Source organism: Heterodontus francisci, chromosome 12, assembly GCF_036365525.1.
Source record: "Heterodontus francisci isolate sHetFra1 chromosome 12, sHetFra1.hap1, whole genome shotgun sequence".
NCBI lineage: Eukaryota > Metazoa > Chordata > Chondrichthyes > Heterodontiformes > Heterodontidae > Heterodontus > Heterodontus francisci.
Genome location: NC_090382.1, coordinates 99,815,762 through 99,959,940, shown reverse-complemented (window position 1 = coordinate 99,959,940; position 144,179 = coordinate 99,815,762). Strand labels below are relative to the sequence as shown.

At 44.0% G+C, this 144,179-nt stretch overlaps 1 long non-coding RNA gene across 1 annotated transcript; it reads left to right on the top strand.

Moving 5' to 3' along the window:
- Positions 1–27,530: 27,530 nt before the first annotated feature.
- Positions 27,531–102,084, top strand: LOC137376015 (uncharacterized). Its single transcript, XR_010976120.1, has 5 exons — positions 27,531–27,596; positions 44,011–44,099; positions 83,733–83,944; positions 85,290–85,368; positions 101,698–102,084. It is a non-coding gene; the product is annotated as an uncharacterized lncRNA (long non-coding RNA).
- Positions 102,085–144,179: the final 42,095 nt, after the last annotated feature.

The following is a 144,179-nucleotide window of genomic DNA, read 5'->3' as shown; positions in this document are numbered from 1 at the left end:
AAGGCAACAAGCTAACAACAAACTCTGAGATCTCCAGAACCCAGCCCAAACCTAGGAACCCTGCTAAATTACCCTCACTCTCAAACTCCCATTGCCCCAGTGTGTGTACAATTGTGTTGACAATTCTGATATGCCAATATGCCCTTCTCCTGCATTGTTGAGTACAATGACTTCACAAAACACATGCACACATTCTACCTCTAAATTTAAAAAAATGTGGCTCTTTTTGGTTGAGAAGTACTATCAAGAGAATTGAATCAGTGCGGGGGCGGACAGGTCTGCAAAATAAATTGAACATTTCTATAGTTTGAGCAGTAGAAAACCAAAGGCAGAATTGTAAACCGACACTGTGGTTAAAGAAGATAGTTTAGTCAGTGTAAACACGGACAGCCAACACATAGGCCCAGATTATCAAATATAAAGGAGTCTAAAATGGGCGAAACTGCTTGAGCGACTAGAGACGTAGTTGCACTGCAACCAATCCTGTCAGTTTGCTGACTGGCGGGTTAGGTTAAAATTGCACCTGTGTCTCCAACAGCACCGCTTTTGAAAATCTGTACAATGTGAAATGACAGCGCGCAAAGTTACAGGTCTAAAGTAGTCAAGTAATTGTTACCGTAGCATGCTTGAATCTTCCTCAGTAATGCTGCGATCCCTTTTCTAAATATCCCAAAAGAAAAGTATTTTCTTCCCTCTTCAACAAATTTATGTCATCTAATTGTACAATACACTGCTATATCTACAAATGATTGAATAAATGACCCATTGAATGCAGTATTGATTCAATGGTTCAATCCTTGGCCAGTGCTGAGCCAGCTGGAGCACAAGTGGAGGCTCCTGTATTAAGGACAGGAAAAGTTGGCTGTGATTCCAACTACTGATCGGCGTATTAATAATCCCTGGTGGAAAGTGCATGCAAATGGATAGCAAGTGAGAACAAGATTGGGCTTAGCCTTGATGCCTTCCAGGACTGAATGGCTTGAGGATGATCACTGCCAATACAAGAAACATGACCATTTGGGCAAGGTCTAGCAGCACCTAAGGAACTGAGCCTTGGCATAAGTTACTGCCTTTGGCAGAAGAGAGGAGAAAAGGGAAGATACTGGAAGAAAACAAGTTATTTTTGATTAGAGTAAATCATTGCACAGACATTTTAGCCAAAATCATATGCAAAAGTTTAACATGTATGTAGGCTGATGATTCACAGCGCAGGAACTAATCCTGAGAAGACAGTCTCAACTCAGAAGTAGGAACTGCTGAGACTGTGAGCTGTCTTGAGTTTTGGACTCGGACAGTCCTTTTGAGCTTTGCAGCTGTCACACATTGGAACATGTTTATGTGTGTGTATTTTTATAGCTGCAAAGGAAGTTCACAACTCACAGGATTATTTATGTTAATTTCCTCTTAAACAGGAATAAACTGCACAAGGCAAGAATATCCCAGATTACGCAAAACACCTCCAGGGTACAAGTGGATGCAGGATGTGTAGGATATCCCAGCGATGACTGGATTACATTTCAGTCACAGTGGAAGAACAATGAGATTCCATCAACACTGGTGCAATACAGAGGATATTTTAAACTCTCTTATCAAAGTGAAGCAGGCCCATTATGCCTGAAACTGAGGAGGGCTAGAAATAATGAATACGTCATGAAAGATGAAGGAAATATCTGTCTGATGTGGTATATTGACCACCAATATCCCAAGTTAGATTCCTAATGGACTGAGTTAGTTGACTTCAGCCAGGGCAATAACTGAAGTGCTACATGTTGCCTCATTGACTTTGGACTAAAATGAGCACAAAAAAAAGCCACAAAGATATGGAGAAGGGTTGCAGTGACAGATGGGCTAGGATAGAGGTACAGACAGATGGTGTAATGAAGGTAGAAATAGGCAGTCTTTGCAATGGAGAGGATATGGCTTTGAAAGCATAGCTTGGTGTGAAATAGGTCATTGAGGTTGTGAACAACCTGGTTCGGCCGGAGATAGCTAGGGACGTGATTGGGATAGATGGCGAGGGTGCAGATTTTATGGTGGGGGCCTCAAGGTGACGACATTAGTTTTCCTATTATTTAACTGGATGACACTGTGGCTCATCCAAAAGTTGATACTGAACAAGCAAACTAACATCACAGAGACGGTGAAGGACAGATAGAAGTGGTAGAGAGGTGAAGGTGAGGGTCATCAGTCTGCAGATGACATCACCAAGGGGCAGGTAGATGAGGAAGAGTAAGGGTCCAAAAATGCCCCTGTGGTGCTCCCAAGATGACAATGCTGGGGTAAGAAGAGAAGCCATGGATAGGGCTCTGGTTATGATTGGTTGACTATGAATGAAACAAAGGCAGGGTAGTCCCAGCTGATCTGGGCAATGGAGGAGAGACCTTAGAGGAGGATAATGTGGTTAGAACTGTAAAAAACAATGGTTAGGTAACAACTTCTTCTGGCAGGGCAGGGATCCTGAAGAACCAAGACAGCATGGAGTGGGCTTCGCCATCAGAAACTCCTTGCTCAGCATGATGGAGCCTCCCTCAAATGGCTCGGAACGCATACTGTCCATCCGACTGCTCACCACCTCTGGTCCAGTACACCTACTCAGCATCTATGCTGCAACACTTTGCTCCCCACCTGAAGCTAAAGACCAATTCTACGAGGAACTCCATAATATCATTAGTAGCATCCCCAACACCGTACACCTGTTCCTGCTGGGGGACTTTAATGCCAGGGTTGGGGCTGACCATGACTCATGGCCCTCCTGCCTTGGGCGCTATGGCGTTGGAAGGATGAATGAGAATGGGCAGAGACTGCTTGAGTTGTGTACCTATCATAACCTCTGCATCACCAACTCGTTCTTTCACACTAAACCCTGTCACCAGGTTTCATGGAGGCACCCAAGATCGCGTCGTTGGCACCAGCTAGACCTCATCGTCACAAGGCGATCCTCCTTAAACAGTGTTCAAATCACACGCAGCTTCCACAGTGTGGACTGTGACACCGACCACTCCCTGGTGTGCAGCAAGGTTAGACTCAGACCAAAGAAGTTGCATCATTCCAAGCAAAAGGGCCACCCGCGCATCAACACGAGCAGAATTTCTCATCCACAGCTGTTACAAAAATTTCTAAATTCACTTGTAACAGCCCTTCAAAACACTCCCACAGGGGATGCTGAGACCAAGTGGGCCCACATCAGAGACGCCATCTATGAGTCAGCTTTGACCACCTACGGCAAACGTGCGAAGAGGAATGCAGACTGGTTTCAATCTCATACTGAAGAGCTGGAACCTGTCATAGCCGCTAAGCGCATTGCACTGTTGGACTACAAGAAAGCCCCCAGCGAGTTAACATCCTCAGCACTTAAAGCAGCCAGAAGCGCTGCACAAAGAACAGCCAGGCGCTGCACAAATGACTACTGGCAACACCTATGCAGTCATATTCAGCTGGCCTCAGACACCGGAAACATCAGAGGAATGTATGATGGCATTAAGAGAGCTTTTGGGCCATCCATCAAGAAGATCGCCCCCCTCAAATCTAAATCAGGGGACATAATCACTGACCAACGCAAGCTGTGTTGAGCACTACCTAGAACTGTACTCCAGGGAGAATGTTGTCACTGAGACTGCCCTCAATGCAGCCCAGCCTCTACCAGTCATGGATGAGCTGGACGTACAGCCAACAAAATCGGAACTCAGTGATGCCATTGATTCTCTAGCCAGCGGAAAAGCCCCTGGGAAGGACAGCATTACCCCTGAAATAATCAAGAGTGCCAAGCCTGCTATACTCTCAGCACTACATGAACTGCTTTGCCTGTGCTGGGACGAGGGAGCAGTACCTCAGGACATGCGCGATGCCAATATCATCACCCTCTATAAAAACAAAGGTGACCGCGGTGACTGCAACAACTACCGTGGAATCTCCCTGCTCAGCATAGCGGGGAAAGTCTTTGCTCGAGTCGCTTTAAACAGGCTTCAGAAGCTGGCGGAGCGCGTCTACCCTGTGTGGCTTTCGAGCAGAGAGATCAACCATTGACATGCTGTTCTCCCTTTGTCAGATACAGGAGAAATGCCGTGAACAACAGATGCCCCTCTACATTGCTTTCATTGATCTCACCAAAGCCTTTGACCTCGTCAGCAGACGTGGTCTCTTCAGACTACTAGAAAAGATTGGATGTCCACCAAAGCTACTAAGTATCATCACCTCATTCCATGACAATATGAAAGGCACAATTCAACATAGCAGCACCTCATCAGACCCCTTTCCTATCCTGAGTGGCGTGAAACAGGGCTGTGTTCTCGCACCCACACTTTTTGGGATTTTTTTCTCCCTGCTGCTCTCACATGCGTTCAAGTCTTCGGAAGAAGGAATTTCCCTCCACACAAGATCAGGGGGAAGGTTGTTCAACCTTGCCCGTCTAAGAGCGAAGTCCAAAGTACGGAAAGTCCTCATCAGGGAACTCCTCTTTGCTGACGATGCTGCTTTAACATCTCACACTGAAGAGTGCCTGCAGAGTCTCATCGACAGGTTTGCGGCTGCCTGCAACGAATTTGGCCTAACCATCAGCCTCAAGAAAACGAACATCATGGGACAGGACCTCAGAAATGCTCCATCCATCAATATTGGCGACCACGCTCTGGAAGTGGTTCAAGAGTTCACCTACCTAGGCTCAACTATCACCAGTAACCTGTCTCTAGATGCAGAAATCAACAAGCGCATGGGAAAGGCTTCCACTGCTATGTCCAGACTGGCCAAGAGAGTGTGGGAAAATGGCACACTGACACGGAACACAAAAGTCCGAGTGTATCAAGCCTGTGTCCTCAGTACCTTGCTCTCTGGCAGCGAGGCCTGGACAACGTATGTCAGCCAAGAGCGACGTCTCAATTCATTCCATCTTCGCTGCCTCCGGAGAATACTTGGCATCAGGTGGCAGGACCGTATCTCCAACACAGAAGTCCTCGAGGCGGCCAACATCCCCAGCTTATACACTCTACTGAGTCAGCGGCTCTTGAGATGGCTTGGCCATGTGAGCGGCATGGAAGATGGCAGGATACCCAAAGACACATTGTACAGCGAGCTCGCCACTGGTATCAGACCCACCGGCCGTCCATGTCTCCGCTTTAAAGACGTCTGCAAACGCGACATGAAATCCTGTGACATTGATCACAAGTCGTGGGAGTCAGTTGCCAGCGTTCGCCAGAGCTGGCGGGCAGCCATAAAGACGGGGCTAAAGTGTGGCGAGTCGAGGAGACTTAGCAGTTGGCAGGAAAAAAGACAGAAGCGCAAGGGGAGAGCCAACTGTGTAACAGCCCTGACAAACACATTTTTCTGCAGCACCTGTGGAAGAGCCTGTCACTCTAGAATTGGCCTTTATAGCCACTCCAGGCGCTGCTCCACACACCACTGACCACCTCCAGGTGCTTACCCATTGTCTCTTGAGATAAGGAGGCCAAAGAAGAAGAGGTAACAACTAGAATTTTATGCGCGGTTCTGGTCACCGCATGACAGGAAGAATATGATTGCACTAGATAGCGTACATAAGAGATTTACAAGAATGTTGCCAGGAATAGACAAGTTTAGCTATGAGGAAAGATTGGATCGGCTGTGGTTGTTTTCTTTGGAACAGAGGAGGCTGAGGGGAGATTTAATTGAGATGTATAAAATTCTGAAGGGCCTAGATAGAGTGAATAAAAAGGCTCTATTTCCATTAGCAGAGAGATCAATAACCAGGGGGCAGAGTTTTAAAGTAATTGGTGGAAGGATTACAGGGGAGTTGAGAAGTTTTTTTTCACCCAGAGGATGGTGGGCGTTTGGAACTTACTGCTGAAAGGGTGGTCGAGGCAGAAAACCTCATCGCATTTAAAAAACATTTGGATATGCACATGAGATTGTAACCTACAAGACTATAGATCAAAAGCTGGAATGTGGGATTAGACTGGATAGCTCCTTTTTAGAAGGCATGGACATAATGGGATGAATGATCTCATTCTGTGCCATAAATCTTTCCATGTTTCTATGTTTAGCCATGACAAAGACTGCAGAGAGATTGGGGAGGATGAGGAGGGATAATGCACCATAGTCACATCACAGACAGTGTCATACTAGCTTTTGTTAGTGCTGTTTTGGTGCTTTGGGAAGACCTGAAATCTGACTGGAAGGACTGAAGTGGGGACTTGTGGGATAGATGGCTGCAGATTTGTGAGATGAAGGACTTTAGAGAGTAACCCAGTAGTTTAATTAGAATTTATGGGAACACATCAAACAACTCACTACCAGAGAAAAATAAGACACATTGGGGGTGGGTTGGGGAGGAGAAAGCAAGGGTAAGATAATTTTGCAATGCTTTTCTTTAGTCTAGAAAATAGGCCAATCATGTGGAGATGTCACCAGCTCATTGTAATGTTTTTATGCAATATCGATAGAATCTTACAGCACACAAGGCCATTCAGCCATTCATGCCAATACCAGCTATTTGAGAGAGCTATCCAATTAGTCCCACTCCCCTGTTCCTTCCCCATATCCCTTTAATTCCCCTCCTTCACTACACCCTTTTAAATAATTCAAATCATTCCAAATCATAACAACTTGCTGCAGAGAATAGAATTCTTGTCTCACATTTTAATTTTTATTTTGACGATTCAATTTCTTGTAGCCATGGACCACTCAAATTGCTGCAGGGCATTGCTGCCTGTATGGGTCACATGAAGGGCATCAACAAATCAGATTGCTAGAGCTTTACAGAGCCTGAAAGGACCAATTGGATGGCCAGAGGAAGATCCAAACTCAACAGTTTGAAAGTGAAATTTGTCTTTGGTGACAGTGTACAATAGATTCAGGCAGGGGGTAAAACTTGCTGTGATTCGTTATCGTCTGCTTTTTGGTACCACCATAGACCAAGTTCACCTTTTTCAACTAAGAGAGATGGGCAGACAGACTGTCTCATGGCTCTTCATCATTTGACAGGAAGTATGACACCAAGATTATAATGAGGTCAGCTGACAGGAACAGACTGTTTTGTTGAGAAGTAACACACTCTTGTTTTACAGAGCTAAAACATTTCTGTGTATATGAAATGGAGAACATCAGTCAACTGGGAGTGATTACACGGCAATAGTCTAATTAAGGAAATCAGATTAACCATAAATCACTAGAGCAAAGCTTGAGCTGTTTGTAACCATCATTTGAACCCTGAGGTTAGATTTGAAATTACTTCAAATATCTGTTATGTATTTTTATAATATACACTGTAAAGTTTATGGGATGGTTTCATACCACTTTTTGTGCCAAATTCAGTAGGCACCAATTGCCAGACTGTCCATGGTGTTAATGCCTGAAGACTTTCACCCTGAAGAATTGTAGTATTATTACTACAGTTTATTGAACAATAATATGCAGTTGAATATAGGGAAAGCCTACAGCTGTTATATAACATTTAGAAATCTGAGCCCAGGCTCAGATCTTCTGCTTCTGCGCTCTCCAGTTTGTGATTCTCTGTCCTTTTATTTTAATGGATGGAAAATTGCTGGCTGATCAATACAGGACTTAGAAAATCCAAGCTCCTAATATCTGAATGATTAAAACACAGTTAGACATCTCCACCTCACTGTATATGCTTGTATGATTCCTCCAGGATTTCATACTCAAGTTGGATTTAATAAGCCTTGGGAGTCTTATTTGATAATGAATATCATTACTGTAATAGCTCAGTTGATTTATCCAGTAAATATTTGTGACATATAAACCAGGAAGGGTCTAATTTCAATCCCCATTCTGTGTGCTGAGTCAGCTAATCACAGCCAGCCACTAATAGGAGCCCTGCAATTGACCTCAACACCCTAAGGCCGAGGAAACGGACCATGATTCTTGTTCCTGATCACCTTTCCTGTGGGATATGTGCACCTTTTGTGCATTCGATGAGAACAGACCATTCCCCTGGCAGCCAAATAGTCACATATGAACAGTGTTCATTTAGCTGAGCTACCAAGAGGGTGACCAGCACTTATATAACTAACTATACCTCTGCATTCAGTGTAGATCTTGAGGAGAAGATCAGAGGGGAACTTTCATGCGGAAAACTAGTGAGTAAAAGGACTATTTCAAAAATGGTCATGTCATCATCATCAGCACTAACCTATGTGATAAAATGTAGTAACACAACTATTGGGGCAGGTTTCCAATCTGCCACTTAGCTGTAAACCTGACATTGTAGACTGACGTCAGCTATAGGAACTGACCAATTTATATCTACATGTGGCTGATCTGCAATGCCATCTTTACACCTAACAATAAGTTGAAAAAATATCCCATTTTATGAATATACCTAGTATTTTATGATGAAGATGTTACCAAAATGGAATTCAAAGCCTTTTTACATATTATGGTTATAGTTTTTATATTCACAAAAGACACATATATATCTAATATGTCCAATTTCTCATCCACTTCTATTAGATCTATCAAACCTCACTGGCAATGGTTACCCACAGGGCAGGTGCAATGGCCAGATTGTGGGCCTCGTTGGTTTTGTGACAGATTGATGGGACCGCCATGAAAAAACTCAGCTTGGGAAAGCCTCTGATTCTTCTTCAGTAACTTTGGGCAAGCACCTGACTTTTGTCACCCTCACTGCCAAATCAAGATCAGGAACTCAGATGGGTTAAGAATTCATATTCCTTTCCATTCTCCCAGTTTCTCCGTCTCCAACGCATCTGCTTTGATGATGCTACCTTCCATGACAGCGCTTCTGATATGTCTTCCTTTTTCCTCAACCGAGGATTCCCCCCCACTGTTGTTGACAGGGCCCTCAACCGTGTCCGGCCCATTTCCCGCACCTCTACCCTCACCCCTTTCCCTCCCTCCCAGAACCGTGACAGGGTTCCCCTTGTCCTCACTTTCCACCCCATCAGCCTCCATATCCGAAGGATCATCCTCCGCCATTTCTGCCACCTCCAGCATGATGCCACTACCAAACGCAACTTCCCCTCCCTTCCCCTGTCAGCATTCCGAAGGGATTGTTCCCTCCGCGACACCCTGGTCCACTCCTCCATTACCCCCACCACCTCGTCCCCTTCCCAGGGCACCTTCCCCTGCAATCGCAGGAGGTGTAATACCTGCCCATTTACCTCCTCTCTGCTCACAATCCCAGGCCCCAAACACGCCTTTCAGGTGAAGCAGCGATTTACTTGTACTTCTTTCAATGTAGTATACTGTATTCGCTGCTCACAATGTGGTCTACTCTCCAATGGGGCGACCAAACGCAGACTGGGTGACCGCTTTGCGGAACACCTCCGCTCAGTCCGCAAGCAGGACCCTGAGCTTCCGGTTGCTTGCCATTTCAACACTCCTCCCTGCTCTCATGCTCGCATCTCTGTCCTGGGCTTGCTGCAGTGTTCCAGTGAACATCAGCGCAAGCTCGAGGAACAGCAGCTCATTTACCGATTAGGCACACTACAGCCTGCCATACTGAACATTGAGTTCAATAATTTCAGAGCATGACGGGCCCCCATTTTACTTTTATTTTTGTTTTTAGTTATTTTTTTCTTTTTTACATTTTGTTTTGTATGTTTATTTTATTTAATTTAAATTTGTTCAGTTTGCTTACCCACTGTTTTTTTTCATGTATGTGTTTGCTGCTGTTCAATCTTCAGTCCGTTAACACCCTATCTGTACTAATGCTTTGTCTTTCAACACACCATTAACATATTGTTTGCCTTTGCTCCATGGCCTTCTGGTCAGCTATTCTGTGGCCTTGTCCAATCTACACCTTCTCCTTTGTTATCTCTTGCCCCACCCGCGCTTTACTTGCTTATAACCTTTGACATTTCTAATATTTTCCAGTTCCGAAGAAGGGTCACTGACCCGAAACGTTAACTCTGCTTCTCTCTCCACAGATGCTACCAGACCTGCTGAGTATTTCCAGCATTTCTTGTTTTTATTTCAGATTTCCAGCATCCGCAGTATTTTGCTTTTATTTTAAGAATTCACATTGTTTGCTATGTGTAGTGGCATCATAAATGTGAAGCTCTTCATTGTTTGTAAGTTATAATAAAATGGTAAACACAGGGTACCCAGTGGAATTCTTTAGGGGATCATGGGTGTGACAGTTATATCTTCCCAAAAATATCTTTGTTGTACAGATTTCACCTTAACTGTCATGTTTGACTGAGCTGAACTGACAATATTGATGTGGTAATGGTTTATGTTGTTCAAGCTCTTATTGTAATTCCATATTCTCCCTGCAAGAGACTCTCATTTTCACTGCATTGAATTATCACAATAAGAATGGTTAAAATCACTAGAATCACTTCAGAATAAGTTTAAGTCACCTTCAAGTGGAAAATTATAAGTGGGACCCTACTTACTGCCCAGCCGTCAACGGGTTACTCTAAAGATATATTGGATTCAAGCACTTTCCAGCTTCAGACGTCCTTCAGTGCTGTGAAATCAGCAAGAAAATTATATTAAAAAAATGACAAAACAATTGAAGGAACTGAGGAGCAGTCAGTGACTACCAATCCCTGGGGAAATGCCATTTTTAAACATAGATGTGTTTGACTGGCCGGAAGCTGGCAATAAATAGGAAAGCTTCCCGTTATCCAGGAAATGGTGCGTTTATTTAAAAAAAAAATTTCCAGGAGATTTTTCAATAGGTTGCATCAGAGCATCGGTTTCTGTTTTTGTTTCTGTTTTCTCATGGAATTCATTCCTTTTGTAAAAAAATCTAAATATCTTGCCAAAGTGGGATGACAAAATGGTTCGTCTGTGTCTGTCAATATGTATGGTGGAAGGTATAATCTTTTGAGTAAAGGTAGATGAATTAGATCATGTTTGTTTTTGGATTGAAAGAATACCATGCTATGGTTTAATTCATTTAATTTAAGGCTATGTTGAATCTTCACATCAAAGGAGTGACCATTAACATTTGCCAGAATTTTTATTTGTTGCTAATTCTTGGGATGGGGATTTCACTAGCAAGATCGGCATTTATTGCCTATCCCTAGTTGCCCTTTGGGAAGGTGGTGGTGTTCCTACTTCTTGAAGTCCTACAGTCTGTGTGGTAAACCTTTGAAGATGCTCCAACAGTGCTGTTCAGTCGGGGACTTTAACCCAACGACGATGAATGAACGGTGAAATATGTCCAAGTTGGGATGGTGTGTGACTTGGAGTTGAACTTAGAGTTGAAGATGTTCCCTTGTACCCGCTGCCCCTGCCTTTCTAGGTGGTAGAGGTCATGGGTTTGGGACATGCTGTTGAAGCAGCCTTGTCAAGTTGCTGCAGTGCATCCTGTGGCTGAAACACACTGTAGGCACAGTGGATGGGTTGCCAATAAAGTGTCCTGGATTGTGTCGAGTGTTTTTGTAGGTTTAGTAGGTTTAGAAGGCATGGCCTTCCTTGTGTGCAATATTTGTTCAGTGTCCCACAAGCGGTTTTGTATCAGGGTCGAGTTCAGGTATGAGAATGTGCAGTGGCACTGTCTACCTCACCATCTGCAAAATGGTGGCAGGGCTGCAGGTATACTAATTGCCTGGTTATAAGTAATATTTTTTTTAAAATTATGCTTCGTTTAATGTCAGCCTATTGGTGGTGAGTGGCTAGATCAAGGAATATTCCTGTTTTAAGGGATATCGTCAAACCTTCCTTTATTCTGGTTTTCCCTTATCATCTCCTGAAAGCATTAACTCTTGCTAGGATACAGTTCCATGGGCACTATCGACTGTCTGTGCCTCATCATCTGTATTGGAATCTAGAATATTGGGATTCATGTTATTCCATCATGAAGGCCATCATAACTAAGACACAATCCTGTCCTCACTTGATCTCCTGATGTGCATGCTTTCCAGTAGGAGCCATTGGACAACGTTCAGGAATGCTGGCTGACTTTCTTCTCTTTAGGCAGGGAGCATTGTGGTCAGTTGTAATGCAACCAAACTAAGTATAATTCAGGCCTTCTGGCCTGCATGGCTCCATTCTGCACTGGGCCAAAAGAAGAACCATAAAAACCTCTTGGAGATGATCAAGTAGCAAATCCATTATAGATGATAGGAGAGCTCAAGGCTAAAGAAGAAACCCTTACAAGTAAAATGTCAGACATCACGAGTGTTTAAACAGCAAGGAACTAATGTTAATTAAGAATTTTTCTTCCAAACTTATACATTATTCATAAAATTTGTAAAAATACATCACAAAACAATTCAAATTGGACATTTCATAAAGTGCAATACAGATCAGTTTCTTTCAATACAGTGCATGAGATGCCTTACTACCCTCATTCCAGGTGATAATTACAATGTACATTTGCATTACATACCAAAAACATTCTCTGGTGCCTACAGCCTGAGGGGTTTTACAGTATACTATGGTGGGAGAGCCTTACACAGTGGCATTTCCCCATTGACCCTTTGGGTTGGCTGCCCCAAGCTTTAATACTTCCCTCAGCACATAGTCCTGGACCTTGGAATGTGCCAGTCTGCAACACTCGGCCGTGGACAGCTCTTTGCACTGGAAGACCAATTAGTTTCGGGCAGACCAAAGAGCGTCTTTCACCGAGTTAATGGTCCTCCAGCAGCAGTTAATGTTTATCTCAGTGTGCGTCCCTGGAAACAGCCAATAGAGCACTGAGTTGTGCGTTAGGGAGCTGCTAGAGATGAACTTCGACCGGGTGCTCCGGTTTCCTCCCACAGCCAAAAGACTTCCAGGTTGACAGGTAAATTGGCCATTATAAATTGCCCCTAGTATAGGTAGGTGGTAGGGGAATATAGGAACAGGTGAGGATGTGTTAGGAATATGGGATTAGTGTAGGATTAGTATAAATGGGTGGTTAATGGGTGGCACAGACTCGGTGGGCCGAAGGGCCTGTTTCAGTGCTGTATCTAAAAATTTCTTTCCAGATCAGCCCTTCATTCTTTTCTGATAGGTAGAGCCTTGAAGCTCTGCTATCATCCTTGTAAATCTTTTTTGCACCCTCTCTGGGAACTTTTTTTCCTCAAAATATATTTTATTCATAAAAATTTGTCAAAATATATCATAAAACAATTCAAATTGAACATTTCATAAAGTGCAATAAAGATCAGTTTCTTTCGATACAGAACCTGAGGTGTTTCACAACCATTTTATATGCAATGTACATTTGCATTACATGCCAAAAAGCATCTTCTGGTGCATACAGCCCAAGGGGTTTTACACAGATTCAAGCCCCTCGTTATACTATGGTGGGAGGACCTTACACAGTGGCAACCAGCCACTACCTGGGCTATCAGCAAGTTGAGGCAAAGCGCTGATCAATTCAAGAGGCCCTACATGCTCGAATTCCCTCCTTAAGTAACTCTGCCTCCACCTTCCTCCCCTCCTTTAAGACTGTATTTTAGTCATGCCTCCTAATATCTGCTTCTTTGGCTTGATGTCAAGTTTTGTCTGTTTATGCTCCTCTGAAGCCTAAGATGTTTTCTCATGTCAAAGGTGCTATGTAAATACAAATTGTTGTTTCTTAATGTCAATTAAAAGCATGTATCTCAGGGAAAAATCCATCAGAACCCGGGTTGTCATCTTGTTGAGGTGATGAACTTGGCTTTAGGGGTGCCCATTTTTTGATGTTTATAGCACTGACAGAACATATTCCTCTGCACTCTCTGAATAACTTGTTGGGGCTCTTTAATATGTAGCAGACTTTGGGGTGTTTAGTAGGCAGCTTCACTGTGTGGGAGGAAATCAACAGGATGTACACTTAGAGCAGAGATAAGTAACTCAATATGAGCCCAAATCAAGTCTTGGAGTTGCTTGGTGTAGTTTGTGTCTGTTATACATTAGCCTTGCCCAACTGAGGCAGCTGTCAGTTAATCCTGAGATAACCTTCCTTATTCCTAGCACTACCTGACACTCCAATCCTTCAGCTGTACTGTAATGAGATTCTTAAGCTTAAACATAAAACAGGTGTATTATATATAAGATGATATATGTCCAGTAGTCAGTTATAAGGTAGTAATTCATATCCTAAACCACAGGAACGGAACTTGAGCAGTTTATGAATATCACTGAGACCACAAGACTGAATTACTGCTTTGAAATTACTGTCGGACATTTATTACTCTTTAGAATATACAACCTATAGTTTATTTTATTTGAAGTCTTTATTTTAATGGTTTTAAAGTTATGTGCCAGGCATGCTGAGTATGGTATCAATGTGATGTAGGTGAAAGGGTAATAAAGGTGAGAGCAAAACAGGAGGTGCAGCTATATGGAATCACCTGACTGGTACTATAGTAACCATTTTTCCTCTGGTAGAATAAAATGAAAATATACTTAACTCCAAATATAATAAATAAATGACTAAACAGTACATAGTGTTAGGATTTCAATTGCATTGAGTCTGCACTGCAAGCCAAAAAACTGTGTTCCATAAAGAACCATATTTAAGGTTCTGTGAATTTGTAACAAGAATAAAATTTATTGGTGCTGATTAGTTTTCAGTAACTATAGAAAAGATGACTAGCTGCAAACCATGATGTGTTTGCAGAGGATTTCATTGTCTCCAATATGAAGTTGCCTATTCTCTAGTGTTTGGTTATCAATCTAGTCAGCAATTATATAATGACTGCATTTAGTGACACCATTAGTTAATTGTGTAATTTGGCCACCAGTCATGCCCGGAGACTGCATTGCTATAAGTAACTGGGTTTGATTTCATGCACATAATTTGTATTACATAACTATCCTCCACTCGCTGCATCCTGCTGGAGAAATAATCCTGCTGTAATCAGGAGCCTCTGCTGTGGTTTCGGTCAGGGTGCAGAGACATTGTCAATTAAAACCATAAGTCCTGCCCGGCCTCCAACTCATTGGCTGATGTGGTTGTATCCACATTCACTCAAATGTTGCGCAAATGATATTAGGAGCAATCAAGAGGGAGCCAGGGTCCTGACTGTTGGCAAGTGTCCCTTGATGGAACATGTGTGGATGGGGTGAGGGAGACCTTGGCCACGATGACATCCCATGAGTGAACCCTTGCACTGTGAGCTCTTATAAGGGGCCTGAGCAACTGGGAGAAGTTCTAGCATGCAACTATTGCCATCAATGTTGCATCTAAACTGCGCGGGAGTCCAGCTACAGAGCAATTGGGAATGTACCATGCAATACAATAAACAGGCCATGAGCAACCAACAGTCCCCTCACAATGTGAGCATGCATGCTTGCACAGCAATCTTGAATGTACTGCTCAGTGCAATGAGCAAGTCGTGTAAAACAACAAAAAAAGAGGGAACATTGACTACCATATCCAGCCTGTTCACTGAAGAGAATATTAGAGGGAGAGGAAAAAGCAGATGAAAGTAAAGATTTAGTCCTAGGATGTTTCTGTCAGCCAAATATTTGAGAACAAGATTATTGCTGGTCTTCATCCTGGTACTCTTTCACTGACAAGTTCTATTTCAGAGCTGGTCCATTCAAATCTCATGCATTCGTAAATACTCTATTTTAAATACTTTTTAGTTAATTATGTGCACACTGTGATTTTGATTTCTGTTTAATGATGGTTGAATGTTTGATAGACGTGTCACTGTCTTGTTTCTGTTGAAATATATAGAGTAGCTACTGAACTTCCAAATCTCATACAATTTGATAAAAATTAGACTGGTTGTTAGAGCTGGCTGACAGTTGTGTTTTGTTCCAGTTTTTACCCCCCTTTTTTCCGCTCCTCCCCTGAAGATGTTGAACTTTTGCTGTTCCGTCGGGGCTGGCTGCTTTACGTTACCTCACCCCAAGTGGCCATTCTTCATATGCAAGCCTAGGCAATTAATTTTGGCAGGATATTCGACCATAGGCACCATCACAGTTGAGTCTGGAACTGCCCTTACCCAATGTCTGTATGCATGCACTTTCTACAGGGTTCTCTGGATGTCAGTCAGTAGGAGGAACCCTGGCTGAGATCAGCTGTGTCAGCATAACCCAGCCATTGAACTTGGCACTGAGAAATTTCCATCACCTTTGCCCTAACAGTCAGGAGAACCCGACCACATACTTTTTAAGCCAAATAAACTTGTGGAAAATGTTGTTATCAAGGAGATGTCTGATCCAATTGTTGAATTTGGGCACTTCATAGAATCGTCAACGCCAGCAGAAGGTTTAATGTTTAAACACGGCAATATCCTCTAGAACACCTGCAGCCCCAGGACACACAAACCACACTCTAAACATGGCCACCTATTCTGAAATTCCACCACACTCTCTAACATGAATAATACTGGTGGTTACATCCAACTATTCCCACAGTCACATTCCAGCCTGTGGTTGCTGAGACTATCACATTCTTACTCTATAAATATCAGCTCGGACTCGCCTCTCCCTTTATAAAAACATTGCACATCTACACGGAAAATCCAGTAAGACCCTTGTATAAAAATTCATTAGAAATTAGAATCAATTACTACTCTGCTCTAAAAGGCCCAGTAATACCCATAACACTACATGTGGTTGCTCTACCTGTGGACTTCATGCTGAGATCAGGCACTTGAGTGTTTTTGAATAACTTTTTGTTTGGCTTGGTCTCCTCCATGTTCTTGTTCTCTCTCTTGAACAGCACTGTCTTTTGCTGGGTCACAGCTCGCCAGGCATTAGATAGCCTCCTGATTCTCACGCAAGGGGCAATCTTTTGTCATTGAGCCTAGAGAGTGATTGTCAGAAGATTATTAATCTGGGGAGACCACTACAGCAGAGCCCATAGTCCCATCTTTGTCCTGAATTGGATAGCAAACAGAAGATGGACTCTGGCTTCACCATACCCATCCTCCCTCCTCCGTCCCCCCCACCAATGGGTGGTGAGGCTTATTATACATCTTGGATGCAATCAGCAAACCTGGCAGAGAATGGGAATGAAACCTGGGATCTTTTTGTGCTGTTTGACTCAATACCACACTGACCAATACATCTAAGTCATCTGGGGAGCTGTAGAGCCTCCATGTTTTATCATTAAAAGATACTTTATCACCGGGGGGTGTGTTATGTTAGTTCTCAATCAGACCTAAAGATGGATGCGTCTTGATTGTGAGGTGTACATTTTCACAGAAGGAACAATCACCAGAGGGGTCTCTGCCAACCCAAAATGCAGCCACAGTACCAAATCAAGGCTGATACTTCAGTGCAGTACTGAGGGAGTTCTGCATTGTCAGAGGTGCATCTTTTGGATGAGATGTTAAACTCTGGCTGCCCTCTCAGGTGAATGTAAAAGATCCCATGGCACTGTTTCGAAGATGAGAAGGGGAGTTATCTCTGGTTTCCTGGTCAACATTTATCCCTCAACCAACATCACGAAAACAGATTATCTGGTCATTATCACGTTGCTGTTTGAGGGAGCTTGCTGGGTGCAAATTGGCTGCCGTGTTTCCTACATTATGACAGTGACTATACTTCATAAAGCGCTTCATTGGCTGTAAAGTGCTTTTGGACACCCTGAGGTTGTGAAAGGTGCTATATAAATGCAAGATCTTTCCTTTTTTTCAAAAGTCTGTTTGTTATACCTTTGAGCGTAGCTAGTAGTTGTTGGAAGGACACAATTGTGAGATACATAAAATTAGGAGTGATGGTTCGTTGTGCTGGTAGCTGGAGTGAATTTTGGGATGATGGGAGAATTTGGGAAGTGCTGGTAAACCACATGGTTGATTATGAATTGGATGGGGCATAATTGAAAGTTCTGAGAGTAATTATTTCATTTTGTTGTAGGAATGGGATGATGAGCTATCACAGGAACCTGCAAGAGCCCCCCCCCCCACTTTGCATTCCTACCAGTGGCAACAGTGAGGAGGATTGACGGATACAGAACAACCTCATTACTTGGGAAAATAGCTCCTGTTCAAAAGAGCAGAATTAGGTTGATGACATATGTAAGAAGGCACGGGGAAGAAATAAAGGAGAGTCGCTGGACATGTGAGGCATTGGTGGGACAATGGGACACAGGACAGGGCAAAGTAGATGCCTGCTGTTTGTAACTGGGGATTAGGAGTGGGATTCAGGAAGGCCTAGGGGAGTGGAAATTTACTGCGCTTGCCGGTGGTGGGGAGGAAGCAGTTAGTAGTCTCTGTCCTCTATTAACCAGCAGGATAGAGCCAGACTGGAGCCAACAAAAAAAGAATGGTAGCCTTGCTTGTCAAATACACAGTCAAGTTGCCAAGTGATTTTCAACCCTTTCAGAAGCATGAGGCTATTTTGCATTAAAGCAAATCTATATGCATTGAAGGGACTTTAATGGACTTGTGTTACAGGGCCCTGTAGATATCTTACTAAAATATGCTTTCAGGAAGAAAAGAATTCTTCTCTAATTTTGTTTCATTGTGCGATTTAATTTAATTATAGCTGTCTGTTATTTATTCTGAATGGGTTTAATCTGTGTGAGAAATATGAAGAAGCATATAGAAACATTTCAGGTCAGTAAATTTCTTTCTCCTTCCTTTTTTGAGTAATTGTATGAACAAACATGAAACCCATGCCCCCTCCGCCCACCTCAGAATGCCTGCCGTCTCTGCCTAAACGTGAAAGTCGGTACTTAATGGTTTCCATCTTTTATGAGCTGACAGGCGACAAGCTAATTTTATGTCCTATTTTAACTCAGTTATCTACAAGTGGTAAGATGTGGGAAAAGATGTACAAAAGACTTTTATAGTGACTGATTAAGGGGGATTCTGTTTCTATCATGCGGAGTTGTCAAATTTTTACCAGTGTTTTGAGCAGGAGATTCTGTCCATTTATATACTTACAATGAATAAATAAACCAAATTGTGCATTAACTACAAGGGATTTGGGGATATTTCCAGTCTTTTTTTGGGGATTGTATTGTAACATTCTGTATGTTCATAATTATGTCCGCTGGTTTATGATGATTGAAAATATCAAATTGTGTGTTTTGCTTTCAGTCATTTTAACCAGTTTTATGCATTCAGTGATTTCTTTCATTTTTGATAAAAACTACAAATCAGAGTAAGGTGAATGGACCGTTTCCTTGTTGTATTGCAGCCAAATCATTTATTTTTAATTTTAAAATTCTCTTCACATTTTCTTTGCATAGTTTGAGGGGGAACACATCCATACTTCAACTCTTTCATACAAAGAGGGCAATATAAACCCTTGGCAACTGTGTAAACTGGGCGATATCGAATTCCCTGCCCGTTATATATCTCTCCAGTTGATGGAAAGGACAGTCGGGAGACGTGTAAAATGGGCCTCCATTATAGTATAAGCAGAAGTTAAAATTGCTCCTAAAGAGTGATCAAAATATGAAATAGTTACTTGGATAGAGCAGTGGGATAAAAACCTTGGAGTCATTTGGTGGGGGCGTACGTGGTTGGGATGGGATTGCAGGACTGCTCTCTTTTTCTTGACAACTAGAATGTGCTGAATGGCCTTCCTCAGGATGGGATGGGAGAGAAAAATACCTTAAAAAACAGGAGCCAGGAAATTGCATAGCACCCGAATTGGCAGGATTGTGGCAAATTCGTTCACCAGCCTCATTTTCTCAGCCCAGTTGCAGCCCCAAATGCAGCTCACTGATCACAGGGGACACAAGATCGACAGTCATGTGCCATGCCATTTTGCTACAGGGACCTCAAACGTGGGTTAGCCCCCTATTTGTAAATACAAAAGGCCTAAGGCCTATTTTAGGCACAGGCCCTGGATGCCTATAGAGGGGCCTTTGCTAATATGGCGAGTGGCATACACGTATCTGCGACTTAAGCTTTTGAGTACAAAATAAGATACTTCACTAATGAGCAATGAGTGTGATTTACTTTATAAAACAAAAGAATTCAAGAGATGAGAAGGAACATAGGAACAGAAGGAGGTCATTTATCCCCTCCAGCCTGTTCTGCCTTTCATGGAGATAATAGAATTATAGGGCTCAATTTTCTGGCTGGCATTGGGATCCCGATGTCGGGACCATGTGAGGGTCCCAACACAGATGGTGTCAGAGTGCTGCCCGCCTGCGTGATCTTCCCAGAGCTGGCCCCAGCCAATTAGGGATGGCGAGCAGGATGTGCAGGCAGGAGGGCAAACTCAATGTAGAGTTGCCCTCTGAAGATTTCTTAACTTATTAAAAACATGTGGCCACAGCTTCCAGGACATCATTGTGAAGGGGAAACCCCTCCACAGAATGGCCTGCAGCCAGGGCTGTGGCCCGCTGATCCCCGCGGCTCCAAGTCAGAGGGATTTAAAGGAGGCATCGATGGACCCCCCCCCCCACCCCCGCCGCCCCCCCCAACCCGAACTGCCAGCAGGAGGGTGCCTGTAGAGAGCTGGCGGACTTCGTACAAGTGGGAAGGGGCCAATACAATTGCAGGAAGATACCATTTCCATTGGAAAATGGCCTCTAATTCTGCCCTGAAGTGGCTTAATTGGCTGCATGCTTTGTTGGAGCGCGCTGCTGACTTTCTTCCCCGCCTTCCCCTGGAGATAGGAATGCATCAGGGAGCCATCCTAACATGGATCCCCTCTATTTTCTCAGCAAACCCACACCCCTCTCTCACCTCACCCCCACCCCACCGCCTTCGACTCCATCTTCTGGCACCCAGAAAATTCAGCTCATAGAATTATAGAGTAGCTACAGCACCGAAGGAGGCCATTCTGCCCGTCCTGTCTGAGCCAGCTCTCTGCATGTGCAACTCAGCTCGTCCCTCTGTCCCGCAATTTCCTCGTAGCCCTGCAAATTTTCTCTCTTCAGGTGCTTATCCAATTCCCTTTTGATAGCCACAATTGTATCTGCCTCCACCACACTCTCAGGCAGTGTATTCCACATCCTAATCACTTGCTGCATAGACAAAATTTTCCTTATGTTTTCATTGGTTCTTTTGCCAATCATCTTAAATTGATATCCTCCAGATCTCAACCCTTCTGCCAATGGGAACAGTTTCTCCTTCATGATTTTGAGCACCTCTATCAAATCTCCTCTCAACCTTCTCTTCTGTCAGGGAAACAATCCCAGCTTCTCCAATCATGGCTGATCTATGACCTAACTCCATATACCCACCTTTGGCCCATATCCCTTCATACCTTTGGATAACAAAAATCTATCAATTGCAGATTTAAAATTTACAGTTAATCTGGCATCAATTGATGTTTGTGGAAGAGAGTTACAATCATCTCCCAGTCTTTGTGTCTAGGAGTGTTCCTTAATTTCACTGCTGAAAGCTCTGGCTCTAATTTTTAGTCTATGCTGTGCTAAAGGAGCATCATCAATCTTTGACAAAACGTTTGGTCATCTGCCCTAACATCTCCTTATGTGGCTCTGTGCCAAGTTTTGTTTGATAAAGCTCCTGTGAAGCACGTTGGGGTGTTTACTATGTTAAAGGCTCAGTATAAATACAATTTGTTGTTGTTAAATCCATCTGAAGTTGAAGAAAAGTCAAAGGAGAATCGGAATGTTTTAATTAAATGTTCTTTTCAGCCATGGGACTAAAATGCCAGAGCAGTCCTCAAAAGGTTACACTCCGTCTCTCTCAATGTCTGCTAAAACAGTCAGGAGGAAAAAAAGAATGCAGCATATTAGACACAGAATGATTCTGTAAAAGTGAAGTAAGCTGACTGAGAAAAAGCAGCCACTCCTGATTGAGTGATGAGTGACTGCTTTTGAACTTCAGACCATTTTCAGCATTGTAGATGAAACCAAACTTTTAGGAAATCATAACAGTCATTCACTGGTGTATTGATTCTGCAGTGTTTACACAACCTCGTAATAAAATCCCACCCCAGGCATTAAACCTGTCATAGATGAATCCAGATTGGGTCTAATGCCTTTCCTCTATATTGAAAAGGAAGATATATCACAGCTTCAGTTTCACTCAACAGGATGGGAGCATCACACACATTCAAGTTCCATTAACTTCTTTTCTACTTTCCTTATCAGTCCACATTTTAACTCTTTGTTGTCTGGAACACTGTTTGTGTATTTGGAGCTGGCAGACGTCTTCTGGCTCCCAGGCCTCAGTAACCAGCTGCTAGGAGGTTTTATTTATTCATTCCTGGGGTGTTGGCATCATTGGCAAGGCCAGCATTTATTGTCCATCCCTAGTTGTTCCTTTGTGTTGGTGGGCCGCCTTCTTGAACTGCTGAAATCTGCATGGTGCAGGTGCTCCCACAAAGTTGGTAGGTAGGGAGTTCCAGGAATTTGACCCAGTGATGATGAAGGGGCAGTGATGTATACCTAAGTTGGAATGGTGTGTAATTTGGAGGGGAACTTGGAGATGATGGTGTTCTTATGTATTTGCTACCTTTGGCCTTCTCGGCGGAGCTTAGCAAAGCTATTTCCTTTGTTCCACCATTGGCGGCCATGCCTTCGGCTGCCTAGGCCCTAAACTCTGGAATTCCCTCCCTGAACCTCTCCATCTCTCGACCTCGTTCTCCTTTAAGTCACTCTTTAAAACTTATTCCACCTGACCTATTAGCTCCTTATGTTGCTCAGTGACACATTTTTTCTGATAACTCTCCTGTGAAGCACCTTGGAACATTTAACTATGTAAAAGGCGTTATATAAACGCAAGTTGGAGTAGGCTGCAGGTTTGGGTGACGCATCATGAGGGGCCATCCTTATTATGATATCTTCTAGTGGCTCATTATTTTCCTTGCCAAGTTTTGTCCATTACACATGCATTACTCTTAACAGTGTCAGTTGTCAGTGAAGGTATTACAGCCAAAACCTTTGTCGAGGATACCTCCATAAACAGCTCGGCTGCGCATAGGGACCAGAATTCTTACACCATATTTGAACCATTCGTGTGGTATTTCCTGTATTCTTCACATTATTACCTACTGTCAATGGCAAATTAAGGCACATGATGGAAAGTTAGGTCTAATAATAATGCAAATTAAACAATATAGCTTGACAGTTATTAAACAGTAAACGGTCCCTTCTGGAAGTAACTGTAAAAACACAGACTGCAGCACCAAATTAACATAGACTCATGTTTGAGATGAGAAGTTTCATAGTTCATACTTCAGCACGGTACTGATGGAGTGATGCACTGTCGAAAGTTCCGTCTTTGGGATAAGTCATTAAACCGAGACTTCTTCTACCCTCTCAGCTGGGCGTAAAAGATCCCACAGAACCTTATCAAAGTTCTCCCCAATATACTGGCCAACATTGTTTCCTCAACCAACATCAATTAAAAATCATCTGCTCTTTTATCACATTGCTATTTCTGGGACCTTGCTTTGTGCAAATTACCTTCTGCGTTCCCTACATTACAACAGTGACTACACTTCAAAAGTACTTTGTTGGTTGTAAAGTGCTTTGGGATGTCCTGAGATTGTGAAAGGCACTATATAAATGCAAGTCTTTCTTTCCTTTTATCAAAGTAATTCATTACATGGGCTAGTGGGTAATGGATGATGGCACAGGCTTCCAGTGTAACCCTAAACCATTCAGACCAGAAGGTCCCAGCTTTGATTCCTAGTGAATTTTGAGTTAGCTAATATTAGCTGGGGCATTAGTTGAAGTGCAACAATTGGCTTCAGTATTTCGGGGCTCTGGAGAATTCAAATTAAACGGGATTTCATCTCCTGACCAATATCAGTGGCTCCTACTGGAGCGTACGTGTGTGTGTGGATATCAGGTGAGAATAAAATTAGACTTTGTTGTGATGCCATCTACAGCTGAATAGCATGATAACACTCAGTATTTGGCTGATACACAGGCATTAGGGTGAGTTATTGGCACGATGCTAGTTCTTCTAGAACCATACCCAGCAAAGATCAACACCCGCTGGAAAGAAAATTGGAAAAACAGAGATGCAATTGTGCATTACAAATCACCTAGCTCTACACATGCAGTCAAATTGCACTGTGTGACAGTAGCATATCTTTAAATTGAGTTAAAATACCAGACACAGGAATTCCAGACAAATGCATTAAACATGGAAAACTGTACAGTGCAATGTTCCCTGACATCCGGAAAGCATTTGTCCAGATTCTGTGCAAAAAACACAAAAAAGTTTGAAGAGATGAAGATTCAGGGGGAGTCCTGGGACAGAATAACAAATTGATTGAAGGGTAGGAAACAGCAGACACTAGTTACAGGAGTTATGATGGTGGGGGAGGAGGTAGGGGTATGGTGGGGTAGTGGGGTGTTCCTAATCATGGTATTACAGGAATTGATGTTGGGATTTCTATTGTTTCTAATTTTCATTCATGACCAGGATTCAGAAACTCGAGGCAAATTTGCAGGTAATAACAAACAGGAACTGCCAGTTGGATAAAAGCAAAATACTGTGGATGCTGGAAATCTGAAATAAAAACAGAAAGTGCTGGAAATACAGGTCTGGCAGCATCTGTGGAGAGAGAAGCAGAGTTAACATTTCATGTCTGTGACCTGATGGAAGATCTGTGTTCTGAAAGGTCACAGACCTGAAACGTTAACTCTGCTTCTCTGTCCACAGATGCTGCCTGACCTGCTGAGTATTTCCAGCACTTTCTGTTTTTATTACTGCCAGTTGGATCTGAGGAAGCATTTCAGGACGTACAAACTGAGTTGGATAAAAAAGGTACATGAAAATGTACAATGGAAGATGAATTTCAACATGGACTAGTGTAAAGTACAGCACTTAGGAAAAAGCAAAAAAATAGGTGACACAAGTGGTGTTAAAATATAAATGGAAATGAAAGAAATCTTGAGGTTTTGGTAGAATTGAGGCTCAAATTGTCTGATCACTGTACAGCAACCATCAACAAAACAATTATTACACTGAACTATATATCCAAAACTGTATAGTACAAGTCAGACTACATCTTGCAGTTATTTTAAATTTGTTAGCAGGATAATCTTGTTCAACTTAAAGTCGCCTTAGAGGACATTAGAGTCAAACTATGGAGTGCAAAATACCACACCAGGTGGGGTGGTAGGTTTCCTTTCCTGAAGGGCATTAGATTTCCATGTCAATCTGTCAATGTTTATGGTCACAACTACCTTAGTATCACATTTATTGAATTTAATTCCACATGATTATGGTAGGATTTGAACTCATAGTCTCTCGTTTACTGGGCCAATACCTTTATATTAGCGCATGTAACATGGGAAATATTCAAGTTTGAGAGGCAGTTCAAAGAGCATGAAACTGTTGCTAGCTAGAGGACTTAGTTTCAAGGAAAGACTTTCGAAACTTGTGATTTGCAGCCCTTAAGTAAACTGACCAAAAGGTGACCTTATGGAGGTATATAAGATAATAAGCAATAATAAATATATTTTATTGCTTGGCCCGAGAATCCATTATAAAAACTGCTGTGTATTTAAACTTTCGGTGATTCTTCTTTCTATTCATTAAGATGATGGATGTTGGTCCTGAATAAATCATGGTTCTGCTTTGACTGCCCATTGCTCACACCAATGCATTGCTCCTAGATCATGTGTTGTATGGATCAGTTGCTGAGCAACACCTTGGAGTCAGCCTGGGCTCAGTTGCAGCACTCCCATCACTGAGTCATAAAGTTGAAGCTCCATTCCTGACATTTGAGCACATAATCTAGGTTGGCACCTTATGCAGTACTGAGGGAGTGCCGCACGGTTGGAGGTACTTTTATTTGGGCTGAGGCCATATCTTTCCTCTCAGGTAAAAGATCCCATTGCACTATTCAAATAAGAGCAGGGGAGTTCTCCTGGTATCCTGGTTATCCCTCAGCCAACATTACTAAAGCAGATGATCTGGTCATTATTTCATTGCTGTTTGTGGGAAACTTGCTGTGTGCAAAAATGGCTGTGTATTTTCTTACATTACAACAGTGACTACACTTCAAAAGAACTGCATTGGCTGTAAAATGCTTTGGGATGTCCTGAGGTTGTGAAAAGTGCTATTTAAATACAAGCCCTTTCCTTCACAAGCCTCTTTGCTCTGCCAGGTAAGTAGGCAGAAGCATTAGGGTGATTTTTGTTTTGTATTTCCTACATCTGCCAACTTTGTGGCTCTTTGAATGGATTAACAATGTGCATTGGCAATTTATGATGAACTATGGTCAGTTTTGTACCCAGATCCTTTGAATTGCATTGACAGTGGCCAAATGTATTTCACAGATGATTGTTAATCTCAGAAACCTTCATCTTGGTAGTCTGGGCTGAATTTATACACAGGTCCTACAGGTGAAAGGTCAATGTGCTAATCCACATTGTATATGTTTTTATTGGAAACAAAATCATTGAGTTAGTCAAGACTAGGTCTTTTCTGGGTGCCAAAAATTCTAATTGAAAACAACTGTTAATTAGTTTCAAAATGGTTGCTTCAAGCATGGAGTAAATATTGCACCTGAAAACAGGAAGGAATACCATATATCATGAGAGAGGAGTGTGGAAGACACTTTATGGATAGTTCCACATGAATTTTTCTATAGCTGGTCAACATTGGTCTTCAACTTGATTTCCTTTTTTTGTTCTCTTTTCTCCACCAACTTTTCTCCATTCACAGAATAGTTAGGGGGAAACTATTCCCATTGGCAGAAGGGTTGAATACCAGAGGACATCAATTTAAGGTGATTGGCAAAAGAACCGGCCGCATGAGGAAAAACCTTTTCACGCAACAAGTGGTTAGCATCTGGAATGCACTACTTGAGAGTATGGTGGAGACAGGTTCAATCATAGCTTTAAAAAGAGAACTGGATAAACACCTGAAGAGAAACAAATTTGCAGGACCATGGGGAATGTCGAGGCAGCGGAGCTAGCTGAATTGCTCTTGCAGAGAGCTGGCATGAATAGGACACATTGCCTCCTTCTGTGCAGTAACCATTCTATGATTCTATGATTCACTCATCTCCTGATAACTTACTGGGTATGGCTCCACAGTTGTTGGCTGCCCTTGCGTTGTCATATGCGAGCCTTAACAATGAAAGCCCAGAGATATCTCTTCATAGGGACATCACAGGAATGCCGAACTCTTGTTGTTTTCTGATGGCCTTCCACCATATATGTACTTTCAACAGGGATCGCTGGTTATTGATTAAGATGGTGATTTTCCCCTCCCTAACCCAGAGGTGCTAAGGCCTACTGCTGCTGTAGATGAGATCAGCTAACTCAACACAAGACTGCAAATTAAACCTTCCTGGCCTCTATTGCACAATCACTCACTGACTTAACTCACCATGTTACTGGGAGATCAGCAAATTTCTGCACCCCCCCACCCCAGTGAAAATATATCACTTGTCTATACCTTGTGTCAAAACTGTGGATTATTTAACAAAACTGCTAAATCTAATTTTGGTTTATGGGAGGAGGTATAATTTTTGGATCCATCCAAAGGTTCTGTTTCTAATTACTAATCTAGCAGCAACATCATTCTCTCCCACCCCAGCTCCCCCACCCCCCGCCCCCAGTGATTATTCATGCCGGGTTGTGGCCTGTAAATGTTAAAGGTTTAGGCCTTAGACCTACTTTCTCACTGTCCTTCACAAACTCCAGCAGAGGAAATAATTAACCTTCTCCCAGGTTCAGCTGTCATTTTAATATCTGCTCATAAAGCCAGCAGGTAGCCTTGCACTTGGAACAAACCCGGCATGTTACTTATTTATTCTTTGTTTTCCTCACGGTGACTATTCGCACAGTCAAGTGGCACTGAACTGTGAACATTGAGCAAATCGACAAGACTTTCCAAGAATTTACTTTGCAGGTAAGATAGCCTGGCATGTGACGTGCATGGTGAAAATTAATCCGTGATAAGTGCATTTTTACGTTACCTAAACAGAAATTGATATTAGAAAATCTCAAGAAAGAATTCTAATCTGCTCCTAGCATTCACTGTTGTTACATGAAACATTTTAGCAAGAAAGATTTTGTAAGTACTTATACCAGAATGGTTCCAGGGATGAGGAATTTTAGCTACAATGTAAGGTTAGAGAAGCTGGGGTTGTTCTCCTTGGAGCAAAGGATTTTGATGGGAGATTTGACAGAGGCGTACAAGACTATGACAGGTTATGATAACATAGATAAAGAAAAGCTATTACCATTAGCTGATGGTACAAGGTTTAGGGGACACAGATTTAAGATTTTAGTCAAGAGATGCAGTGGGGTTGGGGCGGGGGATGTGAGGAAGACCTTTTTTACACAGCGAGTGGTAATGACCTGGAACTCACTGCATACTTGAGTGGTGGAAGCAGAGATGATCAATGATTTCAAAAGGAAGTTGGATGGACCTTGAGGGAAATAAAGTTGCAGGGCTACAGGGATAGAGCAGAGGAATAGGACTGACTGGATTGCTCTACAGAGAGCCAGCATAGACCCGATGGGCCGAATGGCTTCCTTCTGTGCTCTAATGACTCTAAGATTCTAAGTGAATATTTTTGCTTAGATTATTAATGTTTTTATGTGTAGAGCCAAAACTAAGTTACATGTTTATTTTCTGGTTATACCCTATATCCCTGTTACAGTAAGGAGTTTTTGGCTTGCTCCCAAAAAAGTATAAGTTGTAATTAAGATACTGCTGATAGAGTGGAATCTACTTACTCCCATTGTCTTATTTTTCCTATCCACCCCAGGCACTCTTGTTTGTTGGAACATTTCTTGCTTTCCTGAAAAATGTATTTCCTTTCTATCTTTCTCTTAGTGCAGCAACATAGACACACAAAAACAAAACACCCAAAAAGACAAAACACACACAAACATATATACAAACACCCACACACACAAACTTAACACCAACTTGCATTTATATGGCGCCTTTAACATAATAAAACGTCCCATGGTTCTTCACAAGGGAACTATAAATCAGAATATGACATGCAGCCACATAGGGAAATAATTCGGCAGATGGCGAAATGCTTGGTCAAAGAGGTAGGTTTTAAGGACCATCTTAAAGGAGGAAAGTGAGGTAGAGAGGTGGAGTGGTTTAGGGAGGGAATTCCAGAGCTTGGGGCCTAGGCAACTGAAGGTATGGACACCAATTTTGGAGCAATTAACATCAGGGGTGTTCAAGAGGCCAGAATTAGAGGAGCACAGACATCTCAGAGCATTATAGGGCTGGTGGAGATTACAGAGGTAGGGAAAGGCAAGGCCATGGAGGGATTTGAAAATGATGAGAATTTTAAAATTGAGGCGTTGTTTCATTGGGAGCCAATGTAGGTCGGTGAGCACAGGGGTGATAGGTGAACGGGACTTAGTGCGAGTTAGGACATGGGTAGCAGATGACATTGGGTTTATGGAGGGTAGAACGTGGGAGGTTGGTCAGGCGATGTCACAGCGGTGGAAATATGCGGTCTTAGTGATGGCACAGATATGTGGTCGGAAGCATACCTCGGGGTCAAATATGACACTAAGGTTGTGAACAGTCTGGTTCAGCTTCTGACAGTTGCCAAACAGAGAAATAGAGTCGGTGACTAGGGAATGCAGTTTGTGGTAAGACCGCACAAAACCACACAAACATACACGCACATAAACACTCACATCCACATACATACAAACAAGCATATACACATGCACAAATACATATGCACAGATGCACAAACACATACACGTACAAACTCGCACAAATATATACACATGCATACACACTCAACCTTATCTTTGTCCTACAATCTAAAGACTTGTAAAGCTGAAGCTTGGCATTATCTATTCACTGCTTTTCTATTTATCTCTTTCCTTCTCCTTTCAGCCATAGTTGTGTTCTGCACTGTGGGGTCGTGGCCCTTTGTCTAAGTTTTTAATAACAAAATACATACACACATACATGCAAACATACATGCAAATATACATGCAAATACAAACATGTACAAGCTTGCACCTTTTCCCAAATGTACTTGCTGTTTTAAAAGAATTTATAGAGTTTGCATTGTAATTGCCTTTAGGATGTGATTCGCATCCTATATAATTTATTGTCTATAAGTGGGCTGGCCCAATAGCATCGAACCAACAAAGTAATGAGATACAGACCCTTAGAAAATAGGCGTCATGTTTAGATAGAGGATCTGCATCGGCGCAGGCTTGGAGGGCCGAAGGGCCTGTTCCTGTGCTGTAATTTTCTTTGTTGCTCTGAGTGCAACGTAGGTTCACTAGACTGATTGCTGGGATGAGGGAATTGTCCCATGAGAAGAGATTGAATAGACTAGGCCTATATTCTCTCGGGTTCAGAAGAATGAGACGTGATCTCATTAAAACATATAGGGCTGCATTTTACATTGCGGCGACGGATGTAAATAATAGCCGTCCACCCGTGTGGACCGTATGTCGCGGAGCTGTCGCGTTATTCAGTGCGGCGGCTCATTTAAATGGCCGGGGAAGACCGCCCAGCCCAACGACATGGGGCAGAATTTTACCAGCCCCTCGACGTCGGGGGTCGTGGCGGGGTGGCCCGTAAAATTCTGCTGGGAGAGGCCCACCTTGACCCCCAATGTCGAGAAGGCCGCATTCATCTGGCGGCGGCGGGACCTTGGTGTGGCCCCTTGCTGCTCAGTGGTGGGACACCGATTACCATATGTAAAGTGCTACTTAAATTTCCTGATTATGCATCCTGCCACCTGCTGCTCCACACTTCCGTATTTTTCGCTAAACGGGTGGCTGTCACGTGCTGTCCCGTTCACACATGTGGAACCCAGACGAGACCACAGTGCAGGTAAGTCTGGGATGATCGGGGTCTCAGATCTGCATTCTGAAAGGGAGGTGGGAGGTGGTCTGGGATTACTGGAAGGAAAGCTCTGCAGGCATGAAGGGAGGTACTGTCTACCCTCCCTCCGTAAACAGTGTATGCTCTGCATTTGTTTGTGTGTGTGAAGCAGCAATGGCACTCTAGTCACCCTGTGTGTGGGGAGGGTGCCAGAAAGGGTAGGAGCATTAAAGTTGTATGGATGGTGGGGGCAATTGATGCATCTGGTAGGATCTTGATGTGGTAATGCAGTGCCACTCTGAGTGTGAGCCAGGATGGGCAATGCTATGTCACGCCACATAGTTGATCCATGCAAGCACCTGATGTACCCATCAACACCGATCCCTGCCCTGTTAGGAACCTTTGAATAAATGAAGGATACAACTTTTTTTATCACATGGAAATGGATACGGCTCATCCTAGATTGTGTGATCCGCTTCTCCTGAGGATCCATCAATAGGCAGGAGCGATCCACTTAGAGGCCCCTGGTCGTGAGCATCAGCCCCCAAGGGGAGCTTGCCATTACTGGTTGTCGCGTAGCTACAGTCCCCATATGACATGCCGTTGGATGTCAGAACACCAGTGTCAGATCATGTAGAAAGGGTAGTGACACGTCTCTTTTCCTGATCAATGATGACCTGCAACCCTGGGCTTCGGTGGACATCCTATGCCTACGGTCCTCATAGTGGCAGTGGCTCTTAAGCTTGATGCCTATGCAGCATTTCAGCGGCTCACCAGAGAGCTTTGTGGAGCCACACAGTCAGCAGTGCACTTCTGCATCAGGGAGGTCACCAATGCCCTGCACCGGAGGGCCAGTGAATATGTCCACTTCAGGACGGACTCTCACAGCCAGGCCCAGAGGGCCATCAGTTTCAGCACCATCGCTGGATAAGCAAAGATTTGAGGGTTCATAGACTGCACCCATGTGGCCATCAGGCCTCCCGCCAGGCTACTACCTGCAGATGTTACCATTAAATGAATCCTTTCCATCTAGATGCAGCTGATATGTGATCACTGGAGCTGCTTCATGCAAATCTGTGCTGCTTCTCAGGCAGCTGCCATGACACCTGGGTCCTGCACCAGTCCCAGCTGCCATTGCTGTTCACTGAGCTCGCTCAGCTGGAGGGGTGACTTCTTGGAAATAAAGGCTATCCCTTGCAGACATGGCTTCCGACACCAGTGAGAGACCCCACCACTGCTGCAGAGGAGAGATACAATGCCAGCCACTGAGCTACAAGTGCCTCCATTGAGCAGGCGATCGGCATGCTGAAAACACGCTTCCAATGCCTGGATAGATAGGGTGATGCCCTGTACTATGGACTGAAAATGCCAGCTCCTTTTTTTGCTGCTTGCTGTGCTCTGCACAACTATGCACCCAATAGGGGGCAGGCCTGGCACGATTCCTCCTCGGACTATGAGGACGCTGAGCACCTACAACAGGAAAGGTGCATGGGAGGACTGGAGGAAGGCCGCTGATCACATTGCCCTTTGGCTGTGGATGAATTTGGCAGTCGTCCTCTGTGCACATGGGGCCTGGAGGGCCCAGGCTGGCTGGGGGAATGATTGTTCATCCTCTCTTCTGGTATTGGAACCTTTGACATCGGATGGCCCCACAGGTACTTACCTCCTCTGCCACCTCCAGCCTGGCTGCCTTGGTCGGACGGAAGGGCCTCTTTTTACTGTCGCTGGGAAAAAGGAGATCCTGCCTTTCCTGCACAGCCCGGAGGAGAGTAAGCAGGGAGGCTTCGCTGCACTATAGGGCCACCCTAGAGCACCCCTCTGGTCCTTTAAATGCAAAGGTGATTCCACAATGTAACTGCTCTAACTTCTGGCTGCAAGATTTTTCTTGTATGTATTTGAAAACTAATGCAAGACTAATGAGGAAGTCTGTGCTGTTGTCCTGGTTTTTCATCTATGACAGATCAACACATGTCCACAAACACTTTGCTTCTGCAGCAGCTGATCATAATTATTGATGCAATATTTCTAGTTTGCAATGCAGTGAGAATATAAACATATTTTCCTGGTTCTTTAAAAAAAGTACTTTTGATTCCAGTTGCATGTCTTTTTGCATTGCAGAGAAATGAATACAGATTCCAACTGCATATTAGTCTGTGGCTTTTCACAGTCAAATGATGACAAGCCCATAGTATGTAGATATTCTTAAATTATGCTGTTATTCCTGTTGTGTATTTGCCTTTTATGGTCCAGTTCAGTTTCACATCCTGGTATGTGCAAATTTAAGATTATTCACTGAGGTGCAGCATGCCTACAAGAAGGAATGTAACACTTGAATGGAAGAAGAGGATTACGACTTCACAGGACACTGGGACACAGCACGGTACGTATGTAGCAGCGAAGTGGAAAGTGCTGGGGAACTCAGCAGGTCAGGCAGCATCTGTGGAGAGAGAAGCAGAGTGAACTTTCAGGTCTGTGAACTTGGCCAAGTTAACTCTGCTTCTCTGTGCACAGATGCTGCCTGACCCACCAAGATTTTATTTTTTATTTATTTTTAGAGATACAGCACTGAAACAGGCCCTTCGGCCCACCGAGTCTGTGCCGACCAACAACCACCCATTTATACTAACCCTACAGTAATCCCATATTCCCTACCTACACTAGGGGAAATTTACAACAGCCAATTTACCTATCACCTGCAAGTCTTTGGCTGTGGGAGGAAACCGGAGCACACGACGAAAACCCACGCGGTCACAGGGAGAACTTGCAAACTCCGCACAGACAGTACCCAGAATTGAACCCGGTCGCTGGAGCTGTGAGGCTGTGGTGCTAACCACTGTGCCACTATGCCTCTAGCACTTTCTGCTTTGCTGCTAGATTGACAGCAGCCCCACTCTTCAATGGTGAGGTAAGTATTTCTTTGGCAGCTGTCAGGAAACAGGTGCTAGGGTGCTTTAAATAGCACCTGCTACACAGCTGAGCCAACGTTCATCATGGCGCTGGATGCCCCGCCTCTCCCCACGTAGTATGGGGCGGGGGGGGGTGGTGGGTGGTGGTGCCGCGTCGCCGTGATGCTAATGAGCCCCCACACGTAATATCGCGGGGGCTCAGTGGCGGCCACTGCAAGCGGGTAGACCGCCGACTTCAAAGTGTGCCACCGCGATTTGTAAGATCCAGCCAAGGAGTGGTGGGTGGTCCGTCCCTGGCAACGGCGTCGGCAGCCTTTGTGTAGGCGTTGACGCCATTCTTAAAGAGCTCCGCACCCTTCCATTTAATTTCAATATTTAAAGAGAATTTTAAAAACATTTAATTTGCCCCTTTCCCACCCTCTACCCACAATAACCATGCGATGGTTGCCTTCTCCCCCCAACCCCCAAAACATTTCCCCTGCCCACTTCACCTTCCCCCCACAAGTACATAAACTTTAAACTCTAATGCTCCCCACCATCCCCTAAACCAATGAGATTAGTTTGACCCCGCTTCCCCCCCTCCCATATAGAGAAACTTACCTGCTCCCCCCTTCCCACCGGTGTTCCTCCTCGGATCCCCGGATGGCCGCAGTGGGACGGAAGGCGGAGGCGAGCAGGGAATTCATTCCTTTATTTAAATTTATTTAAATATGTAAGTTTTGCTCCCGTCGCTGAGCAGCGGTAGGACTGCCACAAGGTCTCGCCGCCACCGGCAATATCGGGCCAGGCCTTCCTGGTGTCGAGGCCCATTTCGGGCCTCCGCCAGAGGCATTTTCCGGCCTCCCCTCGCCATGACCCCCGACGTCAGGGGGACTGTAAAATTCAGCCCATAGAATTCTTAAGGGGCTTGTTAAGGTAGATGCAGGCAGGATATTTCCCCTGTCTAGGGAGTATTGACCTACAGATCATAGTTTTAGAAGAAGGGATTGGCCATTTAATATTGAGATGAGAAGAAATTTCTTCACTCAAAGAATTGTGAATCTTTGGAATTTTCTACTGCAGAGAAGCTGCTCAGTCATTGAGTCTATTCGAGCCAGAAACTGTTAGATTTTTGGATACTAAGGGATTCAAGGAAGATGCGGATAGGGCAGGAAACTGCAGTTGAAACAGAAGATCAGCCGTGATCTTAATGAATGGAAGAGCAGTTTCAAGGGGTCGAATGGCCCATTGGTTTGACCAACACCAGGGATGGGATTACATTCTACAAAACTTCACAATACATTGTGTGTAGATTCAATTATAAAATCAATGAACTGTAATTAGTTTATTAGATGTGCAGAGGGCTGTGGATGTTCCATCACTGAATATAGTCAAGACTGAGATCTATAGATTTTGATCTCTCAGGGAATCAAGTGGTATGGGGAGTGGACAGAAAGTGGAGTTGAGGTAGAAGATCAGTCATGATTGTATTGAATGGTGGAGCAGTCTAGAGGGGCTAAATGTTCTACTGTTGCTGCTATTTCTTATGTTCTTCATAAAGGGGGTGGCGGTGGCGTAGTGGTATTGTCACTGGATTAGTAACCCAGAGACCCAGGCTAATGCTCTGAGGACATGGGTTCAAATCCCACCACGACAGAAGGTGGAGTTTAAATTCAATTAATAAAACTGGAATTAAAAGCTAATGGTGGCCATGAAACCATTGTTGATTGTTGTAAAAACACATCTGATTCACTAATGGCCTTTAGGGAAGGAAATCTGCTGGTCTAGCCTACATGGGACTCCAGACCTACAGCAATGTGGCTGACTCTTAAATGCCCTCTGAAATGGCCTATCAAGCCATGCAGTTGTATCGAACCGCTATGAAGTCAATAAAGAATGAAACCGGATGGACCACCTGGCATCAACCTAGGCACTGGATACAACAATGGCAAACCCAGCCCTGTCGACCCTGCATAGTCCTCCTTACTAACATCTAGGGGCCTTGTGCCAAAATTGAGAGAGCTGTCCCACAGAACAGTCAAGCAACAGCCTGACATAGTCATACTCACTGAATCATACCTTACAGATAATGTCCCAGACATGACCATCACCATCCCTGGTATGTCCTGTCCTACTGGCAGGGCAGAGGTGGCAACACAGTGGTATACAGTTGGGAGGGTGTTGCCTTGGGAGTCCTCAACGTCGACTCCAGACCCCATGAAGTCTTATGGCATCAGGTCAAACATGGGCAAGGAAAACTGCTGATTACCACCTACCACACGCCCCCTCAGCTGATGAATCAGTACTTCTCCATGTTGAGAAGCACTGAGGGTGGCGAGGGTGTAGAATGTACTCTGGGTGAGAAACTTCAATGTCCACCACCAAGAGTGGCACAGTAGCACTACTACTGACCAAGCTGTTCGAGTCCTAAAGGACACAGCTGCCAGACTGGGTCTGCAGCAGGTGGTGAGGGAACCAACAAGCGGGAAAAATATACTTGACCTCGTCCTCACCAATCTGCCTGCTGCAGATGCATTTGTCCATGACAGTACTGGTAGGAGTGACCACCGCACAGTCCTTGTGGAGACAAAGTCCTGTCCTCACATTGAAGATACCCTCCATCATGTTGTGTGGCACTACCACCGTGCAAAATGGGATAGATTTTAAACAGATCTAGCAATGCAAAACTGGGCATCCATGACGCGCTGTGGCCCATCAGCAGCAGCAGAATTGTACTCAACCACAGTCTGTAACCCCATGGCCAGGCATATCACCCACTCTACCATTACCATCAAGCCGGGGGACCAACCTTGGTTCAATGAAGAGTGCAGGAGGACATGCCAGGAGCAGCACCAGGCATACCTTAAAATGAGGTGTCAACTTGGTGAAACTACAATCCAGGACTACTTGCATGCCAAGCAGCATGCGATAGACAGAGCTAAGCGATCCCATAACCAACGGATCAGATCTAAGCTCTGCAGCCCTGTCACATCCAATTGGCTGTGTAAACAACTAATTGGAGGATGTTGCTCCACAAGTATCTCCATCCTCAATGATGGGGGAACCCAGCACATCAGAGCAAAAGATAAGATGAAGCATTTGCAACAATCTTCAGCCAGAAGTGCCGAGTTGATGATCCATCTTGGTTTCCTCCTGAAGCCCCCAGCATCACAGATGCCAGTCTTCAGCCAATTCGATTCATGCCACGTGATATCAAGTAACAACTGAAGGCACTGGATACTGCAACATTCTGGCAATAGTACTGATGACCTGTGCTCCAGAACTTGCCGTGCCCCTAGCGCTGTTTCAGTACAGCTACAACACTGGCGTCCACCCGGCAATGTGGAAAATTGCCCAGGTATGTCCTGTACACAAAAGTCAGGACAAGTCCAACCCAGCCAATTACTGCCCTATCAGTCTACTCTCAATCATCAGTAAAGTAATGGAAGGTGTCGTCAACAGCTCTATCAAGCGGCGCTTGCTTAGCAATAACCTGCTCAGTGATGCTCAGTTTGGGTTCTGCCAGGGCCATTCAGCTCCTAACCTCATTACAGCCTTGGTTTAAACATGGACAAAAGAGCTGAACTCAAGAGGTGAGGTGAGAGTGACTGCCCTTGACATCAAGGCAGCATTTGACCGAATATGGCATCAAGGAGCCCTAGCAAAACTGGAGTCAATGGGAATTAGAGGGAAAACACTCCGCTCTTTGGAGTCATACCGAGCACAAAGGAAGATGGTTGTGGCTGTTGGATCAATCATCTCAGCTCCAGGACATCACTGCAGGAGTTTCTCAGGATAGTGTCTTAGGCGGAACCATCTTCAGCTACTTCATCAATGACCTTCCTTCAATCATAAGGTCAGAAGTGGGGATGTTCGCTGATGATTGCACAATGATCAGCACCATTCGTGATTCCTCAGATACTGAAGCAGTCCGTGTAGAAATGCAGCAAGACCTGGACAATACCCAGGCCTGGGCTGATAAGTGACAAGTAACATTCGCGCCACACAAGTGCCAGACAATGACCATCTCCAACAAGAGAGACTCTAACCATCTCCCCTTGACATTGAATGGCATTACCATCGCTGAATTCCCCATTATCAACATCCTGGGGGTTATCATTGACTAGAAACTGAACTGGAGCAGCCATATAAATACCGTGGCTACAAGAGCAGATCAGAGGCTAGGAATCCTGTGGCACATATCTCATTTCCTGACTCCCCAAAGCCTGAACACCATCTACAAGGCACAAGTCAGGAATGTGATGGAATACTCTCCACTTGCCTGGATGGCTGCAGCTCCAACAACACTCAAGAAGCTCAGCACCGTCCAGGACAAAGCCACCCACTTCATTGGCACCCCATCTACAAACATTCACTCCCTCCACCACTGGCGCACAGTAGCAGCAGTGTGTACCATCTACAAGATACGCTGCAACAACACACCAAGACTGCTTCGACAGCACCTTCCAAACCCACGACCTCTACCAACTAGCAGGACAAGGGCAGCAGATGCGTGGGAACACCAACACTTGCAAGTTCCCCTCCAAGCCACACAACGTCCTGACTTGGAACAATATCGCCGTTCCTTCACTGTCGCTGGGTCAAAATCCTGGAACTCCCTTCCTTACAGCACTGTGGCTGTACCTACCCCACAAGCACTGCAGCGGTTCAAGTAGGCGGCTCAGCACCACCTTCTCAAGGGCAATTAAGATTGGGCAATGAATGCTGGCTTAGCCAGCAATGCCCACATCCCATAAAAGAATGAAGAAAAAAAAAACTATGATTCCATTCCAGATTCAAAATTGGCACATGTAGCCTCATTAATTTGTTGCTCTATGAGGCAGAAATAACAACATACATATATTAGATAAATATGTTTCTGACATTACAAAAGTGACCACACTTCAAAAGTACTTCATTGGCAGAAAAGCACTTTGGGACATCCTGAGATCTTGAAAGGTGACATATAAATGCAAGTCTTTTTTTCTTTTGTATTATTTTAAAATTTTAGAATTAGAATATTAAAAAGTTAATGAATGCTTAAAAAACATTCTCAAAGGAAAAAAAATTCCAGTAATAAGCATGTGATCTAGAAATATAAAATTTTAATCATCGCAAGGTGCCTTTGGCCCTGCTTGCCTAAGCTAAATTTACAACCCTCTTTGGGGTTGATTCTGAACAGTTTCACTTTTCTGCATTCTCCCCGAATGATTCTATTTTCCTACACGCTGCTTATACTCTTAATATTCTTTCCTTCAGGTAATTATCCAGTATTTTTTCCAATGATCCAATTGAGTTAACATAAAATCACCACTTATAGCAACATTCTGATAACTCTGCATTGAAAGGGTTCTTTCTAATTTCCCCTCTTTTGTTTCTTCACATTGTGGCCATGCTGCCAAAAGAATTAATCTCGGTTTATCTTGTGTATTTCTTTTTCCATTTACACACTTCAATTCACCCCTCAAACCTCTCATTTCAAGAGAATATATACAGCTTGCTCCTGCCTTTCCTGGTAACTCAGATTATCACGAAATTGCTTCAGAAGAATATAAAAAGAAATAGGTACTCAGTGAATAAATACACCGCATGGTGTAGTAGAGTCATACACAGGAAAGACTTCTTTACTCAAAGAGTGGTGAGAATATGAAACTCTATTATGTGAGGAATAGTTGAGGTAAATAGCATAGATGTATTTAATTGAAAGCTAGATAAACATGTGAGGGGTTAACGAATAGACAGCTAGGCTGAAAGGGTTAGATGAAGAAGGCTGGGATGAGATTTGTGTAAAACATAAACACTGGCATGGGCCAGTTGGGCCAAATGGCCAGTTTCTATGCTTTAAATTCTATGTAATACAGAGAAGTTGAGAGGTATGGAAGGAGGAAGGAAAGGAAAATCGTGCAGTTGCAGAAATGAGTTTGTAACAGTTTGTCCAGGAACATCAATAGCTCAAAACCAGGCACATATTTTTTGAATGTCCTTCTCGCTGAGAAATGGCAGAGGGAAAAGCTATGGCGAGACGAGAAATTAATTCACAAATGGCGAAGCAGGCATGAAAAATATTTTGGACAAAATCATCTCACTCCTTTTATATTCAACAAGATGAGAAGTTACAGATCAACATTAACTATAATATGCTATTCTACTAAATCATACCTGTGATTAGCACCTTTAAGGCAAACCCCAGGAGATCTTTCTACACATGTCTCATGCTGCTTCCAGAGTGGACGGTTTGTATATTTAGAGTTTGGGTGACAATAGGTGGTCATTCTAGACAGGTGGGGTCAATATATAATGGTGGTCTCTGTGCAGATGATCATTAAAGATTGGAAGCCTCTCTATTCAGGTCATCTATAGTTGAGACAAATATTGTAGCACTTAACATAGAATACCATGGTTACATGTTGCCCCATTAGCTTAATTGCATCCTTTCTCAGACTCCTCTCCAGACAGAAAGTATATAGGCAATAGCAATATATAGCAAAAGCTAACTAAATCTGTACTGCATACATATCCCAAATAACATCCCCTAAATTATATTAAAATTATTATTGTAGGAAGTACCTTCTCTGTGTGCTCTGACTGTGTATCTGTGGCATAGCTTTCATTTCTTATCAGAAGTGTGACCTTTTTATCCTCAGCGGAAGACCGGTTGGAACCAGTTTTCTTTGCTTTGACCTTTATTTATGGTTATTAAGAGAAGGAAGTGCTGGAAGGGGTTCCTGGAAAACCTGTCTTTCATTTCGTTTTACAGGCAGTCAAGGACGTATTTGCCAGTACGGCTGCTGCTCTCATACATAGTGTTTACAATAGAATTCAGTTTAGGTTCCTCAAAATGGGCTCCACGTTATGACTGCAACCTCAGAACTGTTCCATTATTCCCTCTCCAAAAAAAATGCTTGTTAATTCTGGGAGAAATTAGTAAATATTTTATGTTTTTGTCCCTTTGATTTTTCTTCTTCCTGATATTTTCTGTTCCCTTTTATATTGTAGAATTACATAGAATTTACAGTGCAGAAATAGCTCATTCGATCCAACTGGAGCATGTTGATGTTTATGCTCCACACCAGTCAGCTCCCACTCTACTTCATCTAACCCTATCAACATATCCTTCTCTCCCTCATGTACTTGTCTAGCTTCCCCTGAAATGCATCTATGCTATTTATCTCAACTATTCCACGTGGTAGCAAGTTCCACATAGTAGCGTTTCATAGGCACCAGCCACTCCGTGCTACCTCACCCACATGACTAGTCTTTATTATCAGACTCAGACAGTGAGAATTAGGGGGCTAGTCAATGGTGAGGGATAGATATCACAGCTGAGGCAGATCCCACCATCATCTGAGATATAGAAATGCAGTGTTCACTGATGTCATGCTAGGCCTCCATCTGCCAAGAATGAGGCACATTAATTTTGTCTTGAACATTGATTTTAAACTGTTACTGGAGTGAAGAAAGGACTTATTAAACAGATCAGCCGTAGCTGGAAAAGACATTTGCACATTAACAGACGGTGATTGGAAGGACAAAGGACCATTCCCTGACACATTCAAGCCACAATGGACCTTGATCACCAGGGATTGTGTATAAGAGGAGCATTCCAGAGACTGCTAAGATGATACAATCCAAAACGTGGTGATACCAGCTAGTCACATGATTAACCTGCTTGGCAGCCTGGGTATTTTCTGAATTGTACAAACAGTTTGAACTGAGAGTGTTTGTTTGCTCTTGTCTTCTCCTATCTCTTTCTCACAAGCCTCTGAATCCACTGAAGACACATGAAACCCAAGAGAGAAAATTCTCCTACAGTGAACAAGGTTTAAGAAGAATACTGGGCCCCAACGAAAAGCAAGATCTACCTACAATCAAGGACTCTACAGTGAGCTCGAAGAACCGTAACAAAAACTCTTCAGATATTCCCTCAAACTTTTCCACTTTATTTTTCTTCTGCTCCTTTCTGTCTCTATTTGCATGTGTGTATTGCATATGCACGTTAGCATGGGCGCATTGTGTATCCGTAGGCGTCAAGCAAATTAGAGTTTAAGTTTAATAAATTTAAACTTTTCTTCTTTAAATCTAAGAAAACCTGTTTGTGCTGGTTTCTTTGCCTTATAATTGGAAAGCGGTGAACAAGGATTCACCAAGGGGGAGCAAAAAAACACAGTGGACTGAATTTTACCGGCCACTTGACGCCACCGGTCGCCGATAAAATGCTGTGGGGAGAGGCCCAGTTCGACCCCCGATGTCGAGAGGGGCTCGCCGCATATTACTGACAGCAGGGGGACTTCGGTGAAAACCCCCCACCCCGCCACACAGCAGCAGGCCCTTCATCTAAATATGCACATAAATTACATGCTAATAAACTTACCTGCAGGCGGCCAACATCCCACACCGATTTTACCAACTCCGAATGCAACTCTCGTGCCTTCGGAACTCCATATGGAGTTCCGGGTGAGAACCTGGTGGCGAGGGGGAAAGAGTAGAATTTTCCAGGCAGGAGGGGTGGAGGACTGGGGAAATCAATTTTTATTGGAGGTGGGGATTCGTGTTGAAGGGCAAAATATTGAAGATTGGGGGGGAAAGTTTGTGTATTTGAAATATCAACTGATGGTCATTGCATTGCCTGAAGGCAATGGGGGGGTTGGGGAAGGGCCTCCATCACTTGTTTTTCAATGTATTAAACATCGTTCACATTTACCCTTTAAATATTGAACTTCTTTGTAAGGACTTAAAGCCCTTTAAAAATGGCGCCGCCGCCTGTGTGGTGGCGCCGGACGCCGTTGCCAGGGACACGAGGCTGCCCCCGATGACGTAGAAGGGTGGCCGCTCCGCCCCCTCTATTTAAATGAGCCCCCGCACGTAATATCGCGAACTGCGGCACATTCATAAAATTCAGTCCAGTGTGTTTAAAAATAAAACCCTGTTACACTAAGACCAGGTGAAGCCTAAAAGGGAACCCTAGATCTCTTTCTCACCTGGCTGTAACACTGAATAGTGATCAGAAACATGAACCCTGGCTGATTTTTCTTCCCCCTTTCTTTCCAGAGTTAGGAGCCTTCTGACCTACGTGACTCAATACCATCTGTGTGTTAGATGCAAGGTGAGGACAGAATTAGGAGAAACTATGATGCCCACATGGCTAATAGTGGCAAATCTCCCCCACTGAGTCCTGGTCTACCTCTCCTATCCTTCCAACTTACACTGACTTCCTATCCTCCAACAGATCCAATTTAAAATCCCTACCTACCTTCAGTTCACTCCATGACCTTACACCTCCCTAACTCCCCAACTCTGCAATCTCCTAGAGCCAAACGTCCCTCCCACACACTGTGGTCCTTAGACTTTTGGCTGCTCTGCATCCCCACCCCATTCCTTTCCACCATCATTGATGGCAGAGCTTTCAGTCATCTTGGCTTTCCTCTGTGGACGCTCTCTCCAAATCGCTTCACCATTTACTCTGTCCACCTTGAAAAACCTTCTTCAATCCCACCTTTAAGAGTAGCCTTTTTTCAATACACCTAGGGCGGCACAGTGGCACAGTGGTTAGCACTGCAGCCTCACAGCTCCAGGGACCCGGGTTCGATTCTGGGTACTGCCTGTGTGGAGTTTGCAAGTTCTCCCTGTGTCTGCGTGGGTTTTCTCCGGGTGCTCCGGTTTCCTCCCACAAGCCAAAAGACTTGCAGGTTGATAGGTAAATTGGCCATTATAAATTGTCACTAGTTTAGGTAGGTGGCAGGGAAATATAGGGACAGGTGGGGATGTTTGGTAGGAATATGGTAGTGTGGGATTAGTATAAATGGGTGGTTGATGGTCGGCACAGACTCGGTGGGCCGAAGGGCCTGTTTCAGTGCTGTATCTCTAATCTAATCTAAACCTAACCTCTCTTCTATGGCTCAGCATCCATTCCCCCTAATTATTCTTTAGGACATCTTGTACTTTAACGGCAATAAAATATTTTACTAAACTGGTACCACTGATGAGGGTCTTCAATTATGAGGAGAGGCTAAAGAAGCTATTCTTCGAGCAGAGAAGGTTAAGGGGAGATTTAATAGAGATGTTCAAAGGGTTTTGATAGAGTAAATAGGAAGAAAAAGCTTCCACCAGTAGAAGGGTCAGTAACCAGAATAATTTGCAAAGGAATCGGAGACGACATGAGGAGAATCTTTCCAAGAGCAGGCACAGGCACAGTATGATTCTATGATTCTATGAATAAATGCAAGCTACTATTGCTGTTTAGCTCAAATCACAAGAGAGCAGAATCTGTCTGTTGCCTTGCCGGGTTTACATGGCTAAAACCGGTTCCTCTAGCTTGACGGCAGAAACACAAATGTTCCAGTCAGTGCTGGAAAAGGTGAGTTCGTCACAGGAAAATACTTCAGAGCCAAAGTGGATGCATAGTAAATTCTGGAGTCTGCTTGGCTCCAACCACCATTCTGTTTGCACATGGTTGCAGTTGCCAATATAAACTTGTTTACATATAACATGCTGATGCTCTGTTATTGTGCACATGCTTTCAGGCCAGCTGATTACTCGATAGCAGAGCAAGGTCATACCTCATTGATCACAGTTTAATTCACTTAATTTTTTCTTCTTCTTCACAGATTTTACCTGCTTCTGCATTGCATTCAGTAAGATGCTGGAGCTGCTGTCTCTCCACAGCCAGGCCATGGGCGAGTGCCAGAGTGCCACGGTAGGCTATTGCAGAAAATACGGAAGTATGGGGTTGAAGGTGATTTAGAGCTTTGGATCAGAAATTGGCTAGCTGAAAGAAGACAGAGGGTGGTGGTTGATGGCAAATGTTCATCCTGGAGTTTAGTTACTAGTGGTGTACCGCAAGGTTCTGTTTTGGGGCCACTGCTGTTTGTCATTTTTATAAATGACCTGGATGAGGGTGTAGAAGGGTGGGTTAGTAAATTTGCGGATGACACGAAGGTCGGTGGAGTTGTGGATAGTGTCGAAGGGTGTTGTAGGGTACAGAGGGACATAGATAGGCTGCAGAGCTGGGCTGAGAGATGGCAAATGGAGTTTAATGCGGAGAAGTGTGAGGTGATTCACTTTGGAAGGAGTAACAGCAATGCAGAGTACTGGGCTAATGGGAAGATTCTTGGTAGTGTAGATGAGCAGAGAGATCTTGGTGTCCAGGTACATAAATCCCTGAAAGTTGCTACCCAGTTTAATAGGGCTGTTAAGAAGGCATATGGTGTGTTAGCTTTTATTAGTAGAGGGATCGAGTTTCGGAGCCACGAGGTCATGATGCAGCTGTACAAAACTCTGGTGAGGCTGCACCTTGAGTATTGCGTGCAGTTCTGGTCACCGCATTATAGGAAGGATGTGGAAGCTTTGGAAAGGGTGCAGAGGAGATTTACTAGGATGTTGCCTGGTATGGAGGGAAGGTCTTACGAGGAAAGGCTGAGGGACTTGGGGTTGTTTTCGTTAGAGAGAAGGAGGAGGAGAGGTGACTTAATAGAGACATACAAGATAATCAGAGGGTTAGATAGGGTGGATAGTGAGAGTCTTTTTCCTCGGATGATGATGGCAAACACGAGGGGACATAGCTTTAAGTTGAGGGGTGAAAGATATAGGACAGATGTCAGAGGTAGTTTCTTTACGCAGAGAGTAGTAGGGGCGTGGAACGCCCTGCCTGCAACAGTAGTAGACTCGCCAACTTTAAGGGCATTTAAGTGGTCATTGGATAGACATATGGATGAAAATGGAATAGTGTAGGTCAGATGGTCGGCGCAACATCGAGGGCCGAAGGGCCTGTACTGCGCTGTAATGTTCTAATTCTAATTCTAAATTTGTAGAAATCACAAAGGTCAACTGCTGGGAAAGTCTCTTACTACTGGGTCTCCCCAACACTCACCCTTAGCAAATCTAGTATGTGTTCTCTGGGGTTGCTGCTTGCTGTGCGAGAGCTTCTAATTGGGAGCTAGTGGCATAAACACACTACTGAGCCTATGGTGCAGGTACCTTAACTCTAGAGGAAGGATGTCAGGGGTTTGGAGAAAATGCAGAAGAGATTGACTAGAATGAGTTAGCCCTCAGCTAACATCACAAAAAAACAGATTATCTTGTCATTATCACATTGCTGTTAGTGGGAGTTTGCTGTGTGCAAATTAGCTGCCGCGTTTCCTGCATTACAACAGTGACCACACTTCAAAAGTACTTCATTGGCTGTAAAGCGCTTTGGGATATCTGGTGGTCATGAAAGGTGCTATATAAATGCAAGTCTTTTTTTGCTATGGAGAAAGTACAGCGGAGCGGAATTAATTGAATAGCTCTTAAAAAGAGCTGGTAAAAAGAATGATGGACAGAATGACCTCCTTCTGTGCTGTACAGTTCTATTATTTTCCTCTTGTCCTGAATGTGTTGATACACAGCTGGTGTGTTATTCTATAGTTGCACGCCCATAGCTCACCCATGCGTAATCCTTGGCAGCGAGTGACAGTGCGTTGTCAAATGTTGTTCTGACCTGACATCCACACAAGTGCCTTCTTAGATGTACATTAAGGCCAACTGTAGCGCTTCTATTCTAGCCCCATCTGAGATTAGTTAATTCTGTACCAAAAAGAAGATCGTCCTAATCTGTATAGCTCAGCTACTCACTGAATCAATACCTACTCAGCCACTTAGGGAGTTCTACAGTTAATTCTTTGAGCTAGTTCTTGATTGTTGAACAAGAACTTTATGATGATAAATATGATTGTAACACATCTTACCTTTAATGAAAACCAAATGAGGAAGAGGGCATGTTTTCATTTTATTTTCTCCTTCTCCCTATGTTAACACACATTTGCTCAAACTGCTCACTAGGAATGACAAAATCGACCAATCAGGACATCTCCATCAGTCAACCCACAGGATTAACTTGAGTGCTCCTGAAAATGACTCGTCTCTGGTTCATTTTTCTCTTTCTCTTCCAAATTCGAGTAGTGTAGTGGCTATCACCCTGGTCTAACAGACCGAAAGTCATGTGTTCAAATGCCAATCTGATACATTGCTGAGCTAGTTGATGTTGATTTCAATAAAACTGCTAGTTTGTGACTAACACCAGAACAAATGGCCATGAAAGCTGCCTAATTGATTTGAAAGCTCATTTGGTTTGGTAATGCCCTTTACAGAAGGGACCCCATCAGAATCTAGCCCCACACGATTTGGTTGCCAATACTCTAAACAACCTGCATTTTACATGCCTTTGCCTTTAGAAAAACACCCCAAAGCACTTATATGAACATATGAATTAGGAGCAGGAGTCGGCTACTCGGGCCCTCGAGTCTGCTCCGTCATTCAATAAGTTCATGGCTGAAATGATTGCTCCACATTTTCACCTACCCTCGATAACCTTCCACCCCCTTGCTTATCAAGAATCTATCTACCTCTGCCTTAAAAATATTCAAAGACTCTGCTTCCACTGCCTTTTGAGGAAGAGAATTCCAAAGACTCACGACCCTCTGAGAAAATATTTCTCATCATCTCTACCTTAAATGGGCAACCCCTTATTTTTAAACAGTGACCCCTAGTTCTAGATTCTCCCACAAGGGGAAACATTCCTTTCCACATCCACCCTGTCAAGACCTCTCAGAATCTTATATGTTTCAATCAAGTCGCCTCTTACTCTTCTAAATTCCAGTGGATACAAGCTTAGCCTGTCCAATCTTTCCTCGTAAGACAGCCCGCCTATTCCAGATATTAGTTTAGTAAACCTTCTCTGTACTGCCTCCAACGCATTTATATCCTTCCTTAAATAAGGAGACCAGTACTGTACACAGGACTCCAGATGTGATCTCACCAATGCCCTGTATAGCTGAAGCATAACCTCCCTACTTTTGTATTCAATTCCCCTCGTGATAAGCGATAACATTCTATGAGCTTTCCTAATTACGTGACGTACCTGCATACTAACCTTTTGCAATTCATGCACTGGGACACCCAAATCCCTCTGCATCTCAGAGCTCTGTAATCTCTCACCATTTAGATAATATGCTTCTTTTTTATTCTTCCTGCCAAAGTGGCCAATTTCCCACTTTCCCACATTATGCTCCATTTGGCAGGTCTTTGCCCACTCACTTAACCTATCAAATCCCTTTGTAGCCCCTTTATGTCCTCTTCAAAAGTTACTTTCCTACCTATATTTGTGTCATCAGCAAATTTAGCAACCATACCTTCGGTGTCTTCATCTAAGTAATTCATATAAATTGTAAAAAGTTGAGGCCCCAGCACAGATCCCCTGTGGCACACCACTCGTTACATCTTGCCATCCGGTAAATGACCCATTTATGCCTACTCTCTGTTTCCTGTTAACTAACCAATCTTCTATCCAAGCCAATATGTTACCCCCTACACCATGAGCTTTTATTTTCAGCAATACCTTTGATGTGGCACCTTATCAAATGCCTTCTGGAAATCTAAGTACAATACATCCACTGGTTCCCCTTTATCCACAGCACTCCAATAAATTGGTTAAACATGATTTCCCTTTCACAAAACCATGTTGACTCTGCCTGATTACCTTGAATTTTTCTAAATGCCCTGTTATAAAGTCTTTAATAATAGCTTCTTACTTTTTCCTTAAGACAGGTGTTAAGCTAACTGGCCTGTAGTTTCCTACTTTCTGTCTCCCTCCCTTTTTGAATAAAGGAATTACATTCGCTATTTTCCAATCTAACGGAACCCTCCCCGAATCTAGGGAATTTTGGAAAATTAAAACTAACACATCCACTATCTCACTAGCCACTTCCTTTAACACCCTAGGATGAAGTCCATCAGGACCCGGGGACTTATCTGCCTGCAGATCCAACAATTTGTTCAGTACCACTTCCCTGCTAATTGTAATTTTCTTGAATTCCTCCCTCCCTTCCATTTCCTGACTTACAGCTAATACTGGGATGTTACTTGTATCAATAGTGAAGAACGATGCAAAATATCTGTTCAATTTATCTGCCATCTCCTTTTTATCCATTATTAATTCCCCAGACTCATTTTCTATATGACCAACGCTCACTTTGTTAACTCTTTTCTTTTTTAAATATTTATAGAAACTCTTACTATCTGTCTTTATATTTCTAGCTAGCTTTCTCTTGTACTCTAATTTTACCTTCCTTATCAATCTTTTAGTCATTCTTTGCTGTTTTTTATATTCTGTCCAATCTTTTGACCTGCCTCCCATCTTTGCGCCATTATAGGCTTTTTCTTTAAGTTTGATACTATCTTTAACTGTTTTAGTTAACCACAGATGGTGGGTCCCACCCTTGGAATTTCTCTCTCTCATTGAAATGTATCTATTCTGTGTTTTCTGAAATATCTTCTTAAATGTCTGGCATTCCATCTCTATTGACCTATCCCTTAACCTGATTTGCCAATTCACTTTAGCGAGCTCTGCTTTCATGCCCTCATAATTGCCCTTATTTAAGTTTAAAGTACGAGTCTTGGACCCACTCTTCTCTACCTCAAACTGTAAAATTCAATCATATTATGAACGCTGCTACCTAGGGGTGCCTTAACTATGAGGTCATTAATTAATCCTATCTTGTTACATAATGCCAGGTCTAGTATAGCCTGCTCTCTGGTTGGCTCCAGAACGTATTGTTCCAAGAAATTATCCCGAAAATATTCTATGCACTCCTCATCTAGGCTACCTCTGCCCATCTGATTTTTCCAGTCTATAGGTAGGTTAAAATCACCCATAATTATCACTGTACCTTTGTGACAAGCTGCCATTATTTCTTCCTTTATACCCCTCCCTACAGTGTGGTTAATGTTAGGTGGCCTGTACACCACTCTCACAAGTGAATTCTTGTCTTTATGATTTCTCATCTCTCCCCAAACTGCTTCTACATCCTGGTCTCCTGAACTTAGGTCATCCCTCTCTATTGCGCTAATACCATCATTAATTAACAGAGCTACCCCTCCACCTTTTCCTAACTTCCTGTCCTTCCTAAATGCCATGTACCCTTCAATATTCAGGCCCCAATCTATGTTGTCCTGCAGCCATGTCTCTGTAATGGCTATCAGATCGTACTTATTTATTTCTATTTGCGCTCTCAGTTCATCTGTTTTGTTTCAAATGCTTTATGATGCTACTCATAGGCACAAAGCTGTGAACATTTTTATTCAATTGAAAACTCATCTTAAGACTCAAAACGAAAGGTTTAAGTAATTTCTAGCAGCTGGTAGTCCTGGTTAGCAGTCAAATACTCATCATTTGACCTAGCAGGGCTATTTAAATACATTTAAAACGTTCTCAGCCATGAAGAGGCAGGCTCCTACTTACTTCAGAGTAATGCTGGCCTGTTTGACCCTGTTGCTTTATGCCACGCTTGTTCTGAGAGAGGTTCATCGCATCTCGAGCCCAATTGTCTACTAACTTATGCAAATCATCTGTGAAGGTGCCTTTTCTACTCGTTATTGTTGGCTGTTGTATTTCCGCCTCGAGGCGGCCAACATCCCCAGCTTATACACACTACTGAGTCAGCGGCGCTTGAGATGGCTTGGCCATGTGAGCCGCATGGAAGATGGCAGGATCTCCAAGGACGCATTGTACAGCGAACTCGCCACTGGTATCAGACCCACCGGCCGTCCATGTCTCCGCTTTAAAGACGTCTGCAAACGCGACATGAAGTCCTGTAACATTGATCACAAGTCGTGGGAGTCAGTTGCCAGCGATCGCCAGAACTGGCGGGCAGCCATAAAGGCGGGTCTAAAGTGTGGCAAGTCGAAGAGACTTAGCAGTTGGCAGAAAAAAAGACAGAAGCGCAAGTGGAGAGCCAACTGTGTAACAGCCCCGACAACCAATTTTTTCTGCAGCACCTGTGGAAGAGTCTGTCACTCTAGTATCGGCCTTTATAGCCACTCCAGGTGCTGCTCCACAAACCACTGACCACCTCCAGGCGCTTACCCATTGTCTCCCGAGACAAGGAGGCCAAAGAAGAAGAGAAGAAGAAGAAGATTGTTGGCTGTTGTTGCTGACCCACCTGCCCAACTCCACTCACTGCATTTGTGCTAGTTGTCCCTGGGGAAATAGTGAAGCAAATAAAGTTGATTGCAGATTTGACAGCATTTGACATCAATATAAGAAAAGCATTGTAATTCATGATTTTAGTGATATTTGGATCTGACTTGAAGATTACTTCTTTTTATGACTACTTTATACTTACTCTTGATAAATGGCAAGCACAAAAAGTTACTAGAATCTATGATTTAAGAGTAAAGGAAAGCTCTTATCGGATTGCTACTCTTTATCTGAAGTTACTGAATTTAATTGTCTTGGGATATTTCTCTACATTGAAGGCACTATATAAACTGTTGCTGGATTGACTCAGAGGGAAGTGTTAATTTTTAATAAATATCTTGAAAAGATCATTCAGTGCGTCTAGAACAGCTGTAGAATAGAGGCCCTGAACAGAGCAAATTTGCCATATGCCATATTCATAACATGCATCTCACCAACATGCATTTTGTATGGTGCAAAACTGTTGTAGAAAATATTCACTGTACACTATACAAGAAAGCAAATTAGTTTGAGCCATTTAATAAAGGCTTCATGCAGTCTTCATTTACTGTATTACGGGCTTCGAAGATGTGTTAAAGCCAAGTTGCATTTGTACATGCATTGCATCTACAGAACATCACTACAGAAATCACTAAACCCATTCACATTATTTTTAATCAGCTCTTAGCACATGCAAAAAACAAAGCTACCTTTACACCTAATTTTAGCATCACAGGTTCTGTGATCTCTGATAATTGAAGAATTGTGGGTGGAATTCCATAACTTTGATCCACAATTTATGGGATACTTTAATTATGACTGGGTGTGTTTCATGCCATAGTTAAATGACTGTGCTGTGTGGACTTAACTATTTTGGTTTTCTGCTTTGCTGTCGGTGGTATTGAATATATTTTACTCTCAAGCTGATGCACTGTTGGCTTTAATTACATTTGATGTAACCAAAGAATTACAAATACCTTCTGGTTACTAAAATATATTTGGAACCAGAAGTGGATCTATGGTACAAATGCACCAACCCTTTCAGGGAAGCAACAGTCTTTGAACATGCAGTCCCAAGTCTGGGCCCCAGGTCCCATCAAGCATTTACACTTCAGCTTTTTCGAGGAGACGAGCATTGAATGTCAACATTACATAGAATTTACAGCACAGAAACAGGCCATTTGTCCCAAATAGTCCATGCTGATATTTGTGCTCCACACAAGCTTCTTCCCACAAAACTATATCTAACCCTATAAGCATATTCTTCTGTTTCTTTCTCATTCATGTATTTATCTAACTTTCCCTCAAAGTGCAACAAATTCTATGAAGGAGGCAGAGAATGCCTTGCAACCAAGCCTTGAAAGATTAAAAAAATGTTTAAATTCTAGCTTTTCATTCCATGATTTCCGATCTACATAAACAATTCTTGGAGTCATACACAGAGTCATTATGGCCCAGGAGGCCATTCAGCCCATCGAGTCCATGCTGGCTCCCTGTAAAGCAATGCAATCAGTCCCATTCCCCGCTCTACCCACTTAGCCCCGCAAGCTTATTTCCCTCAAATGCCCATCCAATTTTCCTTTTGAAATCATTGATCGTCTCCACTTCCACCATCCTCAGAGGCAGCGAGTTCCAAGTCATTACCATTTGCTGCGTAAAAATGTCCTTCCTCACATCCTCCCTGCATCTCTTGCCTAAAATCTTAAATCTGTGTTCCCTAGTCCTTGTACCATCAGCTAATAGGAACAGCTTTTGTCTATCTTATCTAAACCTGTCATAATCTTTTACACCTCTATCAAATCTCCCCTCAATCTCCTTTAATCCAAGGAGAACCACCCCAGCTTCTCCAACCTAATCTCGTAGCTAAAATCCCTTATCCCTGGATTCATTCTGGTAAAGCTCCTCTGCATCCTGTCAAAGACACACATTTCCTTCCTGAGATGTGGTGGATAGAACAGGACACAATACTCTAGTTGTAGCCCAACCAGAGATTTATAAAGGTTCAGCATAACTCTCCTGCTTTTGTACTCAATACCTATATTTATGAAGCCCAAAATCCCATATGCTTTGCTAACTACTCTCTCAATATGTCCTGCCACCTTCAAAGATCTATGCACATGAACCCTCAGGTCCCTCTGCCCCTGCACACTCTTTATAACTGTACCATTAAATTTATATATTGCTGAAAAAAGAGACATGTTGTCAAAGCTTTTTGTCTTGCACTCATCAGAACAATATGCAAGAACAACCAATGCAAGGGAAAACAACAACCCACGCTGCATGAGAAGAGAGCGCCGACCGGCTGGCAAGTGAACTCTGACCGGCAAAGGCGCCGCCACGGAAAATGCACCAGCCTACGGCGACTGACTGTCAACCGCCAAACTTTGTTCGAAATCCAAACCAAGTCAAGCTACCTGGTTTAAATTTCAAACAAAGCCTGCTCAGAGGTGTAATGAATAAACCGATGCCAAATCAAAGAAGGAGTGGGTAGTAGTGGGTAGCCAAAAGCTTGGAAAAACAGATGGGTGTTAAAGAGGGACTTGGAGGAGGATGGGTAGCTGGTTCGAGGGAGGGAATTCCAAAGCTTGGTATCTAAGATGGCTGACGGCACAGCTAACATTAGTGAGGCAAAGGGAAGGGGTGAATACACAAGAGACCAGAGTCAGAGGAGAAAAGAGTTAGGGGAGAGGGGTTATTGTAGTGTTGAATAAGCATACTAAGATAGGGAGAGGTGAGGCTACGAAGTGACTTGAACACAATGGTGAGAATTTTAAATTGAGGCGCAGGACAACCTGGGGCCGATTCAGGTCAAAGAGGACGGGGGTGATGTTTAAGTGGAGCTTGGTGTGGAATACAATATAGGCTGCAGCGTTTTGGATGAGCTGACGTTTACATATGGTGGAAGTTGGGAGGTAGGCCAGAAGAACATTGGAGTAGACAAGTTTGAAGGCGATAAAGGCATGGATGAGAGGTTCAACACAGGTGGGCTGAGACAGAAATAGGTGACTGTACATAAATGTAAATATGTGATCTTTGTGGTGGAGAAGATGTGGTGTTCGAAGCACAGGTCACGCTTGAAGAAAATGCTGAGGTAGAAAGACTATGGGCTGAATTTTATGAGAGCACCGCAGTTCACATCGATGCACTCTGATGGCAGTGTGCATCCCGTGCCGATGCGCCATCTCTGAGCCCCCGCGATATTACATGCGGGCGCTGATTTAAATGGGGGTGCGGAGTGGTTGCCCCCGATGATGTCATCGGGGCGGCCGCCAGGTCCCTGGCAACGGCGTCCAGTACCCCTCATAGGCGCCGGCGTCATTTTTAAAGGGCTTTAAGCCCTTAGCAAAAATTACAAGTTGTAAAGCTGTATCAGTATTAATTTTTATTAAATAAAAACCAATGTGATGGAGGCCCTTCCCCAACCTCCCCCCCAATAGTCATTTCATTGCCCGAGATAACAAAAAAAATTTATTTTTCCATACCCGCACTGTACCACCCAACCTTCAAACTTTTGCCCTTCAACCCCTTCCCACCATCCCCACCCCTCCCCACTGAAAATGTTATTCTTCCCCCCTCCCCACCAGGTTCCCGCCTTGGAACTCCGTGTGGAGTTCTGAAGGCACGCGAGGGACAAACGGCGACCATAAAATTGGCGTGGGACGGCCGCCGCCAGCAGGTAAGTGAATTTGCATCTAATTTGGCATAATTTGAATATGTATATGAAGGTCCCGCGGTGGGGGGGTGGTGGGGGAGGTGGCCATACTGAGGTCCCCTGCCGCCAGTAATATGTGGCAGGCCCTTCTCGATGTTGCAGGCCAAGACGGGCCCCTCCCTGCAGAATTTTATGGGCCCCACCGCCACAACCCACGCCGTTGAGGGGCTGGTAAAATTCAATCCTATATGACAGTATGTATCAAGCTGACACATTAAGTGCCTTGGGATATTTTACTACATTAAAGGTGCTATATAAATGCAAGTTGTTGTTATTAATGCAAAGTACCTGTGTAGTGACAACAATAAAAATATTACCTTGTTCTCGTGCAATCAAACGTTTCACTAGGAATAGCAGCAGCACAAAGGGAAAATCTGGCCAGAGTTTGCCTTTATAATAAATTTCAATTGGACAGTCCCATGCATAGGATGCTCCTACAATTACATAAAAGATAGTGATGGGGCACAACTACTTTAAATTGTCAGACTGCTTGTCTGATATCCAGTATTGGATGAGAAGAAATTTCCTCCAACTAAATATTGGGAAGACCAAAGCCATTGTCTTCAATCTCCGCCACAAACTCATTTCCCTAGCTACAGACTCCATGCCTCTCCCTGGCAACTGTTTGCGACTGAACTAGACTTTTGCAACTTTGGTGTCATATTTGACTCCAAGATGAGCTTCTGGTCACATGTTCATGCCATCACTAAGAACATTTATTTCTACCTTTTTTTTCATTCATTCTTGGGAAGTGAGCATGGCTGGCAAGGCCAACATTGATTGCCCATTCCTAATTGCCCTTGAGAAGGTGCTGGTGAGCTGCCTTCTTGAACTGTTGAAGTCCATGTGGTGTCGTCGGTACACCCACAGTGCTGTTAGCGAACAAGTTCCAGGATTTTGATCCAGCAACAGTGAAGGAATGGCGATATAGTTCCAAGTCAGGATGGCGTGTGGCTTGGAGGGGAACTTGCAGGTGGTGGTGTTTCCAAGCACCTGCTGCCCTTGTTCTTCAAAGTAGAAGTCACGGGTTTGGAAGGTGCTGTTGAAGAAGCCTTGGTAAGTTGCTGCAGTGCATCATGGATTAGAAACTGGACAGAAAAAACGACATTCGAGATGCTGTACATAGTTTTAAGATGATCTTTGCACTTTTTAATTTGCACTAAGGTTAGGTAGAAGTTTTTAATCACCATTCCTACTGATGATGTGGTTTACACTGCAGCTATAGTGCACAAGCGTTGGAGGGAGAGAATGTTTAAGGTGGTGACTGGGTGCCAATCAAGCGGGCTGCTTTATCCTGGATGGTGTGCTGCACCCATCCAGACAAGTGGAGAGTATTCCATCACACTCCTGATTTGTGCCTAGTAGATGGTAGACAGGCTTTAGGCAGTCAGAAGATGAGTTACTCACTGCATTATCCCCAGTCTCTGACCTGCTCTTGTAGCCACAGTCTTTATGTTGCTGGTGCAGTTAATTATCTAGTCAATGGTGATCCAAGAATGTTAATGGTGAGGATCCAGCAATTGTAATGCTGTTGAATGCCAAGGGAAGGTTGTTAGATTCTCTCTTGTTGGAGATGGTCATTGTCTGGCATTTGTGTGGCAAGGGTGTTACTTGCCACTTATCAGCCCAGCCTGAATGTTGTCCAGGTCTTGCTGCATTTGGGCACGGGCAGCTTCATTATCTCAGGAAGTATGAATCGAACTGCCCACTGTGTATTCAGCAGAAAACATCTCCATTTCTGACTTGTCGATGAAGGCAAGGTCATTGATGAAGCAGATGAAGATGGTTATGTCAAGGTCACTACCCTGAGGAACTCCTGCATCGCTATCCTGGGGCTGAGATGATTGGCCTCCAACGACAACAACCATCTTCCTTTGTACTTAAAGAGGGTCAAGAATGTCAGTTCAACATCCCTGGATATAGAGTTTTCAAGAAGGATAGAGAGGGAGATAAAAAAGGAGGGGGTGTAGCATTATTAGTTATGGAATCAATAACATCTTTGAGGAGGGATGATATGCTAAATGAACCATCAAATGAGGCCATATGGGTAGAGCTTAGAAATAAAAAAGGGGCAGCCACACTACCAAGAATGTACTAAAATCCCTCAAATAGTGAGAGGGAGATAGAAGAACAAATATGTAGGCAAATTTCTGAGTGCAAAAACTATAGGGCAATAATAGTTGGGGATTTCAACTACCCCAATATCAACTGGGATACAAACAGTATGAATGGCACAGAGTGGATAAAATTCTTGATCTGCGTTCAAGAGAACTTTTATAGCCAGCACGTAACAAGCCCAACGAAAGGCAGCGCAATTCTAGATTTATTCTTCGGTAATGAAGCTGGGCAAGTGGATGAAATAACAGTGGGTGACCATTTTGGAGATAGTGACCATAGTTTTAGCATAATCATGGAAAAGGACAAAGATAAAATAGGTGTAAAGGTTCAAAATTGGGGGAAGGCAAATTTTACGAAACTGAGAGGTGACCTGGCGAAAGTGGACTGGATACAACTACTTGAAGGAAAATCAGTGGTAAACCAGTGGGAGGCATTCAAAAGCAAGATACTACAGGCATGGTGTAGGCATGTCCCTACAAAGATAAAGGGTGGTACTGCCAAAACTAAGAAAAAGAAAGCTTATGATGATCACAAAAAATCTTAATACTTTAGAAATCCTAGAGGAGTATAGAAAGTGCAGGGATGAAGTAAAAAAGGAAATTGGAAAAGCAAAGCGAGGACATGAAAAATTATTAGCAGGTAAAATGAAGGAAAACCCCAAGATGTTTTATCAGTACATTAAGAGCAAGAGGATAACTAAGGAAAGGGTGGGGCCTATCAGAGATGTACAAGGTAACTTTTGCATGGATGCAGAAAATGGGGGCAGAGTTCTTAATGAGATTTTTGTCTCTGTCTTCACAAAGGAGAGGGATGACATTGTAGTTAAAGAGGAGGAGGGTGAAATATTAGATATGATAAGCATAATGAGAGAGAAAGTACTAGAAGATCTGATATTCTTGAACGTGGATAAATCACCTGGGCCGGACGGATTGCATCCCAGGTTGTTAAAGGAAGCCAAGGAGGAAATAGCGGATGTGCTGAGGTTCATCTTCCAATCCTCACCAAATACAGGAGAGGTACCAGGTGATTGGAGGTCTGCGAATGTTGTACCATTGTTTAATAAGGGTGCGAGGGATAGGCCAAATATTTATAGGCTGGTCATTCTGACCTTGGTGGTGGGAAAACTGTTAGAATCAATTCTGAGGGACAGGATTAACCACCACTTAGAAAGGCACAGATTAATCAGGGATAGTCAGCATGGATTTGTTAGGGGAAGGTCATGCCTTATTAACTTAATTGAGTTTTTTGAAGAAATAACAAGGAGGATTGATGAGAGTAATGCAGTGGATGTGGTCGACATGGATTTTAGTAAGGCATTCGATAAGGTCCCGCTTGGCAGTCTGGTCAGTAAAAGGAAAGCCCATGGGATACAGGGGAATGTGGCAGGTTGGATCCAGAATTGACTCATGGACAGGAAACAAAGGGTAATAGTCAATGGAAGGTTTTGTGAATAGAAAGCTGTTTCCAGTGGCGTTCCACAGGGCTCAGTGCTAGCTCCCTTGCTGATTGTGGTATATATTAATGATTTGGACTTAAATGTGGAAGGCAATGATTGGGAAATTTGCTGATGACACAAAAATTGGCTGTGTAGTTGATAGCGAAGAGGATAGCCGTAGACTCCAGAATGATATCAATGGTTTGGTTGAGTGGGCAGAAATGTGACAAATGGAATTCAATCCAGAGCACTGTATGGTCATGCACTTGGGGAGGTCAAATAAAGCGAAGGAATATACAATAAACAGGAGGATATTGAGAGGGGTAGAAGTGAGAGACCTTGGAGTGCACGTCCACAGGTCTCTGAAGGTGGCAGGACAGGTGGATGAAGTGGTGAAGAAGGCATATGGAATGCTTTCCATTATTGGCCGAGGTATAAAATACAAAAGCAGGGATGTAATGCTGGAATTGTATAAAATGCTGGTTAGGCCACAGCTGGAGTGTTGCATACAATTCTGGTCACCACATTACAGGAAGGACATCATTGCTCTCGAAAGAGTACAGAGGAGATTTCCAAGAATGTTGCCAGGGCTTGAAAGTTGCAGCTATGGGGAAAGATTGGATAGGCTAAGGTTGTTTTCCTTGGAACAGAGGAGGCTGAGGGGTAACTTAATTGAGGTGTACAAAATTATGTGGTGCCTAGATAGAGTAGGCAGGAAGGACCTGTTTCCCCTAGCAGATAGGTCAATTACAAGGGGGCACAGATTTAAGGTGATTGGTAGAAGGATTAGAAGGGACATGAGGAAAAACTTTTTCATCCAGAGGGTGGTGGGTGTCTGGAGTTCACTGCCAGGAACAGTGGTGGAGGCAGAAACTCTCAATTCTTTTAAAAGGTACCTGGACATGCCCCTGAAGTGCTGTAACCTGCAAGGCTATGGACCATGTGCTGGAAGGTGGGATTAGATAGCGGCTAGTTTGTTCGGCCAGCATGGACACGACAGGCTGAATGGCCCCCTCTTCTGTGCCAAATTTTTCTATGGTTCTATGGTATGACTCCAGCCAGTGGAAAAGTTTCCTTCTGATTATCATTGACTAAAATTTTTCTAAGCCCCTTCATGCCACACTCGGTCAAGTGTAGTCACTCTCATCTCACCTCTGGAATTCAGCTCTTTCGTCCATGTTTGGGCCAAGACTGTAATGAGGTCTGAAGCCGAGTGGTCCCGGTGGAACCCAAACTGAGCATTAGTGAGCAGGATATTGGTGAGTGAGAGCTGCTTCATCGCACTGTTGACAACACCTTTCATCACTGATGGGGTGGTAATTGGGTGGATTGAATTTGTTCTGCTTTTTATTGATAGGACATACCTGGGCAATTGTCCACTTTGTTGGCTAGATGCCAGTGTTGTTGCTGCACTGGAACAGCTTGGTGAGAGGCGCAGCTTATTCTGTAACATTCTCCGGCTCTGCCTCTGCCTCACCTCACCTGCTCATCCATGTTACTCCTAGACCTGACTATTCCGAAGCACTCCTGGCTGTCCTGCTACATTCCACCCTCTGCCCCACTTGAGGTCATCCAAAACTCTGCTGCCTGTGTCCTAACTCGCCCCAATACCATTCATTCATCACCCCTGTGCTTGCTGACCAACATAGGTTTCCGTTTAAACAACATCTCGATTTTAAACTTCTCATCCTTCTTTCCAAGTCGCTCTATTGCCTTGTCTCTCCCAATGTCTGCAATCACTTCCCACACTACAACCCTCTGAAATACCTGCACTCCTCCAATTCTAGAATCTTGAGCATCCCCGATTTTAAGTGCTCTGCTATTGGCAGCTGTGCCTTCAACTGCCAAGGCCCAAAGCTGTGGAGCTCCCACCCTAAGTCACACTGACTCTCCACCTCTCTCTCCTTCTTTAAGGCAATCCTTAAATCCTACATCTTTGACCAAGCTTTCGGTTATCTAGCCTAATACCTCCTCATGTGACTCAGTGCCAAATTTTGTTTTGCAATGCTCCTGTGAAGTGCCTTGGGACATCCTACTGTGTTAAAGGCTCTATATAGATACAAGTTTTTGTTGTTGTAAAGGGGCATTAACAAATAAAAAAATGTTAGAAAATCTTTTCTTAATGGTTTGCAAACACAGTGCAATCAAATAAAAGGCATCAAAGTTCATTGTGATGCAATTTGTGCATAACACCATCTACCATATAATAAAAGTGTCAGCGGCATATTTTCTGCTCAGCAGGGACTGATATAAAAAGAACAATCTTTCAACAACTTTCAAACTTGAAAAGGAAATATTTTCAGGGCTATGGGAAAAGAGCAAGGGAGTGGGACCAATTGGATGGCTGTTTTAAAGAGTCGCCAAGGATACGATGGGCTGAATGGCCTTCTTATGTGCTGTACAATTCTATAGGCCCAATAGTAACTGGGGCAGGAGTTCAGAGCTAGGGAGGAGTTATGTTCGGGAAACCCATAAGTGTGGGTTTCCCCTGATACCATGGAGTTTTAACTCCAGGTTGTGAGTGTCTTTATTTGAACAGATTCCCCACCTGGAAGCCAGCCTGATTAATAGGCTTAAGTGCCTGTCAGGCAAAGAAGCTCTCCACAAAAGGCACCAGCTGAAGATCAGCCATGTTTTGTGGTTGTTGGGGTAGAAATCGTGTGGGGGAAGTGGGTGGGGTGGGAGGGTGGGTTGCGGTGGGTAGAACATGGTTGGAGATGATTGCAGGGTGTTCAGGGGTGTTGTGTATAAGACAGTAGTTCAGCCTCAGCTGGAGTATTGGTTCCAGTTCTGGGCGCCAAGCTTTAGGACAGACGTGAGGGCATTGGAGAGAGTACAAAAAAGATTCACAAGAATGGTTCCAGGGATGAGGAATTTCAGTTATGAAGATAGATTGGAGGAGTTAGGACTGTTTTCTTTGGAGAAGAGAAGGCTGAGAGGTGATTTGATAGAGGTATTCAAAATCATGAGGGGTCTGGACAGAGTAGATAGGGAGAAATTGCTCTCACTCGTGAAAGGATTGAGAACGAGAGGGCACAGATCTAAAGTATTTGGTAAGAGAAACAAAAGTGACATGAGGAAAAACATTTTCACACAGCGAGTGGTTAAGATCTGGAATACGCTGCCTGAGAACGTGGTGGAAGGCAGGTGCAGTTGAACCATTCAAAAGGGAATTAGACGGTTATATGAAAAGGAAGAACGTGCAGGGTTACAGGGATAAGACAGGGGAATGGAACTGAGGGAGTTGCTCTTTCAGAGAGCCAGTGCAGACATGATGGGCTGAATGGCCTCCTTTTGCACTGTAACGATTCTGTGTAGAAGGTCACGGAGGGTCGGGGTGATCGCGGGGAGGTCAGAGATCACAGGGTTGGGGAGAGAGCTGGAGATCTCTTGGGTGGTCGGGGGAGATAGTGGGGTTGGTGATTGGGGGGTTTTGGGGGAGATAAGGGGGATGGTAATGTGAAGGTTGTGAGGGGGGTGAGAATGGGGGGGGTTCGGTGATATTGGGGTCCAGGGGAGGTTGTGGAGGTGGAGTGGGGTTGGGTAGTGGGGGCATACAGGGTTAGCTTGCTAGGCTGGAAGAAAACACTCCTGCTCCTCCTGGCCCACAGGCAGTGCTGTAAGGGCACTTACTTGATATATCCAGTCCTTCTGTCTCCTTTTACCTGCCAGGTTCCCTGAGGTCTGTGAAAACTAGCAAACATGGGTGAAGAGCAGAAATAAAATGGAAACATGCAGCCTCTTTAAACGCTTCAATGACCTCCCCAACTCCTGAGAGTTGCTCACCTCTTGTCCTGCCTCCATTAAACTGGAAATAGGTGGGTTCGAGGCGGGATGGGCTCTTGTTTCAGTTTTTTAACATTTTAACCTCCAACCTGAACCAAACCCACCTGTTTCTGGGAGTTAGAATTATCCCCTATGATTCCATGAATTATTTAGCACCCTTACTGAACAAAACATCCCAAACAGCTTCATAGTTTGATACCAGACCCGAACAAGAGAAAGGGAATTACCATCAGATTGGTTCATGAGTCAAAAGGTTGTGGGTTCAAGCGGCACTTTATGGTGTGTATGCATAATCCTAAACTGTTACTTCAGTTCAATGTTGATGGAGTGCAGTGTTGTTGGTTGGTGCTGTCTTTCAGATGAGATATCAAACCATGACCCTGTCTGCAAGTTGAGGTTTGTTATAATAGATCCCAAAATACTATTAGAAAGGAGCAGGCTGTTCATGTGAAGTCCTGGTCAACATTCCTTCCCCAACCAATACTGCCAAAAAGGCAGATTAACCGGTCATTTACCTCATATGTAGGGTTAGATTGTTCACATATTGCCTACCACATAACACACTGAATGCTTTTTCTTTCTCAAGCTTTAACAATTACATCACTGCCTCTGGTGTCAAAATTCTTCCCAAATCCCAGATCCGCTTTACACCTCTGATCGACTTTCATCTCCATGTATAAACTACACCATGCTTTGCAACTCACTGCGACCAACACTTTGGAAGATCCACTAGCTGTACTGAAAATGACACATGGCTGTCCAAAATAATAAAAGTTTGCTAAACATTTTTTCATGCAGACAGCACCCCTTTAAGTCAGCTTCAAGTTCAGCGTAGGGGTTAAGCTATGACAGTAGCCTGTGGTCCAGAGTCTGCGCAATCCAAACAGTTCAGTTATAAAAACAGACAGATTACTGCCAAGACAGGATGTTGGACTATTAAATTGTACAACTTTTTAAAAAGCAAACACACAGAATCAAAGTACCAGATGCTATAATTATTTCTCCCTCATCAATTTTCTTGCTGAATACTGATCCATTTACTAATGGTTTTCCATTCTGAATCCACCTGACCACAAAGGGAGCACTGGTTTAGCGATTTTAAATTTACAAAATAGATGTGAGATTGACAAGCAGTGATTGAGGAAAGAAGTGTCACGACAGCTTGAAAGGACATTGTAATAATCTAGTTTCCATACATCGTTTAGTCAAAATGAAGATTGTATGGATTCAATTTGAAACATGACTGACTGCTATTAAATTTTAACTTTCCCATTCGCACACCATGAAATTCTCAATCATAAAGCCCAGAAGGTGTTTGATTTGATTTTTAGTCTGGACTGTTAACTAACTTCAGTGAACGTCGCAGTTAAAATAATGCAATTGGCTTTAATCTTCTGCGCAAGTGCTGCCTAGTGGCTTCTAATTGACAAAGTGTATGTGCGTTTATGCGTGTGTGTGAGTGCAAGTGCGTGCATTTGCACACATGTGCATTTGTGTGCATGTGTGCTTGTGTGGGCATGCATTTGTGTGTGCTTGTGCATGTGTGAGAGCATGTGCATGTTTGTTTGTGCATGTGTCCTTGGGGATGTCAGGTGAGAACAGGTATGGGCTTCACTTGAGATGGATTTCATGTGGGGTAATTTTCTGACACTCGCTCTGTCACTTTCTTGCCAGCTCACACAAGAAGAGCACAGAAGCGCATCAGCAATGATGCGCTGGAGCTCTGCAGCCCCCCTGAGGTACCATTCCTCATGCTTTCAGCAGCGGAGTGGAGAAAACAAGAGCTTAAGAAAACTTTAAAGAAAGAAAGAAGAAATGTAATTCTCCTCACCAATCATGATTCCATTGGTGGAATCCTAGAGTCATTGTAACATTACAGGTGACCTGTAGTAACTTACAGTTCCCTATCCTGCTGGTTGCCTGGCAACAGAGATGGCTGCTAGCAGCATTAACGTCATCTAGTGTCATCTTAAAGCTGAGGAAACACAGGCAGCTAATAACCAGCAATCAGATGACCGCCATTCACTGTCCCTCCCTATTGAGGAGAAGTTTAATTGCTACCAAAATCTGTGACATTTCTGGGGATAGGCTATCAATGAATGTTCACTATGAGCTCGCTGACTTCCACAGCTACCTCAATTACACCTCCTCACACCCTGCTTCCTGTAAGGACACCATTCCATTCTCCCAGTTTCTCCGTCTCTGTTGCATTTCTTCTGATGATGCCACCTTCCATACCAGTACTTTTGATATGGCTTCTTTCCTTTTTCCTCAACTGCCCACTGTGCTTTCGACCATGTCCATTCTAATTCATGCACTTCTGCTTTCACCCCTTCCCCTCCCTCCCAGAACCATGACACCCTTCCCATCATACCTGTCCATGCAAGTGCAGGAGATGCAACACCTGCCCTTTTGCCTCCTCTCTCTTCACCGTCCATGGCTGAAAACACTCTTTCTAGGTGAAACATTGATTTATGTGTACGTCTTTCAATTTAGTATATTGTATTCGCTGATTACATGGGGTCTGCTCTATATTGGGCAGACCAAACGCAGATTGGGTGATCGCTTTGCAGAACGCGTCCAACCAGTCCACAACTGTGACCCTGAGCTTCCGGTCGCCTGTCATTTTAATTCTCCACCTTGCTCTCATGCTGACCTCTCTGTCCCCAGCATCCTGCGGTGTTCCAATGAAGTTCAGTGTAAACTCAAGGAACAAAACCTCATCAGTCGATTAGGCACTTTACAGCCTTCCGACTCAACATTGCGTTCAACAATTTCAGACCATAATCTCTGTCCCCATTTTGTTTCCTTTTCTTTGCCGGTTTCGGTTTTAGTCTTTTTTCCCCCTTGTTTCTGCTTTCAGATGTCAGCTGCCCATCATTCTGCCATTCACACCTCCTCCAGACACATCCTTTACTTCTCTACTTGCCCCATTATCACTCCCTTTGACCTGAACCACCAACTCTTTTGTCATTTAATCTCCTCTGTCTTGCACCCTATCACAGACCTTCCCTTTTGTTTTGTTTTTCTGCCCATCCCCTATTACTTGCTTAAAATCTATTCCGTTTTTAACTTTTCCCAGTTCTGATGAAAGGTCACTGACCTGAATGGCAATTTCTCTTTCCATAGATGCTGCCTGACCTACTGAATATTTCCAGCATTTTCTTTTTTATTTATAATAGCTAATCAGCAATCTGTTTTACATTCTGTGCAATTTTCTTTCTCATTGAGCTGGGTGGAGTGTAAAGCAGGTGGCTGAATCACTATCATTGCCACCCAAGATGAATTTAACCCACAAGTTCTCACTTTCACCTGGCTGGCCTGCCCACTTCCGCCTGCCACAATCCACAACTCATGCTGAGTGCCATGATCCATGACCTTACCTGCCCACACCACCATCCTTGCCAGACTCTAGTGGCTCCCCATACAACAACAAAAAAAACTTGCATTTATATCGCACCTTTAACAAATTAAAATGTTCCACAAGAGGTTTATTTTGTGAAAAGCAGCTCACAATTGGGTCTGGTCTACACTGGGGAGGCTAAACACAGATTGGGTGATCGCTTTGCAGAACACCTCCATTCAGTCTGCAAGCATGACCCTAAACTTCCAGGGTCAGGGTCCTCAGACACATAAGGAGATATTAGGATAGTTGACCAAAAGCCTGGTCAACTTGATTTCTTGTTGGTCTAGTGGTAGGATTTGACACTGTTACTGCTGCAGCCTGGGTTTGATTCCTGATTAGGGAATGAAATTTTCTTGAGGAGAAACTTCTTTGCGCAGTGGGTGGTTAGGATCTGGAATGCACTGCTTCAGAGTGTGGTGGAGGCAGATTCAATCAATCACTTCAAAAGCAAATTGGATAATTATCTGAAGAGAACAAATTTGCAGAGCTATAGGGAAAATGTGTGGGAGTGGGACTAGGTGAGTTGCTCTTACAGAGAGCAGGCATGGACACGATGGGCAAAATGGCCTCCTTCTGTGCTGTAACCATCAATGATTCTATGGGCTGAATTTTATGGGTGTCCCGAGACGGGATTGGAAGCTGGGGGATGCGGGTGGTACATAAATTGTGATGGCAGGTGGGGGCGGAGTGCCTGTCGCCTTCCTGTCACAATGCAATTTTGTCAGGAGTGGGATAGGCCGAAGATGACCTTCCCACTCAGAGACCAATTGAGGCGCTTAGGTGGCCTTTAACGGATATATAAGGGCCCCTTCTGGCCTCCGGATTTAACCAGTGAGGGGGAGGGGTAGGCCACGGTTGGAGGTGTGGGCGGGGGGGTGGGGGAGGAGGTTGCCCAGTAAAACAAGGAGACTTTCCCTGTAGGCTTGGTGGGGAGTTGGGGTGGGGGAGGGAGAAAGTGGTGCTCCTCCGTAGGCAGTCTGTGGCCCACAGAAGACCCCCAATGGGGAAACCTGCACCTCCCTGCACCACTCTCTCCCTGCACTGAACGCCCATGCACTCCTCGCTGAGGCCTGCTGGAATGGTCCCGGCCATCCAACCTTATTTACCTTGGGTCCGGGCTCCAGCGCTGGACCTGGGTCCAAGCCCTTTGCAGTACTGGCAGTGGTCATGGCTCCCGGTGACGCTGCCGATACTGCAGAGGTGCCAGCCCTCTGATTGGCCAACAGCTATTGGAGGTGGGATCTCTGTCTTTAAAGGGATGGGGATCCCCGCACTGGGCTATTAATTGGCCTGGCACTGTAGAATCGCTCCGGGATGGCTCCAGCTTTTGAGCTGGGATTACCCCTGCCTATTCAGCCTGGCACCGGGAGCCCCGCTGTGGGCACAAAATACAGGCCTAAGATTCTATGATTGGCCAGAGAGGTAAGTTATAAGGAACGTTTTAAAGACAGGGAGAGAGGTGAAGAGGCTGAAAGGATTAGAGAGGGAATTCCAGAGTTAAGGGCCTAGACAGCTGAGGGCATGGCTGCCAATGGTGGAGCGATGAAAATCAGGGATACGCAATCGTCCAGAATTGGAGGAGCACAGAGATCTCAGAAGTTTGAAGGGCTGGAGGAAATTTCATGAACTGATTTGAAGATCTTTGTCCTTGCCTTCAAATTCTACCAGGTCTCACCCCTCCTCCTCTCAGCAATTTCTTTCATCCATACATCTCTGCATGGACAGTCTGACCTTCCACTCACGCACCATTCCTGCTCCAGCATCAGCAGCTGATCTTTCGAACACTAGCTCCGACCCTCCAGCCCTCCCTCTCTCAACACCTCCACCTTGCCCTCTGCTCTGCTTACAAAACTTTCCGAAAGACTATTCCCATTGACTGTTACTTAACTGCTCTCCTGCCCCTTGTCATTCCCTCTTATCCTCCTGGCTTGGTGTGTGCTCCTTTTCCCATCTGACTTTGTAAAGAGCTCTGTGACATTTCTCAGAAGGTAAGAGGAGCCATAGAAAAGTAGGCTGTTTTTGAGCCATCAGGGGAAATCCAACAAGATTTGCGGCTATGTATTGAGATGGAGGTGCAGTCTGAATAGATTATTGTTGTATAAACAGACTACACAGGGGTGTCGGCTCATTGAGAAGACAGCAACAATGTTCAACAATTTGAAGATTGCAAGTTTTTTTTACAAGGGCTATTCGATATAATTTATAAATTTGCGTTTCGGTCTGAAAAGCTTTTGTAAAATCAACATCATATTTGGAAGCAAAAATAAAAAAAGGAGGAAAAAGTCTGAGAAATGGTTGCAGTAGGGTACATCAAAGAAGAAAAGAGGTACATGAGCGAAGAAAGGTTAAACACAACACAAAGTAAAGACCACACCTCAAAGCAAACTTCTTATTTCTCCTTCCCCCAAGCTATAAAACAAAGACAAAAAGCTCTATACCCTGATAAAAAAACGTGCAATGAAAATAGATGAACAAGTGGCAAATGCATTGGATGGGTAGCACAGTGGTGCAATGGTTAGCACCGCAGCCTCACAGCTCCAGCGACCTGGGTTCAGTTCTGGGTACTGCCTGTGCGGAGTTTGCAAGTTCTCCCTGCACCCGCATGGGTTTCTGCCAGGTGCTCCGGTTTCCTCCCACAGCCAAACACTTGCAGGTTGATAGGTAAATTGGCTGTTGTAAATTGCCCCTAGTGTAGGTAGGTGGTAGGAGAATTGAGGGAAGGTGAGGATGTGATATGGGATTAATGTAGGATTAGTATAAATGGGTGGTTGTTGGTCAGCACAGACTTGGCGGGCCGAAGGGCCTGTTTCAGTGCTGTATCTCTCTATGACTCTAAGGTCATCCTCAGCAGTGACGCTGGAGGGAGGTATTCTAGTCTTGAGCTGAGCTTTGAAGAAATCTTCACTCCTGGATTCTTCTGGAATACATAGAAGTTACCATATGGAAACAGGCCATTTGGCCATCCAGCCCATGTTGATATTAACAAACACTTGTATTTATATAGCGCCTTTAACATAATAAAATATCCCAAGGCACTTTACAAGAGCATTAAGAAGTAAAATTTGGTATGGAACCAAATAAAGAGATATTAGGGCAGAAGACCAAAAAGCTTGGTCAAACCAATCGGTTACAAGGAGTGTCTTAAAGGAGAGATGACAAGGTGTAGGGACAGAATTACAGAGCTTAGGGCCTTGGCAGCTGAAGGCATGGCCCCCAGTGGTGGAATGATTAAAATCAAGGATGCTCAAGAGGCCAGAATTAGGTGAGCACAGATATTTCGGAGGATTGTGGGACTGGAGGAGATTACAAGAGATCGGGAGGGGCGAGGCCACAGAGGGATTTGAAACAAAGATGAGAATCTTAAAATTGAGGCATTGTTTAACCAGGAGCCAAAGTAGGGCAGCAAGCACAGGGGTGATAGGTGAACAGGACTTGGTACCAGTTAGGACACAGGCAGCAGAGTTTTGGATGACTTCAAGTTTGTGGAGGATAAGCACGTTCTCATAACCCTACATCCCCCTTTCCTTCACCCATCTATCCAATCTAATCCTGAATATTAACATAGGTCTGAATTTTACCAGTCCTTTGGAGATAGGCTGGGAGGTGGGAAGGGTGGTAAAATGATGGCAGAAGGCATTGGGAGGGAAGCCCGACATGTTGCTACAGCCAGGGGATATTCCCAGTGGCGGGAGCAGCAGTGAGTTGGCCACCCGACCACTGGAGGTGGGCGGCCAATTAAGGCAATTAGTTGGCCTATTGGCGACCATTTTACCACCCTGCTGTCACTTTACCCGCGTCAGAATGGACCCCCTGTTGAGGGACCGCCGGTACATCAAGGCGACTTCCCAACAGCTTCCTGCCAAGTGCCTTCACTCTGGAGGCTCCATGTCCCCAATGACCGTCCTCACAGCCCCGATGCCCCCACTGGAGGGTTCACCTCTCCAATTGCCGGGGCCTGCCTGCCTCGCCCCAGCACATCAAACTTTTTTATGTCGGCCCTTCGAGGGCGTCTCTGTCGATGGTGCTGCCAAGGCTGCAGAGCTGCTGGCTCGTTGATTGGAATGGCAGCTTGGAGAGACAGGCTGCCATCTTTACTGGGACAGTGGTGCCGGTGGCGACCTCTTAATTGGCCGCTGGTGGTAAAATTGCCACCACAGTCCCACAGTTCACCCGAGTGAGCTCAGACTCCGCATTTGGTCCTGACTTCGGGACCTGAGACGTGCTGATAAAATCTCAGCCACAGTTTTTGCCTCAACCAGTAGCCATGGAAATGAATGTCACAGCACAAGAAATCTCTGTGTAAATAACTTGCTCTTGCTCTGTGTTCTAAACCTCTTCTATTTATTCTTGTATCTATGGTCCTTGTTCTAGATCTCTAAACTACTGGAAACAGTCTGCTTCTCATTATCCTGTCCTATCCTTACATAATTTAGACACTTCTGTCATCTCGTCCGATTATCTGTATTGTTCTAATGAAAGCCACAAATTTTCAAATGTTTCTTTGTATTTGTGTTTCCTCATACCAGAAAGCATCCTAGTGAATCTGATTTGTACCCTCTCTAGAGCCTCAATATCTTTTCAGAGCCAAACACTGAACAGTGCTTATTATGGTTTTACATCTATTTCACAATACTTCTTGGCTTTTACATTCGAAACCTCGTGATAAATCTAGAACTCTATTACCTTTTTTTTCCACAGCCTTATCGACCTGAGGTGCTACCTGTGAACCTGTACCCCCTAAATCCCTCTGCTCTCCTACAGCAGTGAGCTGCTATATTTCAGAGTATAATTATTGCTGTTATTTTTTAACTAAAATTTATCATTTCACATCTGCAGACAGAGGTTTCCGTCTGCCATTTTCTTTTAGTCTATTCCCCCATCTTATCAATTTTCCATTGAAGCTTCCTGTATCTTCTAAAGAATTAGCTGTACCTGCTATTTTGGTATCAACAACAACTTATATTTAAATAGCGCTTTTAACATTATTAAATGTCCCAAGCCACTTTTCATCTGCAAATTTCAACACATCTCCTTCTAGGCCTATATGCAAATCATTGAGCTATACAGTGAACAGAAATGGCACAGAACTGAACCATGGGACACTGGTACTCACTTCCAACCAGTCTGAAAATTTGCTGTTATCTCCTATTCTCTATTTTCTCCCTTCTAACCAATTCTTAACCCACTTTACTTTCCTTCCCCCAATTTCATACCCTAGTTACTGCCCCATCAGTCTTCTCAATCATCAGAAAAGTGATGGAAGGTGTCGTTGACAACGCTTTCAAGTGGCATTTACCAATAACCTGCTCACCGATGCTCAGTTTGGGTTCCTCCGGGACCACTCGACTCCAGACCTCATTACAGGTTTAGTCCAAACGTGATCAAAAGTGCTGAATACTAGAGGTAAGGTGAGAGTGACTGCCTTGGGCATCAAGGTAGTATTTGACAATGGCATCAAAGAGTCCGAGTAAAATTGTAGTCAATAGGAATCAGAAGGAAAACTCCCCACCGGCTGGAGGTCGCTGGATGCCAATCATCTCAGCCCAGGACATCACCACAGGAGTTCCTCAGGGCAGTATCCTAGGCCCAACCAGCTCAGCTGTTTCATCAACAACTTTCCCTCTAACGTAAGTTCAGAAGTGGGGATGTTCTCCGATGTTTGCACAATGTTCAACTCCATTTGCCATTCCTCAGATATCGAAACAGTCTGTGCCTGCATGCAACAAGACCTGAAAAATATTCAGGCTTGGGCTGATAAGCTGTCAGTAACATTCGTGCCACACAAGTACCAGACATGACCTTCTCCAACAAGAGACAATCTAACCACCTTCCATTGTCATTCAACGACATTACCACCATTGAAAGCCCCCCCATCAACATGCTAAGATCACCATTGACCAGAAACAACTGGACTAGCCATGTAAATACTGTGGCTACAAGGGCAGCTCAGAGGTAAGGTATACTGTGGCGAGTGACTCACGTCTTTACTCCTCAAAGCCTTTCACCATCTACAAGGCACAAGCCAGGAGTATGATGGAATATTGTCCAATTCGCAAGAAGCCTGACACCATCCAGGAAAAAGCAGCCCGCTTGATTGGCACTCTATCCAACACTTAAACATTCACTCCCTCCACCACTGGTACGGCTGCTGTGTGTACCACCTGTAAGATACAATGCAACAATTCACTAAGGTTTCTGCAACAGCACCTCAAAATCCGTACCTCTAACACCTAGAAGGACAAGGGTAGCAGCTGTATTGGGACAGCACCACCTCCAAGTTCCCCTCCAAGTCAAACACCAACCTGACTTGGAAATTTATCACTGTCGCTTCATCGTTGCTGGGTCAATATCATGGAATTCCCTACTTAACAGCATTGTGAGAGCAAATTGGCATCAGGTGGCAGGACCGTATCTCCAACACAGAAGTCCTCGAGGCGGCCAACATCCCCAGCTTACACACACTACTGAGTCAGCGGCGCTTGGGATGGCTTGGCCATGTGAGCCGCATGGAAGATAGCAAGATCCCCAAAGATGCATTGTACAGCGAGCTCGCCACTGGTATCAGACCCACTGGCCGTCCATGTCTCCGCGTTAAAGACGTCGGCAAACGCGACATGAAGTCCTGTAACATTGATCACAAGTCGTGGGAGTCAGTTGCCAGCGTTCGCCAGAGCTGGTGGGCAGCCATAAAGGCGGGGCTAAAGTGTGGCGAGTCGAAGAGACTTAGCAGTTGGCAGGAAAAAAGACAGAGGCGCAAGGGGAGAGCCAACTGTGTAACAGCCCCAACAAACAAATTTTTCTGCAGCACCTGTGAAAGAACCTGTCACTCTAGAATTGGCCTTTATAGCCACTCCAGGCGCTGCTCACACACCACTGACCACCTCCAGGCGCTTACCCATTGTCTCTCGAGATAAGGAGTTCAAAGAAGAAGAGAGCAAATAACACTACATGGACTGCAGTGGTTCAAGAAGGAAGCGCACCACCACCTACTCAAGGGCAATTAGGGATGGACAATAAACATTGGCTTTGCCAGCAACGCCCACATCCCATGAATGAATGAAAAACTTTTATCCGTGCTGGCTACTTCTAACTATTTTCTCTTTATCTACTTATGTGGTAATTTTATCCTTAATTAGAGATTCTAACATTTTCCCTACCACCGGTGTTGAACTAACTGGCCTGTAATTACTCAGATTTGCTCTGTCTCCCTTTTTAAAAATGGGTACCAAATGGACTACTCTCCAGTCCTATGCCACACAACCACACTCAATACTCCCTGAAATATAATAATTTATAGGCTATTGATAATTTCCTCCCCCAACTCTCTAGGATGATTTTCTTTAGGCTAACTAACTCACCTAAACATTTCCCATTGTAATATCATTCATCTCATTCTCAACCATTTCAGGATTCGCTTCATCTCTGATAGCCTTCTCTTCAATAAAACCCAATAGAAACTACTGATTAAATACCTCGTCATCCAAAAATTAAACAATCCTCTCCTCCCAGGGGCTCCGAGTTTGATTTTCACAATTCTTACCCAGATATTTTTATAAAATACTTTACTGTTCCTTTTGATTTTTGGGGAATATTTTTCCTCATATTCCTTAGCTTGTCTTATCCCCTTAACTTCTCATTATATTATCGCTCTTGTAGTCTTTATAATCCCTCTTCTTTAGTTTTAAATGGTTTCTGACCTCTTCTTCACCTTCAAGAAGGAGACAGGGGAGGAAGCATGGGGAAAAATTAATTGAATGTGACAATGGTGTGTCAGCTGCAGAAGGTGAAACATTCAATTACATATTTTTTTAAATAAAGGAACAAATAATCTCAGGAAATACATTTCAAGATTAAGTTGAAAACTAGAACCTAAAAATCACCATTTCTTAAAGTAAGTGGATGAACACTTAGATCATTCATATGACATCTGTTTTGACTATTTTGGTGAAAGCATTTAAGAAAAATGGGATAATGACTGTGTTCAAATGGCAGAGAAAGGAATGTCAACCAATATGTTCAGCAGTCGATCACTACCATCACCAAATGTAACTTCTAGGCTTAGATGTTAAAGGTTCAATGGTTTGATTTGCAATGTATAATAACCTATTTACAGGTCCCAATCTCAATGTTTGAATCTGATTGTCACAATCAGCAGCTCTGCCTTGTTTAGGTTGCTGGCTTTCTGCAGGACATTGACATGACTGAATAGTGCCAATAGCAAAACCTTTATCTCTCCTTCTCATGTGTAGTGTAAACAGAGCTGACTGTGATCCTATTGAACATACCCCAGTGGATATGCTAATTTTGCACCAGGTCAGTAGTATAAATGTATCAAGTCCAAAGTAAATTAATTTTGAGAATTTCAGTTTTTACAGAATGGTTGTCTTGGTCATATTGAACAGGGGAGTTCTGAATGACTCTAAAACTAATGGAGTGAAGCTGATTGTCAAATTAATGCTGGTGTATACCTGGGCCACCTCTGGGGCACTAACATTTGCCTCAGTGCCCTGAGGCTAAGAAGAGGAAAGGAAGAGAGTAACAAAGAGGGGAAGGAGGAATGAAAGAACAAATAAACTTGCATTTGATTCTTCATGGCTCAGGCCATCCCAAAGTGTTTTACAGCCAATTAGATACTTTTGAAGTGTAGGGACATGCAGAGCCAATTTGTGCACAGCAAGGTCCCAGAAATAGCAATGAGGTAAGTGAAAAGTTAATCTATTTTAGTGATGTTGGTTGAGGGATAAATATTGGCCAGGAGAACTGTGAGAACTTCCACTCATAATAGTGCAAGTGAATCTTTTATAATCACCTGAGCTTAATGTTGCATCTGAACGAACGGCATCTCCGACGGTGCAGCACTCCCTCAGTACTGCATTGAAGGAATGTTGTACTATTGGAGGCACTGGCAGAATTCCTGATCCTGATTGAGTTCTGCTGAAATGTCTCGTTTATATGTATGTTGGGTAAGGACAGGAATGGTTTGACATTGATATCCCCACCTGCCAACCCTCACCCCCAGTTGAAAATAGTTTGTTCATGCTCATCATCCTGTGCTTTTTCTATTCTTTTCTTTCCCAGCTGTCAGGAGCCACTGACATGTACTGAAGTCCTGTTACATGTATGCTGGCAGCTCCAAGGTGGGGTTGGAGGGGGAGAGGGGGTGGTAACTCATCGGGCGGGAAACCCATGGGATCAGGTGGATGTTGGTTTTCCACCCTGCCCAATATTGCTCTTCACTAACTTCAACAGAGATTAGAATCAGGCAGGCCATAAAACCAGCACTGCAACTGATTCCATCATTTCCTGCTGGGCAGGTTAGGTTAAAATTGCCCCCGTGGTGTCTGGATAGCCATTCCTTTCGTATGGGCTTAGAAAGTTAAAGGTCATCAGGTTATTTAATCATTGTTAGGTGTGGTGGGGTGGGAGGGGGTTATGAGACAAGCTCGACCTGTCCTTATCTCACCTCCACACAGGTTCAATTAGTAAAGGAACATTAGCTGTGTTTTACTATTCCACCATGGGATGACACTGACACTAAATATAGTATTACTGCCAGTACTCTGACTAGATCAGATAATCAGCTGAGACCAAGAATCAAACCCGTTTAGTGTGTATAGTGGCATGCGCTGCATTCAGTTACTGAGGCATCATGAGATGACTAGGTTGCTCAATGGGAGATGGAAGTTGTAGTATGGTAGTAGGGGCGGCACAGTGGCCCAGTGGTAAGCACCGCAACCTCACAGCTCCAGGGACCCGGGTTCGATTCTGGGTACTGCCTGTGCGGAGTTTGCAAGTTCTCCCTGTGACTGCGTGGGTTTTCGCCGGGTGCTCTGGTTTCCTCCCGCAGCCAAAGACTTGCAGGTGATAGGTAAATTGGCCCTAGTGTAGGTAGGTGGTAGGGAATATGGGATTACTGTAGGGTTAGTATAAATGGGTGGTTGTTGGTCGGCACAGACTCGGTGGGCCGAAGGGCCTGTTTCAGTGCTGTATCTCTAAAATAAAATAAACCAAAATGCGCAGGGGTCACAGGGAATTCAGTTAACATAGCCTGTAAACCTACTGTCCATTACAAAGATCTACAGCAATTGTGCCTCTTAGAAACAATCCTCTCTGTACAAAATGACTCTTGACTCAAAATTGTACTAAAATATTGTAATTTCTGTTTAGAAATTACTTTGAAGGGGGTATTTTGGTCATTGTAGTACAAAGATGGTCTGATATGAGGCCATTTTAATAAGATCAGATATCTCAGCTTCATCCGGTTCTTATGAGTTGATCTTTCCTACAGACACAGAATAACCAGCCTGCACAGTCAGCCTTTATTTCTTCCAACATGCAAACAAATTTCACATTTTTGTGTGTGGGATGTTGTACACTGACTACAATCCCATTAATGTTATACTTCCTCTTTTCTTCATTCTGTTCTTTCATTCTCTTTCTAACTCTGTTGCTGTGCTTTTTCTCTCTTGCTTGCTGTCTTTCATTGCTTCTTTCACTTTTGTTCCATCTCTCTCATTTTCTCCTTGCCTCTGTCATTAATTTCCCCCTGTATTTCTTTTCCTGCCTTTCTTTTTTTTCTCTCTCTCTCCCTTTGTCCCATGCAGAGTCCCAGAGAGGGGATGAATCTACAATGAAGTTTCATGTTTCATTTGATGAATAAAGCACATGCCAAATTCAATTAAATTCAATGTAAACGGGTAACAAAATTGTCCCAAATGTTTCAGTCACACAACAAACAAGAGCGTATTTGAAACTTCACAGCAACTGGAGCTCAAAAACCTTAATAAGTGCTTTCCTGTAAACAGCGTGGGATGGCAAAGAGGTTAAGGCCCCAGTCAGCCTTAGGCAATCACACAGAGACGCTCTAACGGTCTCTTCAGCTTCTGATGGAGATGATAAGCTTTGTGACAAAAGGCCATTGTGATCAAACCTTAATAGAGGCGTGGGGAGATGCCAGTGGCGAGACCACCTACCTGTGTTCCTGTCATCCTAACACCTGCTCTCCACTGCCCTGGATACAGGAAATGCTGAGTTTATGATTTGTGGAGGCCAGGACTGATATGATAGTTACAGTCCTGTTAGGAAGCTAACAATTTGGGCCATGACATTTCCTCTTCAGGATGTTGGTTTAACCCTTTAGCCCTATTAACACTACAGCTGTGAGTCATTGGCATATTTTCATCTTGACTCCCAGAAATATTGCTGGTGCAATAGCCCTTGTATATATTGCTTTGAATGTGCCCGTGTCTAGCCTGGCACTCCAGTGAAGTGCTGAGAGAATGCTGCCCTTTCGGAGGTGCTGGCTTTTGGAATAGACATTAAACCGAGGCCCCGTCTGCCCTCTCACATGGATACAAATGATCCCATGGCACTATTTAAAGAAAAGCAGGGGAGTTCTCCTGTTGCCCTGGCCAATACTTATCCCTCAACCAACAGCAATAAAACAGAGATTTTCTGATCGTCATCACATAGATGTTTGTGGGAGCTTGCTGTATGCAAATTGTTTGCCGCATTTCCTATAGGACCACAGTGACGACACTTCAGAAGTACTTCCTAGGCTGTAAAGTGCTTTGGGGCATCCTGAGGTTGGGAAAAGTACAAGATGCAAGTTTTTCTTTTTCCTTTCATGTACATGGCGGGTAAGATTTCAGAGCACTGCAGTATATGCAGTTGTTTAAGAGTCACGAATGTGACTTTCGTTATCTGGCTCTGGACATTCCCTGGTTTGTGACCTACTTAACTCATGGCCCAGTTTCCTCAATGAAAGATATCATCCAATGATTGCCATTTTCTGACAGCGGCACAGCTGCAGTAATAGGATCCTTGGAAATCTGCCATCAGAGGTTGTTACTGGCTTCGTCAGACATGATTAGCATTTGCATTACAGGGGTTGTTAAAGTGGTCAAACAAGGAGGGGGAAAAAATTGAAGAAATGTCTGAACTGTTGGCAAGTATCTTTCTCATTCACAAGATAACTACAGACAAGAAAGGCCATTCAGCCCATTATAGTTCATCTAGTCAGAAAGACCATAAACAACCCTCATTGTACACCTAATTATTTCTCAGAAGATTCCAGAGTTTACACTTCCACTTCCCCATTTGATGAAATTCCCATTCCAGTAATTTACTATCACACTGTGTTGTGCTGATCCAGTGTTCAAATACTCCTAGATAATAAGCAGTTTTTTTCCTGTACATTAGTCTGTTTTGCCTGGTTCAGTTGGCATGCTGAACAGGGTATTAATTTTGGCTCAGTGGTAGCTCTCTCACCTCTGAGTCGGAAAGTCATGGGTTCAAGCCTCACTCCAGGGATTTGAGCACATATGTTGACTAAGTAGTGAGGGAGATTTTTGCCCAAACTGAGCAGTGTGGGTTAGAACTTCAATCCCTAACATCGTCAAAACATTTGGGAAAATCATGACCTGCATTTTATTGTGGAGAGTATTTTGTGTCATTTAATCAAAATTTGTTTGCAGAATGAGGGATTAAATGTGATTAGATTTAAATATAAATGTTTGTTGTTATTTTAGATGCCGTCTTCATTCAAAATGGGCATTTCTTTCCAAAGTAGCTAATACTGTGCCCAGATTTAAATGAGCAATATTTTGTGGAAAAAATGTTTCCACTTTCCAAATGCTGCCAAATAGTGCACATGAACCTTTATAAAACACTGGTTCAGCTTTAACCAGAGTATTGCGAACCAATTTTGGGAACCACATTTTAGGAAGAATGTGAAGGCATAGTAGAAGGTGCAAAGAAGGATTTACGCGGATGGTTCCGGAGATGAGAGACTTCAGTTACGAGGATAGATTGGTGAAGCTAGGGCTGTTCACCTTGGAGAAGACAAGGTTAAGAGGAGATTTGATAGAGGTGCTCAAAATCATGAGGGGTCTAGACAGAGTAGATAGAGAGCAACTGTTCCCATTGGCAGAAGGGTCAAAAACCAAACAACATCGATTTAAGGTGCTTGGCAAAAGAACCAGAGGTGACATGAGGAAGAACCTATTTATGCATCGAATGGTTAGGACCTGGAATGCACTGCCTGAGAGTGTGGTGGAGGCAGAGTCAATTGTGACTTTCAAAAGGGAATGTGAGAATTATCTGAAAAGAAAACAATTGCACGGCTATGTGGAAAATGCAGGGGAGTGGGACTAGCTCTTACAGAGAACTGGCATGGACACAATGGGCTGAATGGCCTCCTTCTGTGCTGTAACCATTCTATGATTCTATGACTCAATGTTACTTTCCTATTCTTTCTCTTTAGTAGTGTGACCGCTTTGTCAAGTTGGAAAACCAGACAGGAGGCAGGGCAGCAGGTGAGGTCAGAGCTTGAGTTCTGAAATTTACAACTACTATGGTATCAAATTCATGTACCATCTTTAATGTAGAAAAATGTCCCAAGGTATTTCACGGAAGTGGAGCGGCACAGTGGTGCAAGTGGTTAGCCTCACAGCTCCAGCCACCCGGGTTCAGTTCTGGGTACTGCCTGTGCGGAGTTTGCAAGTTCTCCTTGTGACCGCGTGGGTTTCCGCCAAGTGCTCCGGTTTCCTCCCACAGCCAAAGACTTGCAGGTTGATAGGTAAATTGGCTATTGTAAATTGCCCCTAGTGTAGGTAGGTGGTAGGAGAATGGTGGGGATGTGGCAGGGAATATGGGATTAATGTAGGATTAGCATAAAAATGGGTGGTTGTTGGTCGGCACAGACTCGGTGGGCGAAGGGCTTGTTACAGTGCTGTATCTCTAAATAAAAAAACAAATAAGTGTAAGGAAATACAGATGCGAAGCCAAAGAAAGAATACATTAGGAAAGAGGACCAAGAGCTTAGTCAAATAAGTAGGTGCTACAGAAAGTCTTAAAAGAGAGGAGGGAGGTGGTAAGGTTTAGGAAGAGAGTTCCAGAATGTGGAAGCTGAAAGCATAGTCATCAATAGTGAGATGCAAGGGATTGAGTTACACAAGAGGGTCCTGTCTCGTCAGCCAAAACTGCTCACTATTCCAGGATCATCCTGAATGCAAAGATAACCGTCAGCTTCTTTTCTCTCCACCACCCTCACCTCCAATAACCAGTACAAGGAACTCATGGACTTCATTGTCACTAAGATTGAGACCTTCCAATCAAGGAGGTGGTGACGTAGTGGTAATATCACTGAACTAGTAATCCAGAGGCCCTGGCTAATGCCCTATGGGCCACAGGTTCTAATCCTACCATGGTAGCTGGTGGAATTTAAATTCAATTAATTCATAAATTCAATTAATTAAATCTAGCCTCAGTCATGGTGCCATGAAACTATCACCAAATTGTTGGAAAAACCCATCCAGTTCACTCATGTCCTTTATGGAAGAAAATCTGCTGTCCTTACCTGGTCTGGCCTACATGTGCCTCCAGACCCACAGCAATATAGTTGGCTCTTAACTGCCCTCTAAAATAGCCTAACAAGCCATTCAGTTGTCACAGGCAATTAGAGATGGGCAACTAATGCTGACCTTGCTGGTGATGCCCACATCTCATAAAAAGAAGAAAAAAAAATTGGGTGGGACTGCACTCATTTGGTTCCACTTGTCAGGCAAACCCCCACCTGCCAAGACTGAGGCATACATAATTTTGCCACATGAACATCAAAACCTAAAATTGCAAGTCTCTGGCTGGAAGGACATTTGCATAGTACCAGACAGTATTGAAACAAAGGAATCAGTCCCCGCCCCAATGCACTGAACAGACCTGGTCAAGCCAGCCGGTCACATGACCACCTGCTGGCCAACTAGGGGAGTTTTAAACTGGAAAAACAGAATTTGAACTCTGAGCGCCATGTGCTCCTGGAACTGAAGCAAGAATTACTTCCCCTCCTGTCTACCCTCATCTCGGTCTCACCAGCTTCGGAAGCCATTAAAGACACATAAACTCAAAGAGAGAAAAGTCTTCTACATGAACCAGGTTTAAAAAGAATACTGAAACGCAAGACCATATCTTCAATCAAGGACTACAGTGAGCTCGAAGCACAGTAACAAGATATTGCCTCAAATTGTTACACTTTATCTTTTCTTCTTCTCTTTTCTGTCCCTATCTGCATGTGTATATCGCGTGTGCATGCTAGCATGGGTGCATCGTGTATGGGTAGGCGTGAACCATATTAGAGTTTAAGTCAGTTTAATAAATTTCACTTTTCTCCTTTAAACCAAAGAAAGCCTGTTTGTGTTCATTTCTTTGCATTATAATTGGAAAGCTGTGAACAAGAATTCACAAAGGGGGAGCTCAAAACACAGTGTGTTTAAAATTAAACCCTGTAACAAGACCCGGTGAAGACAGTAACAGACCCCTAGATACCTTTCTCATCTGGTCATAACGCACTCTTATCTATCTAATTGTAGTCAGAGAATCATTTGCAATGGCTTCTGTTCCCACTCTTGCACTGTTACGTCTGGTGGCCCCAAGGATCTATCCTTGGCCCCCTCCTATTTCTCATCTACATGCTGCCCCTTTGTGATACCATCTGAAAACACTGCATCAGTTTCCACATGTACGCTAATGACACCCATCTGTACCTCACTACCCACTCTCTCAACCTCCCCACTGTTTCTAAATCTAACATTAAAGGAAATTTCAAAGTTTTCTATCGATATATAAATAGTAAAAGGATGGTAAAAGGAGTCGTCGGGCCGATTAGGGACCAGAAAGGAGATTTACACATGGAGGCAGAGGTATTAAATGAATACTTTGCGTCTGTCTTTACCAAGGAAGAAGATGCAATCCAGGCAATGGTAAAAGAGGAGGAAATTCAGTCATTAGAAGGGTTTAAAATTGATAACGAGGACGTATTAGATAGACTGTCAGAACTTAAAGTGGATAAAGCACCAGAACTGGATGAGATGCATCCAAGGATACTGAGGGAAGTGAGGGTGGAAATCATGGAGGCACTGGCCATAATTCTTCAGTCTTCCTTAGACTCGGGTGTGGTGCCAGAAGATTGGAGAATTGTAAATGGTATACCCTTGTTCAAAAAAGGGTTAAAGATAAGTCCAGCAACTACAGGCCAGTCAGTTTAACTTTGGTGGCGGGGAAACTTCGAGAAAAAATAATTCGGGACAAAATTAATAGTCACATGGACAAATGCAGGTTAATTAAGGAAAGCCAGCATGGATTTCTTAAGGGAAAATCATGTTTAACTAACTTGCTGGAGTTTTTTGAGGAAGTAACAGAGAGGATTGATGAGGGCAATGCAGTTGATGTGGTGTACATGGACTTTTAAAAGGTGTTTGATACAGTGCCACACAACAAATTTGTGGGAAAACGTGTAGCTCATGGAATAAAAGGACGGTAGCAACATGGGTACGAAATTGGCTGAGTGACAGGAAACAAAGAGTAGTGGTTAATGGATGTTTTCCGAACTGGAGGAATGTTTGTAGTGGAGTTCCCCAGGGATCAGTGTTGGGATCCTTGCTTTTCCTGATATATATTAATGACCTAGACCTTGATGTACAGGGCACAATTGCAAAGTTTGCAAATGATACGAAACTTGGAAGCATTGTGAACTGTGAGGAGGATACTGTAGAACTCCAAAAGGACATAGACAAGTTGGTGGAATGGGCAGATAGGTGGCAGATGAAGTTCAATGCAGATAAATGTAAAGTGATTCATTTTGGTAGGAAGAACATGGAGAGACAATATCAAATAAGGGGTACAATTCTAAAGGGGGTGCAGGAGCAGAGGGTCCTGGGTGTATATGTGCATAAGTCATTGAAGATGGCAGAACAGGTTGAGAGATCAGTTAATAAAGCAGCAGTATCCTGGGCTTTATTAATAGGGGCATAGAGTACAAGAGCAAGGAAGTTATGTTGAATTTGTATAAGGCACTAGTTCGGCTTCAGCTGGAGTATTGAATCCAGTTCTGGGCGCTACACTTTAGGCACTAATTTCCTTGGAGAATAGGAAAGATGTGAGGGCATTGGAGAGAGTACAGAAAAGATTCATGAGAATGGTTCTAGGGATGAGGAATTTCAGTTATGAAGGTCGATTGGAGAAGTTAGGACTGTTTTCCTTGGAGAAGAGAAGGCTGAGAGATGATTTGATAGAGATATTCAAAATCATGAGGAGTCTGGACAGATTAGATAGAGAGAAACTGTTCCCACTCATGAAAGCATTGAGAATGAGGGGGCACAGGGTAACAGAAGCAAAAGTGACATGAGGAAAAACTTTTTCACACGCGAATGGTTAAGGTCTGGAATGCACTGCCTGAGAAATTGGTGGAGGCAGATTTATCTAAAGCATTCAAAAGGGAATTATACAGTTATATAAAGGAAGGAAGAATGTGCATGGTTACAGGGAGAAGGCATGGGAATGGAACTGAGGGAATTGCTCTTTCAGAGAGCCAGTGCAGACTCAATGGGCCGAATGGCCTCCTTCCGCACTGTAACAGTTCTGTGATTCTGTGAAATTATCAAATTGCTTGTCCAACGTACAGTACATAAATTTCCTCCAATTAAATATTGGGAAGACCAAAGCCATTTTCTTCAGGCCTCGCCACAAACTCTATTCCCTAGCCACCAACTCCATCCCTCTCACTGGCAACTTCTGAACCAGACTGCTTGCAACCTTGGTGTCATATTTGACCCCAAGAAAACCTGAGGTCTCTTTCCAAAACCAAAACTCTGCTCCAATGTCCGGTCTCTTTCACTCATTACCACTGTGCTACTGATGCATGATTTTGTAGTTCTCATCCTTGTTTTCAAATCCTTCCATGGCCTCGCCCCTCCCTATCTCTGTAATTCCAGGCCCACAACCTTTCGAGATATCAACGCTCCTCCAATTCCGGCCTTTTGAGCATCCCGAATTTTAATCATTCCACTACTGGTGGCCGTATCTTTAGCTGCCAAGGCTCTAAGCTCTGGAATTCCCTCCTACACCTCTCTGTCTCTCTAACTCGCTTTTCTCCTTTATGATGCTCCTTAAAACCTGTCTCTTTGACCAAGCGTTTGGTCATCTACCCTAATATCTTCATATGTGACTCGGTGTCAAATTTTGCTTTATTGTGCTCCTATGAAGTATCTTGAGAAGTTTTATTATGTTAAAGGTGCTATATAAATACAAGTTGTTGTTGTTGACTGAAAAGGTGGTGGAATTTAATTCAGGCGCAACTTTTAAAAGGGAATTGGATGTATAATTGAAAAGTAAAAAAAATCAGGGCTATGGAGGAAAAATGGAGGAGTGGGACTAATTGGACAGCTCTTTCAAAGAGCTGGCACAGACACGATGAGCCGAACGGCCTCCTTTGTTGCTATGAATGAGGCCCGGGTTGATTAGCAAGTGGACTTGGGTTGAGATTGGATATGGGCTGCAATGTTTTGTATGAGTTGAAGTTTAAGGATGGTAAAGGATGAGGAAAATGTTGGAATAATTGAGTCGGGAGATGGCAAATTGGAAGTAGATTGGCTAAGATGGAGTGGAGGTGGGCAAAGTTGCGGATATAGAAATGTGCATTCTTTGTGATGAAGAGTATATGGGGCTGGACCAGTTAAGCTTATGGAGTTTGTAGGGGACTGAAAACATCAGTTTTCCTGGTTCAACCTGGGGAGGTTATTGTACATTCAACGAGTATCTCTACAAGAGGAAGAGGAGGGAGGTTCCTGAGATGACAGTAGAGGGTGGGAAGTGAAGTCATTGCTAGACATGCTTGGGCTATGATCACATTGATAACTGTGGAACCATGCAAGGGAAATCCAACTGAGCTGCACAATGGAGAAATATGGCTGATAAGATATGTTGAAGAGAGGTTAAGCAGGTCAGTGGGTCTTTTAAATATACAAATTAAACAAGGGTATGCCTGTCTGGGCCATGCTCAGCCTGCCCATATTCTTTCAGCTAATTGAACAGTGATTTTTTTTGAAGGGAAGCTAACTTGGGCCCAGATTTCGAGGTGAAAGATGAAGTCATCGCTGCTCACAAGATCTAGCACATTCTATGGTGTGGATTTCCCGTTTCCTGATGTTAGTTTGAATCTGGTGCTAAGTCAAGGGGATCTGCAGGCCTCCAGAAACAGTCGCTCAGCAGGATAAGCAGCCAATCTCATTGAAGCATTCTCACAGTCATCAAACCAGCAAGTAAAATTCACTGATTATCCTTCAGTTTTAATTAAATTTTACAAATAATGAAATAAATGGTTGGGTCACCCCTCCACCCCCCCCCCCCCCCCCCCCCCCCACATGGGATTAAGGTAGATGCTGAAATATCATTAACTTTTAAAAAATATATTATTTAAGAAATATGTGCAATTTTTTTCATTCATAATGTAGAAATTTGAGATTCTACAAATACAAAATTATTTTTTCCAGGGCTAGAGAGGATTTTCAGCAGTAATTGTGAACTTAGTATGCTGTTAAATACCCAATTATACCTCATTCAACAAGGTGTAACTTTTCCAAGGGTTTTTACTGTGAGAGTAACAGGACAAGTTCTCATCAGTTCAGTGATTTCTACTTGATTGCAGTCTGGCAGTACTTTAACAGCACACTCTATGGAGAATCACTGACAGCAACTTCTGGATTTCTGTGTTTAACTACCCTTGTGTGGACTCCAGAAGTTACTGTCAGTTTCAGAGGAGTAAGGAGGGTGAATGCTGACAGCTTCACTGTCAATACTACTGCTAAATCCCAGCCATATCACATGTTTTCACAGTGACACCTATTTGCTGTGCAGTTTGGAGAGACATCTTGGGATTCTCAGAATAAGATCACTTCTTGCACATCTGATGCTCACAAAGTTGCCTTTTTTTAAAATGTTGTTATGAATGAGCAAAAGTAAGGCAGCTGTATCTATATACAGGACAGTTCTCCACAAGAATTGTGCTCCAGGGTTCCTCCAACCAACAGTGATAAGAGGGGAGACTTAGAGACATATGTAGTAACAGTTAGGATTGTGGTTTAACTCAACAAAATATACTTCTCCTGTAAATCAAATGCTAGCAAATCTCTGGCCATGATGCCCTTGGCTTACACAGCAAAAAAATTGGCTCTGGTACCTGGGGCCAATCTTTGCTGGAAGTACATGTCTATGAATATTGGGCAAGGGCAGAACTGCATTCGGTGTCCCCTCCCACTGTGGTTGACTCTCATCGTTGGACATAAATGTGGCCACTTGGGAGAGGTACTGGAGGGGAACCACTGCTCTACTCTTATAGGTATTGATTCCTTGCTCATTGCATATACTTCAACAGAGCCTATGTCTAGAGCAGAGGAGAAAAGGATAGAAAGTGAAATGGTTACAAATCTTTAAGTAGGGATTTGCTTATACACAAATTCCAGTATATGTTTTCCTCCTCACAAATATTTACGTATAAAATAAATTCACTATATTCACTTAAATAAGAGTTTCACTATTAGTTCCCCTTCTAAGTATCAAATGTGATGATTAATTTTACATTTGTTTTCCTATTTTTCTTTTTTTTAGCATTATCTCTTTAATCGTAAGTGCCGATAATGTTAAGTGGAAAACTGGCATAGACAAGTCAATGAGTCTGAAAGTACAAGTAAGTCCAATGAACACCCACAGTTGAAACTGCACGATCACTGATGCAGCTTTGGTGTATGTGTCATCATTGTTGTTGACTCAGCTCCCTCACACTATGATCATCCCTGGTCATTCACCCTGGTGAGGCCATCACCTTCATTTCCTCACGTCCAGGGGGTGCAGACATGAGCACATCTGGCATACTACTGATTTATCCATCCATTGCCAAATCTGGCTCAAATACTGTCGGTCCTTGCTCTCTTCTGTCAAAACTGCTCATCAGTGCAGGATCACCACAGAGAGCTTCTTTTATCCACTACCAAGTGTTTCCTCAAACCACTCTCCCTTCCCCCCTCCACCCTCACCTCCATCAAATGTGAGGAGCTCATGGAATTCTCTTGCCACTAAGATTTATTCCTACCATTCAGCTGCCTCTGCTGCTTCCCTGCTTCCCCTTGCCCACCAAACCAAACCAAACCTCCCCCAAGGCTCCCCTCTACCCTAGCCCTGAACCTGCGTAGTTCCCTATTTTTTCTTCTATTTTCCCTCATGCCCTCCAAGCTTATGTTATTGATCAGCCTTATCTCCTGTTCCCTTGACCCTATTCCCACTAAACTGCTAACCACCCAACTTCCCTTGGGTCCCATGCCAGCTGACATTGAAAATGGTTCTGTCTCCTCAGGTGCTGTTCCCGTCCTTTTCAAGCCCCCTCCTAACATCATTCCTCCTGAAAACCCCGCATTGACCCCTCTGCCCTTGTAAACTATCGTACCATCTCCAACCTGCCTTCCTCTACTAAATCTTTGTCCGTGCTGTCGCTCCCAAATCTGTGTCCGCTTTTGCGGCAACTCCATCTTTGAATCTTTCTATTGTAGAGCTGAGTGTTACTGCCCTTGAATCTTTCCATTTTTTACCTATCCAATCATAACAAAAGCATCCAGCAATGGATTCTCTTCCCACCCTGCACGATCACTTCTGGAGTCCACTAATAATCTGTCCTTGATCATCTTCTCTTCCTCGTCTTCGTGTTGCTTTCTGGGTAAGCTGCAATTAAATATTGGGAAGACCAAACCCATCGTGTCTTAGCCTTATAGACGTGGAATTCTATTTGACCCCAAGGCCAAGTTGATGATCCATCTCGACCTCCTCCTGAAGTCCCCAGCATCAAAGATGCCAGTCTTCAACCAATTCGATTCACTACATATGATATCAAGAAACGACTGAAGGTACTGGATACTGCAAAGGCTATGGGCCCTGACAGCATTCCAGCAATAGTACTGAAGACCTGTGCTCCAGAACTTGCCACGCCCCTAGCCAAGCTGTTCCAGTACAGCTATAACACTGGCATCTACCCGGCAATGTGGAAAATTGCCTAGGTATGTCCTGTACACACAAAGCAGGACAAGTCCAACCCAGCCAATTACCACCCCATCAGTCTACTCTCGATCATCAGTAAAGCGATAGAAGGTGTCATCAACAGGGCTATCAAGTGACACTTGCTTAGCAATAACCTGCTCAGTGACGCTCAATTTGTGTTCTGCCAGGATCACCCAGCTCCAGACCTCATTACAGCCTTGGTTCAAACATGGACAAAAGAGCTGAACTCCAGAGATGAGGTGAGAGTGACTGCCCTTGACATCAAGGCAGCATGTGACCGAGTATGGGATAAAGGAGCCCTAGCAAAACTGGAGTCAATGGGAATCAGGGGAAAATTCTCCGTTGGTTGGAGTCATACCTAGCACAAAGGATGATGGTTGAGGTTATTATATTATTATATAAAATGGTTGTGGTTGTTGGAGGTCAATCATCTCAGTTCTAGGACATTACTGCAGGAGTTCCTCAGGGTAGTGTCTTAGGCCCAACCATCTTCAGCTGCTTCATCTATGACCTTCCTTCAATCATAGAAGTGGGGATGTTCGCTGATGATTGCACAATGTTCAGCACCATTCGCGTCTCCTCATATACTGAAGCAGTCCGTGTAGAAATGCAGCAAGACCTGGATAATATCCAAGCTTGGGCTGATGAATGACAAGTAACATTTGTGCCACACAAGTGCCAGGCAATGACCATCTCCAACAAGAGCGAATCTAACCATCTCCCCTTGACATTCAACAGCATTACCATCACTGAATCCCCCTCTATCAACATCCTAGGGGCTACCATTGACCACAAACTGAACTGGAGTAGTCATATAAATACCGTGGCTACAAGAGCAGGTTAGAGGCTGGGAATTCTGCAGCGAGCAACTCACCTCCTGACTCCCCAAAGCCTGTCCACCAACTACAAGTCACAAGTCAGGAGTATGATGGAATACTCTCCACTTGCCTGGATGGGTGCAGCTCCAACAACACTCAAGAAGCTCGACACCATCCAGGACAAAGCAGCCTGCTTGACTGGCACCACATCCACAAACATTCAGTCCCTCCACCACCGACGCCCAGTGGCAGCAGTATGTACCATCTATAAGATGCACTGCAGCAACGCACCAAGACTCCTTAGAGCTTTAGACCTTCCAAACCTGCTACCTCTATCACCTAAAAGGACAAGGGCAGCAGATGCATGGAAACACCACCACCTGCAAGTTCCCCTCCAAGCCACACTGACTTGGAACTATATCGCTGTTCCTTTACTGTTGCTGGGTCAAAATCTGGAACTTCCTTCCAAACAGCACTATAGGTGTACCTAACCCACATGGACTGCAGCGGTTTTCAAGAAGGCAGCTCACCACCACCTTCACCAGGACAATTAGGGATGGGCAATAAATACTGGCCTGGCCAGTGACAATCACACCCTCCGAACGAATAAAAAAAAGGTGAGCTTCCAAACCTGTATCCTCTCCATCACAAATATAAACTACTTTCACCTCTGTAACTGCCTCACTCTATCTGTTACAGAAACCCTCATCCATTCCTTTGTCAACTCCAGACATGACTTTTCAAATACTGTCTTGGCTGGGCTCCCATTCTCCACCCTCTGTAAACTTCAGCTCATCCAAAACTCTGTTGTCTGTAACCTATCCTGCACCAAGTCCAGTGCGCCCACCACCCCTGTTGCTCAATGTGTTATCAGTCCCCAATCCCTCGGATTTAAAATTCTCATTCCCATGTTTAAGTCCGTTCATGCCTTTTCCCTTCCCACCTATGGAACCTTCTCCAGTCCTCCAAATTTTGATAATTCTGCATTCCTCCTCTTCTTGTGCAACTCAACTCTCTTTGCCCCTGCACTGATGTTCAAGCCTTCAGCTAACTAGGCCCTACGCTCTGAAATTACCTCCCTAATATCTCTTTGTCTCTTCACCTCCGTCTCATTTTTTAAAACAGTCATTAAAATCTGATGAAAGGTCACAGAACTGAAACGTTAACTCTGTTTCTCTCTCCATAGATGCTGCCAGACCTGCTGATTATTTTCCAGCGCTTTCAGTTTTTATTAAAATCCACCTCTTTGGCCAAGCTCTTACACTGGATTTTCCAATTTTGTTTATCGGGCAGCAGCCTTGCATGCGAGCTTGAATATCCCAGCATGCATGCTCTGATCATCCAACTGTAGTTAATTTGTCACCACCAGCTGCCTCTTCCCCAGCTTTGGTGAACAAGTTTCTGTTGTTTTCCCTCTACCCAATGGAACTCCCTTCCTAAACCACTCCATTTGTCATTCTTCAAAAGCCTCTTAAAACCTACCTCTGACCATGCATTCATCCCACCCTACCTCCACCTTTTCTTGCCTCCTAATTGGCTTCCTCCCCTTTGTAAATATCTCTGAGACAGGTGAGGGGCACTATTTAAATATAAGTTATTGGTGCTGTTGCGTGTTACCAAGTAGGGGCCTCACAACCAAACCAGACCCTATTCGTACCTGGCATGCCCTTTCTTTCCCCCAAGACCATCGCAGTGGCGATGTGGCACTTATCACCAGATCACACCTTGGCCTGACCCTTTACTCCTCTGGGACTTTCTCCTCTTTGAGCATCTCATTTTGTTCCACCCTCTCACCTCTCATTCAAAATCAGCGTTCTCTACCCCTCTCCCAAGTACAATAAAAAGTTTCACATTGAGATATCTTCACTGCTTCCCTCCCTCAGCATCTGCACTGAGCGACATCTCATCCTCGGTGATTTCAGCCTCCATCTCAACTCATTGTGGTCTCTCTCCTCTGAGTTCACTGAACTCTTATCATCCCGAAATCTCTCCCTCCATGTAAACTCCCCAACTCATATTCACATCTCATGTGGTCTTATTAGCCCCATCATATCAATCACAGATGAAGCCATATATGATCACTTCCTTGCATCACCCACCACCCACAGCCCCCTTCCGCACCACAACCCTGTCACTTTCTGTATACGTCCCTGGAAAAACCTCTCCCCCAATTCACTTTCACAATCGCACCTGTCTAGCCTTTGGCCCTCCATTTGCCACAACATTTCTGCAGCTACAGCTTTGCTCAGCCGCACCATTACCTGCACCTTTGATGCCCTAGCCCCCAATAAAACCATTACTCTCTCTCACCCTGGCTGTTCCCCCCAGTATGGCACTCATCTCCGCTCCCTTAAATCCAAGAGGAGCCGACTTGAATGGACATGGCAGACAACTGATTTAGCCATCCACCGCCTGACTGGACTACACAAAACACTATCGGGTCCTGCTCTCGTCTGCTATTCCAGGATTATCCTAGAATGCAAAGATAACCCCTAAGCTTCTTTTCTCTACCGCAAACCATCTTATTGGTCATTTGGTCATCTGATCTAATATCTCACGTGCCTCGGTATCATATTTTGTTTTATAATGCTCCTGTGAAACACCTTGGGACATTTTATTATGCTAAAGGTGCTATATAAATATAAATTGCTATTGTTATTCTAGTTGGTGATAGTGGCTAGCAAGCGGCATTGTATTTTTAGCTTTCTTAGCCTAGATGTGCATAATCCCCAACTGGCACTGTGGTTGACATAATCAAGCTGACAGCTAACCAATAAATTAACCTGATGCCTTCATTGCTGAAGTACTGGGGGAGTCCCAAAAGATGAAGAGTTGTTGTCACCATGTTCATTTTATTAGTGTACTCCTAAGATCAAGCAGCACATTCATATATACCATGGAAAAATTAAAAGGCAGGTTTCAATTTCAGAATTGTTTAAGTTTAGATGAAGGAAAAAAACCTCATACAGCAAGCAATGAACTTCAATACATTTATTCAAAACTGGTAGGCCGTGTCACATCTCAGGTTGTGATCATCAAATTCCACCAGAAATTCGATTGAGTACAATGAGGACCGGAAGAAATTACTCTGCCACTTCCACAAAAAAAGGCTGATGACAAACGTATTTGAAATGGCCCGAAAATAAAGCCACACCAATCACTATGAAAGACAAAAAGAAAAGAATGGGATTTTCATGACATTATTTTTTAAGACAGGCAGTAACATCCTATTCACATTGCTACATTTGACTGTCTGACACGCAGAAAAGCAGTTAGCGTGTGGTGTAGTGACAGAAAATCCCAAACACACCAATTCCGCACAAATTAAAATAAAACTAAGAGCAGTGGTGATATATTGAAGCACCAGTTCAATTAAGAAAGAAAAGACTTCATTTATATAGGAATGATTCCTGCAACTGAAAATTGGGAGAAGCCAAGACGCATGAAAATTCTAAGCTTCCTCAGTACAACCTGTGATAATAATGTCAGCTGCTGCTGAAGAACATGTAGCTGTTGATCTCAGGGGCCTGTCATGAAGAGAGGGATGCCAGTAGAGCATCAAACTCATATGAAGGCTGGGAAATGCCAGTCAGAAACTTTCCAGTAGATGGTAAGGCTGACCATGGCTACAAGAGCAGGTCAGAGGCTAGGAATCCTGAGGCGAGTAACTCACCTCCTGACTTCCCAAAGCCTGTCCACCATCTACAAGGCACAAGTCAGGAGTGTGATGGAATACTCTCCACTTGCCTGGATGGGTGCAGCTCCAACAGCACTCAAGAAGCTTGACACCATCCAGGACAAAGCAGCCCGCTTGATTGGCACCCCATCTACAAACATTCACTCCCTCCACCACCGACGCCCAGTGGCAGCAGTGTGTACCATCTACAAGATGCACTGCAGCAATGCACCAAGGCTCCTGAGACAGCACCTTCCAAACCCGAGACCTCAACCAACTAGAAGGACAAGGGTAGCAAATACATGGGAACACCACCACCTGCAAGTTCCCCTCCAAGTCACACACCATACTGACTTGGAATTATATTGCCGTTCCTTCACTGTCGCTGGGTCAAAATGCTGGAACTCCCTTCCTACCAGCACTGTGGGTATACCTATCCCAAATGGACTGCAGCGGTTCAAGAAGGTAGCTCACCACCACCTTCTCAAGGGCAATTAGGGATGGGCAATAAATGCTGGCCTGGCCAGCGTTGCCCACATCCCATGAATGAATAAAAAAAAAATGACTGCAGAGTACAATGCCCTTCTTTGCCACAACATTAAAGAAAACTTCTCAATAATGCAGAACAGCCTGGAGTGAATGGTTGCTGTAGAATCTCTGCTTGTGTCACATAGAACAAAGAGGTCTGGTGGCAAGTCAGACTTTGACTCCTGAAATTTAGGCTTTGGCTAGTGGAATGTCTTGAGTGGGAGATCTGAAACAGACGCCTTTAAAATCCAGACTGGGGTCAAGCCCGACTGTGTGATAGCCCCCATACTATTTACAATTAACCTGACAGTGGCTATTCATATCATCAAAGATTAACTACCATCTGGTGTGAGTATTAAATACCACCTATATGGAAAACTCTTTAACCTCAGTCATCTCCATGCCAAAACTAAACTGACCACCCTAGACATACATGATTTACAGTTTGTGGATGACTGCAGTGTTGTTGCCCACTCTGCACCAGATTTGCAAGTTGCTCTCAATCTTTTCAATTCTGCATACAAGAGACTTGGCCTGTCCTTGAATGTTGCCAAAACACAACTCATATATCAATCCACACCTGGTCAGCCAAATATTCTACCTCACATATATGTTGAAGGAGAGACTCCGGAATATGTTGAGCACTTCCCACACCTCTCTCAAAAGGCCACCATTGACGAGGAGATCCAACACCAGATCATCTGCACCTGCTCAGCCTTTCACAAACTATAGCAGCATGTGTTTGACAACAAAGACAACCGAAGTCCTCGTGTATAGAGCAGTTGTTGTCACCATACTGCTGTACTGCAATGAGACCTGGTCTGTGTTCAGCGACACATAAGAGTGCGAGAGAAGTTCCATCAGCAATGCCTCCGGCATATCCTCCAGATTCAATGGGAGGACCGTCGAACAAATGCTAGTGTCCTTCTTGAAGCCAGCTCCACAAGCTATCAGGCAAAACTCCTGCAAAATCAACTTGGATGGACTGGACACTGTGTCCGGATGGCCAAAAACCGTCTCCCCCGCCAGGTCCTGTTTTCTCAACTCTCAAATGGACAGCGTTTTATTTTTATTTATTTTTATTTTATTTAGAGATACAGCACTGAAACAGGCCCTTCGGCCCACCGAGTCTGTGCCGACCAACAACCACCCATTTATACTAACCCTACAGGAATCCCATATTCCCTCCCACCTACCTACACTAGGGGCAATTTACAACAGCCAATTTACCTATCACCTGCAAGTCTTTGGCTGTGGGAGGAAATCGGAGCACCCGGGGAAAACCCACGTGGTCACAGGGAGAACTTGCAAACTCTGCACAGGCAGTACCCAGAATCGAACGTGGGTCCCTGGAGCTGTGAGGCTGCGGTGCTAACCATTGCGCCACTGTGCCGCCCCTCCAGGAGGCGTTCCAGGAGAGGACAAAGAAAATGCTTCAAAGGCACTCTGAAGCTCTCTTTGAAGTGTGGCAGCATTGACATTGATAACTGGGAGGAGCTTGCAACCAATTGTTAAAAATGGTGACAATTTATTCATCAAGTTGCATCATGCTTTGAGTCCAAACACCTTAATGATGAGACAGAGCGGTGATGGAGAAGGAAAGAAAAGGTAACAAATCCTGCACTTTGGATCTCACTGCATCATGGGACGTCCTACCCCATGTGCCCAAAGCTCTGTCAATGGAGAATCGGCCTGTTCAGTCACTTGACGAACCATGGCAGAAACACGTGACCCTGAGTAGATATCATCCTCAAATTCAGGGACAGTCGATGATGACGACTATTGGAATACTAGGACTAATATTTACCAGATTTTGAGATCTCAAAGGTACCATTTTGGAGAGTTTGCAGGATATTTTCAATATTCTTTCCCAGAGATTAAGGATTATTACTAATTCCATAAAATCCCAAAGAACAGCAGCAACTACTATCCTGATCCCATGCATAGTGGGAGAGCAAGAAATAACTCAGAGTGCTCCCTTCCCTCAGGACAGCAGCATGAGAGAGTTCTGTTCACAGTCCACTCAACTTTTTTTTCATTCTTTCATGGGATGTGAGTGTCGCTGGCAAGGCCAACACATGTTGTGCATCCCTAATTGCCCTTGTGAAGGTTGTGGTGAGCCTCCTTCTTGAACCGCTGCAGTCCATCTGGTGCGGATACTGCCACAGTCCTGTTAGAAAGGGAATTCCAGGATTTTGATCCAGTGACAGTGAAGGAGCGGCGATATGGTTCCAACTCAGGATAGTGTGTGGTGTCATGCCCATGCAATCCAAAGTTATGAACTATAAAAGAATTTATGAAATAAACCTGAAATGGACACTTTTCTTGTCAACCAAAATGGAGTAAGAAGTCAGGTGACCTCTCCTTTCCTGCCAATACATATAGAACTACAAGAACCCTGAGTTAATTTTCATGACTGGACAAGTCTTGGAGAAGTCATTAAAATACAAATGACCTTTCTGAACACATCTCTGAGAAATTACTAAAATGCAAATGACTCTTTCTGTCTGCAACTGGCTGCTTCTCTCCTACTGATTGAATTTGCTGTGACAGACTTTTGGACTCCAAACTCAAATTCCAAAAAATGGATGTGAAAAGCCCTACTTCATCAAGGTGATATGAGGATGAATGATTCCATTGTCTAACTATAGCATCACCATCAGAAGCCATTTATGAGAACAATGGAAAGAGAAACTCTGGTCACATGACAGAAATGAGTTTTCTGATAAGGAGCTTTAATAAAGGTATATTCTCGTTGACAAAGGAGATCCATCTATGCCATTGAAGAGAAAGGACCCTGCCAAAGGTTATCAGCCTTGAACTACATGTAGGCAGTGACTGGACTTTGGCCTTGAACCCCCTACCTGAGAAATCATACTAGGACTTTGCCAATGACCTTTGGTTGGAATATAATAAGAACAGTCTGCAACAGCGAATCCATCTTCCTGAACCTTCCAAGTCTTTCTTCAGTGAACAAGGGAAAAGATTATAGGCCTGTACTGCATCAAGTCTTCACCCCGGGGAAAAGCAAGTTTAACAGACAACTCTTTAAAAATCATCAGACCTAATGCGTGTTATCTTTATGATCTCTATCGTTCCTTGAATGTGTGTGTATCTGTATGAGCGTGAGAGTGGGTGTTGCGTATATTTCGGGTATATAAGCATTTATCTTTCTTTTAAACTTGAGAAAACTGTCATTTGTCTATTCTTGATAAATAAAGCACTCAGGGGTCACAAGACACCTTTTTTAAAAAAGAAAACATGCTGTCTTCAGTCAGTTGAGATGTGAGAAAAGAAAAACCATCCCTAACAGCTCTCATCCTATCCGTAACATTGGCTTGGATGGGAACTTGCAGATGATGGTGTTCCCATGCATCTGCTGTCCTTGTTCTTCTAGGTTGTAGAAGTTGTGGGTTTGGAAGGTGCTGTTGAAGGAGGCTTGGTGAGTTGCTGCAGCTCATCTTGTATGTGGTACGCACTGCTGCCACTGCGCGTCGGTAGTGGAGAGAGTGAATGTTTAAGGTGGTGGGTGGGGTGCCAATCAAATGGACTGTTTTGTCCTAGATGGTGTCAAGCTTCTTGAGTGTTGTTGGAGCTGCACTCACCCAGGCAAGTAGAGAATATTCCATCACACTCTTGACTTGTGTCCTGCAGTTGGTGGACAGAAGATGAGTTACTCACCTCAGAATTCCGAGCCTCTGACCTGATCTTGTAGCCACAGCGTTTATATGGCTGATCCAGTTCAGTTTCTGGTCTATGGTAATCCCCAGGACGTTGATAGTGGAGGATTCAGTAATGGTAATGCCGTTGAATGTCAAGGGGAGATGGTTAGATTCTCTCTTGTTGGAGATCATCATTGCCTGGCACTTGTGAGATGTGAATGTTACTTGCCACTCATCAACCCAAGCCTGAACATTGTCCAGGTCTTGCTGCATATGGACACAGACTAGCATTACAAATTAGCAGACCATGGCTTTGGAGGGGTAAGCCCAGAGAAGCCAATGATGCTTATCATTTTTCCATTGAAAGCATTGAATTGCACTGAACTGAAACTGAAAAAAAAATTGTGGATTTTTGACTTTCATGGGAATTCGGCTTTTAATGAAAATAAAGAATTCACATTTATATAGCACCTTTCATGTTTCCAGGGTGTCCTCAAACACTTTACAGCCAATTAAATACTTTTCAAGTGTAGTCACTGATACTTCAGGAAAATGTGGCAGCCAATTTGCATGCAGCAAGGTCCCACAAACAGTAATGAGATAATATCCATATAGTTTGTTTTACTAACGTTGTTTGAGGGATAAATATTGCCTGGGAGAACATCCTTGCTTTTCTTGGAATGAGATCTTTTATGTCCACCAAAGAGGTTAGACGGAGCCTTAATTTTACTCCTCATCCAAAAAACAGCACCTTCAGCAATGCAACATTCCCTCAGTCCTACAGTGAAGTGTCAGCTTGGATTATGCTCTAGAGTGGGGCTTGAACACATAGGGTCAATCAATGGAATTCAATAGCAGGCGCTGCACATAACGGGCGGTCAATCCAATACCGCCAGTTTTGCACTGCCGCCTGAGACTAATTTCTACTCCACAGCCTTCTGATTGAGAGGAGCTGTAAGGCTGACAAGCAAGTATTCTGAAGGTTTGTACATTTGAATTACGCTGAGCATCCTGGCTATTACAGATGTTGTATAGCTATAATTATAATCGCATGTTATTGACATTATCGTAAGGTTGTCTGCTGAAATTGCCTTGCAGCTCCCTCCCAGGAGCTGTCTCTGACCCTGCTGTGTCCTTCTCATGTCTGACTTCTTCTGTCTCAGGGGGTTTAGCTTTTGACTCTGTCTCCTCTTCGGGAATCTCTATTTTCATGCTTTCTTGAAGAACAGAATTGTGGCAGACACAGAAGGTCATCAAAGTTCAAGAGCTAACATGGGGGATGCAGTGAAAGGAGGTGTCTTGCTTATCCAGGCACCTGAATCTTCCTTTCAGCATGCAAACAGCCTGTTCAATCTTAATTTAATTGCAGATACGAATCTCATTGCAACTTTCCTCCATTTCATTAATGGTCATTCTCTATTTAATTAGCCACAATAATATTGGATACCCCTTATCTCCAAGAAGCCAGCCACGCCTTCTCCTCAATTCTGAAAAACTGCAGTGACACTGCACTGACAAAGGATAAATGAATCATGGTGGCTCCCTGCACACTGGGCATTGACCAGATCCATGTCTTTAGTTGGATACTAATTGGACAAGTGTGCACTAACATTAGGGGCTTGTATGGCAGCATTAGTGCAATCTATAGCCCCAAGAATTCATGGAAACCCAGTGATCTTATAAAATGAAAGGCCTGCTTACTTAATTGCTTCGCTCCTGTGCCAAATGTAATGAATTATGCTGCCATGGCAAACAGGGCCCTAATGACCTGCCTTGTGCAAGAGTTGCCAGTACATTGACTGATCTGAATGTTGCTCCTTGGAATGAACCAGTTACCAAAAGATTAAGCCCTGTAGTGACTTTCTGAGCCACAGTGAGTTTACAGCAGGTCCACAAGAATTTTGCAGATCTCCCTGTAGGTTGGTGTAAAGCTTTTCCAGTTCATCTGGGGTGAACCACAGCCTCTTTACACACAACTCCAATGAGATATTCAGATAAAATCTGGGGCTGGGTAACTAAGGGAGGGTAACTATGTCTCTTATGGGGCTGCCTTATATACCTAGCTTATTGGGATGCTTGCTGTTCGCCTTACTCTTTCTCCTCTAAGAAATAAATAATAAAGACAGGAAACTCATTGTGAAAAATATTTTGCAGCTTCCCCTTCATTTTAAGAAAATTCCCCAAACAAGCGGGAGACTTCCTCAGAAGGTAGGAGCCTCCAAAATAAAGACAAAAAAAAATTGACTAAAGACCGATGGACAGTAATGAGACTCTAATTAAAAGCATAATGAAATGCATCAATTCACCTTTAAGATCCTGGCATCATCCTTCTTCAGTTATTGGTCTGAGTTACTCCTGTTTTACAATGCCATGGATAGACCCCACAGAATAAATGTTGGAATTGAGCACTTAAAATATCATCCTTGTCTGAAACTAGCATTTGCATGGTTGCACCTTAGCACTTGCTCCCTCACCTCCATCAGAATTTAGTGTGCAACTTGAAGATGACATAAAACCATCATAACCTCTTTAAGTCTCAAATTGTTATCACCATTGCCCCACTCCAGTCAGCCTGTTTCACATGCTATTACCTAATATTTTTTCCTGGGTGATAAAAGTTAAAAGTGTCCCCCATACGGTCAGTAATTGTTGAAAAACTCCAATCATTCTGCTCTCAGTGCACCTTTCACAGGCTGAGAAGGCAGGGAGAGTGACTCAGTCCAAAATATTTGCTGTAATATAAACAGAAAGTGCTGGAAATACTCAGCAGGCCTGTCAGCATCTGTGGAGAGAGAAAAAGAGTTAATGTTTCAGGTCTGTGACCTTTTAGCAGAATAAATACCCAAATATTTGCTGCTATTCTGTATCCTGGCACTGGGAGATATGTAAGGGTATTACTGATTGATTTGCAAGAGTAAATAAGGATAAATTGTTTTCACTACTGGATGGGTTAGAGGACACAGATTTAAGGTAACTGGCAAAAGAACCAGTGGGGAGATGAGGAGAATTTTTTTTTTAATCCAGCGAATTGCTATAAAAGGTGGTGGAAGCATATTCAATAGTAACTTTCAAAAGGAAATTGGATATATACTTACAGGGGAAAGAATTGCAGGGCTATGGGGAAAGAGCAGAGGAGTGGGACTAATTGGATAACTGTTTTGAAAAACTGTCACAGGTATTATGGGCCAAATTGCCTCCTTCTGCGATTCTATAATTTGCTCTTTTGATTTTTTTTTGGGCCTATTTTCATCCCTCTTTCCTTCTCTCCTGGAGATATTGACTCTTGCTGAGGGTATGGTTTCACTGGGCCAACACTTAATGCTGAGGGAGTGCTGCGCCGTTGGAGGTGCCGTACTGCCTTCCAGAAAATATGTTAAACTGAGGCGCTGTCTGCGCCTCCTATGGCACACTTTTGAAGAAGAGCAGGGACAGTTCTACCTGGTGTCCAGTGCAATATTTATCCTTCAACCAACATCATTAAAAAATCTATTATCTGGTCATTATCATATCGTTGTTTATGGGAACTTGCTGTGTGCAAAATGGCTGCCACGTTTCCTACATTAATTTAACTTCAAAAGTATTTCATTAGTTGCAAAGTGCTTTGGAGCATCCTGAGATCATGAAAGGCACTATATAAATGCAAGGCTTTATTTCTGTGTTTGCTGCCTCCTCCACATGTGCCTCGGTCAACCTGGTTCATATTGCCAACTGATGTATGGGAAGTTATGGTCTGGTCTCAGATCATCAGGCACTACACCATAAAACTACAGCACTGGCCAATACTTTACTGGAATTACATACAACAGAACTTTTAAGCAGTCAGGAAAAATTTGCAAAAGTTAAATCGAATCTGATAAAAGAGTAATGTGTACGAAACTAATGCTTTTTTCGGTTACTGTGAACATTGGTAAACCACATTTCATCTCTTATATCAAAAGTCCCTTCAGAGAACCAGTTAATTTGAGTGGCCATTTTACCATTTCCTATAGCGTCAGTTTTTCCAACCTCACAACAGTCTTACCACTCAACTCAAGATCTTTATCTTTGGTGGTACCAAAGCTATTTTAAACCCAATGAACATAGTTGTTTTTTCCATATCTATGCTTTCACATTTGTTCACGTTTCGTGAAATAAATATTACATGTTCATGCAGAACTTCTGGCAGCTAAAAGACAGGAATTTCAAACATTCTCAGCAGAAGCTTTCATTATTTTGAATAATTTTCTTTTAATTCTCAGATGTTTTGACTGATTGTGTTAAAAATAATTCCTAGAGTGGTTTGGTTCTTATTGAGGCTCAGTTCTTGGAGGGTCTGCATTACTCCTTGTTTAATTAGTAAGATTCTGTGTTAAACACTAAAGTTTCAGTTATATCCCAGCTATCAGTTGCTGAATACCTGTGGAATGCAATGCCTAGCTAACGACCAGAGTTATACTACCAACTGTATGTTGCTGTGGATCGCATGAAGGTCAGAATCAAAAGGGGCTCTGTTCATGCATGCTTGGATGCAGCTTTGCATTGGAGAGCTACAACACCCATTATGGGTTTGATTTGGTGTGAAAGTGATCTCAGGCTTCATGCACTTGGAAACCAAATCAGGATCCAGTCAACTTTGTGCCAATGCAGAACACAAACCACTTCATATCAAAGCAAAGATAACTGCATAGCTGCACCCTAAGTCCTTGGTTATATGTCAAATATAAAGAAAAAAACAAGTATACTTCTAAATTTTGCCAAGTCCAAAAGATGTTGAGGATTGGGATTGTAGCTTAAGTTCTCTGACTCAGATCTTCTGCATTACCCTTAGTCCCTTTGCCCCACAATTGAGCTTTCAGGTGCCTGGGATTTCTTCTCTAAACCTCTTCATCTCTCCATCTTTCTCCTTCTTTAAAATTAATCCCTGACCAAGGTTTCAGTCACCCCACCCAATCTCTCTCATACTGATTCAATGCCCATATATACACACATATATATATAACTACCATTTCTATAGTACCTTTTGTGCTCTCAGGATGTCCCAAAGTGTTTACAGCTAGTGAAGTACCTTTTAAAATATAGTCACCATTGTAATGACTGCCCATCTGTAAAACATCTTGCAATGTTTTAAAATGAAAGGCATGACATAAATACAAAGTGTTGTTGGAATAAAGACAATTCATGTTATCAAAATGGGAAATGCTTTTTTGAATGCATTCAGGAGCTGTTTCCTAGATCTGTATGTTTCTAGTTCAATAATCTAAGAAACATTGCTTGCTTTATTCTTGGGCCAAATAACTGATGTAAGAGTAGGACAACAATTGGAAAGTAGTGACCACAATGTAGTTAAATCTTATGTAAGAACAGGAAACGATTCTGAACAAAGATAAGGGATGCTGGACTGGAAAAGGCAAAGTTTAGCAAGATAAAAGGAGATTTGCCCAATCTAACTGGGCAGATAAATTAGCAAATGGGTTGATAGATCAGCAGTGGGAAAGCTTTGAGTTTTGTAAAGAGGGGCCCAGAATGCATGATTAAAGAAGTAACAATGAATTCACAGAAAACATTATTTAGGTCACAGTGGGAATACTGTGTATAGTTTTGGGTGCTCCATTATAGAAAGGATATTAAAGTCATAGTACAGTATAGATTCACCAGGATGCTGCCAGGGATGGGAAAATATAATGCAGTAACTTTCCAAGTCCTTTATTTTGATACAAGCTCATAACTGAGTAGATTTATTAGGTACAATCAGACAAAATGGAATGTGTACAAATGATCCCCTGAAACCATAACCACTATACTACTGTACCATAAATATAATAAAAGCAAAATAAGAGCAAAATACTGCAGATGCTAGAAATCCAAAGTAAAAACAGAAAGTGCTGGAAATACTCAGCAGGTCAGGCAGCATCTGTCGAGTGAGAAGCCGAGTTAACATTTCAGGTCTGTCTGATAAAAGGTCACAGACCTGAAATGTTAACACTGCTTCTCTCTCAACAGATGCTACCAGATATGCTAAGTATTTCTAGCACTTTCTGTTTTTATGATGAAAGTAAACATGTTTACCTCCATAATTGCATGTGATTCTAAATTATTTTCAGATTCCACAAGAAAGAACTTTATTTTTTATATGAAAATTTTTGAATCGCTCAGATATGTGTCAAATGCATTTTGCCTTCAATTGATTATTTTGGAACAGTTCTGAACAGGAGTTCTATTTAAAATGTTAACTTCCCTTGCCTGTCAACACACGCTGACTGATATACTGTCTAATTGCAATATTTTCTATTTTTGTTTCATTTCCTCAGTACTGTCCTGCAGCATCAGCCTACATTATGTGCCAAAGTCCTGAAGCGGGGTTTAAGATGACTAACTTCTGACTCTGTGAAACTTTTGTAAAAATGTATTCACGGATGTGTGCTCACTGGCAAGGTCAACATTTAATGCCCAGCCCCAATTGCTCTGGAGAAGGTGGGTGGTGTGCTGTATTGTTGAACCGCTGTGTGGTAAGGTACTCCTACAGTGCTGTTAGGGAGGGATTCCAGGATTTTGATCCAGCGACAATGAAGGAATGGCGATATAGTTCCAAATCAGGATGGTGTGTGACTTGGAGGGGAACTTGCTGGTGCTGCTGTTCCAAGTGTCTGCTGCCCTTGTCCTTCTAGGTGATAGAGGTTGTGGGTTAGGAAGGTACTGTCGAAGAAGCTTTGGCGAGTTGCTGCAGTGCATCTTGTAAATGGCATACACTACAGCCATGGGGCACCAGAGGTGGAGGGAGTGAATGTTTAAGGTGGTGGATGGGGTGCCAATTAAGCATGTTACTTTGTCCTGGATGGTGTTGAACTTCTTGAGTGTTGTTGGAGCTCCACTCATCTAGGTAAGTGGAGAGTTTTTGATCACATTGCTGACTTGTGCCTTGTAGATGGTGGATGGGCTTTGGGAGTCAGGAGGTGAGTCACATGCTGCAGAATACCCAGATTCTGACCTAATCTTGTAGGCATGTATTTATGTGGCTGGTCCAGATTAGCTTCTGGTGTATGATGATGCCCGTCAGGATGTTGATGGTGGGGGATTTGACTAAGCTACTATCATTGAATGTCAAGTGGAGGTGGAAGTCTTTCTCATGTTTGAGGTGGGCATTGCCTGGTACTTGTGTGGTGTAAAGGTTACTTGACACTTATCAGCAAAGCCTAAATGTTATCCAGGTCTTGCTGCATGTTGACACTGCTCGCGATTGAGTCAAACTGATACTAATGATTTATTCTATTCAGTAACAGTTATGGAGATCCTTTCAATTGAATTCTTAGTTGGTAGCACACTTTCTTCTGCATCAGAAGATCGCAGGTTCAAGCCCCACTCCCAGGTTGGAGATAATCAGTGCAGGGCTGTTTTGTTAGAGATACATTCCATTGAATAAGGTGTTTTAATCAAAGTCCAGTGTGATGTCAAAGATACAAATGGAAGAGGAGGAGGGAGTTCTCCTGGTGTCCTGGCCAACGTGCATAGATTCCATGATTCAGTGAGGTTGAATGGCCTCGTCTGTGCCATAACATTCTTACAGAAGGAGGTCATTTGTGTAGCCAGCTTGTGCTGTCTCTGTAAGCGAGCTATCCAATTAGTCCACTCCCCTGCTCTTTTCTCTTCAACTGACACCACCAAAAACAGATGAACTGGATGTTCATCTCATCTTGTTGCTTGTGAGATCTTTCTGTGAGCAGATAGTTTTCTTCTTTGGCCTCCTTATCTCGAGAGACAATGGATAAACGCCTGGAGGTGGTCAGTGGTTTGTGAAGCAGCGCCTGGAGTGGCTATAAAGGCCAATTCTAGAGTGACAGGCTCTTCCACAGGTGCTGCAGAGAAATTTGTTTGTCGGGGCTGTTACACAGTTGGCTCTCCCCTTGCGCCTCTGTCTTTATTCCTGCCAACTACTAAGTCTCTTCGACTCGTCACACTTTAGCCCCGTCTTTATGGCTGCCCGCCAGCTCTGGCGAACACTGGCAACTGACTCCCACGACTTGTGATCAATGTCACAGGATTTCATGTCGCATTTGCAGACGTCTTTAAAGCGGAGACATGGACGGCCGGTGGGTCTGATACCAGTGGCGAGCTCGCTGTACAATGTGTCTTTGGAGATCCTGCCATCTTCCATGTGGCTCACATGGCCAAGCCATCTCAAGTGCTGCTGACTCAGTAGTGTGTATATGCTGGGGATGTTGGCCGCCTCGAGGACTTCTGTGTTGGAGATACGGTCCTGCCACCTGATGCCAAGTATTCTCCGGAGGCAGCGAAGATGGAATGAATTGAGACGTCGCTCTTGGCTGACATACGTTGTCCAGGCCTTGCTGCCATAGAGCAAATGATTTAGTTACTCTAAAAGATAGTAGATATTTATCAAAAATAAGTTTTAACATAATACACAGCAAATTACTAGGGTAGATATGGAATTAACTTCATTTAAATATATTATAAGTGCCTTCACTTACTGTATCAATCTATTTTATATTATAGTATTTACTTTGAAAATTCTAAGTATATAACACATGAAGGTTGTCTTCCCTAGCACAGGCATTACTATTCAGTGGCAGTAATATAGGACTGTTGGGCTGAAAGGTCTATTTCTTGTAAATTCTATGAAATTCTATGTTCAATTGACTCGAAAGGTCAAATGTTCAAATCACACTTCTCTTTAAACAGGCCATGCTGTATGATATCTACAAAATTAATTCAATCTCAAGGAACATAAAAAGCTAATATAATGGCATGAAAGGGTTAATAGTAATCAAGTTACAAGTACTCTTGTTTTTTTTAAAAAAACATTGCCATCTGTCAGGAAATTAGTGACGAGAAGACAATCAAACTTTAAGGTTGGTTTGTCTGGAGCAAAAGGATGGAAGTTTACATATAGTCAGCAAATAAACAAATGTAATTTATTCTGTGAAATTCTGCATTGTTTGCAATGGAAACTTCATACCTGATATTAATAGCATTTTTATTAAATAATACCGATTCATTCAATGCCATGAATATCAAAAGGTTCATTCACTCTTAGCAGAAAACAAGTACATCACAAAGTCTCCAAGAGTTCCACAGCAGGATGTGGCAGATGATTAATAAAAAAGTAAATGATTTTTAAAAAATTACGTTTGAAGATCTAGACCTGGTGCCTTTTAATTTCAGCATGAGTCAATGCTGGAAATATGTTCGACAAAGTTACTCGCTCCCTGGTCAGGGGGACTCCTTTTTTTTAATATAGCTTAACTATGTGTGAACTTTGAACTTAGCTAAAACTGTCGCTGAAGCTTTAAGCAGAGGAACCGAGATTTGGAAAGGAACCTTGGTGATGAGCAGGTGGGGCAGGGAAGAACCTCAACAAGTCAGGAAGCAGTTGCTGCAGGAAGCTTTGGGAGCAGAACCACCCCAATGGCTCAGAGGCAAACGTTTGATGGTTGATTTTCTTCTGATCTGCTTCCTATTAGTGGGAAAAAAGAGGGAAATGCAGGCGGAAAAATATAGTGTTAATCCTTTGCTCCATTTTTGTTGCTGATTTCTGTAGCTGACTGTGTCCGAAGAGGGCACAGCAATGTGATTTCCATGTAAATGAATGTCAGAGACTGCTGCACATAAACTTCCTTTAATAGCAGTGGGTGCAGTTCAGGCACTACTGATTCCTGAGCTTCTTTTAAGAATCTTTTCTGGGAATTTACTCGATGGTTCTCCTGATTGGTCGCAGTAAGTTTGGTGGAAACCCCCAAGGCAATTCCTTGTATATTCCTCTAAAGAAACAACCTGGTATTGTTGAGCATGGTCTATATTTTTGGGTTTTTTTATTTTAAAAAATGTTTCTGCAGCTTCATCCATGCCTTTGCAACTTCCAGACTTAACTATTTCAATGGTCTTCTGGTCAACCTCCAATCCTCTACCCTCCATAAATTTTAGCTTATCCTAAATGTTGCTGCCCATATCCTACCCTGTGCCAAATCCTGTTCACCCATTGCTTATATCTTCACTGATCTATATTGGCTTCCAGACTCCAAATTTAAAATTCTCATCCTTGTATTGAAATGGTCATTCCCCTCCCTATTCTGCAACCTCTTCCAGCCTTACAATGCCTTGAACTCTCTCTTCCTCTTTCACTGGCCTCTTGTGCATTTCCTTTACTCCACCATTGGTGGCCTTACATATATGGAATTCCCTCCTTAAACTCCTCCACCTCCCCTTTCTTTCAGACCCTCCTTAAAACCTACCTCTATCCAAGCTTTTGACCATCCCCCTCCTAATATCTCCTTCTTTGTCTTGGCATCTTTTTTTTTTGAATTGTGCCTCCGTGAAGTTTTAATGTGTTAAAGATGCTGCATAAAAGCAAACTGTTGTTGCGATTGTCTTTCTGTATTTAAGTATAGAATTCTATTAGTTCTGTACAATTAGTGATGGAGGCTGTGTTCAGGACTATGCCACCTGGTAATTTGTGATATTACTCATTTGGAGATAGACAAGGGAAATAACCACAAGCCCCTTTGACAGCTGCTGAAATAATTCACCGAGCCATTTCCTAAGCAGCAAACACCTGTTTCCCTATCAGAGTAGAAAACCCCCCCACGTCTTGACTGTACAACTGCTCTATGCCACCTGGTAAAAAAGAGAAGCTTCACAGTCGCCAGCAGCCTCCTTTTGGTGCTTCAAGCATCATTCTTCATGATTTGCCTATTTCTAGAGCTGGCACTTGGGACTCTAGTGCCATCCTCTTTGCAGCTCCCTTGAAGGCAGAGGGTAGGGGCATCTGGACTGCTCTTTGAGGTGAGACCACCATTGCAGCCATAGCACAACAGCAGGGACTCATTCATGGGGAACAAATCATTGACCACAGAAAAGAGGCCATTCAATCCATCATGCCTGTACCAACCCTTTGAAAGAACTATCCAATTAGTCCAACTCCCCTGCTCTTCCCCAACAATCTGTGGAATTCTCTACCACAGAAAGCAGTTGAGGCCAAATCATTAAATATATTCAAGAAAGAGTCAGATATAGTTCTTAGGGCTTAAGGGATCAAGGGATATGGGGAGAAAGCGGGAACAGGGTACAGAGTTTGGATGATCAGCCATGATTGTATTGAATGGCGGAGCAGGCTCGAAGGGCCGAATGGCCTACTCCTGCTCCTATTTTTCTATGTTGCTATGTTTCTAACCCTGCATTTCTTTTCCTTTTCAACTCAATATCCAATTCCCTTTAGTATGTTACTAATGAAGCTGCTTCCATCACCCTTCAGGCAGTGGATGCCAATGGAACCTTTAAATAAATAAATATAAAGACCGCCCACATTCAAATTGTGGCTTCTGCCATGCCTACATCAATTTAAAATCTCCCCATTCTTCATCAGTGGCATGCAAAGAATAATCTTGCAACAACATTCTTCTGCCTCACCCATGTGGCTTTAACTGTGCCTGCCCCTTTAATGGTGTTGGTGCCTTTAAAGGGTAGGTTCTTACTGGACTTCCTCCCCCATCATCATGGCCACAGTCAAAAGTCCATCCCCAAGTGTGCTCATGTGGAAGTTCCTTTATTTAAATGAGATCTAAGACGAAGCTTCTGCGTTGAGCTCCCGGTACTGACGCAGCACACCCCTGATGCACTCCACACTAATTGCTCCTGGACAGGGCCAGGAGAGGTTCTTCTCTCACTGAGTCATTCAGACAATACATTTGTTGGCTGATTTTCTCTGACCTGCTCCCAAAGTGCACCCAAAAGAATTGGGTGCAAAGCAGGGGAAAAATGGGCACTATTCCTTCACTCCAATTTTATTCCTAAATACTGCATCCGAACTTCCTCGATGACAGTACTCGTGTCCACACCTCATTGTGTAGGAAAAAGGTGCAGCAATGCAAATTTTATTTAAATGAATGCCAGGGCCTTTGCATCCAGCTTTCCTCTATAGCACTGGGTGCAATTCACGGGAAACTGCCCTATGAAAACCTTACGCTACTGATTCAATCCGTATAAAAGTAGGGAAGTCTTGCTACAACTGTACAGGGCATTGGTGAGACCACACCTAGAGTACTGCTAACAGGTTTGGTCTCCTTACTTAAGGAGGGATATACTTGCATTGGAAGCAGTCCAGAGAAGGTTCACTAGGCTGATTCCTGGGATGAAGGGGTTGTCTTATGAGGAAAGGTTGAGCAGGTTGGGCCTGTACTCATTGGAGTTTAAAAGAATGAGAGGTGATCTTATTGAAACATATAAGATTCTGAGGGGGCTTGACAGGGTAGATGCTGAGAGGATGTTCCTCCTCTTTGGGGAATCTAGAACTGGGGCTTATTTGCCTTTTAAGATGGTGAGGAGGAGGAATTTCTTTTCTCAGAGAGTCATTAATCTTTGGAATTCTCTTCCCTAGACATCAGTGGAGGCTGGGTCATTGAATACATTCAAGGCTGAGTTAGACAGATTTTTCATCTATAAGGGAGTCAAGGGTTATGGGGGGCAGGCAGGAAAGTGGAGTTTAGGCCACAATCAGATCACCCATGATCTTATTGAATGGCGGAGCAGGTTTGAGGGGCCGAATGGCCTACACCTGCTCCTATTTCTTATGATTCTTGAACTACTATTCAGGTGCTATCAGTCTTAAGGAAGAAGCTGGTGTTTGCTAAGTCTTTATTTTTGATTTTCTGGACAAAAACATAGTTTTTCTGTTTCAGCACTTGTTGCAAAAGTCTTTTACACCTACTGATGGAAGGCAAGTGAAGTATTCTTCTCCCAACACCCCAATCCCTTTTGTAATATGTATTTGGATGCAATTTGGGGGAAAACATTCACAAGCACTCTTGGAAATCTCAGCATTGCAGTGTTTCCTGGGGCACAGTGATGTGGTTTTCCCACATTCCTCTGACTCAGAGTCAGGACAGATCATCCCGATGATCACAACTACAACAGTTGGTGATGGTGCTACAATTCATCTGAACACACCTTAATTGGGGAGGACAAAATCAACCAAGGTTCCCAGTGATTGCCACCCAGTAATCTCTGCTTGAAATGTGCCTATATGGGTGCCTGTTGAAGATCAGATTGGGTTTGGTACAGATACCTGTTGTGTGATCGCCTTAATAGTGATGTCCCTTTAAGATATCAGTCTGCTAATAAGCCAAGTACCAGAATGTAGCCATGTGACTCGAAGCCAGAGTCACTCTGCAACTGTAACACCCAGACGAAGGTTCTGTAAATAGTTTGCTCTGCACTGTATATAATAGTTTAACTGTTAATAAACCTGTTTGAGATCTTCAGCAAACTGGACTCCACACATCTCATTTATGTTGCATCAGACAACATAAAGAACTCATTACAATACCTTCCACGTGAAGACTGACCATCTGGGTGAAGTACTGGAGCAGAAGGTACTGGAGGATGCCTGGAAAAATTAAACCCCAACAATGGTTTGCTGCCTTCAGGAAAGGAAAGAAAGAGAAATTGGGAAAGAAAATTGGAACAAAAGTGAGAGAAAGAAATGTGTTGATCACTCTTTGTGTAAAAAAAATACACGTCTTTGCCCCATATCCCTTAATACCTTTGGATAACAAAAATCTATCAATCTCAGACTTAAAATTTACCATTGATCTAGTATCAGTGCCATTTGCAGAATAGATTTCCAACCTTCTACCACCCATGAAGAAGTGTTTCCTAATTTCACTTTTGCAAGTCTAGCTTTAAGTTTTAGATTATGCCCCCTAGTTCTATACTCCCCAACTCTCGGAAATAGTTTCTCTCTATCTGCCCTATCTGTTCCCCTTAATATGTTAAAAACTTTGACCAAATCACAATTTAACCTTTTAAATTCCAGCGAATACAACCTAGTTTGTTTAATCTCTTGTAGCTTAACACTTGGAGTCTAGCTACTGTTCTAGTAAATCCAAGGTCAAGTTATGGTGCCCAGAATTGCTCACAGCACTCCAGGTGTGGTCTAACCAGGGCTTTGTATAGTTGAAGCATGGTCGCTACCCCCTTGTATTCTAGTCCTCTTGATATAGAGGCCAGCATTCCATTAGACTTTTTAATTATTTTCTATACCTGTTCATGACATTTTAATGATTTATGTGCCTGGATCCCCAAGTTTCTTTGGATCTCCACTGTTTCTAGTTTTTCACTATTTAGAAAGTACCCTGTTCTATACCTTTTAAGTCCAAAGTGGATGACCTCACATTTATCGACATTGAAAGCCACAGTTTTTCCCATTCACTTACTCTATCAATATCTCTTTGTAATTTTACACTTCCATCTACACATACCACCAATCTTTGTGTCATTGGCAATTTTGGATATATGACTTTCTATCCCATCATCTAAGTTGTTCATGAATACAATGAACAATTGAGGTCCCAACACAGATCCTTGTGGGACACCACTAGTCACATCCTGCCAATTAGAGTACCTGCCCATTATCCCTACTCTCTGTTCCAGCCAATTGCTGCACAAGGTGAATAACTTGCCTTCAATTCCAGAAGCTTCAACTTCAGCTAACAATCTCTTACGAGGAACTTGATCAAATGCCTTCTGGAAGTCCATATAAATAACAACCATTAACATTCCACTGTCCACTACTTTCTTCAGTTCTTCAAAAAATTCAAACTGGTTCATTAGGAATGGCCTACCCTTTACAAATCCATGCTGGCTTTCTCTGATCAGCTGAAAAATTTCAAGGTGTTCAGTAACCCTGTCTTCAATTATAGACTCCTATAATTTCCTGATAATAGATGTTAGGCTAACTGGTCTATAACTCCCTGATTTCGTTTTGTTACCTTTTTTAAATAGCAGAGCAACATGTGCAATTTTCTAATCCAATGGAACAGTTCCCGAATAAAGAGAAATTTGGAAGATCATTGTTAGGGCGTCCATAATGTTCCCACCTACTTCCTTTAAAACCCTGGGATGGAAACTGTGTGGTCCTGGAGATTTGTCACTCTTTAGTGCCATTCATTTCTCCATTCTTGTTATCTTGCTTATGCTAATCTTGTTGAGTCCCTGTCCCTAATTCAATACAATCTTGTATAATAGAGGACACATATGTAGTTCAAAAGAAAGGGGTTACCACTATGTCACAATGCTGTAACTTGAGAGCTAAGAAAGTAAATGCATCCTTGGATAAGTCACAGTAAAGTCTTTTTACAAAAGCAAAATACTACAGATGCTGGAAATCTGAAATAAAAACAGAAAATGCTTGAAATACTCAGCAGGTCTGGCAGCAACTGTGGAGAGAGAAACAGAGTTAACGTTTCAGGTCAGTGACCTTCATCAGAAGTGGAAAAAGTTAGAAATGTAATAGGTTTTGAGCAAGTGAAAGGGGTGAGGGTGGGTAGAAGAACAAAAGGGAAGGTCTGTGATAGGGTGGAGAGCAGGAGAGATTAAATGTCATGTTGCTAATGACAATTGCCAATTTTTTTCATAAATATACTTTATTCATAATTTTTTATAAAAATACATAACATAACATTTCAAATTTTACATTTCATAAAGTGCAATACAAATCAGTGTCTTTCAATACAGTACATGTGTTACTTCACTACGCTTGCCATTACCCAGGTTATATTTACAATGTATATTTACCTTTCATGTCAAACATCCTCTGCTTCATACAGCTTGAGGGGTTTTACACAGTTTCCAGCTCCTCAATATACTATTGCAGGGGGACGTTAGACAGTGGCCTTTCCCCATTGAGCCTTTGTGGCAGCTGCCCCAAGCCTTAGGGCATCTCTAAGCACATAGTCCTGGAACTTGGAATGTTCCAGTCTGCAATACTTCATTGACAGCTTTTTGCACTGGAAGACTGGCAAGTTTTGGGCAGACCAAAGAGCATTTTTCACCAGGTTGATGGTCCTCCAGCAGGAGTCGATGTGTGCATCCCTGGGAACAACTCATAGTGCACTGAGTCTTGCTTTATGGAGCTGCTTGGGATGAACCTCGACAAAAATCACTGCATCTTTCTACAGACCTGCTTTGCGAAGGTGAATTCCAGAAGGAGGTGGGTAATGGTCTCTTCCCCACACTGAGACTCTGGGCATGCAGGAAGGATCTGATGGGGTGGGCCCTTCTCACCAACAGCCAAGCTACATTTTGGGCACTTGTTTGAAAGTTCTGGTGATGAGGCATTCTTCCAATTGAGCTTGACAGTCTGCTCAGGGATTTATCTGACAGTTCCACCATCTCCTTTTCCTGCAGGGCCTCGAGGACATTACGTGCAGATCACTGCCTGATGGACCTGTGGTCAAAGATGTTTTTCTGTCCACGAAGGACAGCTGGTGTGGGATGGTCCAACTGAAAGGAGCGTTTCATGCCAATGTGGCCAGACCCATCCTTCGCAACATCGGGGAAAGATAGAACCTCAGCGCGTAGTGATGCTTGATGTTTGCATACCGAGGGTCTAAGCACAGCTTGATGAAGCCACACACAAAGATGGACATCAGGATGAGGGTGGCATTGGCTTCATTTTCGCTCCCTTTATCTAGGGATATGTACATCATGTTCCTGCGGACACAGTCCAGTTTTGATCTCCACATAAAGTGGAAGATGGCTCTGGTGACTGCCATGGTGCAGGAGCTAGGTACGGGCTAGACCTGTGCCACGTAGAGCAACACTGAGAGCACCTCGCACCTCTTGACCAGGTTTTACCCACAATGGAGAGGGAGTACTGCTCCCATATGCCCTGTTTCTGTTCCACCATGTTTATACGCTCCTTCCAGTTTTTGGTGCACGCCACAGCCACTCCAAACCATATCCATAGCACCTTCAGGGACGCTGACCTGATGGTGAAGAGGACAAAGAATCTGTCGGCTTAGTTCCAAAAGAACATGGCCTCGCTCTTGCTCCGATTTACTTTGGCTTCCGAGGCCAGCTCAAACTGGTCAAAGATACTCATCAGCCTGCAAACCGACAGCGGATCCGAACAGAAGACGGCGACATCATCCATGAGACCTTGACCTGAGTGCCTTCGCTGCCTGGGATTGTCACTCATCTTATGCCCACATCCTTCCTGATGCCAAATTATTTGAATGCAGGGGGCATCATATTTGGACTCATTTGAAATTCATGCACATGTGCATTTCGAGCAAGAGGCTTGGTGGGGGTCACAGGTTAATGATTAGAACCAAAAACCCTGGTTATTATTCCCCTCCCTAATCCAGGTTGCTGAGAATTATACAGGGCCTCCCATCATCCCAGCTAAGATCTGCAACACAGCCCAGAGCAGAAATTGCCATTGACAACTTTCATGCTCCATACTTACTGAGTCATTGTGAAGCCATGTAAAAATTTGGTAATCAGAAATTAGTGTCACTGCAAACTTCTCTCAAACTCCAAGTACAATCATGGGCAACTGAAGAAAGACAATCTTCTGTGATCTCATTCACAATTGCCAGTTGTGGCACAATGGCAGCACTCTCGCCTCTGAATCAAGAGGTAGTGTCCATCTCCAGAGCAGAAAATCTAGGCTGAGAATCCAGTGCAGTGCTGAGGGAGCGCTGCACTGTCAGAGGTGCCCTTTAGCATGCTAGAATTTCAAATTCAGTTTGAGGGCGAGAAACTGGAGTCCCACAGTAGCGTTCTGGAGTTAAACAAAGGTAATTACATAGGCATGAGGACAGATTTAGCCCTAGTGGACTGGGCACGAAGACTAAAAGGTAGGACAGTTGATGAGCAGTGGCAGATATTCAAATCCTCCCAACTAAAATATATTCCAGAGAGGAAGAAAGATTGTAAGAGGAGGAAAAAACTTCCATGGCTAAGCAAGGAAGTTAAGGGTAACATAAAGACAAAAACTAAGGTATACCATATTGCAAAGGCCAGTGGCAGGCTGGAAGATTGGGAAACTTTTAAAGATCAACAAAGGGTTATGAAAAAAGTAATAAAAAGAGCAAAGGTAAATTATGAAAGAAAACTAGCGCAAAATATATAAACAGATAGCAAAAGCTTCTATAAGTATATAAAAAGGAAGAGAATAGCGAAAGTGAATGTTGGTCCCTTGGAGGATGAGACTGGGGAGTTAATGGTGGGGAACACAGAAATGGCGGAGATGCTAAATCAGCATTTTGCCTCAGTTTTCATGGTGGAGGACCATCCCAATAGTAACAAGTAACAAGTAATGCAGAGGTTATAGGAAGGGAGGAACTTCGAACAATCATCATCACTAGGGAAAAAGTACTGAGCAAACTATTGGGATTAGATTAGATTAGATTAGAGATACAGCACTGAAACAGGCCCTTCGGCCCACCGAGTCTGTGCCGAACATCAACCACCCATTTATACTAATCCTACACTAATCCCATATTCCTACCAAACATCCCCACCCGTCCCTATATTTCCCTACCACCTACCTATACTAGTGACAATTTATAATGGCCAATTTACCTATCAACCTGCAAGTCTTTTGGCTGTGGGAGGAAACCGGAGCACCCGGAGAAAACCCACGCAGACACAGGGAGAACTTGCAAACTCCACACAGGCAGTACCCGGAATCGAACCCGGGTCCCTGGAGCTGTGAGGCTGCGGTGCTAACCACTGCGCCACTGGATTGAAGGCAGACAATTCCCCAGGGCCTGATGGCCTACATCCTAGGGTCTTAAAGGATATGGCAGCGGAGATAGTGGATCCATTGGTTATAATATTCCAAAATTCCCTGGATGTGGGAAAGGTTCCAGTGGATTGGAAAAATGCTAATATAACACCCTTATTCAAAAAGGGAGGGAGGCAGAAAGTAGGAAACTATAGACCAGTTAGTTTAACATCTGTCGTTGGGAAATTGTTAGAATCCATTATTAAGGAAGTAATAACAGGACATTTAGAAAGTCAAAACACAATCCATCAGAGTCAGCATGGTTTTATGAAGGGTAAATCGTGTTTGACTAATTTGCTAGAGTTCTTCAAAGATGTAACAAGTAAAGTGGATAATGGGGATCCTGTAGATTTAGTATATCTGGACTTCCAGAAGGCATTTGATAATGTGCCGCACAAGAGGTTAATACACAAGGTAAGATCACATGGGGTTAGGGGCAATTTATTAGCTTGGATAGAGGATTGGCTAACCAACAGAAAACAGAGAGTTGGGATAAATAGGTCCTTTTCGGGTTGGCAAGATGTAACTAGTGGGGTGCCACAGGGTTCGGTGCTCGGGCCCTAACTATTTACAATCTATATTAATGACTTAGATGCAGGGATAGAAGGTACTATAGCCAGATTTGCAGATGACACTAAAATAGGTGGGATAGTAAGTTGCAATAAGAAATAAGAAATTTACAAATGGATATGGATAGGTTAGGTGAATGGGCCAAAATTTGGCAGATGGAGTTTGGTGTGGATAAGTGTGAGGTTATCCATTTTGGTGGGAAGAATAGAAAGGCAAATTATTATCTAAATGCAGAAAAACTTCAGAGTGCTTCAGTGCAGAGGGATCTGGGTGTCCTCGTGCATGAATCGCAGAAAACTAGTTTGCAGGTGCAGCAGGTAATAAGGAAGGCAAATGGAATTTTGGCATTTATTGCGAAAGGAATAGAATAGAAAAGTAGGCAAGTGTTGCTGCAATTGTACAAGGCATTGGTGAGACCGCACCTGGAGTATTGCTAACAGTTTTGGTCCCCTTACTTGAGGAGGGATGTAGTTGCATTAAAGGCAGTTCACAGGAGGTTCACTAGATTGATTCCAGAGATGAGGGGCTTGTCTTATGAAGAGAGATTGAGCAGTTTAGGCCTTTACTCTCTAGAGTTTAGAAGAATGAGAGGAGATCTAATTGAGGTATATAAGATGATTAAAGGGATTGACAAAGTAGACGTAGAGAGGATGTTTCCTCTGGTGGGGCAATCTAGAATAAGAGGTCATAGTTTTAGGATAAGGGGAAGCAGATTTAAAACAGAGATAAGGAGAAATTACTTCTCTCAAAGGGTCGTGAATCTGTGGAATTCACTACCCCAGAGTGTGGTAGATGCCGGGACATTGAATACATTTAAGGAGCAGATAGACAGATTTTTAATTAGTAAAGGGTTGAAGGGTTATGGAGAACGGGCAGGAAAGTGGAGTTGGAGCTGAAATGAGATCAGCCGTGATCGTATTGAATGGCGGAGCAGGCTCGAGGGGTTGAATTGCCTACTCCTGCTCCTAGTTCTTATGTTCTTATGTTCTGGCAGAGGAGACGTTAAACCAAAGCCCCGTCGGGACATAAAAGAGCCCATGGCACTGTTTCGAAGACAAGTGTTGGCATTCTCCCTAGTGTCCTGGCCAATATTTATCCCTCAAGCAACATCAATAAAACTGATAATAAATGCAAAATACTGCAGATGCTGGAAATCTGAAATAAAAACAAGAAATGCTGGAAATACTCAGCAGGTCTGGCAGCATCTGTGCAGAGAGAAGCAGAGTTAACATTTCAGGTTATTCCTGACCAGTTATTCTCTGTGATCCTGTTCTATCAACACCTTCACCTTTGTTATCTCTTGCCCCATCCCCGCTTTACTTGCTTAAAATCTTTTACACTTCTAATATTTGTCAGTTCTGAAGAAGGGGCACTGACCTGAAATGTTAACTCTGCTTCTCTCTGCACAGATGCTGCCAGACTTCCTGAGTATTTCCAGCATTTCTTGTTTTTATTTCAATAAAACTGATTATCTGGTCATTACCACATTGCCATTTGTGAGAGCTTGCTATGTGGAATTTGGTTGCTAGAGCTCTTCGGGAGGGTTTAAACTAGTTTGGCAGGGGGATGGGAACCGGAGCCACGGATCAGTGGATGGGGTAGCTGTTGAACAGGCAGATACCGAGTGCAGAGAGTCTGTGAGGAAGGTTAGACAGTTGACAGGGCAAAGTTGCAGCCAGTATGATGGGTTGAAGTGTGTCTATTTTAATGCAAAAGTGTCAGGAATAAGGGTGATGAACTTAGAGCATGGATCAGTACTTGGAGCTACGATGTTGTGGCCATTACGGAGACGTGGATATCACAGGGGCAGGAATGGATGTTGGATGTTCCGGGGTTTAGATGTTTCAAAAGGAATAGGGAGGGAGGTAAAGGAGGTGGGGGAGTGGCATTGCTAATCAGGGATAGTATCACAGTTGCAGAAAGGGAGGTCGTCGAGGAGGGTTTGTCTACTGAGTCATTATGGGTGGAAGTCAGAAACAGGAAAGGAGCAGTCACTTTGTTGGGAGTTTTTTATAGACCCCCCAATAGCAACAGAGACATGGAGGAACAGATTGGGAGGCAGATTTTGGAAAGGTGCAGAAGGGTTGTTGTCATGGGTGACTTCAACTTCCCTAATATTGATTGGAACCTCCTTAATGCAAATAGTTTGGATGGAGCAGTTTTTGTCAGGTGTGTCCAGGAAGGTTTCCTGACTCAATATGTAGATAGCCGACTAGAGGGGAGACTATGTTGGACTTGGTGCTTGGCAACGAACCAGGCCAGGTGGCAGATCTCTCGGTGGGAGAGCATTTCGGTGATAGTGATCACAACTCCCTGACCTTTACTATAGTCATGGAGAGGGACAGGAGCAGACGGGATGGGAAAATATTTAATTGGGGGAGGGGGAATTACAATGCTATTAGGCAGGAACTGGGGAGCATAAATTGGGAGCAGATGTTCTCAGGGAAATGCACAACAGAAATGTGGAGGTTGTTTAGGGAGCACTTGCTGCGACTGCTGGATAGGTTTGTCCCGATGAGGCAGGGAAGGGATGGTAGGGTGAAGGAACCTTGGATGACAAGAGATGTGGAACAGCTAGTCAAGAGGAAGAAGGAAGCTTACTTAAGGTTGAGGAAGCAAGGATCAGACAGGGCTCTAGAGGGTCACAAGGTAGCCAGGAAGGTACTGAAGAATGGACTTAGGAGAGCTAGAAGGGGACATGAAAAAGTCTTGGCGGGTAGGATTAAGGAAAATCCCAAGGCATTCTACACTTATGTGAGGAACAAGAGGATGGCCAGAGTGAGGGTAGGGCTGATCAGGGATAGTGGAGGGAACTTGTGCCTGGAGTCGGAGGAGGTAGGGGAGGTCCTAAATGAATACTTTGCTTCAGTATTCACTAGTGAGAGGGACCTGGTCGTTTGTGAGGACAGCATGGCTGATATGCTCGAACAGGTTGAGGTTAAGAGGGAGGATGTGCTGGAAATTTTGAACGATATGAGGACAGATAAGTCCCCGGGGCCAGATGGAATATACCCAAGGATATTACGGGAAGCGAGGGAAGAGATTGCTGCGCCTTTGGCGATGATCTTTGCGTCTTCACTGTCCACTGGAGTAGTACCGGATGATTGGAGGGTGGCAAATGTTGTTCCCTTGTTCAAGAAAGGGAATAGGGATAACCCTGGGAATTATAGACCAGTCAGTCTTACGTCGGTAGTGGGCAAATTATTGGAGAGGATTCTGAGAGGCAGGATTTATGATTATTTGGAAAAGCATGGTTTGATTAGAGACAGTCCGCATGGCTTTGTGAGGGGCAGGTCATGCCTCACAAGCCTTATTGAATTCTTTGAAGATGTGACAAAACACATTGATGAAGGAAGAGCAGTGGATGTGGTGTATATGGATTTTAGCAAGGCGTTTGATAAGGTTCCCCATGGTAGGCTCATTCAGAAAGTAAGGAGGCACGGGATTCAGGGAAAGTTGGCTGTCTGGATACAGAATTGGCTGGCCCATAGAAGTCAGAGGGTGGTAGTCGATGGAAAGTATTCAGCATGGAGCTCGGTGACCAGTGGTGTTCCGCAGGGATCTGTTCTGGGACCTCTGCTCTTTGTGATTTTTATAAATGACTTGGATGAGGAAGTGGAAGGCTGGGTTAGCAAGTTTGCCGATGACACGAAGGTTGCTGGAGTTGTGGATAGTGTGGAAGGCTGTTGTAGGTTGCAACGGGACATTGACAGGATGCAGAGCTGGGCTGAGAAGTGGCAGATGGAGTTCAACCTGGAAAAGTGTGAAGTGATTCATTTTGGAAGGTCGAATTTGAATGCGGAATACAGGCTTAAAGACAGGATTCTTGGTAGTGTGGAGGAACAGAGGGATCTTGGGGTCCATGTCCATAGATCGCTCAAAGTTGCCACCCAAGTTGATAGGATTGTTAAGAAGGCATATGGTGTGTTGGCTTTCATTAACAGGGGGATAGAGTTTAAGAGCCGCGAGGTTATGCTGCAGCTCTATAAGGCCCTGGTTCGACCACACTTGGAATATTGTGTTCAGTTCTGGTCTCCTCATTATAGGAAGGATGTGGAAGCTTTAGAGAGGGTGCAGAGGAGATTTGCCAGGATGCTGCCTGGACTGGAGGGCATGTCCTACGAAGAAAGATTGAGGGAGCTAGGGCTTTTCTCATTGGAGCGAAGAAGGATGAGAGGTGACTTGATAGAGGTGTACAAGATGATGAGAGGCATAGATAGAGTGGATAGTCAGAGACTTTTTCCCAGGGTGGAAAGGGCTATCACCAGGGGGCATAATTTTAAGGTGATTGGAGGAAGGTTTCGGGGAGATGTCAGAGGTAGGTTCTTTACACAGAGAGTGGTGGGTGCGTGGAATGCGCTGCCAGCGGTGGTAGTAGAGGCAGATACGTTAGGGGCATTTAAGCGACTCTTGGATAGGTACATGGATGATAGTAGAATGAAGGGTAGGTAGTTAGTTTGATCTTAGAGTAGGTTAAATGTTCGGCACAACATCGTGGGCCGAAGGGCCTGTACTGTGCTGTACTGTTCTATGTTCTATGTTCTATGTTTCCTACATTACAACAATGACTACATTTGAAAAGTAATTGATGGGATGTAAAGCACTTTGGGATGTACTGAAGGTGTGAATTCAGCTGTATAAATGCAAATTCTTTCTTACGGTGTCATGGAAAATAGTAGGATAATTCTGATTTAAAGTTATGAAGAAAGGCTCAAGACACTCAACATATTTTCTTTGAAGAAAGGAATACTGAAGGGAGACATGGTACAAATCTTCAAAATAATGAAAGGAATGTATGAGGTGGAAGTAAACAAGCTGTTTAGAACAATGAGCACTGGACGACAGGAGAGAAATATTACAAGCCTTGAGGGGTTAGATCAAACGTCTTCTCCCACAATACAGTGCAGATGTAGAAGCAGAGGGGGAGAAATTCCACACCCACCAGAAACAGGTGCAAAGTCTTTGGTGTGGCCAGTTTCCCTGCTCCTTCATGTTGTGTGAATCCTGAACCAAATTTGGGTTCAGGGCTCATCACCAACCCATCAATGAACAGTTGATTTCAAACAGATAACCCACTACAGTTCGCTGGCTCCAGATCACACAGTATTGGGCAGGCCTAAGCTGGGAAAGCTGAAAGGAAGAAGGAAGGCAGGAAGAAGGAAAGAAAAACTTGCATTTATATAGCACCTTTCATGACCTCAGGACAACCCAAAGCACTTTACAACCAATGAAGTACTTTTGAAGTGTCGTCACATTTGTGATATAGGAAGTCTAGCAGCCAAATTGTGCACAGAAAGCTCCCACAAACAGCAATTTGAAAATATTCAGATAATCTGTTTTTAGGGATATTGATTGAGGGATAAATTTTGGCCAGGACACTGGGGATAACTCCCCTGCCCTTCTTCAATACAGTACCATGGGATCTTTTACATACACCTGGGAGGGCAGAAGGGGCCTTAGTTTAATGCCCCATGTGAAAGACGACTCTTCCGACGGAAGATATGGTCATAGAAGGGGGAGATGGTCATGGAGGCTCACAGGCAGTGTTAGCCGCCCACATTATTCTGAAGGAAAGCTCCTGTTCATCCTGGCCCCAAAAAATAATTTCTCACTTACCTTTTTGGGGCCCCTTCCTCTTCACTGCCTGGTATAACATGTATAGTCTATTTCCCAGCCATTTGGATCTGAAATTTGAAATCAGGGTTGTGCAACTGATGTAGGGCCTCAAATTGTATATTTATGAAGACTTCTCTGTTTCAGGTGGGCAGGCTGCTGGCCCACCTGAATATTGCATCAAGCAGGCCTTGGGCATCAATGCAGTGACCGATGTGACCCCTTCCCTGATTCCTAACCCTTTATCAGGCATAAAACGAATGGCCATGAGTTGAATTTCTCCTTTACATTCTGAGTGTAGTTGATTCAAGATCAATTGGAAACAGCTGGATCGATATCTGCTGAGGAAGCAAATTGAAGGTTATAGAGACATTTAATGAGACTGCTTGTTTTTCTTTGCTGGGGAGGAAACTTAGCGGTGCCCTAAAGGAGGAGATCATTAAATGAAAATGGGAGCAAAGTCAATAATGGAATAATTAGACATGTATTCTGGATAGACAGAGATTGATAGACTGAATGGTTCTTTTCTTGCAATGGATTTTCTTATGCTACAATATGCTTATGAATATAGAATTCATCCTGCAATTAATGTGGAATCAATTGTATCTCAGATATGACACAGGCCTAAATACAATACATATGTTTCCATCATGTGAGGGATAAAGGCTGAAGTGAAACCTTAGACTTCTCATATTCTTTTACCATAGTTGTGTATAGTTGGAATATATATGTATATTCCTATCCTTATGTTCCTGTGTAGTATTATGACAATAAATGTTGGTACAATCCTCCCCCATCATCACTGTTGTTGAATTCTTAATTCCTGCCTTGGTTACCTCCAGATTAGTCTTGGCCAGCATTCTCCTAGTTGGCCCCTGAACTCCATCCTGCATTAGCTTCAACCCATCCAGAGATCCATTGCGAGTTTCACTTTCCCAACAAAGTCCTGCTTATTTATTTCACTTGCCCTTGCTGATCTCCATGGTCTCCTGTCCCTCAGTACATTGACGTCAAATCCTCCTTCTCATTTACAGATCTCTCCACGGCCTCGATCCTCCCTTCCTCTGTAACCTCTTCCAACACCCAGTCACTCCTCAAACCCTCTGCTCTTCAGTCATTCTGCATTGGTCCCGCATTCTGAAACTCTCTACGCTCTATCTTGATGCACCCCTTCCCACATTCAAACATCTCCTTAAAACACCCCCACTTTGGCTGTAACTTTGGCCACTGTCCTTAAGTTGTCCGATAACTCTACTTGGATCTGACCCCTTATGCTGAGGGGCTTTGAGATATTTTGCTGCTTTTAGAGTGTTAAGCTAATGTATGCCATTGTCATTTTACAATGTGTCACATGATGCTGCCTATCTTCAAACCCAATGTAGTTGTCTCTGTATTACCATACAAACTATCTCAAAGGCTACAGAATAATACCAAAAACAGGCAGCCTAGTGCCAGTAAGCAACTCAGTCTAGTTTTAGTAATAAATACTGAACCATTTGATATATATATTAGAAAGAATAACAGCAGCTGGCAGAGGTTCAAGGCAGTAATTGAATCAAAGGGTTCTGATGATGAATGTCTCAAACTTCCTTTAGAATTTATGACACAAACCTCTTGATCCAATTACTGCTAGCTTATTTGTTGTGAACTTGAATGTTTTCCTTGTAATTTTGTACATACTTATAACAGACAATATTATACAAGTACTTTAAGGAGCTGTATTCTTAATTTGGGGCTAACTAAGGCTTTTTTATTCTCTTGACAATGTTGTACCCCTTCCCTCTTCTCCTGAAGGCACTGACTCCTTACTGTGGTGTTTTTTCACACGTGCTACTCACCTTCTGGTGCGTTTCCCAGGTGATCACTATTCATGCAGTAAATGTTGCCAGGGTATCCAACTATAAAGGACAAAAACATCCTGTCCTCACACATGTACATTCCAGCAAGAATAGCTAGATTGCAATCAGGAGCACGAACTCTGGCTAATTTTCCCTTCTTTAAACCAGTCATGCATTGTAGCGGGGCGACCAGTGCTCTGCCTGAGATCAGCTATCGTAGCACAGACTAGAGGTTGAATCTGGACCTTCCTGCTCTGTTTGACTCAACCACTCACTGCGTAGCCCAGTTGAGCTATTTGTGGACCTTGCTAAACATTCTTAATTAAAGACAGCCCTGTTTAAGTGTTCGGCTATGTCCTCACCAAACAGGGTAGACCTTGACTTTGTGTGATGGTGTAAATGGGTGATAGTGAGTCATCAGCCCGTTTTACATCTATCCTGAATTGTATTGCAATTGAAGGCATGTAAAGCCAGCTGTCGACTCTCCACCACCTTTTGTATTCAATTGCACAAAATCAAGATCTACCCCAAAATGTGTGCATTTGCATTATCCAGTGGGAGTCACTGGAAAGCGATCAGCACCTGGAGTCTTGGACTAATTTTTCTGTACTTACTGAAGGTCAATATTTACTCTTTAATAGCAAGAAATCAGCACAAGCCAGGGATTGTACTAAGCACCTTTCATAGTCCATGAGGTCGGATGTCCACCAAAGCTACTAGGTATCATGACCTCATTCCATGACAATATGAAAGGCACAATTCAACATAGCAGTGCCGCATCAGACCCCTTTCCTATCTTGAGTGGCATGAAATGGGGCTGTGTTCTCGTACCTACACTGTTTGGGATCTTCTTCTCACTGCTGCTGTCACATGCATTCAAGTCTTCAGAAGAAGGAATTTTCCTCCACACAAGATCAGATGGCAGGTTGTTCAACCTTGCCCATCTTAGAGCGAAGACCAAAGTACGGAAAGTCCTCATCAGGGAACTCCTCTTTGCTGACGATGCTGCATTATCATCCCACACAGAATAGTGTCTGCAGAGACTCATCGACAGGATTGCGGCTGCCTGCAACGAATTTGGCCTAACCATCAGCCTCAAGAAAACGAACATCATGGGACAGGACGTCAGAAATGCTCCATCCATCAATATCAGCGACCACGCTCTGGAAGTGGTTCAAGAGTTCACCCACCTAGGCTCAACTATCACCAGAAACCTGTCTCTTGATGCAGAAATCAACAAGTGCATGGGAAAGGCGTCCGCTGCTATGTCCAGACTGGCCAAGAGAGTGTGGGAAAATGGCGCACTGACATGGAACACAAAAGTCCGAGTGTTTCAAGCCTGTGTCCTCAGTACCTTGCTCTACGGCAGCGAGGCCTGGACAACGTATGTCAGCCAAGAGCGACGTCTCAACTCACTCCATCTTCGCTGCCTCTGGAGAATCCTTGGCATCAGGTGGCAGGACCGTATCTCCAACGCAGATGTCCTCAAGACAGCCAACATCCCCAGCATATACACCCTACTGAGCCAGCGGCGCTTGAGATGGCTTGGCCATGTGAGCCACATGGAAGATGGCAGGATCCCCAAGGACGCATGGTACAGTGAGCTCGTCACTGGTATCAGACCCACCGGCCGTCCGTGTCTCCGCTTTAAAGACATCTGTAACGGTGACATGAAGTCCTGTGACATTGACCACAAGTCGTGGGAGTCAGTTGCCAGTGATCACCAGAGCTGGCGGACAGCCATAAAGGCGGGGCTAAAGAATGGCGAGTCGAAGAGACTTAGCCGTTGGCAGGAAAAAAGACAGAAGCGCAAGGAGAGAGCCAACTGTGTAACAGCCCCGACAACCAATTTTATCTGCAGCGCCTGTGGAAGAGTCTGCCACTCTAGTATTGGCCTTTATAGCCACTCCAGGCGCTGCTCCACAAACCACTGACCACCTCTAGGTGCTTACCCATTGTCTCTCGAAACAAGGAGGACAAAGACAAAGGCAAGACAAGGTTCAGTTGCAAACTAGGCCAATTTATTTGCTAACCATGCCATTAATGGACCCTTACCTAAAACTGAGACCTAACCAGATCTAGAGTCACCCTCATAGCCCTGTGCTCTGTCCATGACACCGTGTTCCATTGACTGCAGCTTATTGTGATGAATGTTATTAAACCATGTGCTAGTGCAGTGACTCACCATGGCAATTTGTACACGTTTCATTAGAGACTCGGGTCACATCACAAATTAAGAACTTGTGGAGATGACTAACAATCAGCACCTACTGTGAACCTGCTTGAAACACCAGTTAGAAAAGGTTCTATTAACACAATGGTTCAATGAATTTTTAAAGTTGCCAATCAAATAGGAAGATATAATCAAACTTAAGTGGGTGTCAATTCTGTCTGACTATATGATCTTTTAAACTCTTGCATTAGTGACCTTTATTACAGTGAAAAACAAAGGAAACTCTGTATATAAAATAGAATGGCAAAAATTATTGCTGTTTGTTTTTCTTTGTTTTCCTTGATCCCTTTTAAGGCTTACGTGGCACATTGTATAAATTTAGAATGTGGTTTATTACACATTTTGCCCTTTCCTGAAATACACTCAACGTTCCACAATAAGAGATCTCAGCAAGTTACTCACCATCTGCTGCTAACTTAGGCACAGTTCCGAGAATCTGCACCAAGAGAATGTGATTTCATGTAATTAGCATGTCACGATGATCATCTTGTGCAGGATCATTTGGATGAAACAGGTAACTACTCCACTAAGGTGTCAGTCTTGGCTCAGTTGGTGGCAATCTCACCTCAAAATTATGAAAATTATGGGTGCAAGCACCATTCCAGAGGTTTGAGCTTGTAATCCAGGCTGGCACTGTTAGAGGTGTTTTTCAACTGAGACCTCAGTCTGACCTTGCTGATGGACATAAAAGATTCCATGTTATTATTTCGAAGAAGAGCATTGGAAGTTTCCCCCAGTGTCCTCGACAATACTTTCCCCTCAACCAATATCACTATTGGCTGGTAGATGGAGTTAAGATACAGATCAGCATAATTGAACGGCAGAACAGGCTCAAAAGGCTGAATGGCCGATTCCTGTTCCTATATGTCTAATGAACTACATGTAGTGTACTTTAATAGTCTTTTCTTCAGCCATGAAAAGGACATTACAGGGTAGAATTTTCAGTGACAGTGTTCTGGCTGAGTGACCTTTGCAGTGTGAGTTTTGCATTCACCCGACCTGGAAAGGATGGACCCAATCAACGCTAGATTTGGCCCCAAGTACAAACGTAAATAGTTCCTAACCTGGATTGGCCCTCCAGCTGGGAGTTCAGCAAAGGGGAAATGGCAGAATTTACAGTGCAGCAGTTTTCTATGGGGAAAGTGAGAAGGGTATTTGTCCTGGTGAACAGGGCATCAGTGACTCACTGGAGGAATATCTGTGCATTGGATTGACTGATGCATATGCCCGCTGAAGTAGCTTGGAAAGAGCCAATGGCCTAAAAGTTCAATGCTATGGCAACCTTAATAACCACTGGCAAGTTCATTGTCATTGCCAACGTTGTCTGTAGGTTAGATCCCAGACTTAGTCATTGCCTTCTCCCCTCCCACCCCTCACTAACTGGTGAAGCAGACCTGCGAAGGTTTCTTTAACACTGGACCTCTTACCCCTTACTCCATCCACTCCACAAGTGACAGCCATTTGTTCAGCCACTACGCTCCTGCACACTGGAACAATTTATCCAGTTCTCCTGACATGTTCCTGTGAAAATGAGGGGTAGAAATGGCAAGATGAGGGAACCATGGATGACAGGTGAAATTGTGAGACTAGCTAAGAGGAAAAAGGAAGCATACATAAGGTCTAGGCAGCTGAAGAAAGACAAAGCTTTGAAAGAATATCGGGATTGTAGGCGCAATCTGAAACGAGGAATTAAGAGGGCTAAAAGGGGGTCATGAAATATATTTAGCAAACAGGGTTAAGGAAAATCCCAAAGCCTTTTATTCATATATAAGGAGCAAGAGGGTAACTAGAGAAAGGATTGGCCCACTCAAGGACAAAGGAGGAAAGTTATGCGTGGAGTCAGAGAAAATGGGTGAGATTCTAAACGAGTACTTTGCATCGGTATTCACCGAGGAGAGGGACATGACGGATGTTGAGGTTAGGGACAGATGTTTGATTACTCTAGGTCAAGTTGGCATAAGGAGGGAGGAAGTGTTGGGTATTCTAAAAGGCATTAAGGTGGACAAGTCCCCAGGTCCGGATGGGATCTATCCCAGGTTACTGTGGGAAGTGAGAGAGGAAATAGATTAGATTAGATTAGAGATACAGCACTGAAACAGGCCCTTCGACCCACCGAGTCTGTGCCGAACATCAACCACCCATTTATTCTAATCCTACACTAATCCCATATTCCTACCAAACATCCCCACCTGTCCCTATATTTCCCTATCACCTACCTATACTAGTGACAATTTATAATGGCCAATTTACCTATCAACCTGCAAGTCTTTTGGCTTGTGGGAGGAAACCGGAGCACCCGGAGAAAACCCACGCAGACACAGGGAGAACTTGCAAACTCCACACAGGCAGTACCCGGAATCGAACCCTGGTTCCTGGAGCTGTGAGGCTGCGGTGCTAACCACTGCGCCACTGTGCCGGCCTTAACAGATATCTTTGCAACATCCTTAAACACGGGTGAGGTCCCGGAGGACTGGAGAATTGCTAATGTTGTCCCCTTGTTTAAGAAGGGTAGCAGGGATAATCCAGGTAATTATAGACCGGTGAGCCTGACGTCAGTGGTAGGGAAGCTGCTAGAGAAGATACTGAGGGATAGGATCTATTCCCATTTGGAAGAAAATGGGCTTATCAGTGATAGGCAACATGGTTTTGTGCAGGGAAGGTCATGTCTTACCAGCTTAATAGAATTCTTTGAGGAAGTGACAAAGTTGATTGATGAGGGAAGGGCTGTAGATGTCGTATACATGGACTTCAGTAAGGCGTTGGATAAGGTTCCCCATGGTAGGCTGATGGAGAAAGTGAAGGCGCATGGGGTCCAAGGTGTACTAGCTAGATGGATAAAGAACTGGCTGGGCAACAGGAGACAGAGAGTAGCAGTGGAAGGGAGTTTCTCAAAATGGAGACGTGTGACCAGTGGTGTTCCACAGGGATCCGTGCTGGGACCACTGTTGTTTGTGATATACATAAATGATTTGGAGGAAAGTATAGGTGGTCTGATTAGCAAGTTTGCAGACGACACTAAGATTGGTGGAGTAGCAGATAGTGAAGGGGACTGTCAGAGAATACAGCAGAATATAGATAGACTGGAGAGTTGGGCAGAGAAATGGCAGATGGAGTTCAACCAGGGCAAACGCGAGGTGATGCATTTTGGAAGATCCAATTCAAGAGTGAACTATACAGTAAATGGAAAAGTCCTGGGGAAGATTGATGTACAGAGAGATTTGGGTGTTCAGGTCCATTGTTCCCTGAAGGTGGCAACGCAGGTCAATAGAGTGGTCAAGAAGGCATACGGCATGCTTTCCTTCATCAGACGGGGTATTGAGTACAAGAGTTGGCAGGTCATGTTACAGTTGTACAGGACTTTGGTTCGGCCACATTTGGAATACTGCATGCAGTTCTGGTCGCCACATTACCAAAAGGATGTGGATGCTTTGGAGAGGGTGCAGAGGAGGTTCACCAGGATGTTGCCTGGTATGGAGGGTGCTAGCTATGAAGAGAGGTTGAGTAGATTAGGATTATTTTCATTAGAAAGACGGAGGTTGAGGGGGGACCTGATTGAGGTGTACAAAATCATGAGAGGTATAGACAGGGTGGATAGCAAGAAGCTTTTTCCCAGAGTGGGGGATTCAATTACAAGGGGACACGAGTTCAAAGTGAAAGGGAAAAAGTTTAGGGGGGATATGCGTGGAAAGTTCTTTACGCAGAGGGTGGTGGGTACCTGGAACGCATTGCCAGTGGAGGTGGTAGACGTGGGCACGATAGCGTCTTTTAAGATGTATCTGGACAGATACATGAATGGGCAGGAAGTAAGGAGATACAGACCCTTAGAAAATAGGCGACAGGTAGGTTTAGATAGAGGATTTGGATCGGCGTAGGCTTGGAGGGCCAAAGGGCCTGTTCCTGTGCTGTAATTTTCTTTGTTCTTTGTTCTTTGTTCCTCCTTGTAATCACCCTCCCTACTTTCAAATGCAAATTGTTGTTATCAAAACAGCATGCCAGCCATGGCTCAGTTGCTAACACTCTTGCCTCAGTTACAAGATTATCGATTCAAACCCCACTCCAGAGACTTGAGCACAAAGCCGAGGCTAACAGTCCAGTCCAGTACTGAGAGAATGATGCATAGTGGGAGGGCTGTCTTTCAGATGAGACATTAAACTGACGCCACCCTCTCAGGTGCACATATGGCACAAATTGAGAGAAGAGCAGGTGAGTTCTTCCTTGTGTCCTGGTCAATATTTATCCCTCAACCAACAACACCAAAAGAGCTGATCTAGTCATGATCTTATCGCCGTTTGCAGAATTTTCCTTTGTGCAAATTAGCTGCCACATTTCCTGCATTACAACAGCGACTACAGTATTTCATTGGCTACAATGCACTTTTAGAAGTCCTCAGATCATGAAAGGCATTATATAAATGCAACTTTTTTCTTTTTTCCTTTTAGAAATCAATTCTGTTCGGGAGAAGGAACAACACCTGGAATGTTAACTGATTTGTTCTCTTCACAGATGCTGACTAGCCTACTGAGAGTTTCCATCATTTTCTTATTTCTTTCAGATTTCCAGCATCTGTAATTTGCTTTTGTTTAAACTTTTAGTTTCAAAGTGAACTCTAATGGGTAGTGAACAAAATTATTTGTGTTACTGTTAACAGTCTGTTTTTTATTTGTTTGGTGTGAGCATTGCTGGCAAGGCCAGCATTTGTTGCCCATCCTTAATAGCCCTTGAGAATGCGGTGGTGACAGTGAAGGAACAGTGATATCATTCCAAGTCAGGATGGTGTGTGGCTTGGAAGGGAACTTGGAGGTCGTGGTGGTCTCTTGTGTCTGCTGCCCTTGTCATTCTAGGTGGAAGAGGTCACGGGTTTGGTAGGTGCTGTCGAAGGAGCCTTGGTGAGTTGCTGCACTGCATCTTATAGATGGTACACACAGCTGCCACTGTGTGTCGGTGGTGAAGGGAATGAATGTTGAAGGTGGTGGATGGGGTGCCGATCAAGCAGGCTGCCTTGTCCTGGATGGTGTTGAGCTTCCTGAGTGTTGTTGGAGCAGCACTCATCCAGGCAAGTGGAGAGTATTCCATCACACCCCTGACTTGTGCCTTGTAGATGGTGGACAGGCACTGGGGAGTCAGGAGGTGAGTTACTCGCCACAGGATTCCTAGCCTCTGACTTGCTCTTGTAGCCACGGTATTTATATAGCTACTCCAGTTCAGTTTCTGGTCAATGGTAACCCCCAGGATGTTGCTAGCAGGGGATTCAGGCATTGAATGCTAAGGGGAGATGGTTAGATTCTCTCTTGTTGGAGATGGTCATTGCCTGGCACTTGTGTGGCACGAATGTGATTCCACTGGAGAGGGTGCAGAGGAGATTCACCAGGATGTTGCTGGGTGGAGCATTTCAGCTATGACAAGAGACTGAAAAGGCTAGGGTTGTTTTCTTTAGAACAGAGAAGGATGAGGGGGGACATGATTGAGGTATACAAAATGATGAGGGGCATTGATAGGTTAGATAGGAAGAAACGTTTTTCCCTTAGTGGAGGGGTCAATAATCAGGGGGCATAGATTTAAGGTAAAGGGCAGGAGGTTCAGAGGGGATTTGAGGAAAAATGTTTTCACTCAGAGGGTGGTTGCAATCTGGAACGCACTGCCTGAAGAGTTGGTAGAAGCAGGAACCCTCACAACATTTAAGAAATATTTAGATGAGCACTTGAAACGCCGTAGTATACAAGGCTACGGGCCAAGTGCTGGAAAATGGAATTAGAATATTTAGGTGCTTGATGGCTGGCACAGACACGATGGACCGAAGGGCCTGTTTCTGTGCTGTACAACTCTATGAATGTTACTTGCCATTCATCAGCCCAAGCCTGGATATTGTCCAGGTCTTGCTGCTTTTCTACACCGACTGCTTTAGTATCGGAGGATTTGCAAATGGTAAGAACATCATACAATCATCAGCGAATATCCCCACTTCTGACCTTAAGATGGAGGGAACGTCATTGATGAAGCAGATGAAGATGGTTGGGCCTAGGACATTACCCTGAGGAACTCCTGCAGAAATGTCCTGGGACTGAGATGATTGGCCTCCAACAACCACAACCATCTTCCTTTGTGCTAGGTATGACTCCAACCAGTGGAGAATTTTCCTCGATTCCTATTGACTTCAACAGTCTGAAATTAGACAACCTTTCACATTTTGAATGTGCATCAGATGCTATCACAAATTTAGGGCAACATTGAGTAAGAGTTGCTCATTGCATCTATTTTGTTTCCTTTATTGCATTGTGTTAGCTGCCCTCAAACATTCCTTTCAAATGCGTTTTCCAGCTTCACTTGGGAGCTATCCTATATAAAATACCATTAATAAATAAATTCGCTTTACGATAAAACTGCCCTGTATCTCCCATCGCTCTCCAACGGCTATTGCAGCCCATGTGTCAATTGGATTAGGATCTGAACTCTTTTATTGCAGAGACATCAGCTGGGTCTGATTGCTCAGCCTTAACACAGCCACTTCACATACTGTCATCAGTAATTAGACCAAATCTCTCCAGCCTGAATGAGGAATCCTATGAACGCCACAATAAAAGGACAAAGGACATTTCACACGCAGTTTCATGACAAAGCACTTCCCATTCTCTGCAAATAACCTTCATTTCCTCTGACACAAGGGGCCCAGTGGCCACTTTTCCCTTCCTCTCCCTGTAAGGTTGTGCAATTGATAGAAATTAGCATCCATTCAGGTGTCGCCGACTCAGGCGGAAAAAATGCAGTTTGAGTTTGATTTTTTTGGACAGTGTTTTAAACATGTATTGCCTGTGAGACTTGGGCACCATATGGTTGACAACTTTCTGAACCAGCCTCCAGCAAGTCAACATCGGGGCAAAAGGAGGTGAAGACTCACCAACCGCTGTTTTCATTCTCCATTAATATCAAGCCTGTTACGTGCCTGGGCTTCCTACAACACCTCAGGAAACCATTGTAAAACACAATTAATGCTCCCTGTCTGGTTTTCTTTAGTTATTATAGCACAATCACATTATTTACAGTAAATGCTATCACTGTGTTCTGTTTGCCACCAGTTTATGCACCACCTTTAAGCTGATTAGCAGCTGGTCCCTGCGTGAAAGGATCATCATTTTAATATAATCTCACATTTCGAAATGGTTTATCTCGAACTTGATTTCTTTCTCTGTCCCCAATTTTCTTCCCTTTTCCTTCCTCAAGGCACTGTTTCATGTCAGCATACAGTTCCACAGGCAGCCGGCTGCTGTCCAGTACCCAGCTGTCAATGGGCTATTTGACTACGAGGGCAGCACAGATGAGCACAATGCTATTTTACCACTCAGCTGCACTTTCCAGCAGTGGGTCATTGGAATAATGATTCATGGGAAGAGCCCTGTTGATCTTATTTTCCTAAAATTGGGGCTCTGAGGCTAATGGTAGCTCTTTTAATGTGATACTGGCTTAGATCATCTCGCTAAGCAAAGACAGGAGATCAATTTTGGCACCTTCCTGCACTAGCCAATTCAGTTCCACATTGGACAATGTCTACTAAGTGAACCATCAGCAGCAAAGGTCTTTTTGATCCTAAACTACATTCTGTGGGAAGAATGTAGAGCCGATCTATCCTGTGATTTCAGCAATAGAGATGGGTGAATCACTTCTAGAATTGCGATGGGACAATAAATGTGAACTTCAGATAATTGGAAATGGGGGTTCCCCACCTAAACAGCATTTAAGAGGAGTCCAGTAGATTTTACTGTAATAAAAATGATGGCTGCTGATAAGCTACTGTGTAAATAGGATCAAGAGAGAAAGCCTGCCCCTATCCATACACACACGATACTTAGGAAATATTTAACACCTGATTAAAGATCATACTTTGGATGTAGAAATTATGGTTGGTGATAGAAGAAAAAAAAGAAGAACCTGCATTTATATACCACCTTTCATTTCCTCAGGATGTCCCAAATCGCTTCACAGCCAATGAGTCTTCTAAACGCAAAGGAATACAAACCAAGTTTATACAACCTGTTCTTATAATTTAAGCCCCAGTGAACCAGCACTATGTCCCATCCAAGGTTGAGATATCTTTCCTGAAGTTCAGTGCCCAAAACTCCAGATGGAGCCTGACCAAAGCTTGGTGCAACCAAAGCATCACTTCCACACAAAAATATTGCAAATCTCTTGAGTTATAGGTCAATGTTCCATTAGCCTTTTTGATTGCTTTTTCTACCTCTACACTAACATTTAGTGATTTGTGCAGGTGGGCGCCTCACACGCTTTGCTCTTCTACAGCTTCTGGTCTGCCACTATTAAGAATTTACTGACTAAGCTCATGAGACTGAAGTTGCCTTTCTCTCATGGTAGCTTGTCCCTGGCATGGAGCTGCTGCTGGCTGTATTTATATAGCTTGTTCTTGTCCAACATGGTGACACCTCTCATGTGCCACTGACCTAATGCCCTGAGGAGGAAACGACAAAGGCCTGGCCTGTACTGCTGTCCTGAGTGATATTGCTATCAGCAATCAATGAATACCAGCATTCGCCAACCCTTGGGTCATGGTATCTGAGTTGGTAACTTGAAGTCAGGAAGCAAGAGCCAGAGGTGGTAAGTTGGACTGCACTGGGGCAGAGGAACATAGGGCAGGAAGGACACATGCAGCATGGACTCCTGGGTGGCTCATTCATCATAATTTTCCTGCTCTGCTCTTCCCTATGATCCTCCACATTATCATTTTCTTCCTCCTGTGCCTCCTATTGCTGCGATGGATCTTCAGGAAAAGTAGATGGAAGTTACGAATGGGATTTAGGGGACAGAAAAGGGTTGGAAGCTTGTGTCTGTGTGATGCGTCACAAGGATGCCATGAAGATAATGTATGCCCTCAGTTATTGACCTGGCACTGGCAATATGCCATCAACATTGCCAACTCCCACAGCAGGAGTTGGGTGCCTACCCATGAGGTCCATAGCTTTCAATTCAAAGTGGGTGAGGTATTTCAAGGTAGAGGTATTCCCTTTAGTGGCCTGCCTCTGGTGGGCATTGTGTGCTAATTTGTCTTTCAGGAAATTGAGAGCAAATGAGGGGAAGGCTAGCAGTTGAGGAGTCTATGCCAAGTGATATGGGAGAGCTGTCGTAAAAAATAACAAAGATTATGTCAAGAAATAGTAACATGTAAAGTATTCAATAGGCACTTAAACAACAAGAGGTGGGGAGGGGAGGAATGCACATTGATAATAGACTCAGGGGATAGGGGGAAGGAGCGGAGCTCACAATGTTAATGGAGCCCACCTGGTTTCCCACCCATCAATTTTTCTGCATTTGGTGTGCCCATGTGCTCCGATAGATCCCAGCACAGGGATCATAAAATCTACTCGTGTACAGAATGGAGAAACAACATATGTGTTTCTTTGTGCTTCTGTACATGCCAGTTATGTTGGGATGTTAAATTAGCCCACAAAATAAGACCTAAGATTTCTGCTGTCCGTCCTGTGAATTCTACACTCAGCATTGATCCTGGCTTAAAATCATCCTCCCTTAGGGTAGATTTATATTTGAAGGTAGCCTAATGTAAAATGATGGCGAGATTGATGGCCACATTTGCTGCCTTTTGCCTGCAGTGTTTGCTGACATCTCCCATCACTTCTGCCCAAGCTAAGTACCACCTGAGCTCCATCTGCCTGACACGTATATGTCTAAATGTAATGTACAAATTTTATATGTTTTATTCCCTCTAACAAATGGGTCACCTGTCCCACTGAGAGGTGTCATCGGAATCCATTCAAATATTGGGCGCTGGATTTGCATACTGAGTTGTGGTGCAGATGAGAGACAATTGCTGGAAATCTGAAATAAAAAAATTAGATAAATGCACCGACACATATTAGGATCAGAAGTGACTCCCATTTTCCGCCCTACATAAACCTGAGATGCTCCCGGTATTTTAACTTGCACCACGTCCCTTTCACTCATCATCCGCTGTGTTCCCAGTTCTCTTCCTGGTCTGGCAAGGCCTAGAGTTTAAAATTCATGTCCTTGTTTTAAAATCTCTCCATAGCTTCGCCCCTCTTTATCTCTGTAACCTCCTCCAGTCCTACAACCCTCCGAGTTCTCCAATTTTGGCCTCTTGCATATCTCCAATTTTAATTGCTCCACCAATGGCGACTGTACCTTCAGTTGCCTAGGCCCTCAGCTCTAGAATTCCCTCCCTAAACCTCTCTGCCTCTCTCTCTCTCTTCCTTTAAGATAATCCTTAAACCCTATCTCTTTCACCTGCTCTATCTCCCTTTGTGACTAGGTGACAAATTTTGTTTGATTACACTCCTGGGAAGCACCTTGGGATGTTTTACTATCTTAATATATAAATGTAACTAAGTGTTATTGTACATACGGGGGTTGGTGGTGGGGGAAATTGCCATGAGGTTTTCTCCCACTCAACTGTCAGAATTCCAGAAAAACATCAGAAACACCATTAACACCTGGCTGGATTTTGTTTTCCCCCAGGTGTTGGGTTCCATGGCGGTGGGCGGGGTGGGGGGGAACTCGAAGTTGGCTCGTGATGAGGCCTGCAACGGACCTCGACACCGTGAGGGCCCAGTTGGATCCTTCCGGTGGCATCGAGACCCCGTGGCAGCCACCCTGCCACTGGGTGACGGAGCCTCAATTAAAATATTCAAATCAATAAAACGAATACGCGGGGCGGCACAGTGGTGCAGTGGTTAGCACCGCATCCTCACAGCTCCAGCGACCTGGGTTCAATTCTGGGTACTGCCTGTGTGGAGTTTGCAAGTTCTCCCTGTGTCTGCGTGGGTTTCCTCCGGGTGCTCCGGTTTCCTCCCACATGCCAAAGACTTGCTGGTTGATAGGTTAATTGGTCATTATAAAATTGCCCCGAGTATAGGTAGGTGTAAGGGAAATATAGGGACAGGTGGGGATGTTTGGTAGGAATACGGAATTAGTGTAGGATTAGTATAAATGGGTGGTTGATGGTCGGCACAGACTCGGTGGGCCGAAGGGCCTGTTTCAGTGCTGTATCTCTAAACTAAACTAAAACTAAATAGATTTATCTGCGATCTTGAGGGCCCGCCGTGATCTTTGGCGCGGTGGCCAGCACTCCCGCGCCTTCCAATCCCTGTCTGGGGAAACACGGTGCCACACTGGAGGGGAGCAGGGAGGAGGTAAGATTCTCAGTGTGGGAAGTGGGGTGGGGAACGGGGTCAAATAAACATAATGGGTGTCAGTGATGGGGGAAGGGTTGACCTTTAAACTTTGTACATTTTGTGGGGGCAAGGTCAGAGGTAAGTGTTTAGGAGGGGAAGGACAAATAGTTACTGTAATTGCTATTGCGGGGGATGGGAACGGGGTGTTATACAGTTACTTATTTAATTTTGCGGGGCTCCTTCTTGAAAAATCGAAATGTGCCAGCAGGGCTGGCTGCCCTTTAAAAATGGTGCCAATGCCTGTGCACAGGCAGCTGATGCCATTGCTGGTGATGGACCCTCCATGTGATTGGGGGGGGACCAAGCGCCACCCTGGCCATTTAAATGAGCTGCCGTGCAGGAGATTGCAGCAGCTCTGTGGCTGCCATTTTTTGAATTCACTGCCAAGATCGGCGGCAAGGCCTTAAAATCCAGCCCATCATTTTTCTCAGGTTTCTGCAGCTTTTCTGATGGCTTTTTGTTGGACAAGCAGGAGAAACCACCATGAAAATTCATCTCCCATGGACTATAGTATCATCAGGTTTCAACCATGACTGGTGCAGTGGTAGCACCCCTGCCTCTGAGAACTTGTGGATTGAAGTCTCACTCCAGAGACTTGAGCATACGATCTAGGTCAATGGTCCCAGTGCAGTACTGAGGGAGTGCTGCACTGTCAGAGATGCTGTCTTTCCACTCAGATGTTAAACTGAAGCCCTGTCTGGCTGCTCAGGTGGTAGTAAAAGATCCCATGTTACTAATTTGAAGAAGAGCAGGGGAGTTATCCCCAGCATCCTGGCCAGTATTTATCCCTCAACCAACATCATTAAAAGCAGATTAACTGGTCATTATCTCATTGCTGTTTGTGGGAGTTTGTTGTGTGTTAAATTGGCTGCTGTGTTTTCTACAACAGTGACTGCACTTCAAAAGTATTTCATTGGCTGTAAAGCACATTGGGATGTCGAGATGTTGTGAAAAACATTTTATAAATGTAAATCTTTCTATTTAAGAAGGGAATTGGATAAATATTTAAAGAAAAGAAGTAAAAAGATGAGTAGAGCAATGGGATTGAACCAACTATCTTTCTTGCCTAACAGAAGTGATGCACTAAATGGTCTGCACTGTAAACTCGATGATTCTATACAATCCTCAGGCTCTGAATGGAGAATAGATATGTTCATGTTTCAGTTATTGACCTTTAATGGAGTTCTACAGCCAAAATGTTCATCTCTGTCTTCAAGTTTCAGAGTGGGCTGGATTTAGGGTGGGGGTGGGATTGAGTGGGGAAACATATAACCCTATGATAAATAGATAGAGAGAGGCAGAGTATATGGCTGAGTGCACAGAGGAATGAGAAAATGCATTTGTATAAATTTGAGCTATTCAGGACTAAAATGATCAGTCTGTCAATGAGCTTCCTATTGCTGCTTGGCCAATTGATTGTCTCCACTCCAATGAAATATTACATTGATTTTTCAATTGATGAAGGCAGCAATACCGACATGAAACATGAAAGGCAACTTGGAGATCAATCGTTTAATGCTGACCATGCATTGTGCACTAACAGCAACTTGCAGGTAAATAGCATCTTTTTATGCAATGAAACATCTCCAAGTTGCTTCACAAAAAAGAAAAGGGAGGGTCGGTGGTGATTGGACACTGAGCAAGAATGGGTTACGATTAGGTGAGGCGATTGAATATCTGGTCAAACGGTGGATTTTTGAAGGCTTTTGAAAGCGGGTTGAGATGTAGAAAATCAAAGAGGTTTCGGAAGAGAGGCTTAGAATGCAGATCTCAGATAGTTAAAGGCTCTGCCCCAAATGATGAAGTAATGGCAGTGGGAATGCAAGGTATCCAGACTTTAACTGCTTTACCACTGCTTGTTTAGTAACTCGGGCTACAGGTAACCAGTGCCTATGAGCATTTAGACTCCTAAATTTTTTTTTAATCCATTCATGGGATGTGGGCGTCACTGGCCAATCAATCTGGCCTATGATTCTGTGGCTGGGATAAGGGAGTCATATTCAGTTTTGTAAATGCAAGGAGCTGAGTCAGGGATGCTGATCTTGTCTAACCTGCACTAAATAAGCACCAATGTGAAAGGGGAGGGTGTGCACTGAAGGAGTTAACTTGATTTAACAAATTCAGAGAGCAGAAGGGAACAGACATATGGAAATTTAAGACAAGACAAGACCTGTCAAGGTACAAACTGAATGAATTCTTTATTGTTTTAAGTAGGATTATTTTCGCTCGGAAGCGACTGGCAAGTGCCAACAGCTCCTGCAAATGGATCATTTCCCAGCAGGTGTGATACTCATTTCCTGGGCTCTTCACCATCAAAAGGATTCACAAGAGCATGGCCCTGTATGTGTGTATACATCCTATTCTCACCCACTTAGGGACAGCTTGCACATTTCCCATGGTGTAACCTTTGTTTATTTAGCAAACAGGCCTTTGAAATAACCGACTGGGCACTTCCAGAGAAGGGTGGATTGGATTAACTCAAAGAGCTTTTACTTTTGTCTGGCCTCAGGAGAGTATGGCACCAGACATGTGCTGCTCCCATACCCTCCCCTTCTCTGCATCTAGTTTAGACTAGTTCCAGTCTTCTTACGGGCCAGTTCACATAACAGATACCCACTGCTCCCAGCATACATGGTGCCTGTGTGCCAGTACCGTGACATTTTCTGCTCTGCACACGTGCGGTTGTCATTGAACTCGCATGGTGAAACAGTTGGGTCCTGCAGGGGGTGGCACTGAGGGGTCTGATAACGAGTCGGTCTTGAGTCTCTGACATGCTGAGATGCTGAGCTGGCTCAGTGTGTTCATCAGCCTGTAGGGAACGTCTTAGCTCTGTTCGGCACTTTGGGCTGAATTTAGTGCGGCTGTTTGGAGTGAGAATGGAGGGGAGGGAGGCTGGAGATTCGTGTTGGATGCATCCGCCAGGAAATCTGACATTGTGACATCAGTTCTGGATTTAGTCAGTGTCAGGAAAGCACCAAGGCAGTGTTGCCACTCCGACGTGACGGGAGTGCAATTTAAATTGCAGAATACATAGTTCTAATACATTAGCATGTAATTGTAAGTGATTCAATGGAGGGTTGGTATTAATTGGACAACAGGTGGCCCTCATGTGCCTTCAGATCCCTGGCCATTGAATGCTGGCAGCACCAAGGTGAGGCCTCAGTGCTGCAATGAGTAGGCAGCTATGACCAGCACTGTAAAGGGGAAGAGGGGGGCAGTGACGGCCATTGTCGTTTAACAGTGCTGTGCACTCTGCACGGATGGGCTGGGTTTTGGGTGGGTCCGCCGCCTGAGCAGGATCTCGGGTGGGAGTACTGGTTGAGCAGGGTCTCAGGTAGGAGTACTGGGTGAGCAGGGTCTCGGGTGGGAGTACCGAGTGAGTTGGGTCTCGGGTGGGAGTACCGGGTGAGCAGGGTCTCAGGTGACAGTACCGAGTGAGTTGGGTATCGGGTGGGAGTACCGAGTGAGTTGGGTCTCGGGTGGGAGTACCGAGTGAGTTGGGTCTCGGGTGGGAGTACCGAGTGAGTTGGGTTTCGGGTGGGAGTATCGGGTGAGCAGGGTCTCGGGTGGCAGTACCGAGTGAGTTGGGTCTCGGGTGGGAGTACCGGGTGAGCAGGGTCTCAGGTGGCAGTACCGAGTGAGTTGGGTCTCGGGTGGGAGTATCGGGTGAGCAGGGTCTCGGGTGGCAGTACCGAGTGAGTTGGGTCTCGGGTGGGAGTACTGGGTGAGTTGGGTCTCGGGTAGGAGTACTGGGAGAGCAGGGTCTCGGGTAGGAGTATTGGGTGAGCTTGGTTTTGGGTGGTCTGCAAGGGGGGGAGGCTTGTCTTTGGTGGCTGTATTGGGTGGCCAAACTGTTGGGTGTTCATTCTGCTGGATGAGAGGGTCGGCTATCAGCAAGTGTAGGCACTGAGGGCCATCAGGGAGACTGCTGGGTTAAATAGCAAAGGCACAGCTGCCAAGGCTGGGTCATCTCTGAACTAGCCACACTCTGGGGGTCCCCTGTTCACCTGGCATGGGTCTCATACACCCTGTCTCTTTGGATCCCCGTGGCATGATGTGGCACCTCTGATAGAGGGAGGGTCAGGAGGCAGCTGTGCCTGCGTGAGAGCAGCAGCCGGCCCTGCCAACAAGGGCCCACCTGTGCCAGGGAGTATACCAGACTCGATCAGCTACCTTAAAATGTCTGGGCGGCAGCGTCAGCAAAGACGACAGCTGTCAGGGAGGACGTCACCAACTTATGCGCCATACTGCAGGATGAGTTGCAGCCTATGGGATTTGGTGGTCATACTATGCCAGTGACTTTGAAGCTCAACGTGGCATTCAACTTTTACGCATCTGGATCATTCCAAGGATCCACTAGGGACATATGTGGGGTCTCCCAGGCAGTCAGGCAGTAGCCCACTGCTGCATCAAGGAGGTGACCAATGTTATGTTCAAGACAGTGCGTGGTTCCGGACCGACCCTGACAGTCAGGATGAGAGGAAATCGGTTTCGGGACCATTGCTGTAATTCCCCAGGTGCAAGGTGTGATAGATTGCACACATGTGGCCATCAAGGCTCCTACCAATCTGACAGCCGCCTTCATCAACAGGAAGGGCTTCCATTGCATCAAGGTTCAACTAGTCTGCGGCCACCAAAAGTGTTTCCTTCAGATGTGTGCCCGCTTCCCGGGAAGCAGCCACGACGCCTACACATTTCAGCAGTCCCAGGCGCCACAGCTTTTCAGGCCTCCCGCTTGCCTTCAGGGATGGATTCTTGGAGACAAGGGCTACCCATTGAAGACATGGCTACTGATGCCTGTGGGGAACTCTCGCACTGCAGCGGAGGAGAGGTACAACACTTGCTACGGCTCCACCTGAATGACATTAAGCAGAGCATTGGGCGCTGAAGATGGGATTCCATTGCCTAGATCGATCCGGTGGAGCCCTGTAGTATGCCCCCGTAAAGTTTTTGTGTATCATTCTGGTATGCTGTGCTCTGCACAATCTAACACTGCAGAATGGGAAGGCCTTGCGTGATGAGGACATGATTGAACGACACTCCTCCACCAATGTGGAGGACGCACAGGAAGGTGATGAGCAAGCAGCACTGGAGGTTCAGGCTCATTGAGCAAGGATCTTATATTTCAACAATCTCATACTTACCCGCTTCCAGCCACCATGATGGCCACCCAGAGTAAAATCAATAAAGACTCATCTTCATGCATGCAGTCTGTCGCCTCCTTTCTATTTGTTCTCCGTGCCTAGTGCCCAGCTGAACCATATGCTATGGCACATGGGAGACCCTATTCAAATGAGGGCTGTGCCTACACTGGGATTCACTAAGAGGGAAGGGTGAAGTCAGCAGCTAACCAGTAAGGCATGATAGAATAATCACTTTTACACAATGAAAGTTAATTTCAAAAACAAAATAATTTTATATGAGAAAATATATGTCAAAGTTCAAACACTCTTGAAACCCCAAGTGTCTCTAGGCGGTTTTCTTTATATGTTTTTGAGTGCTGCTACGAGGTATGACCCCTGCGCTAGCAGCTGGGCTGGAAGCAGGCTGTTGATCAAGCTGTCCCTTGGCCTGAGATGACTTTGACAGCCAAGCTCTGGCTGCCTGAGGCCTGGAGGACCCCAGCTGCCTGAAGCTTTCCTGTAGAGGTGCAGGATTCTCTTCAGGTGTTGCGGTGACTGGAGCTGGACTCACTGACAGAGGGGCTGAGGAGCCGCTGTTCACACTCAGAGTGCCTGAGGGGAGCCCCCAGCTGTGGCGGTAAGCCTCTCCTCCTTTTCAAGGCTCACTTGAACCTCCCTGCTGACCAGAGAAGGGTGAGGAGCTGGAGAAAACTGCAGGGGCCTCATCCTTCTCTTGTCTTGCCACTGCTGCATTGAGCTCATGGCCTTGGAGATGGTGTGCAGGTCTGTGCTCATTTCTGGGATCTAACTTTCCATGAGGGTCACCAACCTCTCGATGGAGGAAGCCATGCGCTCACATGCTTGAGACATGGCAGCATTCATGGCATGGATGGAATCCTCCATCGTCTGCTTATGGCTACGAATTGCCTATCTGCCAGATGTTGCCTTACCCCTCTCTGCAACCCCAGCATGCCCTGTGCTGTCGACAGCAGAGGCTCATCATCAGCCTGGGACTCAGCATGGGCCTGACCACCTATGTCCTCTGACTGTCAGAAGCCTCAGCCGCCTCATCCTCAGCCAGCTGCTCGGGTGCGTATGTGGTGCGCTCACCAGCTTGTGACCCTGATTCTGCAGCCGATGGAAACCCACCGAGGTGAAAGTCTGGTGGAAGGTGCAGGCAAGTCAGGTGATGGTGCATCCTCTGACTACTGTTCCTCCTCAAAGGTGGAATTATATCCCCCTTCTGCTGGAGTCTCCTAAGGGTTCCGACCTGCTTGAGAGAACACAAATGTGTGCGTTAGGATGTGCAGATCTCGTCATGCCAACCATGTATGGTGTGGGTTTCCAGAAGTGAATTGTATGTCGATGGAAGTCAATCCTCACTTTCTTGCATGGAGACTCTAGTCTCTCCATCAGCTATTGAGTGGCTGCCCTGGGTCCATGCTAATTCAAGTGCCTCCTGCTCAGCTATGGAGATAGGCTGAAGATCTGGTATTTCTCCGCCAGTCTACAATGTTTCTCTGCTGTTATGGGCCGTCTTGCCCTGCAAGTGGAAAGAGGGGGGAAGTCATACTTCGCAGAGAAATCAACATGAGAGTTCTGCTAGTGGCAGCCCCTCGTCCCCTACGAGGGTATCCTATATAGCTCATGCTACAGTCTGCTCTCAGAAGAGTTAATGGCGGTGTGCGATACCTAACTCCCTCTGTCAGCGCCTTGGTGGTACCTCCCTCCCATGTCCCGCTTCCTTCTGCATAGCCTCTTGCAATCCCTAAAACGGGGAGAGATATGGAGCAGTCACCTTGACAGAAAGAAGGAGGTTGTTGACCCTCTTACGGCACTATACCCATGTCCAGGGAGGGTGACCCCACGGCTGCTAACCTCCACTGCAATCTCCATCCAGGCTTTCTTGGTCAGGCGGAGGGACCTCTTCTTGCCATTGCTAGGGAAGAGGACCTCCCGCCTTTCCCTTGCAGCCTGGAGGAGAATCTCGAGGGAGGCATCACTAAACCTTGGGGTTTTGCCTCTGCCATCCTGCGGTGTCCATTCCGGGGGGGCAGGGTTGGGGGGGTTGGGGGGAGTCGAGGAGTCACAACAGCAAAAGGCTTCACCAGAGATCGCTTCTAATCAGTCCAAGGCAGCGATACAAGCAGGGTTGGCAGGGCTTTAAATATGGCGCCAGCCCCTGCTCTGGAGTCATCCAACATTGTATTCAACGTCTCGCATCCTGTCCCCGCTGTGTGGTTGGTTGAGCCCTGCGCCTCCATTATTATAATTGGCCACCTGCTGCATGATCGCGGTGGGCTGGCCGTCCATGTAACTAAAGGGGACATTGGCCATATCAGGGTCAACTGCCAGGACCTGCAACAGGCTCAGTAAATTCAGCCCTTTGTTTTTAAAAATATGTCTTTGCTGGTATCCGTCACCTGGAGCCATTATGTTTATATTGGCGAGTGACGTCGATTGCGTGACATGTGTTTTGCAAGTCAGTGCCTTTGAAGCAAAGTAGAAGCACTTTTACTTCCCTCTTCTAAAAAAGTTACCTAACGCTGTTGTATGTTTCTACAGATATGTGTGGACCATGTGATTTCCTGGACTGGTTTTGATCATTTGAGGTGTTTGGAGAGGGATTTTCCAGTGTATTTTTTATATTAGGTCTGGGTGTTTTCTCTGTTTTTTTTGCCTCTCTTGGGAGATTACCTGTCTGTGGGCAGGGGAAGGAGGAAGTGTCTAGTCATGACGTTCTGGCTATCATGGTGTGGGGCAGGCTTGATGGACCAGCTTATCTTTTCCCACCCATAAACTTTGACAAGTTAAGTTATTCAAGTTAGTATGAACAGGCTAGACAACTATAGGGGGCATCACATCCAAGCCAAAGTCTGTCCTCGCCTTTTGTCCACACTCACATTTTCCAGTGGGTCTCATCAGAGAGTGATCGGAAGGAATATTTTCCTCCCGCCTTAGTCTAGAGCATACTGAGGTCAGTTGTAGTGCCTCATTGCCAAATCCAATTGAGAATGACTAGGGATTGAACCTGCGATTTTCCTAATCTGTATAGGTCAATACCACACAAAGTGGGGCATTTACACAGTGAGTAATTGGGTATGCACAGGAGCTTTTTTAAAACCTCTGTTTCTGCCACCACCTCTTTTCTCCATTGGTGTTGGGGTTGATCAGAAACCAGACTGAAATATCACAGTGGCGCAGTGGTTAGCACTGCAGCCTCACAGCTCCAGCGACCCAGGTTCACTTCTGGGTACTGCCTGTGCGGAGTTTGTAAGTTCTCCCTGTGTCTGCGTGGGTTTCCGCCAGGTGCTCTGGTTTCCTCCCACAGCCAAAGACTTGCAGGTTGATAGGTAAATTGGCCATTGTAAATTGCCCCTAGTGTAGGTAGGTGGTAGGAGAATGGTGGGGATGTGGTAGAGAATATGGGGTTAATGTAGGATTAGTATAAATGGGTGGTAGTTGGTCGGCACAGACTTGGTAGGCCGAAGGGCCTGTTTCAGTGCTGTATCGGTAAATAAATAAAATCATGGTGGTAGCAGAATATCAACTCCGAATCATCATAACTGATCAATTTTTTAACCTATTTGGACACTGCAAGTCATGAATTGTGCCGATCA